General features: G+C 47.4%; 4 protein-coding genes and 2 long non-coding RNA genes across 13 annotated transcripts in view; 5 read left to right on the top strand and 1 right to left on the bottom strand.

Annotated features, from left to right (window-relative positions):
• Positions 1-4,810: 4,810 nt before the first annotated feature.
• cebpa (CCAAT/enhancer binding protein alpha) lies at positions 4,811-6,425 on the bottom strand. The gene has a single exon (XM_023953791.1). It carries the CDS (start codon positions 6,230-6,232, stop codon positions 5,363-5,365), a length of 870 nt encoding a protein of 289 aa, XP_023809559.1. The 5' UTR covers positions 6,233-6,425; the 3' UTR covers positions 4,811-5,362.
• A 4,399-nt stretch (positions 6,426-10,824) lies between these two features.
• Positions 10,825-16,797, top strand: cebpg (CCAAT/enhancer binding protein gamma). Of its 2 annotated transcripts, none has more exons than XM_020701415.2 (2): positions 10,825-10,933; positions 15,491-16,797. In XM_020701415.2, exon 2 carries the CDS (start codon positions 15,592-15,594, stop codon positions 16,078-16,080), a length of 489 nt encoding a protein of 162 aa, XP_020557074.1. In that variant the 5' UTR covers positions 10,825-10,933; positions 15,491-15,591; the 3' UTR covers positions 16,081-16,797. The 2 variants fall into 2 exon arrangements, with proteins under 2 accessions (XP_020557074.1, XP_004086117.1); XM_004086069.3 differs by having other exon boundaries at positions 10,912-11,072.
• Positions 16,798-19,232: 2,435 nt separating this feature from the next.
• On the top strand, positions 19,233-21,470 carry LOC111947186. The gene is made up of 2 exons (XR_002873009.1): positions 19,233-20,840; positions 20,961-21,470. It is a non-coding gene; the product is annotated as an uncharacterized LOC111947186 (long non-coding RNA).
• An 11,078-nt stretch (positions 21,471-32,548) lies between these two features.
• On the top strand, positions 32,549-45,545 carry LOC110014665. The gene is made up of 4 exons (XR_002873008.1): positions 32,549-38,438; positions 39,436-39,552; positions 43,256-43,442; positions 43,936-45,545. It is a non-coding gene; the product is annotated as an uncharacterized LOC110014665 (long non-coding RNA).
• Positions 45,546-58,731: 13,186 nt separating this feature from the next.
• LOC101167600 (FH1/FH2 domain-containing protein 1) lies at positions 58,732-98,750 on the top strand. 7 transcript variants are annotated; one of them, XM_023953784.1, is made up of 28 exons: positions 58,732-58,972; positions 66,477-66,583; positions 66,773-66,837; positions 75,011-75,078; positions 75,779-75,884; positions 77,496-77,590; positions 78,745-78,856; positions 78,939-79,033; positions 82,551-82,694; positions 83,291-83,643; positions 83,897-84,004; positions 84,605-84,694; positions 87,046-87,069; positions 87,399-87,449; positions 89,278-89,450; positions 89,527-89,619; positions 89,972-90,118; positions 91,589-91,749; positions 91,821-92,432; positions 93,398-93,553; positions 93,629-93,811; positions 94,398-94,517; positions 95,136-95,297; positions 95,373-95,563; positions 95,623-95,815; positions 95,905-96,082; positions 97,151-97,327; positions 97,691-97,814. In XM_023953784.1, the coding sequence occupies exons 1-28, from the start codon at positions 58,808-58,810 to the stop codon at positions 97,795-97,797; spliced, it is 4,236 nt and encodes a 1,411-aa protein (XP_023809552.1). In that variant the 5' UTR covers positions 58,732-58,807; the 3' UTR covers positions 97,798-97,814. The 7 variants fall into 7 exon arrangements, with proteins under 7 accessions (XP_023809552.1, XP_023809554.1, XP_023809553.1 ...); XM_023953786.1 differs by lacking the exon at positions 97,691-97,814 and adding an exon at positions 97,984-98,750 and having other exon boundaries at positions 58,808-58,972; XM_023953785.1 differs by having other exon boundaries at positions 58,808-58,972; positions 89,527-89,604.
• A 13,832-nt stretch (positions 98,751-112,582) lies between these two features.
• Positions 112,583-141,774, top strand: part of slc9a5 (solute carrier family 9 member A5) — a 29,598-nt gene continuing 406 nt past the window's right edge. The window contains exons 1-16 of the mRNA XM_023953783.1: positions 112,583-112,878; positions 122,247-122,549; positions 122,634-122,797; positions 125,005-125,083; positions 125,153-125,330; positions 125,399-125,619; positions 125,691-125,893; positions 126,884-126,973; positions 127,050-127,120; positions 127,193-127,319; positions 128,127-128,218; positions 128,940-129,066; positions 129,240-129,389; positions 132,231-132,300; positions 132,780-132,908; positions 140,093-141,774. The exon at positions 140,093-141,774 is cut by the window's right edge and continues 406 nt beyond it. Coding sequence (XP_023809551.1) covers positions 112,629-112,878; positions 122,247-122,549; positions 122,634-122,797; positions 125,005-125,083; positions 125,153-125,330; positions 125,399-125,619; positions 125,691-125,893; positions 126,884-126,973; positions 127,050-127,120; positions 127,193-127,319; positions 128,127-128,218; positions 128,940-129,066; positions 129,240-129,389; positions 132,231-132,300; positions 132,780-132,908; positions 140,093-140,688 — 2,850 coding nt within the window. The 5' untranslated portion in view covers positions 112,583-112,628 and the 3' untranslated portion in view covers positions 140,689-141,774. The remainder of the gene's footprint in view (positions 112,879-122,246; positions 122,550-122,633; positions 122,798-125,004; positions 125,084-125,152; positions 125,331-125,398; positions 125,620-125,690; positions 125,894-126,883; positions 126,974-127,049; positions 127,121-127,192; positions 127,320-128,126; positions 128,219-128,939; positions 129,067-129,239; positions 129,390-132,230; positions 132,301-132,779; positions 132,909-140,092) is intronic.

Raw genomic sequence — 141,774 nt, 5'->3', positions numbered from 1 at the left:
GTGGAACTTTGAAAGTCTGATCAATAACAACAAAGATTTCAACTTCCTTTAACTGGCTGCTGCTCCCGATGCGACTGACCGTCCTCCGGTTTCCACGGGTCATTTCAGAACCTGGAGGTTCTGGTTCTGTCATTTGTACAAAACCCTACAGTTTGCTTGAAACAAAAGACCCAGAATGACCGAATGCAGTGAAAGGAGGGGGGGATCCGTTTCCAAGGACGACGGGGCCTCTCTTCTGGTTTCACACCCTCAGGAGCACAGAGGCCCCGCCCCCTCAGGGCCCCGCCCCCTCAGGGCTCTGCTTGAACGGCGAGCTGGTGGCGTTTTTCAGGGATGTCTTTCACGTTGAATCAGACTGACTTGGGTTTGCTGGGAACATGTGGAAGTCATCAGACTCGCTGCCAGCTGCTTGTTGCTTCCTAACAACCTGCCTGCTCTCCTCCTTCTTTTTGTCGTTTTCCCACAATCCCCAGCTGATGCTGCATCCACCTCACCTGGTTTTAATACAGCGCCTTTCAGAGATCAGCTGCCATTTATTATCTTTATTCATGCTGTGGTTCTGCTTTGTTTTTTGGTGTTGGCTCCTTTCTCCTCACGTAGAAATACGGAATGGAAAATGCTGAATTTGATTCTAAGGTTTCTGTGAAGCTTTAGTCACATGACCCGTTTGGGGGGGTTAACCCCTACGGGTTCTGCTGGTTTTGGGGTGGTCCGGTCCGTGGAGGGTCATAGAGAGGAGGGGCTGCATCTAAAGGAGAGTGCAGGTGTGTCTTTCATGTCCCTTGAGGCTCGTACGGCCGCCTTAGAGATGTCATGAAAGTGGAGCGTACCATTGTTGTGCACGTGGTAGGTGAGTCGTAAAGTATTTGTAGGGATAATGGAAGACTCTCGCACTTATGACGTACAGGTGATGCTGTCGTATCCACCCGTGAGGACAACTGGGACTAAAGCTTCACCTGACAGGCGCGGACTTACCGTTTGGCAAAGGTAGGCGATCGCCTGGGGCCCCCAACTCTCTGGGGGGGCCCCGAGCTGAACACTTACAGTAGTAAAAATGTCTAAAATAAGTTTTAAATCCATCATTTTATATAAAAAACAGCCAAATGACTGAACTGGCATAATATTGATCATGTAAAAGTGCTTGGTCCCCCCGTCCTTCTGCAGCAATGGTACATTCCAGACAACAGCAAGTCCAGAGACTCGTGAGCTAGCGAGCGGAGGCAGCATCGGTTTCCCGCTCAGTAGGGTGGTTCTTATTCTGACTTTGCGGGTTAAATTGCTTTGGGTGGATGGACGTCATCTGCGCGGGTTTGGATCGGTTCTGAAGTTTGGACTTCCTGGTTGAAACACGTTTCCAGCAGGAAAGTGCGGTCTGGAGAGGCAGGTGACAGGCAGGGCTTCACCTGCTGTCATGACACGTAAAGCCTACTGATACTAAAATAAACGTGTGTCCACTAACCTGTTCTATACACGCAATTTATAAGTTTGGTTCTAATCATTTTTATTCTCAGAATCGCTATTTTGCATATTTGCTGAAGCTGCACTGAAAGACAGAATGAGGCAGAAAGACAACACAACTTTTTGTGATATTAATATTAACAATATTTGTTTCTATGAAGGCATTTTTGAGACGATGTTTACTGTTGGTGTAAAAAAAAAAAAAAGTACTTTTTGGTGTCACTCCAGGTGATATGTACGGTGGCCCAGAAGGGTCACTTCCGGCCTCAATAACTCTTCTGATAAACATTCAAATATGACAAAAGTCTCAATCGTTTTGTATTAACACAGAGGTTGACCTACAAATGATGTTTCTTCTGCTTTTTGCTAAGAAATGATCTCTTCCAGCAGGAAATACAGACAGAGCAGCCAGACGGCTGCCAAGGGACCGTCAACAAAGTGCAAGCTTCTGTAAAAATCCAAAATCTCTCCAAAATAAATAAATGTCTACATTTCTATGAGCTGGTAATGAAGACTTGTCTGCATGGTCATGCTACAATCAACATTTTATTGCATGTATTTGTTCACATTATAATAGATATCAATCATAATAGATGTGCTCAATAGCTCTGAAGATGCTGAAGCTATTGTCACCAAACGTTTTGTTCCGGTGACAGGAGCTTCATGGTCGTCAGAGTTAATGAGCATTTTGGACCAATTATGATCCATATTTATATTCATAAAATTCCAAGTATTTTTCTGACATCATCTTTGTCGTAGTAGAACAATAGCGTCATGATTAGTCAGTACAGAAAGATCTGAGGGGACTTTGAAGTTCACCTCAGTTATTCTGATTGATTTTCGTGGCTTTAGGCTTTTATTCGCTGAATCTTCCGTTTTCCATTTTCTTTCTTTTGCGTTTTAAATGTTTTTTGAAGTTTGTTCCGTCTTCCTGGTCTTTGGACAGTTCAGCTGAAAACAATTTTCCAACATTTTCTACACATGTGACTGAAGTCCCCTCAACGACTTTCAGTCACTAAATCTGTTTTGAAATTTAAAAAAAGGAGTAAAATGTGTTTTAGAGTCAAATACTGAAGGTTTCTGCTGCGTTTTGTGAGTCTCAGCAGGAGCCTTTCAGAATAAAAGCTCTGAAAGTTGCACCCACAACCTTCTTGGCTCCGTTTTCAGTTAAAGCCGCTTCTTGTCGGCCTGCAGAAAGGCAGCAGAGTTTGGATGACGCCGTTCTCATGCTTGCTGACATGTTTATTTCAGCAAAGGCTCATTGTGAACTTTTGAGTTTAAATGAGGGATTTTCAGAGTTCTAGAAACAGTAAAAGTCTTTGGTTTGAGATAAAAGGCTCACAGTCACTATCAGGCGGGAAAAACTTTTATCTGATAGTTTCCTGCATAACTTTGACTGACCCTCTGGTCTCCACGTCGCCCCCTGCAGGCCGTGCACAACGTGCTTTCAGGAATTCTGTGGACTCATTTGTTTAGATCAGAAATCCACCTAAAGGTGAGACGAGGTCCTTTGGCGTTTGACGCCAAGCAGAAACCCACACCAGAGTCCGGAGTGGGAGCGGGGGTCTCACTTCTGCTTCCAGAAAGCAGCTTTTATTCCAAACACATGTTTGCTGTCTGTTGCTCACAAATCAGCCATGACTCTTTTTTTTTTCCTCCTCTGATGGATGCGCTCATTGTTCTGCCTTGTAGGACAGGACTTTCCGGAAACCTGCTGCTTGGAAGCAGCAACGTTTTCGACTCAGTCCACCTCCACCGCCGCCACGCCGTCGATCCGAGCAGTTTTGGTTCTGAGAAACACGAAAATAACCAAAGCCGACTGTCAGGGTGAGGAGCGTTTCAGTGCAAACGCCTCACTTTGTCGATTACTTTGAGTTTGTCACGGCCTCCAATCAACTTTTTCCAACTTTGTCTTTTTAAACTGAAAGAAAAAAGACATCAGGTGAAAACTGTAAATGAAAAAACAGAATTTTAAAGGTGGTCCAGCGATTGAGTTATTTCAGTTTAGCAACATTCATAGAATTCTTCAGGATTAGTTTGTTTATGTTGTTTTTTTACCAAAATAAAGTTTACAGACAAACTTTTAGCTGCTGCATAAATGATTGACGTTCAGCGGCTCTGGATTTCTCCTTCAACCATTTTTTCGGCCACCATTGTGGTTTTTTACCCCGTTAGTATTGTCCCGCATCATCGGGGATTTTCAAATTAAAGTGCTTCCTTTGGAGAACTTTAGGCTTTTATTTTTGTAGCTCACCTTTCGGCATTTCCCGGATCCACACCTTTGGTTTTACGCCGGATGCCCTTCCCGACACGACCCTGCAGCATTTTCTGTCTGATCTGACTTTTCAGCATAAAGTCTCACATCTTTGTTTGTGTCTATTCATGACTCTTTTTACCTTCTTGGATTTTCTTTTCACTTCTTCTCTTTTCTTCTCTGTCTAACTCGGCTTCAGCGTTTTATTCTCTGTAGTTTATTATAAAGATGTTACTTTAGTTTTAAGCCTCTAGTTAAATTCTTTTGCATTTAATAATTGATACTTTATTTATTCCACAACGGGGAAATTCTTCTCCGCATTTTGACCCCTCCCCTGGGGGAGCGGTGAGCTGCTGGGGGGGGGCAGCTGGCTGGGGAGGGCGGGGATCGATCCTCCAACCCTTCGGTTGTTGGACGACCTGCTCTGCCCCCTGAGCTAACCTGCCGCCATTTGTCATCATTTCTGCAATTATTGATCATGAATTCCTCATTTAATCATGTTTATCTCCTTTCATGTCTTCCATCTTTTGGTGTCATTTGGCGTTTCAGCGCGTCAGAATCGACCTCCACTGCATTTCTGCAGAAACGTCTTGATTTTATTTGATCAGGATTCAGCAGACGTGTCTGCAGCTCCTTCAGGGTCTTCATGTCGTTTAGAGCAGATCCATCCAGGACAGAAACCTCTCATCCTTTATGCTTCTCATCTTTTCAAACTCCAGCCTGTGGAACCAGAACATGTTTCACATCCAAACAGTTTGCTTGCTTCTCTGGCTGCTTTCCTGTTTTCTTGTCCATCAGCAGCAAAAGTCTGAAACGTCTCTAAAAGGATCAGAAGTTTATTTTGAAAATGAAATGTCATGACTTTTCTTTGAAGATGCTTCTTGGGAGTCCATTTCTGGATCTTTTATCAGATTATCTTTTTAAAACGAGTTTTAACAAGGTTTGCGCGTTTGTCCGACATGTGAAGTGACAATTGACACAGAAGAAAACAGGAAGTGATTTGTCAGAATCAGCAGCAGACGAGCCACGAAATGACAATTAGTGACAGAAAAGACGAGCAGAAAGTTTAGTTCCAGAGAAAAAACAAGGACAAAAGCCAGAATCTGAACCAGTTTTTTATTACAATATTTCTGAATGTTGGTCATTTTTGTACATATATTCTGTCATACATACATATATATTTATATATAGGCTTATTTTACAACTGAAACAAACAAGTGCTGCCCTGTTCCTCACTGAACAGATCAGGCGAAGGTCAAAGGTCATCAGAGAGGGTCAGAAGGCACCGCTGGTTGTTGCATAAAAACCAGATTCTGTGATCCTGGTTTCTTCGCGAGGACACTCAGTCCGGCTCCGGTTTCCTCGCGGGTTCGATTCCAGTTTTAATCCACTTTTTCGACACTTCGGTTTGAGAAACCGGAGCGTCTGTGCGCAGGAAAACAGTCCAATCTCACTTGTTGCAGAATCAGAGTTCAGTCATGCACGCGCGCTCGAGAGTCCGTGCGCATCTGCAGGCTCAAGGCGCACGCGGACAGCTCCAAAGGCTGCGTGCGCGCTTAGCTGCGTTGGATGAGGCACAAAAACGAGCTTATCTGCCTGTGCGCGCGGAAAAGGCACGAGCTCAGTTCCATCCCAGAGCCCGCGCGCCTCTCAGCTGAGCGGCTTGAAGGATCCGTCCGGCAGCTGCCGGAAGATGCCGCGCAGCGTGTCCAGCTCGCGCGTCAGGTGCTCCACCCGCCGCCGCAGGCGCTCGTTGTCCGCGCTCAGCTCCACCACCTTCTGCTGCGTCTCCATGTTGCGCAGCTTCGCCTTGTCGCGGCTTTTGCGCACAGCCACGTTGTTGCGCTCGCGGCGCAGTCGGTACTCCGGGCTGCTCTTGTCCACGTGCTTCTTGGATTTGCCCCCCCGCTGCTCCAGCAGCTTCATGCTGCCCTGCTGCGCGTGCCCGTGGTGGTGGTGGTGGTGGTGGTGGTGCGGGCTGGGCACCGGGGTCGGCGGGGGGGTCGGGTGGCCCGGCTGGAGGTGCATGGTGGTCTGCGCGCAGTGCGCGATCTGGTACTGGAGGTGCGGCATCTGCGGCTGCTGGGGCTGCGAGGGGTACTGCTGCGGGTGCGGGTAGGTGGGGGGCATGCCCCCGCTCAGCTCGTCGTCGTCGCGCGGCTCCTGCTTGATGGCCACCGGGCGCAGGCGCGGCGGGTTGTGCTCGTAGAGCGGCTCCAGCTTGGACTCCATGTAGTTGGACATGTAGAGCTGCTGCGGGGCCCCCCCGCACTGGTCGTACTCCCCGCTCATGAGCTTCAGCTTGTCCTGCCGGGCGCTGTGGTGGAACAGGTCCGCCAGGAAGTCGTCGTTGAAGGCCGCCGGGTCGATGTAGGCGCTCAGGTCGATGGACGTCTCGGTGTCTCCGATCTCCCCGCCGACCTCCGCCAGGTCTCTGTAGCCGGAGGGGGGCTGCTGGCCGTGGGTCAGGGCGCTCATCAGGGGTCGGGGCGCGGCCTCGTACAGGTTGGAGAGCTCCATGGAGAACCTAAACCCGGGCAGGCATGGCGACGGGCTCCGGGGATCCAGCTTGGAGGGGTCTGCTCAGGTGCGCGCGGCTTGCAGACACTCGCGGGGCTGGGAGCGCGTGACAGCCGTGAGAGCGCGCGGAGGCTGGAGCTGTCGGTCTGATTCCTCCTGCTGAGTAACTTCTGAGCTGTCAAACTGCCGCCTTTTAAGAAGGGAGTGGGCGGCGCTCTCGCGCACACGCGCACGCGGGCCTCAGGTTTCAGCGCGGAGGCTGCGGGGCTGGATAGATGGGAACAGCAGAACCGGAAGCCCGGCTGAGCTCCGGATCAGCGGCGCGGCTGCACCTCCGCCTTAACTCCTTAGAGCTGCAGGTTGGCTCCTGCAGGCTGGCGGCAGGAGGTGGAGGTGCGCGGTTCGAATCCTGCGGTAGAGGGCGCCGCGGACAGCAGCGCCCTCTGTTGGCAGCAGGCAGATCGATGAAAACTTTTTGGAACTTCTTTTTGGAGGGGGGTGTTGCATTAAAACACAAGTTTTTGGTGCTTAAAAAGCCACAGTTTGGTTTGTTTGTTTGTTTGTCAATAATGTGTAGGAAAACACCTCAGACTAACAACAGCAGTTTCTCAGGAACTCATCATTAATAATCTGATATTCATCACAAAAACTCATAACAGTATTGTTAACCCTCCTGTTATGTTACGGGTCAAATTGACCCAGGAACATCATAACAGTATTGTTAACATAAAATCACAGGAATCTCTGAAATCCTTCCTCTGTCTCTCAGAGTGAACCGCCGTGTTCCAGTAAAGAAAGTTGTCCTCATCTCCTCACTTTAGGGCTGTGTCTGAATTCCCGCCATAACCCCTAACTACTAAAAACTATGGAGTGCGGGACGACAGAGCCCTGGATTCTAAAAGCCGTTCAGACGCCACGCTCATTTCACGCTCTTTTAAACGGCGGATATGACGTCATGGATTTCACAAAGTTACAATCTAATTCATATGAGCGTTTAGCTACCATTATTTATGAGTTTTCTGAAGATAAAAACGTTGATGGTTTATTTAAAAATTACTTTTTTTGGTAAAAATTGTGCTGATGCAATGCATTATGGTCTATCGACGATCTAGTGAGCATTGATCCACACTGGTTTTTTACAGAAACTTCTGGGATTTTGTAATTGTAGATTCAGACAAAGTAGAACGTGGAGAACGCGCTGTAGAGTGCAGTATGTGGGGGTTAGGGTGGGAGTGCAGACACAGCCTAGGGCTACAACTGTTGCAGTTATGAAAAAATGATAGTAAAAACAGAAAAATTTAGAGCAAAAAGGAGAAGAAAATATATCAAAAGTTTTTTTTAAAAACTAGAAAAAAAATCAAAAAGGATTTTAAAATATCTTTTGTAAAATCGAACTGCGAGCCACAAAGTTGACCACGCCCACAACGTCCAGCAGGTCTCCCACACTTTGCTGCTTTGTGGCCGATATTATTGTTGGGATGGACTGACAGACAACACAAATGAAAAAACAGTTCAATATTGAATGCTTCCCCAGCCTTTTTCTCTGTAACGTTTGTGGATAAAGTCAGCAGAAGAACAGATGGGGATGTGGTGACCCGCGCATAAACCTAATGGATCACCTCTGTGACAGCAGCAGCTCCTCTTCTAGTGTCCATGAGCAGATGAGGTCAGAGGTCAGCCAGTTTATTTGCTGCTGTAGTTCCTGATACTATTAGAACAAAAATCACAGAAAACATTTAAACAAAAACTGTTCTTTTTTCAACAAATAAACTCATTTTTGAATGCAATGCACTTCCATAGAAAAGAGGAGAAACAGGAAAACTAAATTCTTCGCCCTTTGAAGTGGTTATAAATCCAGTTTGTCTGTTAATCAGGTCCTTCATTAAGACACTGATGTTTGTTAATGTTGGACACAGGAAAGAGTTTCAGCTCCAGAAGTTCATCCTCTTTAACAAACTGAATGAAGCCCTTCATGTCTGAATTTACTTCCAACTATAGAAAAAATATTGTTCAGTGTTTTGAAGTAGATGAAGACGATCTGGCCACAGTACACAAACATTGAACAAAGTTCTTTGGAAGAACCGTAAAAAACAGGCGTGTGAGTGTGCATGTGAGCGTGCATGTGGCCTGAAGCTCGACCTGAGGCCCGATGTTTCAGGGAAACAAGTTGAGTCATCCACTCAGCAGCTGTTGGAGCCACAGATGAAGAGTTGAGAAACGCTTTGACAGTTTGTGGTTCCTCTTCAGGTGAACTTCTGACAGTCAGAGCGACCTTCTCTCCGCTCGGTGGGAAGTAAGATTCAGTCTGACACCAAAGATCCAGAGCGCCAGTCCCTGTTCTTAGCCCCGCCCACTCAGTGCTGCTTCAGCATCTGCCAGCATGCGGCCTTTAGCCCTGAATTTTAAGGCCTTTTTGCCTTTGGGTTTCCTTTAGAACTGAACAGAAAACAGAAGTTCCTGCTGAAGATGTTTTAAAGAGCGGAGAGCAAAAGGTCTTCACCAAAAAACAAGGAGAGAAAACGAACAAAACTTTGGTTACATCTGCAGCCCGAGGACGAGACACGATTCAGCCTCCCAGAAACACGAGCGGGAAAATCCATCCAGATATGTAGAGATGCACATCCATCCGTGTGTCCATCCTGCCCACCCACCCACCCACATGTCTCACAAACCCGCTCAAACATTAAAGTGCATCATGGGGAAAACTCTGATTAGACAGAGAGTTCAAACTTGTGTCAGTAACATAAGGAAGGGGGGGGGGGCAGAGAAAATGATCAAAAATGAGGTAAAAGATTAAAAAAGATGACTCATAGATGTCATGTTCTTTTTTTCTTTCTGCATCAGATAACATGAAAACTAATGAAGAAAGATTAAAAAGAGAGAAGTAAAAAGTTCAACAAGGACAGAGATGACTTTGTGTCTGCAGGTTACAGGTCAGATCAGAGTATTGATCATGAACAGGAGCTTCCACCATATGCAGATGACACAGATCTATACGTGACTGTTCAGAGTGTTCATCCGTCTTCTTTTTATATATAAAAAAATGATGATATGTGGAATAATCTGTATGCAGAGTGAAAATATTATGACAAAATGTACAGTCAGGACCATAAATATTTGGACAGAGACACATTTTTTCTAATTTTGTTAAATAAACACTAGTGTCCCAGTGCCACTAGCAGCCATGCACGCCCAGACCATCACACTGCCTCCACCGTGTTTTACTGATGATGTAGTGTGCTTTGGATCAGGAGCTTCTCCACGCCTTCTCCATACTGCTCTCTTGCCATCATTCTGGTAGAGGTTGATTTTGGTTTCATCTGTCCAAAGAATGTTTTTCCAGGACTTTTTAGATGCTTTTTAGCAAAGTCCAGTCTAGCCTTCCTATTCTTGAGGCTTCTGAGTGGCTTGTATCTTGCAGTGTTCCCTCTGGATCTACCTTCATGCAGTCTTCTTTTTGTAGTTTTTCATATTTTGATACAATCTTTTTGTTCAACCCATGGAATAAAAGCTGAAAGTCTGCACTTCAATGGCATCCGAGGTGTTTTATTTCAAATTCACTGTGGTAATGTACAGAAACTAAATTAGAAAGAATGTGTCTCTGTCCAAATATTTATGGTCCTGACTGTAATATCCAAGCAGATTTTCTTCAAACTGTCAGAGTAAATCCCAAAGTCTCATACTTAACATCACACAGGAACTTCAATCTCAATTCATTTGACAATATCTCAGTTCTTTTTTTTACTTTTCTGGTTGTTGTTTTTTTCTTTCTGGTTTTTCATCTTCCACCATAACTTAGTGATGAGAGCTTTGGTGATCCAACATCATGAGCCGCCTTCACGTAGGCCCACCACTCACAGGAAGAACCACAAGGGCCAGTCCTGTGGGACCTGGGGAGTGGTCAAAGACGGGGGCTTCAATGCCCCATCCTCCAGTGATGGATTCAAGCCATCAAGACATGGAGGGTCGCCTCAGTGAGCTGGAAAGAACCAAAACCTGTGCGGGAGGCCGAACGGTGAGTGCCTGGAGAAACCTGGGGTCACCTCCACCCACAGTTTGGACTCTGAAACCCTTTAAGACCGGGAGACGGATGGAGCGGGAGACCGACAGGTGGATAGGTGCACAAACCTTTCGGTCTGTTTGCTGTGTTCCTGTGCAGGACATCCTGAGGCAGTGAGCCAATCAACTGAGAGGAAAAATGACTCACATTAAGCGACTTCCCCTGAAATTCACAACCAAAGTCGCCTTAAAACCCAACAAAATTAAAAAACATCAAACTGAAGGAAAATTACAGCAGATTTGAAATTTTTATTTTTCCTTTCAAATGCTTTCTTTATGTTTTTAAACATTATATTTGACTCGTTGTCCGGTGTCAGAGCTCACCTGTAAACAGGTGTAGTTGCAGGACGGTTACAAACAGTGCCTCGTGCTGCAGGTGTTTAACAAGATGGTCGTTGAAGGCATCACAGTTTCACAAGAGTGATCTCTAACGTAAAGTCGAACGTGTTTGAACGCATCTGAGCAGCCTCACGTTATATAAACAAAACCGTCGGGACGGCCGTCAGCTATTGGCCTGTAGGCATGCCAATCACGCGGTGCATTGCGTCATCTTGCTGTATGTCCAGCTGTGATTGGTTGAGAGGCCTCTACGCTGCGGAGGGATCGACTGCGATTGGCTGTTCGCTGACATTGCCGAACATGGTAAGAGATTTCGCAATCCGCTCCTCTCCATGTTCCAAACAAAAACAGTCGGAGCTCAGACCGACGGAATAAACTCCAACTTTGCCCCACAACCATAACCGATTCCTCGGATGGTCGGCTCGACCAACGCCCAGTGAAGGTAAACTGTGTTCGGGCTTTTTTACGGAGGCGGAGCGGCGAGCTAGCGGTCAGGCTAAAGCTAGTTAGCAGCGGAAGCTAACTGGCTACGTGAAAAGACCGATTTGAGAACTAAATGCTGTATTTTGGTGTTTGATTTCGACTGTTCGGTGAAGGAAAACGGGGTTTCGACGGAGATGAGACATCTGCCGGTTGATTCTGTGACACTAAAAGTTGTTTGAAAGTGCCGGAAGTGAAAGTGTCGGACTTGGATCAAAGTGTTCGGGTCCGGCTGACGTGTCGCTCGTGTCACGTCTGTTGTGGAAGCTAAACAAAGTGTCCTGAAAAGTGGGTTTATGCTGAGCCCCGCATGACTCCGGAGTTCCCCTCAGTCGGCACAAAGACGCCCGCTGACGATGATGCAATAGCAGGCAACCAGCCTGGCCGCTCACCCGAAGCGCTTTCGCTGCGCACAGCTGACCCGCTGCATAGCAACGCGACAGCCAATCAGAACGAAGCGCTGGATTAAAATCAGAGCAATCGTCCAATGAGAAACGCGGCTCTGAATTTCGTTCCTTTGAACGTCACCTCGGTGGGAGGGTCAAAGGAGGTGATGAAAGCAACATGGATTATTGATAAATGATCGTAAATGCCTAGAAACATTTGGTTAGGCGGGATTATATGTTTGACATAGTTTTAAGATAAAGAGAAATTAAAGGTATTCATAGAAAAAAGTAAAACCACTCCTAAAATGTACATGTAACTACAAAACAATGCAACAAATAAAAGAACACATCCATGATTTGTTGTGAATGTAATCCACTATAATAGCTGCTGACAGCTACTATCAGCAGAGCATCACTTCATCACATGGTTTCAGTCTGTCACTTAAAAATATTATCTAATGCTATAATAATAATTCAATAAAGTGTTGAAAAGTTAAAAGTTTTAAGTATTTAGTTTTATTTTTGTACTTTTTTAAGTCCAAAAATGTTGGGATCTTTGTAATTCCTGACCATTTGCTGAGGTAATTCCGTACCTTTTGACGCGGTTTGCCCTTTATTGTGGTCTTTATAACCTAGTATGGAGTTTTTCCTGATGGTTCTGGAGCTTCTGCCATTGAACCCATGCGGTCAGAGCAATGTTGTTGTGCAGAAGGGAACTTTTGAAGCCGTTTGTTGAAGTTCTTCAGATGCGTTAGTATTTACGAAGGCTTCCACGCTCATTTAAAATTCAAATTCACATGAATTTCATTTCTATAGCACCTTTCATGTAAAAAAAAAAAACAGCTGAAGGTGCTGTACGTAAAAACAAATAGGAATGCAGAAAAGACCAATCCCTGTTCATGCAATTACATAATTAAAGAAGCCCCGCACAATTAAATACACAAAAACAAACTCAAGTAAAAGAGAAATGAGGAAAGAAAAAAGCCAAAAAAGAGAGAACCCAGAAGGCGCCGTCTGGCCTGTCCTCCTATTGGCCGGGGTGTCAGCATAGACACTAACACCCCAGCCAAGGGGGAGAAAACACTCGTAAACAGACTAACTTGGATCAAAGACATGAAACAAATAAATATCTGTTAGGCCTGCACAATATACCGCAAATTTATCATTATCGCAATTTCAAGCTGTGCAATATGCATATCGCAAAAGACAGCAAATTTGCAATAAATGGTTACCTTAGATGTGGCCAAACAATCTTATGGCAGCTTGAAGTGTTTAACGGACTGAAAGAATCGCTTTCTGCATTTGACCAATCAGATGGACCCCTTCACGTTGTTAACTAATCGGATGGCGCCCTATTATGTTGCATGTTCGCCTCCTATGTCAACAAGGGTCATTTGTAGTATAATTTTTAAGCTGTTGTAATGGAATGGGAATAATATTTTTGGTTGTTTTGCTAATTGTTTATATACCGCAAATTATATCGTTATCGCAATATTAATCACTGATATCGCATATCGCGAGTTTTCCTCATATCGTGCAGCCCTAATATCTGTTAAAATATAAGAGTTACAAAAAGTATCATTTAGTGCTTCTCCACATGTCACCATCTTCAGCTGAAGGCGTTTTCACACGAAATGCATCTTTACATCTGATGTATGGATTTCAGTGATTTGGATTTATACCCTCAGCTTGCATTCACACTGAAGTGAACCGTACCAGAGTTCATCTGCAGAGCTCTCTGGTTTGCTCTTTTATTTCGTAGACTTCTCACATTTCTGGATTTTGAGGGGAAAGTATTTGCTCTAAAACAAAAAAAATGTTCTTTTTAAAATTTGAACAAAAATAGAGGAGCAGAGCTTTGCAGATAAATGCACTGACGAAGAAAGTGGGCGTGGCCCTTTTCTTTTGTAAACAATACAGTCCCTGACAAAAGTCTTGTCGCTTCTCCATTTTGTAGAAACAAAAGCCTCACTGTTAATGAATCCATTGGTTTTAGAAATGTCTCATATGAAAGCTAAAACCCTCCCAAATTATGTTCAATATGGTAAAATAAAATTGCTTCACTGAAGAAAGATTGATCAGTTAATGAACTTTCATATGAGACATTTCTAAAACCAATGGATTCATTAACAGTGAGGCTTTTGTTTCTACAAAATGGAGAAGCGACAAGACTTTTGTCAGGGACTGTAGTCCAGAGCTTCATATCAGAACGACAAAAATTCAAACATCTGTTAAATATTCTGATGTTGGTTTGTCTGAAACGCCATCAGATCTGTGATTTAATTCAAGTCACGTTGATGGAATCAGGCAGCACTAAAGGCAGCAGAGTTACTGATGATGATGTCATGTGTAGGACGATTTCAGGCTCTGTCCTGTTTTATTTCTGCCCTTCAGCCCACCCTTTCTGTTCCTTCAGCATGCATTCATGCTGCAGACCCCCCACCCAGACAGAGAGGTTTTCACAGATCCACTCTGGAGTTTGATCAGATTCAATTTCAGTCTGACGCAAAGGAGCAGCAGGAGAAATGACATCATCATCTACATCCTGACATGTAACCAAACAGAATAGGATAGTTTCCCGCCTGCGGTGTGGGCCGCACGGCTCCCCAAAGCGCCGCACACTTCAGGTGAACCTGGGTGGAGGTTACTCAGCCACCGAAGTTCTTCTGGTCTGTCAGCTTTGGATCTAACGTGTCCTGCAGCTCAGTCCCAAACATCCCAGAACTCCTGAAGAGGATGAGCAGTTGCTCAGACTCTGGAGGGGTTTCCATCTCTTCAGACCAGCTTATCCGTTACTTTTAAACGCTTCAGGAGCCTGAACGGTGCTTCAAAAATAAAGGGTGGGGGGACACACTGACTCTCTCTCCAGAAACAATAAAGTGTGATGATGAGGCAGCAGGACCGGATGAAGGAAAGCTGCTTTAATGTGACAAAGAGGCTTTGGTTCATGTCTGCACCGCTGCAGCCACGCTTTCTCACACGGAAGTAAACCAACGCTCCTCGCCACGGCGTGGATCTTTTTCAGAGCGTTGTTCTCATCCCTCTGATCCATCAGGTCGCTAAACTACAATCTAATACTGGGAGGTTCTGCAGAACTTTGACCCGCTCTGCCGACAGCATTTTAGCCGATTAGCCTATTAGCCGCTGAGCTTCATTTATTCTGATCTGAGCCGCTAAAAAGCACAGCAATCCGTGTTTTTCTATGTTACCGGCAGCAACACGGCAGAGTTTCTGTTCGGTACCATCCTAAGTAGAAACTCAGTAGTTCATGTCTGATAACAACAGAACCAGCTGCTTCTAGCTGAGGTCTTCCTGTAGTTTTGTAGAGCTGCTCAAAGAGGCTCCATGTTCTCTGCTGCCAACTAGTGGTTGGAGGTTGAAGTGGACAACAAGAGGCAGACGCTGAAGGACGCTCAGAAATAAATAAATAAATCTGTTCCTGACAGCAATTTGAATCCATACAAGTGTCACCAAATGAACTATCGCCACATTTCACCTTATGGATATTTTCTAACACTCCTCCTGTAGAGCCCTGAATTTTAAAAGCAGTTCAGACACATGACGTCATGGATTTCACAAAGTTTAAATTTAATAGATATGAGCTCTTTGGGACGATGATTTATGAGTCCACTGTCTTCTGAAGATGAATCGTTGATGATTTATTAAAACAATACTTTTTTTTTTGGCAAAAATTGTTCCAACGCAATGCATTGTGGTCTATATTGCATTGATGCATAGTGGTTTTTCAGAGACTTCTGGGAAATTTCTAGGGCCCTGGATTTTGGAATTGTAGATTCAGACAAACTAGAACATGGAGAACGCTCTGTATAGGCGTTAGGGTGGGAATTCGGCCACGTCTTATGTGTAACTGGGCCCACTAGATGGTTGTCATGGCAACATCATGAGAGGGCGGAGCTGTTACAGAGAAGTGAAGTGAAGTGTTTCTGGGTTCTCTATTGGCGGTCCTCAGGTTCTGAACTTCTCTGTTCCTCAGGCTCGCTGCAGCTGGACCGCCCCGCCCCGCCCTGCCGCGCTCCGCCCCCAGAGCCGTCTCTCCACCTGAGGAGATCAACTTAACAGCTGCGGAGGATCCAAATGAGCCGGCCGTCACAGCCGAAACACACCACAGCTGACCACAACGGCGTAAGCGTCATCCAGAGCCAGACCCACGCCTCCTCCGCCCTGCCGGCCGCCGCCGGCGGACTGCAGCAGGTCCCACAGCTCATCCCAGCCAACCCTTCCGGCGCGGGCGGCAAGGCCCTCCCCCCAAGCAAGATGAAGAAGCCCCCGGCAGACAAGGACAGCGAGGAGTACAGGCAGCGGCGCGAGCGCAACAACTTGGCGGTGAAGAAGAGCCGCATGCGCAGCAAGCAGAAGGCGCTGGACACGCAGCAGCGCGTCAACGAGCTGAAGGAGGAGAACGAGCGGCTGGAGGCCAAGATCAAGCTGCTCAGCAAGGAGCTGAGCGTGCTCAAAGACCTCTTCCTGGAGCACGCCCACAACCTGGCCGACAACGTGCAGCCGCCCGCCGGCACCGGCGGCTCCAGCCCCGCCCCCAACAGCACTTCTGCCAACGGCCAATGAGAGGCGGAGCTTCAGGGACATCAGGAAAAAAGCCTCGTCTCCAGGGCAACAATGCTTTTTCACCCCAAGCCCCCTCACCTGGGACTTTCAGCAGACTGTCCAAGTGAGACCACAGACTGAGGCCCCACTCACAGGAAGTCCCTGTTTTTTATGGTATCCCTTCAAAATAAGAGTTTTAATCTGTAGAACTTCACTACATGTTTACGATGATCGGACGCTTCCGCTCATTTGAAGAGCAGACGGGCGGAACCAGACTCCTCAGCTTTGTTTAAATCCTTTAAACCAGCCGGGTCGTTAGTGGTCTGCTGACGCGGCCTGAGCGAGGGGGCGGGGCTCAGCGGGCCGCTCGCACACTGTAATCAGGGGTGTGGGGTGTTTGCCAGGAGCACCCCTCCCCGCAGGTGTGGTTCTGTCTGAGCTCGGGCCGTGTCTGTGCAGGTCTGAGCGGCACACCTCAGTGGACGGACCCGGATCGCCGCCGCGCTTCAGTGGAGCCAGAACCGGCCTGGCTGCTGGCCCGCTGGAGCCTTTTTCACTTTTCTATCCTCGTTTTTTACTCGTCATTCCAGCAGCAGCATGGTTTGAACAGGAAGTGTTTGCATGCCTGTGGGGGTGGGGGTGGGGGGGTCAGGTCCTCTCGGTTCTGCTCGTCGTCACTCTGCTTTTTTTCTATCAGCACATAAATGTGGTAAATTAAACGTGCGTGTAAAAGTTGAAGTGCTTCCTGTTTCTGTCATGTGACCTCTGATGTCATCACCGCCTTTACCTGAAGACAGGTAACAGCCACTTCAGATTCACAGGGTTATTGTTTTTAGGGTGAACGAAAACCAAAGCTGTGAAGGAGGTGGAGTCTCCATGAAGCTGGCCACGCCCACAAGACGTTGACAGATGAACCGTTTTTGATGAACTACAAATGCGTCGTAGAAAAACGAGCTTCTTCTTCTGGAGCAGACGTTTCTGTGGAGAACCAAAGGAATTGGATCGGTCAACCTGGAGACGCTTTTGCAGCCCATAGGGAGAGTCGGTTCTGGTCCGGAGTTCTACCCGCAGACCCGAATCTATCTCCCTGAAGGAGCGGAGAACAGCAGCGGTGTGTCCCGGTTCTTCTGGTTCTGGTCCAAACTCTGGCTGCAGCGTTCTGAAGGAGCATCCAGCCTGAAGGGGCGTCTCAGAACCCCACCTGCAGTGGGCAGAACCTTTGATTGACAGGCTGTGTCGGCCGTAGGAGGTGTGGATCGATGGTGGACGTGAAATGTTTGTGTTTTGAACTTTTCCTCTGCAGTTTCCTTTGGTTCCTCCAATCAGAGACGTTCTTCAAAGATAAAGTCCCACATTTGGTGTGTGACATTTGTTCCCCACATGTGACCCTGCAGATCTGAGCTGGAGACACAGCCTGGATGTCCAGTCACAGGCCGGACACTCTACCACAAGGCCGCTGAGCTGGTTCTTCACCCGGCTTTTGGGTTCTCTTCCTGGTTTCAGCAAAGCGGTTCTAGTTTTTCTATCATAAGGATCAACAGACTGAAGAGATGCGCTCCTTAAGGATCCTGAAGCGGTTCTCACTCTGATTTGATTTGATTTGTGGAGCTTTTGGTGTTTTTTACTCGTGTTTTAGGAACTGATTGAGCCGCAGAAGAGAATGATTGAAAATCGGTACCAAACCAATCAATGGCGGAGCAGCAGAAAGTGGGTCATGTTGGTCCGGTTCTCTGGTCTCTGCTCTGACTTCCTGTTTCTCCAGAACACATTCCTGAACCCCCCCCAGAACCTCATGGTTCTGACCCGTAAACCTCCAGATTTCTCTTGTGGGGCTGCAGAGCCTCAGAACTGTCTTATCAGAGCGTGGAACATGCGCTCAGACGCTCGCCGTGTGTGCGCTCAGATAAGAGGCGAGGTTATCAGGCGGAGGTGATGAAGCACCTCCAGCCGCCGGCCTTTAAAACCACAGTGAATGATTGACGCCATGACCTCATCGCCTCTTTGTTTGTTGCTCTGGCGAGCGGTCAGACGTCTCTGCCTGACACACAGCCGCCGCTGCAGCCAGGTCTAAAAATAGCCGAGGAGGCTCGGAACCTCCTCCTCTTCATCATTCAGGATCAAAGCAGCAGGTAGATTTTCAGCTGTGCTGCAGCAGCGCCCCCTCCAGGCGGAGCGGAGCGGCAGGGGTCTGGTTGAGCTCCAAACCGTCTTCTGGAACTTTCCCAGACGTCTGTCGGGTTTTCCTGCCGGCCTTTGGACCCGGCGGCGACTCCGATAAGAAGTCCAGACTTCCAGGTATTTAATCAGAGGAGCTCCGCTCTTCTCAGTATCTCTGGAGGCTGCACACCTCCTCGCCACCAGGCATCTTCAATACGGGCTGACGGAACCGGGTCACAGGAGAGGATGTGATGTGACAAAAGCCCGGTTCTCCATCTGACGTTCTCACTAGAGCCTCATCCACAGACGGACAGAACGTGGGAAGACCAGGGTTTGAAGAGGGTTCTGCTCTGTTATTGAGGAGGAGGCCACAGCCATAGAAGCACATCCACTAGATCTGTCCTGAAGAGCCTCCTGTCAGTCAAAAGACCACGCCCCCTTTGCTTTAAGGCTGTTTTACGTCTGCAGCTCCATTAGACGGCAGCTTCCTGTAACGAGATCTGAACATCCGCCCAGCGTCTCCTGATGATCCAGACCCTAAGCAGACCTCCACGGAAACCCCTTCCATGTCTGTCCCAGCCCCGTGATGCTGTGACGTGTGGAAGAAGCGTCCGGTCACACGGTACACGGCTCTGTCATGAAGGTCCCCGTTTCCCTCTGAAGCAGGAACAGACCAGGAGGTCCTGAAGACAGGAGGAACGGTTCTAGAGCAGGACTGTGGGAACCCAGCAGAACCGGACTGGACTGAACCAGCCTCCAAGTATATTTCTGTGTGTGTGTGTGTGTGCCTGAGTTTGTGTGTGTATATTTGTGTGTGTGCCTCTGAGTTTATGTGTGTGTGTATTTGTGTGTGTGTGTGTGCCTCTGAGTTTGTGTGTGTGTGTGTGTGTGAGTTTGCGTGTGTGTGCGCCTCTGAGTTTGTGTGCATTTGTGTGTGTGTGCCTCTGAGTTTGTGTGTGTGTGTGTGTTTCTCTGTGTGTGTGTATGTGTGTGAGTGTGTGTGTGTGCCTCTGAGTTTCTGTACATTTGTGTGTGTTTCTGTGTGTGTGCTGCCTTTCTCTCAGTCTTTTTCTTCTGCAGTTTGCAATCTGCTCTTTTTTTTCCCACGATGCTTTGCTTCCGCTCCACGTTGGCAGACCTGAAATCTTCTAAAGCTTCAGATATAAAAATGAACGATGACCTGCTCCTCCGACGCCAGAACGGATTTGCTTGAAGTCGGCCTCCTGCGAGATTCTGGCAGCGTTCTTCACGCAGAAACATCTGGAAAACGTGTTCTGGACTCGCCTCTCCTGCAGGAAGATCCGTGCACGGACGCTCAGCTGCAGCCTCCAAACCAGACGGATGGAAGGTGACGTCACAGCTTAACGACAGAAGAACTGGACCAGAACCGTCTCAGTCCGGGCTCCTGTCATCGGACACGTCAGGTCGATGGCAGAACATCTGTCTGTTGAATGAGGAGGTGATGTTCTCCTCGTGTTATTCAATAGACCGCACCCATTAACCGCGGCTCACACAGACCAGAACCATGTTCCAGAACCATGTTCCAGAACCATGTTCCAGGACAGAAACGGACCTACTGAATGAATCGGCTCCATCCTCTTCCAGCAGGAAAAGGTTCTCACGAGAACCTACCTGATGCTTTTGCACCCTAGTGGTCATTCCAGGAACTGCACAGAGTTGTTTTCATGGTGGGTCATTTCTCTTCGCTGAGGTCCACCTCGTGGTTCTGGCTGATCCAGTTACAGCAGAAGAACTGGGACTGACCTGAGGCGAACAGAGGATGAACCTCAGCTGGTGGATCCGGATTGGTTCTCAGATGTTTCCTGAGGAGGAGGCCGAAGGTGAAAGCGATTATTCTGGGATGGATGGCGAAGCTCTCGGAGCAGCTGTCAGACCTCCAGACGTCTGTGAGCAATCAGAGCGGCAGTGATTGACGGGCCGGGTCGGGCTTGTCAGGAGGAATTAGGTGTGCGGATGGGAGCAGGATTCATGGCGGAGGCCGTTAACGTCAGCGGGAGTTTGGCAGCGGCCCTCTCCACGCCGCTGATCGCTTCCAGGCCTCACAACTCGTAAACAAGATCAACGCGGGCTGCGTGTCAGCGAGCCGCAGCGGCGGGAACGCTGACACACGGTTTCAGAACCGGAGACCGGGTCAGAGGGCCTACCAAGACCTGGACGGACAAACCCCTCCTACAAAAGCAACACTCTGTGTGTGTCTGCGGGCTGTTTTGTGTTGTTTTGGAGGCTTTGTGTTCTTCTCAACTCAAGTAGTTGTCCTGAGTTTGTGTTTAGTTTCATTAATTTGTGAGTTTCCTTTTCTCTGAGATCCTTTTTGTGTTAATATTGTCTATTAGTTCTGGTTTTGTGTGTCTGCAGCAGCTGTTTCTGCTTCTGTCAGAGACGACCTTAACCGCCCCGCTAGGCGCTGTGATGCTCTGTGTGTGTGTTTGTGTTGGTAAATGTGTTTTTTTGTTGTTGTTTGTACTTCTTTTTTGTAAATTCCATGAACCAGCTGTTGGAGGGTCACAGCCAACCTTGAGCATGCTCAGTGTGGATCTGTTAGTGTCTCCGTGTTTTTGTGTAGTTCCAGATGGACGGAACGATGATTTATGAAACTTCTTTTGGTAAAAACAACAATTTTTTTCTTTCAATTTGAAAATCCTTTCTCACTTTCTGTGGGAAAGATCGGAACGTGAATTCCAGTGTTTGCAGATGATCTGGTTCTTTTATCTTCATCATCACAGACCTCCAGTTCTCTCAGAGCGGTTTGCTGTTGGGACCAGGTAACCTCCATGCTTGAGGTGACGGTTCAGAAAAGGTTCCAGGTCTGGACCGAGTCAGAAGTTGAAGTACCTGGACGTTCACAGGTGAAGGTTTGATGTAGCGTGAGGTGTGATGGATGTGTGCGTCTGCTGTCATGGTTATGTGGTTCCGTTTGCTGTGGTGGACAAACATCCGAGTCTGAAGAGAAGATCTCGATGTACCAGCAGGCCTATGTTCCCACATCAAGTTGTTTTTGTACACATTCCTTCTCGTCTCGTTCCGACCTTCACCCTGACCACGACCTGTCCGTCATTGATGAACGGTCAAATGCTGCACATGGAGGCAGAAACGTTCTTCCTGCGGGCCGCTGCACGGCCAAAGCTGCATCTTAAGTCCATTTCATTTAAGACCAAATCATCAGTTTTTGGTTTTATGGCACCAACGAGTGAACTTCTCCTTTTAAAATGTCTCAGCTGTAAAAAAAAAAAAAATCAGCCTTTGATTAAAAATGTTTAGTGTTTTTCATGCTGTGGCAGTAAAACTGCATGTTAGATTTCAAATGTTTCCACTGACATAAACTATGTTTGCTACATTCATGTTTGTCCGGGTCGAGTCTTTGGTATATTTTAGTGTCATCTGCGTAAAGTGACAGATGAAGATTTCATTCATGAAAATTGGGATCTGGACTCTAAAACTTTAAAGTAATCATGAAGGGAAACTTGACGATTTCCAGAGGACTTATTCATTTAATGAAATTCATGTTATGATTTTAAACATGTTTGGAGTTAGGATTTGTAGAGTTTTAAGTAAGTGAGACGATTTCTAAACCAGCTTTGAAGTCCCGTTTATTAAAGGTGTAAACATAAAATAAAAGAAATCATCAGAATTTAGAATTCATCAGGAAACAATAAAAAAAAACGTAAATCTGAATTTTAAAGGAAGTGTCATAGTGTTAACAAATGTAGCCCACAGCACCCCCTGCTGGTAGCTCCCTTACTTTGTTCAGTCTTAACAAAACGCTGATAGTGTTCCAGGTCTTTCAGGGCTGTTCTGCCGTCTGCGGCGTTATCTCCAGGCGACCCGGACACGGCCAGGTGGATGATAGCTGCGCGGCTGCCGCTTTGTTTTATTGTGTGCCGTATCTCGGTCATTCCAACTGTGATAGAACACGCTGTCTGAACCCTGCGATAGCGAGGCACCGCTATGGCAGGCCATTTTAACATTAAAAGGCTAGACTGGATGTGTGTTGCAGATATCTTTATTTGAGTTTTGCCTAGTCAAAAAGAACATTTCAGATATCCGCAACTACATTCTTCCTATCCGTAATCGTAATTTTAGATATCCTCAAAGATATTATTCCTAGGACAAATGACATCACTTTCACCATTCATTTGTATGGGGTTTACAATTACAGATATCTACAATTCAGTTGCAGATATCCACTTCATGAATTACGGATATCTGTAACTGAATTGTAGATATCTGTAATTCAAGTTTCAGATATCTACAATTTCATTCTTACTAGTCAAAACTCAAGTTAAAGATATCTTTAATTCAAGTCAATTTAAGATATCTACATGTTCCTTTTCAGATATCTTAAATTAAGTTTTGACTAGGCGAAATGACGTTGTAGATATCTGTAACTGGAATTGTGACTAGTCAAAATGACGTTGTAGATATCTCAAACTGGAGTTAGGGATAGTCATAATTTAATTGTAGATATCTATAATCAAGTTACAGATATCTTGAAATGAAATTTGAATAGAGATATCTGAAACTTGAGATATCTGTAATGTTCATTCAGGATAGTCAAAATGTAATTACAGATATCTTGAATTAGAGTTTTGACTAGGCGAAATGACGTTGCAGATATCTGTATGCAAATTAGGTCCGCATCGCACTTTAGGGGAGGAGCAGAGCGTGTTGTTGTAATCATTTAAATTGCACCTGCTAACTTGTAATTAGCACTGATTAGCACCATGTTGCAGCAGTACGACGGAGTTTTAGGACTAGTTTACAAAAAACGTTTTGTTTTCTTTAATTACAACTTTTATCTCGTAAATTTAGGAGATAAAAGTGTTGTGGAGTGTGTGTGTGTGCGCGCGCGCATGCGTGCGTGTGTGTGTGCTGAGATGGGGGTGAGTACGGAGCGGAGGTGTGTGCGTTGATACTGTGTGTTCGGAGGACGGAGCACCGTAATAAAGAGAAGGTGTCCCCCCCCAGAATAACTGTTTTGGAGTCGTTCTTAATCCGCACTGGAGGTTTAGGGTTCCGATCAGGACAGTGAACCCCGAGGAAGAATCGCCTTCGGCGGAGGAAATCTCCCCTGCGCTTCTGACAGCGGTCGGAAAGAGAGAAAAGAAAAGAGAAAAACACCAAGTCTTCCGTTTATCGGAGCCTAGCTTTATTTCCGGATAGCTTTAACCGAAGTGATTCTGAACCTTTTGGCGACTCAAAATCAGATTATTGTCAGTGGAGCGGGCTTTCCGGGGTTCGGTGTCGGTAAAGCGGAGTTTTATGTGTTTAATAAGGAGCTCAGAGACACGTGTGGGTGCAGAGAACCGCTGCAGCCTTTATTCTCCTTTTCATTCACATATCCTGAAGTTCATCTGTCACCTTATGTCATGAACCTGTCATCCCAACACCAATGCAGAAGTAAACAGTGTTACATACACCTCTCCTCCAGATGAAACGTCCCGATCCAACATAAAACAATAAAGAGGAATGAAAATAGTCTGTTATGTTAGCATTACAACGTGGAAAATGCCAAAAGTGCTCCTCCACAGACGGAAGCGTCACAGAAACGTAGAGATCTTGTCTTTAATGGAGAAAGAAAGGATTCAGGTGGACATCTGCAGGGACACTGACGGCTTCGTGCTGCAGAGATCCTGCAAACCACCCATCAATGAATAAAACATGAATAAATCATAAATCAAACTAACGAATTTCCAAACATTTAGAACGTTATCAATAAACATTCAGCTCACCTCTTCAACAAAGTTTAGTCGGTCTGCTGCTGCTGTGTGGCGTTCACCTGCTGCTCATCATGCTCACTTCCACTTAATATCGTAAATTTAATTTAGGACTTAAAATCTTTTAATTTTACTGTTTTTGGTGGCCCTAAATCTCCGTCGTAGAGCAGCCAGCGGGCGAAGCGATTTTTAATCGTCTTTTTAATGCTGCAGCCCGTGCAAGACAGGAGGAGCCAGTGATGATGACGTTTGAGATATCTTTAACTGTCATTCTGCCTAGGCAAAACTGAATTACAGATATCTACAATTGTCATTTAAGATGTGTGACGAGTTGAATGTCGTTTTCAATGACGTCATTGCAGATATCTGTAATTCAGTTTTGACTAGGCAAAACTGAATTATAGATATCTCTATCGGTCGTTTCAACTAGTCACAATTACGTTACAGATATCTTGAATTACAATTCCAACTATCCAAAATGTAATTACGACTAGTCAGAAATACGTTGCTGATATCTACAATGTTCATTCCGGATAGTCAAACTTAGCCTTTTGATGTTAAAATGGCCTGCCATACACCGCCCTCCTCAGGTGCCCTCTGGTCACCTGACAGACGAGCTCACAGGAACATGTGACCTGCAGTTCAGCAGGGTGACGTCACCGGCAGCTTTTACGAGCTGAACGAGACCGGTGGCAGTAAACTCCCACACGGTTAAGGTCTTTGGATCTACAGAACCGCCCTCAGCTGCTCTGCTGCATGCAGCCGCCACCCTCCTCCTCGGCTCAACTCCCACCTCCGCCGGAGCCAAACCTGGTGGAGAAGGTTGAGTCCAGGTGTGGACTGGCTCACGGTGTGTCAGGCTGAAGAGTTTTCTGCCCTGGTTGGTGCCATGATGACATCAACGCATCGTCATGTTAGCCTGTCACGTGACAGGACAAACCGCTCCTCCCAGTTGTTCTCCTCCTCCCATTGGTTCTCCTCCTCCCATTGGTTCTCCTCCTCCCAGTTGTTCTCCTCCTCCCAGTTGTTCTCCTCCTCTCTTTGGTTCTCATCCTCCCATTGGTTCTCCTCCTCCCAGTTGTTCTCCTCCTCCCATTGGTTCTCCTCCTCTCTTTGGTTCTCATCCTCCCTTTGGTTCTCCTCCTCCCAGTTGTTCTCCTCCTCCCAGTTGTTCTCCTCCTCCCATTGGTTCTCCTCCTCCCAGTTGTTCTCCTCCTCCCAGTTGTTCTCCTCCTCCCATTGGTTCTCCTCCTCTCTTTGGTTCTCCTCCTCCCATTGGTTCTCCTCCTCCCATTGGTTCTCCTCCTCTCTTTGGTTCTCCTCCTCCCATTGGTTCTCCTCCTCTCTTTGGTTCTCCTCCTCCCATTGGTTCTCATCCTCTCTTTGGTTCTCCTCCTCCCATTGGTTCTCCTCCTCCCATTGGTTCTCCTCCTCGCATTGGTTTTCCTCCTCTCTTTGGTTCTCCTCCTCCCATTGGTTCTCCTCCTCCCATTGGTTCTCCTCCTCTCTTTGGTTCTCCTCCTCTCTTTGGTTCTCCTCCTCCCATTGGTTCTCCTCCTCTCTTTGGTTCTCCTCCTCGCATTGGTTCTCCTCCTCTCATTGGTTCTCCTCCTCCCATTGGTTCTCCTCCTCTCTTTGCTTCTCCTCCTCCCAGTTGTTCTCCTCCTCTCTTTGGTTCTCCTCCTCTCTTTGGTTCTCCTCCTCCCAGTGGTTCTCCTCCTCCCTTTGGTTCTCCTCCTCTCATTGGTCCTCATCCTCTCTTTGGTTCTCCTCCTCGCATTGGTTTTCCTCCTCTCTTTGGTTCTCCTCCTCCCATTGGTTCTCCTCCTTTCTTTGGTTCTCCTCCTCCCATTGGTTCTCCTCCTCCCATTGGTTCTCCTCCTTTCTTTGGTTCTCCTCCTCCCATTGGTTCTCCTCCTCCCATTGGTTCCCCTCCTCCCATTGATTCTCATCCTCCCTTTGGTTCTCCTCCTCCCTTTGGTTCTCCTCCTCTCTTTGGTTCTCCTCCTCTCTTTGATTCTCCTCCTCTCTTTGGTTCTCCTCCTCCCATTGGTTCTCCTCCTCCCATTGGTTCTCCTCCTCTCTTTGGTTCTCCTCCTCCCATTGGTTCTCCTCCTCTCTTTGGTTCTCCTCCTCCCATTGGTTCTCCTCCTCCCATTGGTTCTCCTCCTCGCATTGGTTCTCCTCCTCTCTTTGGTTCTCCTCCTCGCATTGGTTCTCCTCCTCTCTTTGGTTCTCCTCCTCCCATTGGTTCTCCTCCTCCCATTGGTTCTCCTCCTCTCTTTGGTTCTCCTCCTCCCATTGGTTCTCCTCCTCTCTTTGATTCTCCTCCTCTCTTTGGTTCTCCTCCTCCCATTGGTTCTCCTCCTCCCATTGGTTCTCCTCCTCTCTTTGGTTCTCCTCCTCTCTTTGGTTCTCCTCCTCCCATTGGTTCTCCTCCTCCCATTGGTTCTCCTCCTCGCATTGGTTTTCCTCCTCTCTTTGGTTCTCCTCCTCCCATTGGTTCTCCTCCTCTCTTTGGTTCTCCTCCTCCCATTGGTTCTCCTCCTCCCATTGGTTCTCCTCCTCGCATTGGTTTTCCTCCTCTCTTTGGTTCTCCTCCTCCCATTGGTTCTCCTCCTCCCATTGGTTCTTCTCCTCCCTTTGGTTCTCCTCCTCTCTTTGGTTCTCCTCCTCCCATTGGTTCTCCTCCTCCCATTGGTTCTTCTCCTCCCTTTGGTTCTCCTCCTCTCTTTGGTTCTCCTCCTCCCATTGGTTCTCCTCCTCTCTTTGGTTCTCCTCCTCGCATTGGTTCTCCTCCTCTCTTTGGTTCTCCTCCTCCCATTGGTTCTCCTCCTCTCTTTGCTTCTCATCCTCTCTTTGCTTCTCCTCCTCTCTTTGCTTCTCCTCCTCCCAGTTGTTCTCCTCCTCCCATTGGTTCTCCTCCTCCCTTTGGTTAACCTCCTCCCATTGGTTCTCCTCCTCTCTTTGGTTCTCCTCCTCTCTTTGCTTCTCATCCTCTCTTTGCTTCTCCTCCTCTCTTTGCTTCTCCTCCTCCCAGTTGTTCTCCTCCTCCCATTGGTTCTCCTCCTCCCATTGGTTCTCCTCCTCCCTTTGGTTCTCCTCCTCGCATTGGTTTTCCTCCTCTCTTTGGTTCTCCTCCTCCCAGTTGTTCTCCTCCTCCCATTGGTTCTCCTCCTCCCTTTGGTTCACCTCCTCCCATATGTTCTCCTCCTCTCTTTGGTTCTCCTCCTCGCATTGGTTTTCCTCCTCTCTTTGGTTCTCCTCCTCCCATTGGTTCTCCTCCTCCCTTTGGTTCTCCTCCTCTCTTTGGTTCTCCTCCTTTCTTTGGTTCTCCTCCTCCCATTGGTTCTCCTCCTCCCATTGGTTCTCCTCCTCCCATTGATTCTCCTCCTCCCATTGGTTCTCCTCCTCCCTTTGGTTCTCCTCCTCTCTTTGGTTCTCCTCCTTTCTTTGGTTCTCCTCCTCCCATTGGTTCTCCTCCTCCCATTGGTTCTCCTCCTCGCATTGGTTTTCCTCCTCTCTTTGGTTCTCCTCCTCCCAGTTGTTCTCCTCCTCCCATTGGTTCTCCTCCTCCCTTTGGTTCACCTCCTCCCATATGTTCTCCTCCTCTCTTTGGTTCTCCTCCTCGCATTGGTTCTCCTCCTCTCTTTGGTTCTCCTCCTCCCTATCCGCACCAGAGTTCATCTGCAGGAGAGCAGAGACCGTCATTCTGAAGAGGACCAGAGTTCTTTTTTTTGGTCCAAATCTGAGTGAACCCCTGCAGAACTAATTTAAACTTCAGAGGAAACCAACATTTCAGTTTAACTTCACCGCTAAAGTCTAGTTTTTCTCTTTGGGTTTGTTGGTTTGAACTGTTTTATGGTTTTAGTTTTTTGCCTTAGAACCTTAGTACCTTGGACTGGTTCTGAAAGGTTCTCAGGGTTCTGTTTGATTCCTAACCCCATTTGCAGTCATTTGAGTCTTAATCCATTCTGTCTTTGGTTTCAATGAATTTTAGGTTTTGTGTGTTTCCATAGATGGTTTTGGTTCTGGTTGGCCCACTTCTGTTAAAGGATGGTTTTGTTTTTTTCTGTTATTTTTGGGTTTTGGATTTTAATCTCTGTCTGGTTCTGTTGGGCTCACTGATGGTCCCTCTGAGCATGTGCAGCTCCTGACTCAGGCTGTACCCCCGGGGACTGGTTTGGTTCTGGGTAAGGCTGGCCTGTCTGAGCTCTCAGACGAAGCGTCGATGAACTTTTGCCCCTCGGCAAACACAGGGTTCAGACTCGTCGCCGCGGTTCTCATTGCTGAGGCTCAAACTGAGGCAGAACATTTGAGTCCGAATGAAATATCCAAACAGTCTGAAGATCCAAACTTCCCAGATCAGAATTCTCCTTAGTTTCTCCATTTTTCTGTGAGTTGTTCATGGGTTACTCTCACGTGTTTTCTGCGAGTCTCTGCGCTCTGCAGGATCAGCCAAGTGTTTCTGGAGGCGGTGCAGCAGCCTTTGGGCGTGGCAGGTCTTTGCCCGGCTCCAGGACCTTGCGGTTCTGAACATAAAGAGAACTGTTGCCTGTTTGAATTATGGCTCTGGGGGGAGTTCTGTCTTTGGTGCAGAGTCTCTGCTGCTGCTTTGCATTAAACTAAAGTGTTAATATGCGGCCTGGCAAGGTTAGCACTGCGGCTAACGCTGGCAGCCAGCAACCATGAGGTCACATGACCAACTTTCAGCGGATGAGCGTAAACTGTCAGAGCAGCTGGATGTTCAGCCTAAAGCAGAATCTGTTAAGATCTGACCGAGAACTGTGTTTGTGTGCGTGTTTTTTTAGAGGATGTGTGTGTTAACAGGTGTGTGTTTCTGTGTGTTGGTATGTTTTTTAGAACGTTTGCGTGTTAACAGCTGTGTGTCTATGCATGTGTGTGTGTGCATTCCCTTGTTTAGGTCTTAAGGGGACTTCAGTAAATCTCGTGCCTTTTTGGGACCCTTTGGTTTCAATGAAAACAAAAATGTCGTCAGATCTTTATTTTAATTTAAAACAGAAAAAACAATTTATTTTCATTTATATTTTGTTTCAAGATATTAAAAAAAACAACTTTTGCAGTTCAGCACATTCAGGACGAGGTTCTTAAAATTAATCCGATAACACAATCTAAATGTTGAAAAATGAAGGAAGTCTGTAGGTCTGATTTTTATTTTTTAAATTTGATATGGTTTTTTTGGACATTTGGTTTATTTATTTGTTATTTTCCTTTAGTCACAATGTTATTCTCTCCCGATAAGCTAACGGCCAACAAACCCATCCAGCCACCTCAAGTAGCTCCTTTCGATGTAGAGGAAGAGAGGTTCTACTCCGAACTCTCCGCGTGTGACTGAGCATCTCACCCTATCTCTAAGGGAGCGCCCAGCAACCCTACTGAGGAAGCTCATTTCAGCCGCTTGTATTCGGGACCTCATTCTTTCAGTCATGACCCAGGTGAGTATTGGAACGAAGATCAACCGGTTGATTGAGACCTTTGCTTTTTGGCTCAGCTCTCTCTTCACCACAACGGACCAGTACAGCGACTGCATAACTACGGACGCTGCCCAGATCCGCCTGTCAATCTCATGCTCCGATCTTCCCTCACTCGTGAACAAGACCCCAAGGTATTTAAACTCCTCCACCTGGGGTAAGGACACTCCACCCACTGAGAGATCGCAAAATACCTTTCTCCGGTCAAGAACCATGGCCTCAGATTTAGCGGTGTTGACCCTCATCCCAGCTGCTTCCCACCCGGCAGCAAACCACCCCAATGCACACTGGAGGTCCCAGCCTGATGAAGCCAACAGGACAACATCATCTGCAAAGAGCAGAGAGGAAATCCTGTGGTCCCCAAACCAGTCCCCTCCAGCCCCTGGCTGCGCCTAGAAATCTGTCCATAAAAACCATGAACAGAACCGGGGACAAAGGGCAGCCCTTCCGGAGTCCAACATGCTCCTGAAACAAGTCTGACTTACTGCCGGCTATGCAAACCAAGCTCTTGCTCTGGTCACACAGAGACCGGACAGCACTCAGTAAGGCTCCCCGGACGCCATACTCCCAGAGCACCCCCCAAAGGACACCATGGGGGACGCGGTCGAACACCTTCTTCAAATCCACAACACACATGTGGACTGGATGAGCGAACTCCCACGAACCCTCCAGCACCCTAAAGATGGTGTAGAGCTGGTCCACTGTTCCACGACCGTGACGGAAACAGCACTGTTTTTCCTGGATCTAAGGTTCGACTATTGGATGAACTCTCCTCTCCAGTACCCTGGTATAGACTTTCCCAGGGAGGCTGAGGAGTGTGATTCCCCTGTAGTTGGAACACACCCTCCGGTCCCCCTTCCTAAAAAGGGGAACCAACCCCCTGTCTGCCAATCCAGTGCTACAGTTCCCGATTGACACGCGATGCTGCAGAGACGTGTCAGCCAAGACACTCCCACAGCATCCAGAAACTTGAGGTACTCGGGGCGGACTTCATCCACTCCCAGAGCCTTGCCACCGAGGAGCTCATTGACTACCTTAGTGACTTCAGCTTGGGTGGTAGACAGCCTCACCCCAAAGTCCTCATTGTCTGCTTCCTCAAAAGAAGGCGTGTCAGTGGGATTGAGGAGATCCTTGAAATATTCCTTCCACCACCGACAATGTCCCCAGTCGAAGTCAACAGCTCCCCACCTGCACTTAAAACGGTGCCTGTAGAGAACTGCTTTCCCCTCCTGAGGCGCCGGATGGTTTGCCAGAATTTCTTCGAGGCCAACCAATAGTCATTCTCCATTGCCTCACTGAACTCCTCCTAGGATCGGGTTTTTGCCTCCGCAATAATCTGGGCCGCAGCTTGTTTAGATTGCAGCTACCTGTCAGCTGCCTCTGGAATCCCACAGGCCAGCCAGGCCTGGTAGGACTCTTTCTTCAGCTAGACGGCATCCCTTACTTCCGGTGTCCACCACCGGGTTCGGGGGTTACCGCCGCGACCGGCACCAGAGACCTTGCAGCCACAGCTCCGAGCAGCAGCAGAGACAATGGAAGTGGAAAACATGGTCCACTCGGATTCAATGTCCCCAACCTCCCTCGGTACCTGTCTGAAGTTCTCCCGGATGTGGGAGTTTAAGGCTTCCCTAACGGAGGGCTCAGTCAGATGTTCCCAGCAGACTCTCGCAGTATGTTTAGGTCTCTGAAGTCTTTCTGGCCTCCTTCCCCGCCAGCGAATCCAACTCACCACCAGATAGTGATCGGTGGACAGCTCTGCCCCTCTTTTTACACGAGTGTCCAAGACACAAGGCCGAAGGTTGCCTGAAACAACTACAAAGTCGATCATTGACCTCCTGCCTAGGGTGTCCTGATGCCACGTGTATTGATGGACACCCTTGGGCTCGAACATGGTGTTTGTTATGGACAAACTATGACAAGCACAGAAGTCCAATAACAAAACACTGCTTGGGTTCAGATCACGGAGGCCATTCCTACCAATCATGCCCCTCCAGGTGCCACTGTCATTGCCCACGTGGGCATTGACGTTTCCCAGGAGGACAATGGTGTCCCCAGTTGGGGCACTTTCTAGTACCCCTTCGAGAGACGCCAAGAAGGCCGGGTACTCCAAACTGCTGTTCGGGCCATGTGCCAAATCCCCGAAGGCAGAGGGACATGACCCTTTCGTCTACCGGGGTGAACTCCAACACTTGGCGGCTGAGATGGGGGCTCAAGAGTAAGCCCACACCAGCCCTCCGCCTCTCACCATGAGCAACTCCAGAGAGGTAGAGAGTCCAACCCCTCTCTAAGGACTGAGTTTCAAAGCCCAGGCTATGGGTGGAGGCGAGCCCGACTATATGTAGACGGTATCTCTCAACGTCTCGCACAATCTCAGGCTCCTTCCCTCCCATAGAGGTGACGTTCTATATCGAGTTAGCCGAGTTCCATGACCGGGGTTTGGGTCTCTGAGCTCCTTCGGGCTGGTCCGTGGGAAAGGCCTGGTCACCAGGCGCTCGCCTGCGAGCCCCAACCCCAGGCTTGGCTCCAGATTGGGGCCCTGGTGACACCAATCCGGGCGACATAATTCGGTCCTGGGTTTTATTCTTCGTCAGGGGCTTCTGATCTGATAAGAGGCTAACAAACCTGTTCTGATTGTTTTAAGCTTCTACAGACCAGTTTTGGCAAAGTTGACTTATGTCTGAGCTTGGATTGGAGGGTTCACGGCAGCCAAAGAAACGGGGTCAAACACTTTGGTAGAGATCAGTCGGCCTTGTGTAAAGATCACATCAGCTGTTTCTGTCAGGTGAGGGATCCTCATCTGGTCTTCTTGTTCTTTTTAGTTGTAATTTATGGTATTCCCCTCATATTCGGGGGGGTTAGGGACCAGAGACACCTGCAAATACGGAGAACCACCCCTGAAGAAGGTCCGTCACCAATCCTCACTCCACTAAAACTCTTCTGAAACATTTCTGATGCTTTGAGAAACATTTATTAAAGAACATTGGAATGTTGCTCAACATAAAGAGTTTTTTTTTTTCAGAGCAACAGCCTGGTGCTGTAGATCCTGCCTCTGGCTCGTCTGGAGCCCCCTGCCGTTCCCCCAACTCCATCTGGATGAAGCTCGTCTGCTGGACTATTCAAACATGTAGTTGAAGCGTTAGATAAGTTAATTCTTCTCTAAGAGTTCTGGTACATGGCCTGTCTGTCCTGTTAATAACATCAGGAGTCTCTCTGTCTCTCAGTGCCTTAAACCCAGGAGCTTCCTCCCTCATCAGTTTAGTGTCAGAGGCCCTGCAGCGTGTTTTGAGCGTTGCTGAATTATTTCTCTGCGATTATCTTCCTCAGCAATTCAGGAGATTTTCCCGCCGTTTCTGAGTCACCTGATGCCTTTTCTCCGCTCAGGGGCACAGACTTCAGTTATAGCGATTCAGGAACTGCTGGAGCCAGCTGTTAAATACTCTTTAAATATTCTTCAGCAGCCGACGGGCCGGCGTGCTCTTCATCTCTACTCTGCTCCTCCACCACAGCACCTCCTTCGGACACAAGCGTCTTGAGCTGTCTCCGTTTTTGTGATGAACATGAGGAGTCACTAACTGAAAGAAAACCTGTGAATGAATGAAACTGAAGATAAGCGGGGGAACTCTGTATTTTACTTTCTGGAAACTGCAGAGAAATCCAGAGTTTACAAAAGTACAACAGCAAACAATGTGAGTAACGTTGGTGTTTTAAAACAAAAGCTGCGAGAGAGGCTTGCAAATATCTTTGAGGTTGAAGGTTCGACTCTGTAAATGAGTTTCTATGGAAACCAGGTCTCTTGCTCAGGTCGGAGACTCACTTTGAGTTGAAGATTCCTGAACAGACGAGGTTCTGCAGCAGAACAGTGAACTCGGGTTCATTCAGAGTTTGAATGAGGGCTGTGTGTGTGTGTGCGCGCGCATTTGTGTGTGAGTGTGTAGTTGTGTGGTTGTGTGTCTAACCTCTGTACAGCTCAGATCAGTGTGTCTATCTTTGCGGGATGGGGAGGTAAACGATCACCCAGGGACCTTTGAGCAACAGCAGAAGCGTGCAGTTCACGTGTCATCCTGCCCCCCCGCCTGCTCTGAGCGGCGGGGCTCTGCTGAGACGGCAGTGACCTCGACTGCCTGATGGAGGACGTCCAAGTGGACATGGAGAGTCAGACTCTGCTCTCTGCTGTGATTGGCTCTCTGATGGTGGGCTGTGTTTACCTGCAGGAGCTCACCTGTCCTTCCAGCCTCACAGCCAGCGGCTCATCTGACCCTTTAAGGTTTCTGGGCTGCTGACGGTTCCTGCTTACGGATAAATTCACTTAATGGGATCGATCTTCGTCTTCACAGCCTGACCCAGATTTCCCAACAACACTTTATCTGCTGGAGACGCAAAACTCCCATAAATCTGAGTTTTTGTCTGCAGGAAGTTCACTGCATTTTAGAGAAAGGTTCCTGCCTGGGATGGCAGCTCAGCTCAGACCCTGCAGGTTCTGACCCTGCAGGTTCAGACCCTGCAGGTTCAGCATGAATGATCCGTGTAGATCAATGTCTCTGGGAAGAAGAAATGTTTCCACCGTCTCCCTACTTTCCTTCTGTTCTGGAAACCTTTACTCCATTTTTATCCTTTGCATAATTTCCATAAATAAAAAGAACATGTGCACATCTCTCTGGTTGGAACTTGAAGAAAGCTCTCCAGGTTCCGTTTTTGCTTTTCGCAGCGATGTCGTCTGATCAGAACTGTTCTTGGACCGTCAGCCTTTTGGTGCTCTGAGGTTGAACCTGCGGCTCTCGAACAGCCGTCAGCTCTGCTGCTGTTGCGAAAGCGTCTGGCTGTGGCCTGAGCGTCCGGGCTGCGGCGTTGCTCAATCCTGCCTCCCTTCATCGCGGCTGCTGCTGCTGCTCTGGAAACGCGAGCCGACATCTGCGGAGTGTCAGCTCCGCCTGGCAGTGTCTCCACGCATGACGCCGTGTGACCTCTGTCACCACTAAGACGGTGCCGTGGCTGCAGCAGAGGCCTCCGTGCGCGCCGGCGCGTCCTTCAGGAGGCCGTCACGCGTCGGCAGGTTCATCAGCGGACTCGCATTCAGCTGAAACCAGGACCTGGTGTTCTGACGCGGGCTGGTCGTCCTCAGTTAGCAGCAGATAATGGGGAACACTCACCACATGTCAGTCAGGGAGACGGATCGCACCAATTAAACATAACATGTTACATGTGACTGAGTTTAACTTGTTATGGGGAGACAGTAAATCTGAAGCTGTCGGGGGAATTGCCGGCACGCCACGACTCCTGAGGCTCGTCAATCATCAGACCGACGAGCAGATGTCAGTGGGGGAGTGGAACCATCCACAGTGACTCCGGCCGTCAGGTCTGCTCTGTCTGAAAATTCAAACACACCCCTGTTTGTGCTCTGGAAACTTCCAGAATGAAGCCCACGTGAAGAAGACTGGAACCAGGTGAGGTCACCAGGTGACTACCAGGACTCGCTCAATCTGGATTTTTATTTCTAAATGTCCTCCATCAGGATGGAAATGCTACATGATGTTAAAAAAACAGAAACACACTTTTCATCAGAGCGGGTTGTTCACCTTTCAGCAGATCCCTTCAGGTGTCGCCACAGCCAATCAGCTGATCCACCTGTGAGGATCCGGTTTCAATGATCCTCACAGGTGGTTTGACAGAGTTTGCGTCAGGGTTGTGTCAAGAAGGACTGTATTTGATCTGGGCTGGGGACCCACAAACCCACAAGGGGGGCCAAAGCATGAAGGGTGTGGCTAAAGAACCCAGACTGGATGAAGCTCATGGCACCCCCTGGGAATCAAACCCTGATTCCCCATGCACATGTCCATGGTCCTGCTACCAAACCCATCCCAGAAGGGAATAAATTGAAAAAGTCTCCATCCTTCCTTCCTTCCTTCCTTCCTTTCAGGGTTGCTGGAGCCTATCCCAGGCGGGGTTCCCCTTGAACTGTCTGTTGCAGAACTCTGCAGTCACAATTAGACAATTTAGAGACGCATAGAGCCGCTGATCCAGAGGGAACCCACTCATGAATCTAGCTGGGATTTGAACCAGGACCTGGTCACTGTGAGGTGAGAGTGCTAACCACTACACCACCGTAGATGTGGAACAGGGGTTTGACCGTCACTGTTTTGGAGAGGAGCCCTTTGAAGTGGAGGAGAACCGTGAATCCTGCCAAACGGGGGCTTTGGCAGCGGTGGGGGCCGTCATCACTGCTCGCAGGATTTGGTGCTGAAGCTTCCTGTCAGCAGACGGTTGAAGCACAGATGTTGTTGAGAAAGCGGCGTTGGATCTGTTGCTCTGTCGGCCTCCGTCCCATCAGCTCCATCAGAAACCGGATCTCCATCTGCTCATTAGCTGCACGGGGGCCGCTCTTTGCATCAGCTGCTTTTGAAAGCGCTCCTCTGGGGAGATGCGGAAACGCAGCGCGGAGCGTGAGGGGGAGGAGGAGGAGGAAGAGGAGGGCCGCTTGAGCAACAGCAGCGGGACGACCGGGCCAACCAAGGCAATGGCCACCCCTCACCCAGAGGCTGCGCTCTCTGATTGGCTGGGAGTGTGGGGAAGAGATGGCAGCGAAGAGAGCGGCCCCCTCAGAGCGGCCTGCTGCCGAGACTCTGAGCAACGTGTGCTGATGGGGTCGAGGGGAGGGTTCAAATCCCAGCAGGGTTCAGCACGCGCAGCATGACAACGACCGTCTTACTGTACTCACTGAACTCGCTGTACTGACAGTACTCACTGTACTCAATATACTAACAGTACTCACTGTACTCACTGAACTCACTGTACTGACAGTACTCACTGTACTGACAGTACTCACTGTACTCGCTGTACTTACAGTACTCGCTGTACGTTCACTAATCAAACCAAAGCAGGAGGAGGAGAAACCATTTCCCTCAGAAACAGGTGAGTCTGGTTCCACCAGCCGGTGTTCAAACACCACATCTAAGCACCCGGTTGATTAACCTGAAGGAAAGCAGGGTTGACCCGCGCTGGTGAAAATGGAACGTACCATTATCGTGCGCGTGGTAAGTGTATCGTGTAGGAATAATGGGAGTTGGACATCCTTATGACGTACAGGTGATGCTGTCGTAGCGAGTCTTTACTCCACCCTCTTTTTGTTGGTAAGGTGAGATCACTGAAACCTTACTAACCGTGCACGGGGTGTGCACGTGATCCGCTAGTGCTGGTAAGACGCTTGTAGGACGTCCACACAAACTACACTCTGATTGTCTCGTTTCCATCAGTCAGTCTGCAGCGAGAAGCGTGCACGTATCACGTGAACAGAACTAGAGTCTCCTTGTTCAGTCTGCAGGATTGGGGGGGTTGAAAAGATAAAAACCTGTATGACACGCCTGCATCTCCCCCCTCCCGTGTTGTAGACCCGTAGACCCGTCGCTACAGCATGAATGTAGAAAACATGAACATTTCCACTGAGCGTCTCCCACCTTCAGATTCCTGCAGGTCACCTGGTTGCCCCGTACAGGTGTGACCATCGTTCACCCGCAGATGGCCCGGGTCCACCTGTGAGGACGGCTGGACTGAGGCTTCATGCTCACGTGTGACAGAAAAACTACAGATGTTGCTGCTAGACTTTAGTAAATTCTAACAGTTTTCTTTATATTCTTCTTTTCCTGTAATAAAAAAACAGTTTGACAGAAATGATCTTAATCCAGATTAGATTATTAACAACTATTAACCAAAAATATCCACCAAACAGCAAAACTAATTGAAGAATAACACACATTGTCAGTCCAGAACGTCTGAGCGACTTTCAGTTCATCCGAACGTTCAACCCTTGTCCTTGATGGTAAACTGCAGCCTTTCCAGCAGGTGGGGATTTCCCTCCATCCGGTTCTGTGTGAACGTTCTGGATCACATCTTCCAGCGTTCAGGTGGAGCCCCCACTCCTGTCAGAGGAAGCCCCGACCCGCTCCCGTCAGGTGAGTACCCCCACTCCCATTAGGTGAGGCCCCCATTCTCATCAGGTGAGGCCCCCGCTCCCATTAGGTGAGGCCCCCGTTCTCATCAGGTGAGGCCCCCGCTCCCATTAGGTGAGGCCCCCGCTCCCGTTAGGTGAGGCCCCCGTTCTCATCAGGTGAGGCCCCCGCTCCCATCAAGTGAGACCCCCGCTCCCATTAGGTGAGGCCCCCGTTCTCATCAGGTGAGGCCCCCGCTCCCATCAGGTGAGACCCCCGCTCCCATTAGGTGAGGCCCCCGTTCTCATCAGGTGAGGCCCCCGCTCCCATCAGGTGAGACCCCCGCTCCCATTAGGTGAGGCCCCCGTTCTCATCAGGTGAGGCCCTCGCTCCCATCAGGTGAGGCCCCCGCTCCCATTAGGTGAGACCCCCGTTCTCATCAGGTGAGGCCCCCGCTCCCATTAGGTGAGGCCCCCGTTCTCATCAGGTGAGGCCCCCGCTCCCATTAGGTGAGGCCCCCGCTCCCATCAGGTGAGGCCCCCGCTCCCATTAGGTGAGGCCCCCGTTCACATCAGGTGAGGCCCTCGCTCCCATTAGGTGAGGCCCCCGCTCCCATTAGGTGAGGCCCCCGTTCTCATCAGGTGAGGCCCTCGCTCCCATCAGGTGAGGCCCCCGCTCCCATTAGGTGAGGCCCCCGTTCTCATCAGGTGAGGCCCCCGTTCTCATTAGGTGAGGCCCCCGCTCCCATCAGGTGAGGCCCCCGCTCCCATTAGGTGAGGCCCCCGTTCTCATCAGGTGAGGCCCTCGCTCCCATCAGGTGAGACCCCCGCTCCCATCAGGTGAATGCGGCGTTCTCTTCCACATGCTTAATACTGACTGGCAGATGTTCCCTCTTTTGTTGCTGTTTTTGGAGCAAACATGATTTTCCCATCATGCAACAGCTCTGATGCTCTGTAATTTTTTTTCCATCCTTCTGTCCTTCCAGAGAAGGAAACTGACGGTTCCACTGTTCTGCCTGATGTTCCTCCTCTGGTTCTTCAGCTAACTTTCCGGTTTTGGACCCGACATGACGACAGGTACTGACCCGGATCGCCTGCTCTTAATCGCTCTAAAAGCTTTTTGAGGATGAAGAGCGGATGTTCTCTGCAGAGGTTCCTGCAGCGTTCTTCGTCTTTTGAGCTCAGTGAAAACTGCTGCGTCATCCGTCCAGATGAACCTGCCCGTTCGGTTCTCTCAGGTCTCCTTTCTGAGAAATCTGTGTTGTTGAGTGGAAACATGAGAAGACCAGCGTCTAAAGTTTAGAAGTCTTGTTTTTTTCCGTTGGCTTTGCTTCCTGACGTCCAAAAGTTTTAGGGTTTCTGTTCATAATTCATTTTTCATAAACACAACCACACTGACGCACAAAAAACCAAACACAACATCCGAAAACAAACCCCTCCAACCTTAAACATGACAGAAAGCTGTCAGACAGAAACGAACGGAAGAGAATCTCATGAACTGACTTAAAGTTCTTCTCTTCAGTCGTTCTTCATCACCTCTAGAACGTCACCTTCATCAAGTTGTTCACCTCAAAATTCTGCATTTGGACTTTTTTTTGTGCACTGATCCTCTTCAGGCCTCTTTAGCTAAAGTTACTTTTTTTAAAACTTTGATTCACGTAGAAAAAGTCATTTTTGTTTTTGTCAGAGATTACTGAGACGTTCTCTCAGAGCGAATGAATCCAACGGGATCCAACAACGGAATCCAACTAAATCAACTACATCCAGTCAAGGGCAAACTTTAAACCTGGTTTATTATTTTATTCTTTCATTTTTGCCAAATCTTTCCTCTTTTGGATGTTTTTGGTTTTATTTCTTATATTTCTGAAGGTCTTTTAGTTTGTGCACATTATTATTAATAATAGTAATAATAATATTTAAAAAAGACAATTTACAAAGTCAAGTTAAACTAAATTTACAAATGAATGTATAGTTTGTGTCCTTTTTTACATTTGATTTATTTTTTAGAAAAAACAAGTTCAGCATATCTTGTTATCTAGAGGTGAACAAAGAACTAAACTGAGGTGTTTTCCAGGCTGGACTGTGACTCCTGAAGATGCAGATCTTCTTTCATTCAGCAGAAAGGCTTCAGTGAAGCGCTGGCTGAACATCTTCAGCTCCTGATGAAGACCTCACAGCGCAGGTGAAGCAGGTGAGCCCATCATGTTTTCACTCACCTTCCAGGTGAGCCTGAGGCTGTTTCCTCTGATGATGACAACACCCTTATCTCCAGAGAAATATTTCAATCATTCTTTTTTTAGTCATAAATCAGTTTTAAAAATAACTCGGTGCGTCACAGAATAACAAAACCTTCACCTCACCTGTTTCTAAATTTAGATGTTTGTAAATACCTGCTGCCTGTCACAACTGTTGATCTGTACCTGCAGGCAGAACATTCCTGGTCAAAGGTTCACAATTGTGGTGAGAATGGAAAAATACCAGAGTATGTGAGCAGAAACTTCTCTGCCAGACACAACTCACACAAAAAAACAACATGGCAGACCCTTCAAACTACACACACACCTTTTTCAATCTTTTCAATCTTCGTTCCAATACTCACCTGGGTCATGACTGAAAGAATGAGGTCCCGAATACAAGCGGCTGAAATGAGCTTCCTCAGTAGGGTTGCTGGATGGGTGGATGGATGGGTGGATGGATGGGTGGATGGATGGGTGGATGGAACAAAAGCTAAATAACATCCATAACAGGGGTCACTAACCCTATGCCCGCAGGCTCCCATGCGCCCCCGAGCACTCCTTGTGGCGCCCGAAGGGAATGTTCCAAAAAGAGCACAGCTCATATAGCAAATCAATATATTGTGGCGATCTGGGGGTTAGCCCCGCCTTCAGCTTTTAAGACTCATGGGAAGTGGGGAATCTCGGGTGTGTTAAATCGCTCACCATAAGTGAGGGAGCTGTGAGCAGAAGTCAGAGTAACTCTTGTGATATCTTGGATGACCTCCCCTTCCATTGACGTGTTCTCCCTACCATGACAAAGGTGGATAAAGGTGGAGAGATTTCATGTAATCCATGGACACCAGTGAAGATCACAAATCATTGAAGAAAAAAGGTTCAGAGCACTGTCTAGTGGGTCTAGATGACCCAACTCCCAATGGTAAAGTGCCTAGGATAGAACAAGGGTTACTGCTGTTTGGCTGGTGGTGGGTGTGTTCAAAATAAACAGACAGATATGATTGTCCACTAACTTATGTGAGTGTCGTTCTCAACAAACCGGGGTTGTGCTTTGCATGGGGTAGCAGATTCGTACATGTGAAGTGTGTCCGCTACTTAGTAAGAGGATAGTGAATTAAGACTCGGCGCAACGGTTCTTGCCTGGATACTAGAGGCTGGTGATTCAGGGCTTGCTATTAGTAATTGTGGCATTTTAATTTGGTTATCGTCAAATGTATGGCAGAGTATGGAACAGCAGGTAATGCAGGCTGGAAAACAGCTGCACTTTTCAGACCATATATATAAACAATAGATGATTTGTTTATAAAAGTATTGAGGATTTTGGAGGATTTTTACTGTTGGTGTTGCACAAAATTAGGAAAATGACAAATATTTTTGGAGTAATCCCACTGATGAGTTCTGTAATTTAGTTTTTAATGTTTTATGTGACCTAAACATGATTTTCACAATAACAGGTTTTTAAATAATTAAATCCCTCTGATGTGTTTCACAAAGACACACACAGGACCAGAGACACACACAGGACCAGAGACACACACAGGACATCACACACCAAGCAGAAATTAGCTTATTGCTAAAAATTATGTCAGGAGTTCAGCTCCAAAAAAATGACAAAAGAGCAAAGAAAACAGAATAATTTGATTTATTATTTCTAATTATTTCTAATTATTAATATTTCCTGGCTTTGTTTGTTCATATTTGCATCATTTTGACAGAATATATTGATTATTCTGGATTAATATTCCTGTCTTGTTTTATTCATATTTATTTTTAAAAAGCTAAAGTGAATTTAAATTAAAGTTTTAAAAGTTTAGCTGTAAAGGCCCGTTCACACCGGGACGAATTTCGCGCGCGATTTTCGCCGACGTTTAACGCCTCGTGACTAAACAAAGGGCACCAATGAGAGTGTGCACACCGACGCGAAAAAACGCCACGCGTTAAAGCGTCAAAAAAAAAAAACGACTCGGGTTCGTTTTTTTTTTTGACGCGTCCAAATCTATTCGACCAATGAGAACGGCGCTTTTGCACACGTGTCTGGAGCTTCTGAAGTTACAGTAAAACACAACTTGGGGGCGCTCAAACACAAAACTGCCTTGCTGAGCACACATACCAGCGAAGAAGATAGACGCCAAGTAGCGTCTACACTGATGCAAAGAAATAATGACGGACATTCTAAAATATCCCCGAACCAAGTACCAGTTGGAGCTACTGGTGCTGGAAATATTCATGTTTTCTTTGTTTGATTCTGACAAGCGCGTAAATACTTGCTCTCTTCTTCTGAGGGAAAAGCGACTTTAAGAATCGTAAAGTTGAGCAGCGCCACCTTGTGTACAGGAGTATTTCTGTTTTACATTAAGCGCCATCTAATGTCAGGGAATGAAATTGCATGTTCGCTCGGCTCATCGTCAGCGAAAATCGCCTGGGTGTGAACACAAAAAACGCTGGCGAATAACGCCTGGCGAATATTCGTCCCGGTGTGTACGGGCCTTTAGTGTTCAATAAATGTTTTTCTTGTTCGGCCCAAAACCTAAAGTGTGTTTTTGGATTTAGGCCCCCTATGCAACTGAGTTTGACCCCTCCTGTAATACGAGTCTAGAAAATTCATGCATGTTTTTGTGTAAAATGAGCAAACAAAAATAGTGCACACAAAAGGATGTCCTCAAATTGTGTTTGCAAACAGGTCCTGTGCCGCCCTTCATGCCACTTAGTGCCCATGAAATACCCTCAGTCTCAAAAAGGTTGGTGACCCCTGATCTGTTGTGTCGCACTAAAAGCATTTCAGTCAGACAACTCATGCATCTTTTCACATTCTTTTAGTTTGGCATAAAGCTCCGTTCAATTACATAAAACAAGATCTCCATAAACCTTTGGGTAATAACTACCCCTAACGGAGCTCACAGGTGGGAGCCGGCGAGGAGGGTGGGGCGACGAACGCAGCGATTGCAGTAAAGGAAGAGAATGAACAACTTACACACCTGGACTGAAATAGGACAGTGAACAGGTGAGTTGATTAACCCTTGTGCTGTCCTAGGCACTTTAACCTGGGTCATCTAGACCCACTAGACAGTGCTCTGAACCTTTTTTCTTCAATGATTAGTGATCTTCACTGGTGTCCATGGATTACATGAAATCTTTCCACCTTTATCCACCTTTGTCATGGTAGGGAGAACACCTCAATGTGAGGGGGGGGGGGTCATAGGGTAGCACAAGGGTTACTTTAGTCTGGATTAAAAACAGCTGAGTAAACAAAAACAAATGATGGAGCTCCTCAGTGAAGATGACGCCTTCAGAGTTCACTGCAGTTTCAGGCTATGCTGTCCCCCTGCAGCCCTGGGGGCCTCTGTATTCAGAGGAGGGGGTGTCTGTCCATCACTCATCGTGTCCTCCCCACACAGCCCCACGGAGCTTGCACAAGTCCAGCCCGGCCTGTTTATCTGATCCCTGTGTGTTTTGGTCTTCCCTGTGGATGCGGCGGTTGTGAAACAGCTGGCGAGCCGGTGGGTCGTGTTCGTGGGGTGATCTGGCTCGGGCTGCTGCCTCAGCAGGAAGGATGCTGGGGGAGGGGGGGGGGGGGGGTTAACCAAGCCAAATGCAAAGCAGAGGACAAACCTGCAGGCTGCTGTCACTCATGCCGGCCGTGGTTCTCTTCATGCGACCCCTCAGGAGGACCTGGAGCTCCATCTAGAAGATCCGAGACTGTTTCTGCAACGGTTCCGTGACCGGCTGGACCGGACCAGGTGAAACCCGCAGCCGCACACCATCGCGCTGCCCGCTCTGCTGTGGTTTCCATGGTAACGGGATACCACATCATGATGCTGCAGATGATCTGCGTGGTTCAAACATGCTTCCTGTACGTATTTATGTGTAACATAAACACATTTATCACAAACGCATGCATTTAATTTTTTTTAGAGTTCTGCCTCCTGATTGGCTGTTCACTTTTGTCAATCAATCTCCTCCATGCCGTACCAACATAAATCTTTGATCGAGATCAGATCTTCGTTTTGATTCTATAGAACTGGGCGTATTTTTCTGTGAAGGTTTGAACTTTGAGTTTAAAGAGAGAAAAGTGTGAAAATCTTCATGTTTGTCTGAAAATATATAAAGTGCACAGCGATGAGTTTCAAAAATAAAGTTGACTATCACTCCTTATTCTTAAACGGTTTAATTAAATGATTTTTGTTTTCATTTTTAAAAACACTGTAAAGATAAAAACTCCTGAAGAACCAGAACGCCGTTTGTTTCCAACAGAAATGACGTCATGACATCACTGAGCTGCGACTGTTATCGTCTTCTCAGGAACTCATGAGGCCCTCTTTCTTGTCATTGTGGTGGTTCTCCAGAGTCCGGTCTGGTCCAGTTGTCTCTTTGTGAAGTGTCTGGTCCAAAGGACGAAGACCCTCCAGAGTTCAGCGTCTGATGCCAAGAACAACAGTGAAGCTGTCACCGAACCCCAGCCGCTGGGCAAACATCAGGAGATGGGGTCATAAACCAAACAGTCCATGAATGCAACACTCCAACCATGAACATCAGCGTTCTACAGAGCTGGAGCTTTTATTTTGGCGGGTCCCATCAGCAAAAAAGTTTTTTTTCATGAATTTGCTTAGTTTTAGCAGAAGCTTGTGTTTGATTTACAGGCGAGGAACATGAGGAGAACATGCAGGTTCTCGTCTCAGGTGGATATGAACCAGCAGACAGAAGAGCTTCAGGAAATGGTCCTCAGAGAAAAGGATCTTCTAGACATCACCCAGAACCAGGAGGACTTGAGGAGCAGAACCAGCAAAGTGTTGGATCCAGCAGAGGAGGAGCCACTTTATCATGATGAAGACTGTACGATGAAGACAGTATGAATGACTGAGTGAACCACAGGAAGTGAGTGCAGAGGTCAGGACATGTGACCCTGTTGGCTGACGGAGAGGCAGACAGGACCATGTGCAGGGCTTGATTCTGCAGGCGGGTGGATGATCTCAGGAATGAAGGGGAGAGGTGACGAGTGTCTGAGCGGAGCCCCCGCCTTCTGTTCCTGAACTTCATGGAAACCGGAAAGCTCCAGTTGTTGCAGTTCCTCCAGAAACCTCTGGAGGCAGGTTCTGATTTCTGAAGCTTTGTGGTGTTTGTGGATTTTTGATTATTCCAGAAAACTCTGGAAGGTCCACCAGTTTCCTGTCTTCTTGGGGGTGTGGTTTTCTGATTGACAGGTTGACAACTAGGTGAATCCAACAAACGAAACGGTCAAACTTTAGTTTGACCCGCCCAGCTGCAGTTTCAGGAACATTGTTGAGAGGAGGGCGGGGCAAACGGTACTTCCTGTGTCCGACCCTCTTCGGGGTTCAATTTTTGTTCTTCAGAATCCAGTCCAGTGATTATTCTCCTGAAGGAGAAAGCTAAAAGATCGGGTCTGATCTTACTGGTGTTGTAGAGGACAGAGTTGCATGCTGGGAAGTGGAGGAGATGCTCTCTGTACAGTTGAAGTATTTTTCAATAATGACCCCTAACTTACAGAACATGTGATTCTGCAGGACTGACGACGACTCTGTCTGATGGAAAAGACAGGAAGAACAGAGTGTCATCAGCATAGAATTGATGAGAGAACCTGAATGATGCAGCACAAACGGGGCTACAGACCAGCAACAAAAGAAGGTTCTGAACAGAACCCTGAGGAACACCAGATGAGCAGCAGTGGGGGGGTTGGATTCCTCAACCTGCTATGAAACCTTTACAGTTACTTTAAAGTGTCTCATTCACTTTAAATTGGGAAAACCTTCTGGAGATGTTAGAAAGGGGTGGAGTCTCCTCCCTTAGTGAGAAAAACTTTGGCGGGTCATGAGGTGTTCCAGTTCTTGTTTTTGTGAAGATGGGTGGATCTTATCACCTGGGAGCCGGTTTAGCTCGTGCTGGTTTGCGGCGCCTTCCGTCCGTGAAACCAGGGTTCGACTCCGGGCTGCTCCCTGTTCCCTTCTCTACCTCTGCCGGTTCCAAGCCCGGTTTGAGAAGGTTGCGTCAGGAAGGGCATCCGGCGTAAAACATTGCCAAAATCTACCATGCGACTCGTTCGCTGTGGCGACCCCTGATGGGAGAAGCCGAAAGTGGAAGGGTGGATCTTATCACCTGTAAGATGAAACTTTCCTTGTTCTTTGTCTTGTTTGTTGCTTCCTGTTTTCTGGATCTCCTTTCGAGGGAACACCAAAGCTCGGCTGCTGGAGGGTCAAAGGTCACTCCCTCCCTCCCTCTTTCCAGCAGATCGTTCATAAAGAAGGAAGGAGGTCCTAAGAAAAGATCCAAACTCTGCACACAGAGAGTTCGCTCACCGGCTGGGTGGAGAGCACGAGCTCACATGAAACGAAACAAGAAGCAGCTGCTCTGCAGAAGTTGGGAGACAGTCGCCATGGCAACAGGGGCTCATAACAGGGCTGCGGAGCCAAAACCAAGTTCAGGTTGGGGTGTTGGGGGATGGATCACATGTCTCCACCTTGAGGTCAAAGATCAGGAGAGTCTGGGAGTGGTTTCTTCTTTTCACGTTCTCAGCTCTCCTTCCTCTTTCCGACCTTCTGACCTCACAGCTCAAGAAAAGAAGATGAGCACAGCTGAGTGGGCGTGGCCTCTGAGTCACCAGGAAAGCGATGAGCCGCTGTTAGCAGAGGCCAGAGTCCTGTGCACGTGTGTTAATGCGTGTTTGAGTGCACGTGTGTGTCTGAACATGTGTGTGCGTGCATGTGTGTCTGTGTGTGTCTACTGCACGCATGTGTGTCTATATGTGTTTTTTAAATTGTGTTTGTGTGCATATGTGTTTGTGTGTGCATGTGTGTGCATGTGTGCATGTGTTTGCCTGTGCGCTGTTGTGTGTCTTTGACTTTGTGGGGTTTTGAGTTTATGTGTGTGCGTGCATGTGTGTCTTTCTGTGTGTATCTGTGTGCATGTGTGTGACTATTGCATGCGTGGGTGTCTGTGTTTTTTAAATTGTGTTTGTGTGCATGTATGTTTCTATTGCATGTGTCTGCCTGTGCGCAGGTGTGTGTCTTTGACTTTGTATGTGTGCGTTTGTGTGTGAAAATGTGTGTGTGTTTCATTCAGTTTCATCACTTTTCTTATGAAATCCTGCAGCCAGTCTTCAGTGCAGCGATGGAGAGACGCTGCCCCCTGCTGGAGGAAATAATCGAGCTGAAACAGAAAATGTGACAAATTTTCCTCCTGAGTTTTTTAAATCCACAGAGAAAGTTCACAAATAGATCCGTCAGACAGTCACCAAGCACCGCGCAGCATAGATGACACACACCAACTGAAAATTTTTAGTTCTTATGTACTATTTTATACCCGGAGGATTTCTGAGCAGAATCGGCTAAAGTCATCCACCAACAATGAAACCATTGAAGTCTGTGTACAGATGGAAATGTTGCTCGGATGTTTTAGGTCACATTTGGGGTTTTACTTGACCAGGATTTATCATTTAAGGCTCACATATCTCAGGCATGTAGAACTGCCTTTTTTCACCTGCGGAATATTGCTAAGATCAGAAATATACTTTCTAAGAGTGATGCTGAAAAACTCATCCATGCATTTGTTACGTCGAGGCTGGATTACTGTAACTCCTTGTTAGCAGCGTGTCCTAAGAGTTCCTTAAGAAGTCTCCAGCTTGTTCAGAACGCAGCTGCTAGATTGTTAGCTGGAACCAGCAGAAGAGATCACATCACTCCTGTGTTAGTTTCGCTCCATTGGCTCCCAGTTGATTCTAGAATCAAGTTCAAGATCCTCCTGTTAACCTAGAAGGCCTTACATGGAATGGCCCCGTCCTATATTAAGGACCTCATAGTCCCTTACCAACCAATCAGAACACTTCACTCACTAAATGCAGGACTGCTTGTGGTTCCTAGAATTAGTAAAAGTACGGTTGGAGGTAGAGCGTTTAGCCACCAAGCCCCTGTTTTATGGAATAAACTCCCAGCTCATGTAAGAGAGGCCGACTCAGTTTCTACATTCAAAGTTAGACTGAAAACATTCCTCTTTGGACAGGCTTATTGTCAGACTAGTTAGTATTCAGAGATTATTTAACTTAATGTTAGTTTGTTTAAATTAAACTTAATAATAACTATTTCTTTTAAAAGGCTGCTAGAAGTTGAAGCTGGGGTAACTATGGTGCACTGGGGTTCTGTCCTCTTTCCTTTTTTACTTCTACCCTTCCTCTCCTCTATTCTTGATCATAATTTATCATTTAGTTCTCCATGCCTCTGTTTGGTGCAGTGCGATTCATGTATTGTCCCTCTTTTCCTCTCCCCTCCTGGGGAGTGGGAGTGCTTCCAGACTCCAGTTGGCTCATCCGTGCTCCAGTTCCTGACCGAGTACCTCGTCTCTGCTCCTGCTCCTACACCTGGCTGTGGTTCCTGTCTCCGGCTCGACTCGCGCCTTTGACTGTCCCGATAACCACGGCTGGATGAAGCTCGTCTGCTGGACTTTTATATATGTAGTTGTAGATTTAGATAAGTTAATTCTTCTCTAAGATTTCTGGTAAATCGCCTGTCCGTCCTGGGGGAGGATCCCTCCTTCATGTGGGCACCCCTGAGGTTTCTTCGTTTTTTCCGGAATCCGGTTTTTTAGGAGTTTTTCCTTACCGCGAAGGGGGGTCTAAGGGCAGGGATGCCAGTATAGCTTAGTCAGTTTGTTAGTTCATTTTAGTATTTTTCTATTGAACTCTTTGTATTCGTGATCCTTTTGATTTCATGTTTTACTTCGAAGCCCATCGAGACGACTGTTGTTGTGATTTTGGGCTATACAAATAAAATTGAATTGAATTGAATTGAATTGAATCCCCGTCTTCTTTGTTCAGGTTCTTTCAACTTTATGTCCTCTTTTCCTCTGTCTCCTTCTTCATATATGTGCGCCTCCTCCTCTACCTCCTCCATGTCCTCTCATTCTCACCCGGCTTCTTCTTCTTTGTCTTCTACCTGCTTTCATTTTTGTTGAAGACAGGTGAACTCACCTGCTGCCTCGTGAAGCACACCTGAGTGAAGCATTTTCAAAGTAGGCCAGGTGTGCCTCCACGCCTGGCGCATGTGGTTCTCCAGTTCATTCATCAGTCCAGTCATCGGCCATCGGGGCTTTGAAACGACCAGGAAGTGACCTCACAGCCCTTACCTGTGTCTCAGGTGTGGAAACGTGTGGAGAAATGTACAAATCGCTGAGTGAAATGTTCATTCATTCAATTTTTCATTTGTTTACTTGTTTATTAATTAATTAATTCATTTATTTATTCATTCATGTGTTTGTTTGTTTGTTCGTTTGTTAATTTGTTCGTTTGTTAATTTGTTTGTTTGTTCATTTGTTTGTTTGTTCATTTGTTTGTTTATTTGTTCATTTGTGTGTTTATTTGTTCATTTGTTTGTTTGTTCATTTGTTTTTTTATTTGTTCATTTTGTATTTGTACATTTGTTTGTTTGTTCATTTGTTTGTTTGTTCATTTGTTTGTTTATTCATTTGTTTATATGTTCATTTGTTTATTTGTTCATTTGTTTGTTTGTTCATTTGTTTGTTTATTCATTTGTTTGTTTATTTGTTCATTTGTTTGTTTATTCATTTGTTTATTTGTTCATTTGTTTGTTTTTTTGTTCATTTGTTTGTTTGTTCATTTGTTTATATGTTCATTTGTTTATTTGTTCATTTGTTTGTTTGTTCATTTGTTTGTTTATTCATTTGTTTATTGTTCATTTGTTTGTTTATTTGTTCATTTGTTTGTTTGTTCATTTGTTTATTTGTTCATTTGTTTGTTTATTCATTTGTTTATTTGTTCATTTGTTTATTTGTTCATTTGTTTGTTTGTTCATTTGTTTGTTTATTCATTTGTTTATTTGTTCATTTGTTTATTTGTTCATTTGTTTGTTTTTTCATTTGTTTGTTTATTCATTTGTTTATATGTTCATTTGTTTATTTGTTCATTTGTTTGTTTGCTCGTTTGTTTATTTGTTCATTTGTTTGTTTGTTCATTTGTTTGTTTATTCATTTGTTTATTTGTTCATTTGTTTATTTGTTGATTTGTTGATTTGTTTATTTGTTGATTTGTTGATTTGTTTATTTGTTCATTTATTTGTTTTTTTCATTTGTTTGTTTATTCGTTTGTTTATTTGTTTATTTGTTCATTTGTTTATTTGTTCATTTGTTTGTTTGTTCATTTGTTTATTTGTTCATTTGTTTGTTTGTTCATTTGTTCGTTTATTCATTTGTTTATTTGTTCATTTGTGTGTTTGTTCATTTGTTTGTTTATTCATTTGTTTGTTTATTCATTTGTTTATTTGTTCATTTGTTTATTTGTTTGTTTGTTTGTTTATTCATTTGTTTATTTGTTCATTTGTTTATTTGTTCATTTGTTAATTTGTTCATTTGTTTATTTGTTCATTTGTTTATTCGTTCATTTGTTTGTTTGTTTATTTGTTCATTTGTTTATTTGTTCATTTGTTTATTTGTTCATTTGTTTGTTTATTAATTTTTTTATTTGTTCATTTGTTTGTTTGTTCATTTGTTTATTTATTTGTTAATTTGCCTCTTTATTTGTTTATTCGTTCATTTGTCCTTTTATTTGTTCATTTGTTTGTTTATTCATTTTTTTATTTATTCATTTGTTTGTTTGTTCATTTGTTTGTTTATTTGTTAATTTGCCTCTTTATTTGTTTATTCGTTCATTTGTCCTTTTATTTGTTCATTTGTGTGTTTGTTCATTTGTGTGTTTGTTCATGTGTTTGTTTTTCATTTGTTTTGTTTGTTTGTTCATTTGTTTGTTTGTTCATTTGTTTGTTTGTTTGTTCATTTGTTTGTTTGTTCATTTGCCTGTTTATTCATTTGTTTATTTGTTCATTTTTTGTTTATTTGTTCATTTATTTGTTGTTTCATTTATTTTTTTGTTCATTTGTTTGTTTGTTCATTTGTTTATTTGTTCATTTGTTTGTTTCATTTGTTCATTTATTTGTTCATTTGTTTGTTTATTTGTTTGTTCGTTCATTTGCTTGTTTGTTTGTTAATTTGTTTGTTTGTTCATTGTTTGTTTATTTGTTCATTTGTTTATTTGTTCATTTGTTTGTTTCATTTGTTCATTTATTTGTTTATTCATTTGTTTATTTGTTTATTTGTTTGTTTATTTGTTCATTTATTTGTTCACTTGTTTGTTTATTTGTTTGTTTATTCATTTGTTTATTTGTTCATTTTTTGTTTATTTGTTCATTTATTTGTTGTTTCATTTAATTTTTTGTTCATTTGTTTGTTTGTTCATTTGTTTATTTGTTCATTTGTTTGTTTATTTGTTTATTTGTTCATTTGTTTGTTTCATTTGTTCATTTATTTGTTTATTTGTTTGTTCGTTCATTTGCTTGTTTGTTCATTTGCCTGTTTATTCATTTGTTTATTTGTTCATTTTTTGTTTATTTGTTCATTTATTTGTTGTTTCATTTATTTTTTTGTTCATTTGTTTGTTTGTTCATTTGTTTATTTGTTCATTTGTTTGTTTATTTGTTCATTTGTTTATTTGTTCATTTGGTTATTTGTTCATTTGTTAATTTGTTCATTTGTTTATTTGTTCATTTGTTTATTCGTTCATTTGTTTGTTTGTTTATTTGTTCATTTGTTTATTTGTTCATTTGTTTATTTGTTCATTTGTTTGTTTATTAATTTTTTTATTTGTTCATTTGTTTGTTTGTTCATTTGTTTATTTATTTGTTAATTTGCCTCTTTATTTGTTTATTCGTTCATTTGTCCTTTTATTTGTTCATTTGTGTGTTTGTTCATTTGTGTGTTTGTTCATGTGTTTGTTTTTCATTTGTTTGTTTGTTTGTTCATTTGTTTGTTTGTTCATTTGTTTGTTTGTTTGTTCATTTGTTTGTTTGTTCATTTGCCTGTTTATTCATTTGTTTATTTGTTCATTTTTTGTTTATTTGTTCATTTATTTGTTGTTTCATTTATTTTTTTGTTCATTTGTTTGTTTGTTCATTTGTTTATTTGTTCATTTGTTTGTTTATTTGTTCATTTGTTTATTTGTTCATTTGTTTGTTTATTTGTTTGTTCGTTCATTTGCTTGTTTGTTTGTTAATTTGTTTGTTTGTTCATTGTTTGTTTATTTGTTCATTTGTTTATTTGTTCATTTGTTTGTTTCATTTGTTCATTTATTTGTTTATTCATTTGTTTATTTGTTTATTTGTTTGTTTATTTGTTCATTTATTTGTTCACTTGTTTGTTTATTTGTTTGTTTATTCATTTGTTTATTTGTTCATTTTTTGTTTATTTGTTCATTTATTTGTTGTTTCATTTATTTTTTTGTTCATTTGTTTGTTCATTTGTTTATTTGTTCATTTGTTTGTTTATTTGTTCATTTGTTTATTTGTTCATTTGTTTGTTTCATTTGTTCATTTATTTGTTCATTTGTTTGTTTATTTGTTTGTTCGTTCATTTGCTTGTTTGTTTGTTCATTTGTTTATTTGTTCATTTGTTTGTTTGTTCATTTGTTTATATGTTCATTTGTTTATTTGTTCATTTGTTTGTTTGTTCATTTGTTTGTTTATTCATTTGTTTATCGTTCATTTGTTTGTTTATTTGTTCATTTGTTTGTTTGTTCATTTGTTTATTTGTTCATTTGTTTGTTTATTCATTTGTTTATTTGGGAGCCAGTTTAGCTCGTGCTGGTTTGCGGCGCCTTCCGTCCGTGAAACCAGGGTTCGACTCCGGGCTGCTCCCTGTTCCCTTCTCTACCTCTGCCGGTTCCAAGCCCGGTTTGAGAAGGTTGCGTCAGGAAGGGCATCCGGCGTAAAACATTGCCAAATTTACCATGCGACTTGTTCGCTGTGGCGACCCCTGATGGGAGAAGCCGAAAGTGGAAGAATTCATTTGTTCATTTGTTTGTTTATTCATTTGTTTATTTGTTCATTTGTTCATTTGTTTGTTTATTCATTTGTTTATTGTTCATTTGTTTGTTTATTTGTTCATTTGTTTGTTTGTTCATTTGTTTATTTGTTCATTTGTTTGTTTATTCATTTGTTTATTTGTTCATTTGTTTATTTGTTCATTTGTTTGTTTGTTCATTTGTTTGTTTATTCATTTGTTTATTTGTTCATTTGTTTATTTGTTCATTTGTTTGTTTTTTCATTTGTTTGTTTATTCATTTGTTTATATGTTCATTGGTTTATTTGTTCATTTGTTTGTTTGTTCGTTTGTTTATTTGTTCATTTGTTTGTTTGTTCATTTGTTTGTTTATTCATTTGTTTATTTGTTCATTTGTTTGTTTATTTGTTGATTTGTTTATTTGTTGATTTGTTTATTTGTTCATTTATTTATTTTTTTCATTTGTTTGTTTATTCGTTTGTTTATTTGTTTATTTGTTCATTTGTTTATTTGTTCATTTGTTTGTTTGTTCATTTGTTTATTTGTTCATTTGTTTGTTTGTTCATTTGTTCGTTTATTCATTTGTTTATTTGTTCATTTGTGTGTTTGTTCATTTGTTTGTTTATTCATTTGTTTGTTTATTCATTTGTTTATTTGTTCATTTGTTTATTTGTTTGTTTGTTTGTTTATTCATTTGTTTATTTGTTCATTTGTTTATTTGTTCATTTGTTAATTTGTTCATTTGTTTATTTGTTCATTTGTTTATTTGTTCATTTGTTTGTTTGTTCATTTGTTTATTTGTTCATTTGTTTGTTTATTCATTTGTTTATTTGTTCATTTGTTTGTTTGTTGATTCATTTGTTCGTTCGTTCATTTGTTTGTTTGTTCATTTGTTTATTTGTTCATTTGTTTGTTTATTTGTTCATTTGTTTGTTTTTTCATTTGTTTGTTTATTCATTTGTTTATTTGTTCATTTGTTTGTTTATTTGTTCTTTTGTTTATTTGTTCATTTATTTGTTCGTTCATGTGGAGAAATGTGTGGAGAAATGTACAAATCGCTGAGTGAAATGTTCATTCATTCAATTTTTCATTTGTTTACTTGTTTATTAATTAATTCATTTATTTATTCATTCATGTGTTTGTTTGTTTGTTCATTTGTTAATTTGTGCGTTTGTTTATTTGTTCATTTGTGTGTTTATTTGTTCATTTGTTTGTTTGTTCATTTGTTTGTTTATTTGTTAATCTTTTATTTGTACATTTGTTTGTTTGTTCATTTGTTTGTTTATTCAATTGTTTATATGTTCATTTGTTTATTTGTTCATTTGTTTGTTTGTTCATTTGTTTGTTTATTCATTTGTTTATATGATCATTTGTTTGTTTGTTCATTTGTTTTTTTTTTCATTTGTTTGTTTATTTGTTCATTTGTTTTTTTTCATTTGTTTGTTTTTTCATTTGTTTGTTTATTCATTTGTTTGTTTATTCATTTGTTTATTTGTTCATTTGTTTATTTGTTTGTTTGTTTGTTTATTCATTTGTTTATTTGTTCATTTGTTTATTTGTTCATTTGTTAATTTGTTCATTTGTTTATTTGTTCATTTGTTTATTCGTTCATTTGTTTGTTTGTTTATTTGTTCATTTGTTTATTTGTTCATTTGTTTATTTGTTCATTTGTTTGTTTATTCATTTTTTTATTTATTCATTTGTTTGTTTGTTCATTTGTTTGTTTATTTGTTAATTTGCCTCTTTATTTGTTTATTCGTTCATTTGTCCTTTTATTTGTTCATTTGTGTGTTTGTTCATTTGTGTGTTTGTTCATGTGTTTGTTTTTCATTTGTTTTGTTTGTTTGTTCATTTGTTTGTTTGTTCATTTGTTTGTTTGTTTGTTCATTTGTTTGTTTGTTCATTTGCCTGTTTATTCATTTGTTTATTTGTTCATTTTTTGTTTATTTGTTCATTTATTTGTTGTTTCATTTATTTTTTTGTTCATTTGTTTGTTTGTTCATTTGTTTATTTGTTCATTTGTTTGTTTATTTGTTCATTTGTTTATTTGTTCATTTGTTTGTTTCATTTGTTCATTTGTTTGTTCATTGTTTGTTTATTTGTTCATTTGTTTATTTGTTCATTTGTTTGTTTCATTTGTTCATTTATTTGTTTATTCATTTGTTTATTTGTTTATTTGTATGTTTATTTGTTCATTTATTTGTTCACTTGTTTGTTTATTTGTTTGTTTATTCATTTGTTTATTTGTTCATTTTTTGTTTATTTGTTCATTTATTTGTTGTTTCATTTATTTTTTTGTTCATTTGTTTGTTTGTTCATTTGTTTATTTGTTCATTTGTTTGTTTATTTGTTTATTTGTTCATTTGTTTGTTTCATTTGTTCATTTATTTGTTTATTTGTTTGTTCGTTCATTTGCTTGTTTGTTTGTTAATTTGTTTATTTGTTCATTGTTTGTTTATTTGTTCATTTGTTTATTTGTTCACTTGTTTGTTTATTTGTTTGTTTGTTCATTGTTTGTTTATTTGTTTGTTTGTTTGTTTTTTGTTCATTAATGTTGTGCTCAGGTGTTTCTTTCTCATTTTGGTAGAATTTAGTAAATTGTGTGAAATGTTTTATTTTACTGAAAACGCTGCAGAGGATTTCTAGTGGAGACGGTTCTATTCAGTCTCAAAAGTGGAGGGAAAGAGGAGAAGATTGGAGAACATTTATTCTGTTTGTCTTTCAGCTCTTGCTTCAGTGTGTCCTACACAGAGAGCGCAAAATACGGTCATAGCAGGATGATACGATAGTCGGGTCGCTCCAGCGCAGCACAAGGATGAAAGAGCCGGACGCAGGTTATAGCAGGGATAGAGCGGGTTAAGCAAATGAATGGAAGAAGGCGGCCCGCTGAAGAAATATTCAATATTGTACACATTTTATTATTAGTCTGAACTGTCTTTTATTTAGAAAAATCTTTTATTTTGCTAAATCAGTCCAGTACAAAAAAAACATCAACAAAAGCTGTGTTGGGCGGTCTTTGGCTGGGTTTGGCGGTTTTCAGATGACTTTTCGCCTGGAAAACTGTGACTCTGTCTGGCAATGCTGGCGCGCACTCTGTCTATCATCAGAGAGTTGGTCTCTGCCCCGCGGCACGTCAAGTTCCCGGCAGAAGATGGGAGTGTTTATTGAAGCCGCCCCGCGTGTCTCCTCCTGCTATCAGCTCTGCAGGTCTCGCCCGATAAATACGAGCTCATTACGAAGCTGTTTTTTACGTGGCTCGCGCTTCGTGCGGAGCCATCAGCGCCTTTGAAATGCCATGAAAAATGAACAAACTAAAATCAAATTTGATTATTATAAAATACTCATTATTTTCCAAAGTCACAGGGAGCCACAACAGAAGGATGAAAGAGCCACATGTGGCTCTGGAGCCATGGGTTGCCGACCCCTGATCAAAACTGACTGTTGATTCTCAATCTAACGGTTGTTTGCTCCAAAATGAGTCAGCATCATTTCATTGTGTAAGTCATCACATGCACAATAGTCTGTTCAATTGTCAAAATCAGTCAAGAACATAATACCATGAATACGATATATGAATCCCTTGGAACATTTGATCCATTTATTACAGCAATTGACAGTCAGGTGAAACTAGAACTTGACTACAAAGGAGGATGTCCCAGGCCAGCGAGGGGGCAATAGAACTATGTGTGCTGCCATATCTGAGAATGGTGTTGCCACTCACATCACCAGTCTTGGCCCATACAATACACAGAAGCTCCTCATCTTCTTTCATTTGGATTTGATCCCTGAAACTGAGAGAGGTCTCTTAGGGCCTCACCTACCACTATATGTTATTGTATGGGACAATGTGAATTTCCACCGTGGCCCGCTCATCAGTGCCTGGTTCACTACTCATCCAAGGATGGTCGTAGTGTTCCTACCACCTTACTCTCCTTTTTTCAATCCCATTGAGGAGTTTTTCTCCGCTTGGAGGTGGAGAGTGTCTGAGCATCGGGCTCAAGATCAGAGGTCCCTGCTCCATGCAATGGATGCTGCGTGTGAGGATGTTACAGCAGATAAGTGTAGGGGGTGGTTGAGACATGCACGCCGTTTCTGCCCTCGTTGCATCGCCAGGGAGAATAAACGCTGTGATGTGGACGAGAATCTGTGGCCAGACAGACAGCACTGTTAGATGTGAAACTCAAGCATTATTTACAGCACTGTAGGCTGCATATCATTGTCATTGTTTTTTGTTTGTGTTTATATTGTAAAGATATTATGCTGTATACGTTTTCTTTTTACTCTGATGTATGAAAGCTACTTTATGTGTGTGAATGATAATGGTTACAATTACTTTGGCAGTATGAGTGCAATGTGTGCTGTTAAACCCAAGAGGCTACTCTCACCCTAAAATCCTGTTTCTTTTTTCAGTTTTATACATAATTGTATTGTGTTAGTTATACAAAACAGCACAGTTACCATTGTCAATAAAGGACTGAGCTAAGACTGAAAGGTGGACATGAGTGATATTTCAATGGTCCTCTGCTATAGTGACCAAACATCTAATCATTCTGACTTGCAGTGCTTACACTATGCCAAAGGGACAAAATATTTTGGGGGCACTGACTGTTTAAATGAGAAGGAAATTTAGTTTTGACACATGAGTGAATTGTTTTGGGAGAGATATGAGCTTTTGCAGGTGAACCATGGTGTTGTGCTGAACCATCCACATTATTTTGACAAAAGCACTAAGAGTGTTGAGAACGTCAGTCTGCTGCAAGAAATGAGCCAAAGCTATTGAGAAGGATCGTTGCCATTTTGGTGGCACTGACTCTTTACATGGGAAAAGAATTTAGTTTTGAAGCACGAGTGAACAGTTTTGGGAGATATATTAGATTTTGCAAGTGAACAATAGTGTTGTGCTAAACTGTAAGACTGTTTTGCCAAATGATCTTAGAATTTTCAGAATGTATTTCCTGTTTCAAGAAATGAGCCAAACCAATGGAGAAAAACTGTAATGCCTTGTTTAGATGCAGGAGCATTTTGTTGATCATAAATGTTCTTCATCCTCTGTTCTACCACCAGAGGGCGCTATTGAAAAACGAGTGACGTGTTGTGAACTGAGAGGTGAATATCCCTTAGAATCTTTTTATTTGTTTGAACTCATTTTATTTCTTATCATGAAGCTTTCTTTTGCTAACCGTGTTCCTGTTCTTTCTATTCTACACTGGAACTGAAGCTGTTTGGAAAGATAACTTTGGTTTTTGGTTCTGATGATCTCCTTGATGATGTGTTTTCTACTTTGATATACTCATAAAGTCAGAGAAAAAAAGGTGAAAATCCCTTTTTTGTCTGTTTTTGAGACAAAATGGAGGGATTCTTAACCCTTGTTCTATCCTAGGCACTTTAACATTGGGAGTTGGGTCATCTAGACCCACTATACAGAGCTCTGAACCTTTTTTCTTCAATGATTTGTGATCTTCACTGGTGTCCATGGATTACATGAAATCTTTCCACCTTTATCCACCTTTGTCATGGTAGGGAGAACACCTCAATGTGGGGGGGGGGGGGGGGGTCATCTAAGATAGCACAAGGGTTAAACATTTGACATATATTTTTGGAAACAGCATCAAACACGATGGCGTAATCTTCATGAGTCACAACCAGATTGTATTTAGCATTGAATTCAGTACTTTCATAAATAACCAGTCGTGTCCAGAAGCTGACCCGTCCTCAGAACGCACTGACCTCGAGACTGTAAGAACTATGACGTCATCCTGCTCAGGTCAAAGACTCCGCTCCTAATCATCTAGCATTTGGTCCGGGAAGCCCACAGCCCTTCACAATAAAAGCATTCATCTGAGTTTTAACTTCTCTTTGATAAAGGGGAAACAACGAAAAATAAAATATGCTATAATTTACAGCATTAATATGGACGTTAATATTCCGTAAACAACAAAGAAAAGGAGAAGAAATGTTCTTTTAGGACGCACTAACGCTTCATTTGTGAGAAAGGAGGGCGCCTGTACATAAATGACAACAAATTTGTTTTAAAATGGTTGTAAAAAACCTTTGATTCTATATTAACACTAAAATAGAATAGAAAAACTCATTTTTACATAACAAAAAATAAACTAAACTTGACACAACTATTAAGTTGAACCCTAACAGGAAAGCGTTAGCCTCCAGAAATGCTCAGTTGTTCAGAAAAGCTTCTTTTTTTTCCCTAAAAGCGGACTCGGCTTTTATTTTGACAGGCTGCAGCGGAAGTGTGGGCGCGCGCTCCGCTTCAGCTGGTCGTCCGGGACGCGCCTGTCATTCTTAAGTCTCCTCCGTGCAGGACGCACGCGCCGCCGCTCTCTCTGTCAGCGGCTCGCGGCTTCCTCCGCCATGTCCTCCGTCACGTGCCGGGTCCAGTTCCTGGAGGACTCGGACCCGTTTGTCTGTACGAACTATCCCGAACCGCGCAGACCTCCGACCGTGGACCTGGAGGAGAACCTGCCTCTGAGCGAGCAGATCCCGGGGATCCACAAGCTGCTGCAGGCGCCGCATAGGGTGGGTCGGAACCGGGTTCGTTTGGTCCTTCAGGAGGCTCCTCTGGAGAACTTCTTCTGTGTCTGTTCAAACTTTAGTTTTGACGTTTGAACAGAACCAGTTCTAAGTGAAATAAGGCTTCTGGCTTTCTCCAGAACCAGGAGCGCAGAGCCTCGTCTGCAGCTCCAGGTTCTCCCAGGTCTGTGCAGCTGAGCAAGGCAGCTTTAGCACCTTCAAACTCTCTGAAACCTTCTCCTGGGTTTGGTTCCACCTGCACTCCTGGACCAGAGGGGTCCTGGTCTGCTGAGTCCAAGACGTTTGTCCGTCCAACTTACAGTCCTCAGACGGACAACCCGGATGTCCTCCCAGAAATCCTTCCTACCCACAATTCTTTGCAGCCACAGACTTGAAGGAGAGCATTGAGCTGCGATTCATCAAAGAGGTTCTCATGAAGGTCTTTCTGTTGGAGGTTCAGGCTTTTGGTCCGGCGCCGTTCTGTGGAGGAACAGCAAAACCGATCAGCGGTTCTCGGATCCGTTTACTCTGAATGTGTCAGAATCAGACGTTTGCGTGTCTGTAGTCCAACATCTGTAGTTGGGTTCTAGCTGCTGGTTCTTCCTTCATGAAGGATCTAGAGGACAGATGTTCTTCAGATGTTTCTGTGGACCGTAGTCCTGCAGATCTTCTCCTTCAGTTTCTGGAACCGGTTTTCCGTGTTTGGACTTTGGTGTGATGATCCTGATCTCGGATCTTCATCTCCTCGGTTTGGCCTTCGTTGCGTTAACATCTTGATTCACTGAAGTGTCGGTTCTCCTCGGTTCTTCTGCTGCTTCTGGTACCGCTCGTCAGCATGAAGCTGGAGCTGCTTCAGGTGCAGCAGAACTCCTGGTGGTACTGGTGGTCCTGGTGGTCCCGGTGGTTCTGGTGATCCTGGTGGTCCCGGTGGTTCTCGGTGCCGTGAGCACGAAGCCGATGTTCCTTGATCTCCAGGGTTCTGCAGACGAGCGTTCCGGTGAAGCCTCGTTGAAGGACAGTGTCGGGACGGTCCATGTTGGGTTGATGAGAACTTTTCTCTCTGATGTAATTCTGCTTTGAGCGTACGGCCACATTACCCAGAATGCATCAGTGCCTAAAGTAAACTTGAACGCGTTAGTGTGGAAATTTCACACAGAACTTTAAACTTCCTGTTACTTTGTAATTTCCCGTTCAAGGCGAAGATGGCGGCATAAACATGGCGGCACAGGGGGTCTTAACGTTAGCTCAGCTAGTGCGGGAGCAGGAAATGGCGGTTGCCTTGGATACGGCATGCTGGTGCCACCCCTCCCTATTCTACGTTTCGGCGACTACGAAAACTACAAAATGACTCGGCTAAACCAAGAAAGTGAGAAGACGTGAGTTTTTTTCCCCCCCGTCATGAAAGGAAATGGTACGTTCCTGTTAATGATTGTTTGGTGTGTAAACAGGCTCACTGACAGACAACAAACCTGCTCTTTGTTTGTAAACAATGGTTGGGGGGAGGGGCTTGATCGGCTTAATCTTTATTGAGTGTTAGATACGGAATGTAAATATCAGGAATCAAACCGGCGTCGGCGTTCTTGTCCCACCTGGACTTTAATGTTCAGCCACTAAAATCCGACATGAGGACACAGAAAAATCCCCTGATGGACGTGACCTTTGACCCCCTGTAGCCTCTGTGTGGAGTCTCTGTTTTTGGATCAGTCTGAGGATCGGAGTGACGGCTCCTGCTTGAAATGGTTCCGATCCAGGAGAGCAGAACGTTGGTTGCAGTCTGGTTCCGAGTCCTTCAGCATCTCCAGGTGCCACACGGTCCGTGGAGAACCCGCCTGGCCCGCCGGACCGACCCAACGAACTGAAGTTTTTGGCGAGACGCTGCGACTCTGGCTGTGATCCGTTATGACGGACGCTCTTCAGAACCAGACGGAGCTCTGGCGTCATGGCAACGGAACGTTTGGATTTTCATGGATGCAGAAAAGAGCAAAACCTTTTTTAATGAAAGAACCGGTGAGGTTTGGGGACGGACCTTCACCCCGCGAGCGGACCTTCCTTCGGTTCCTCTGGCCGCCAGAGACGTCTTGGATTGTTTGGAGGAAAGGGGCCGGCCTTACATTCACGCAGCCACGGCGGCCGCATGGCAGCTGGAGATGCACGTATGGGCAGACAAGGAATCGAACCTCCAACTGACCCCTGTTCCTCTGCCCCACAGCCAGATGTTCTTAAAGTTGAACTCTGTCACAAACCTGCAGAACTTCTGCTCAAGAGCACATCAGAAGTCTCTAAAGACCGGCATCTGATCCTCAGAACCGTCCGTCGGTTCTGAGGGTCTTTGTGTTTCAGAACGTTTCCCGTCTGGAGAACCGCTCGTTGCAGGGAGTCGGGTTTTCCTGACAGGAAGTGAACGCAGCAACGCCACCCTCCCAGAATCACTCGGCTGTGAGTCACTTCTTACGCAACAAGCCGTCTGCGCAGGCCAAGGTCCGCAGACGGCTGCGTCACGCCTCTGCCAGTAAATGTTGTTAGATCATTCCTGATTGTTGGATGATGATGATGATGATGATGAAGACATTCAGCAGTTTCTGCGGCTCCTAAACCGACAGTCAGATGTGAACGTGGCCATGACCTCTGACCCTGTTTTAGGAGACCACGCCCACTCCTGTCCTTTTGTCAGCTCCATCAGGAGACGAAGCCTCAGCGGTTTGGAGAACGTTCCTGTTGTTCCGACAGCGTTCCCTAAGAGATGGAAACCTTTGTCCTTTAGCTCCTCCCCCTAGAGATGGAAACCTTTGTCCTTTAGCTCCTCCCCCTAGAGATGGAAACCTTTGTCCTTTAGCTCCTCCCCCTAAGAGTTTGGCGGATCTAGAGGATAGCCAAAGATAAAATGTTTGTTGATGATGCAATGATGAGAGCATACATGTAACATAAAACAGCGACCTTCAGGATCCTCTGCAGCAGAACCGTCTCAGAACGGGCTCAGTCCGAATGATCCAGCAGAACTGTGGGCATCCAGAACGTGGTTCTTCAGAACCGGATATCCAGAATATCTCCCGTGTGGAAGGCGGCTTCATCCTGACGGGTCATCAGCTGTCCTGGTCCTCTGTTTTCCTGTCTCCTGGTTCTCCTGGTTTCTCTGTGGTTCTCCTGGTTTCTCTGTGGTTCTCCTGGTTTCTCCGTGGTTCTCCTGGTTTCTCCGTGGTTCTCCTGGTTTCTCCGTGGTTCTCCTGGTTTCTCTGTGGTTCTCCTGGTTTGTCCGTGGTTCTCCTGGTTTCTCTGTGGTTCTCCTGGTTTGTCCGTGGTTCTCCTGGTTTGTCCGTGGTTCTCCTGGTTTGTCCGTGGTTCTCCTGGTTTCTCCGTGGTTCTCCTGGTTTCTCTGTGGTTCTCCTGGTTTCTCTGTGGTTCTCCTGGTTTCTCCGTGGTTCTCCTGGTTTCTCTCTGGTTCTCCTGGTTTGTCCGTGGTTCTCCTGGTTTCTCCGTGGTTCTCCTGGTTTGTCCGTGGTTCTCCTGGTTTCTCCGTGGTTCTCCTGGTTTCTCTGTGGTTCTCCTGGTTTCTCTGTGGTTCTCCTGGTTTCTCTGTGGTTCTCCTGGTTTCTCTGTGGTTCTCCTGGTTTCTCCGTGGTTCTCCTGGTTTCTCTGTGGTTCTCCTGGTTTCTCTGTGGTTCTCCTGGTTTCTCCGTGGTTCTCCTGGTTTCTCCGTGGTTCTCCTGGTTTCTCTGTGGTTCTCCTGGTTTCTCTGTGGTTCTCCTGGTTTCTCTGTGGTTCTCCTGGTTTCTCCGTGGTTCTCCTGGTTTGTCCGTGGTTCTCCTGGTTTCTTTGTGGTTCTCCTGGTTTCTCTGTGGTTCTCCTGGTTTCTCCGTGGTTCTCCTGGTTTCTCCGTGGTTCTCCTGGTTTCTCTCTGGTTCTCCTGGTTTCTCTGTGGTTCTCCTGGTTTCTCTGTGGTTCTCCTGGTTTCTCCGTGGTTCTCCTGGTTTCTCTCTGGTTCTCCTGGTTTCTCTGTGGTTCTCCTGGTTTCTCCCTGGTTCTCCTGGTTTGTCCGTGGTTCTCCTGGTTTCTCTGTGGTTCTCCTGGTTTCTCCGTGGTTCTCCTGGTTTCTCCCTGGTTCTCCTGGTTTGTCCGTGGTTCTCCTGGTTTCTCTGTGGTTCTCCTGGTTTCTCTGTGGTTCTCCTGGTTTCTCTGTGGTTCTCCTGGTTTTTCCGTGGTTCTCCTGGTTTCTCTCTGGTTCTCCTGGTTTCTCTGTGGTTCTCCTGGTTTCTCCGTGGTTCTCCTGGTTTCTCTCTGGTTCTCCTGGTTTCTCCGTGGTTCTCCTGGTTTCTCTGTGGTTCTCCTGGTTTCTCTGTGGTTCTCCTGGTTTCTCTGTGGTTCTCCTGGTTTCTCCGTGGTTCTCCTGGTTTGTCCGTGGTTCTCCTGGTTTCTCTCTGGTTCTCCTGGTTTCTCTCTGGTTCTCCTGGTTTCTCTGTGGTTCTCCTGGTTTGTCCATGGTTCTCCTGGTTTCTCTGTGGTTCTCCTGGTTTCTCTGTGGTTCTCCTGGTTTCTCTGTGGTTCTCCTGGTTTTTCCGTGGTTCTCCTGGTTTCTCTCTGGTTCTCCTGGTTTCTCTGTGGTTCTCCTGGTTTCTCCGTGGTTCTCCTGGTTTCTCTCTGGTTCTCCTGGTTTCTCCGTGGTTCTCCTGGTTTCTCTGTGGTTCTCCTGGTTTCTCTCTGGTTCTCCTGGTTTCTCTGTGGTTCTCCTGGTTTCTCCGTGGTTCTCCTGGTTTCTCCGTGGTTCTCCTGGTTTGTCCGTGGTTTTCCTGGTTTCTCTGTGGTTCTCCTGGTTTTCTCTGTGGTTCTCCTGGTTTCTCTGTGGTTCTCCTGGTTTGTCCGTGGTTCTCCTGGTTTCTCCGTGGTTCTCCTGGTTTTCTCTGTGGTTCTCCTGGTTTCTCTGTGGTTCTCCTGGTTTGTCCGTGGTTCTCCTGGTTTGTCCGTGGTTCTCCTGGTTTGTCCGTGGTTCTCCTGGTTTCTCCGTGGTTCTCCTGGTTTCTCTGTGGTTCTCCTGGTTTTTCCGTGGTTCTCCTGGTTTCTCTCTGGTTCTCCTGGTTTCTCTCTGGTTCTCCTGGTTTCTCTGTGGTTCTCCTGGTTTCTCCGTGGTTCTCCTGGTTTCTCTCTGGTTCTCCTGGTTTCTCCGTGGTTCTCCTGGTTTCTCTGTGGTTCTCCTGGTTTCTCTGTGGTTCTCCTGGTTTCTCTGTGGTTCTCCTGGTTTCTCCGTGGTTCTCCTGGTTTCTCCGTGGTTCTCCTGGTTTCTCCGTGGTTCTCCTGGTTTCTCTGTGGTTCTCCTGGTTTCTCCGTGGTTCTCCTGGTGATGGTCCCGTCAGCCTTCCTGCTCAGCGGCTCCACAGTCCGCCGTCTGAGCGTCAGTGGAATCTGAAGCATCCTCTGAGGTTCTCAAAGTGCCGGTTCCACTTCTTTCCAACCTTTCAGACTCCCTAATTGTTACCATCACACCACAGGGCTGCAGCAAACGCCGGGTAGATCTACAGAGAAGATATCCACGGAGACATTCCATCCATTCTCTGCTGCATGGAGCCCCCCTCCCCCCGCCTGCTGGTTTGCTGCCTGATGGCGGAGGAAGTGGGCGGGGCCTGTAAACAGCAGATAAGCCTGGACGAGCAGACGGACGGACGTAACAGGCACCAGGGCGAGCAGATAGCGGCTCAGCAGGTCCTTCTGGCTGGTGTCGAGCAGCAGGACGTGTTTATGACCTCTGACCTCCTGTGAGGTCGGCTGGTTGATGGTTTTGATCAGTGCAGAACCGTCTGACGGTGGGTCTGGTTTGGTAGAACCGTGTCAGGTGCTTTGATGGTCCAAAAGCACGGGGACTTAAAATGAGGTGACGGACGCATGAATCACTGATGAATTGCATATAAACGGGACAATAATCACACGGGTCGTGTTCTACGGTGGTTCACGTGTTCTTTGTGTGGTTTTTTCGTATTTGTTCCGTGGTTTTTACGATGTTCATTCCTGATCCATCTGTGAAAATGTCACAGCTTTTCTCACGTCTCCTCATCGTTGACGTATTTTCATCCGTGCGGTTTGCCTAACGTGCGTAGCGGCTGTGGGACACGGCCTCTAAAGAGAGATGCTGCTGACGGAGGCAAAGGTCGGAAAGGTTTGGGGTTCCCCCGCTGGAGGCCGTCCTGCTCTTTTGCAGGAGTCTCTCTGTTCAGGAGGACGGAACACGGCAGAGGACGAGCGGCTCCATCTGACCTCAGCGTTTAGGCTGTGGGGTCATGGCGTCTTCTGGACATCTTCCAGTTGGGTGTTTGATTCCTGTCCCAGCAGGACTTGAGTTTAGTGAAGCGGCTTGTTTTCTGCAAACATGACTCAGCAGATCCTCCTGCCTCTGCATGATTGCTGACGGCAGAGAGATCTCGTCTCTGTTTGGTGATGGATTTCCATAAATGGTAAATCAGCAAAGACGCATCAGGATTCTAACAGGAAGCTGAAACGCCGTCCAGAACCAAACAGTCAAACGCTGGGAGGACCCGGACCCCTGGACGCCATGAGGGACAGGAAGTGATGCGACCTGTGATGGCCGGGTGACACGTCCTGGGACCTTTGATCCTTTGACATCCGGGATTTGCTCCAACAACCCCTGACAGGATCAGAGGCAGGTCTAAAAATGTACCCGAGCTGTGCTATAAAGTAGCTTTACTCTGCCTGCAGGGGAAAGTACTCATCTGAGTATAAAAGTACTGGATTTATGTCAAAGTACGATGCTGTGACTGCATTCTGGAAAGTACTCGAGTACTTCCCGCCTCTGCTCAGGATGGTCTTAGCTCGGATCTGAAGGGGCGGATCATCTGGGGAACTGAAGGAGGAACTGAGCGCCGGCGCTCGTCAGCTGAGGAGAATGCGGCCCTGCAGGTCCCGGCGCCCGGCCCGATGTGGTTCAGCTCCATGAGCCAGAGTCAGCGCGGTGACTCAGACGGACGGAAATACACGCTCAGCCTGAAACAGCACTGCTTACGGTGGGGGAGGGGCTGTGTTCAGCGGAGGAGACGGCGTGAGCTTTGCTCCAGGACGACAGCTGATGACGTCACGGCGAGCCTGGGAAGCCTCCTCTTCAGCTCGGGTTCGGAGGCGGTTCTGGTTGTCCTCAGAGGAATGTGAAGGAGCCGGTTTCAGTTCAGCCACTGGATCCGGTCCTCCTCAGTCCAAAGTCCAGTTCCCTGAGAACTCCTGAAGCTCCGCCCCCATTCATCCCAATACAACTCCCTTTGATGAAGAGGAAGAGCTCACTCCTGCAGTCATCTTCATCCTGGAGATGAACCAGAACCCAGAACCTCAGACTGATGGAGTTCTTGAGAACTTTTACAGATTGCGTATGTGTGCGTGTGCACATGCATGTGTGTGTCTTCCACCTGAAACAATACTACCCCACCCTTCTGCCCCTGCGTGGCAGCAGGTCATGGCTGTTGATGGGAGGTTCTCCTGTGACGTTCTTCAGCTGACCTCCTTTCTCCTCTTCCTCCGACAGCTGGAGGACTGCACCCTCCAGGTGAGTCCTGGCGGACACTACCTGGACCTGGACTTGTCTCTGGGCGAGCAGCGGGACGAGCTGGAGAGCTTCTACGACGACGTGGCGTGAGAGCGTTTTCTTTTTCTCCTCTGTAAACGTAGAACTGGAGGACGTCAGCATCTTCCTCCAGTCTGCGGCCTCCTCCTCCTCTGTCCTCCTCATTCTTTCCGCGCCTCCATGCCGTCGTTCTTTCCAAACACATTTTCTGAGGAACCGGAGCGTCTGATGTTCTGTGACGTCTGCTGTTTCCACAGGAATGGGAAGAAGCCGCTTCTGATCCTGAGGACCCAGCTCTCCGTGCGCGTCCACTGCATCCTGGGTAATTATGTGTGTGCATGCGTGTGTGCATGTGTGTGTGTGTGCGTGTGTGTGTGCATGGGTGTGTGTGTGCATGCGTGTGTGCATGTGTGTGTGTGTGCGTGTGTGTGTGCATGCGTGTGTGCATGTGTGTGTGTGTGCGTGTGTGTGTGCATGCGTGTGTGTGTGCGTGCGTGTGTGCGTGCATGTGTGTGCGTGTGTGTGTGAGTGCGTGTGTGCGTGCATGTGTGTGTGTGCGTGTGTGTGCATGTGTGTGCGTGCGTGTGTGTGTGCATGCGTGTGCGTGTCAGTGTGTGCATGTGTGTGTGCATGCGTGTGTGTGTGCATGCTTGTGCGTGTCAGTGTGTGTGTGCGTGCATGCATGTCAGTGTGTGCATGCGTGTGCGTGTGAGTGCGTGCGTGTGTGTGCATGCGTGTGCGTGTCAGTGTGTGTGTGTGCGTGCATGCGTGTGCGTGTGAGTGCGTGTGAGTGCGTGTGTGTGTGTGCGTGTGTGTGTGTGTGTGTGTGTGCATGTGTGTGCGTGCGCTGAACTCTTGTCTAAATAGAGTTCAATGGAGCAGAAATGCTCCTGCAGGTCTGGATGTGTGAGGAGGCTCTGAACCAGCAACCGGTCTGTCGACACAGTTCTGAGGCAGGATCAGCAGGGACAGTTATTGGTTGCCCGGGGGGGTAATTGGAGCCGGCCGGGCCGCTCCTGCGTGTGGCTGTGTGCGGGTCAGGACACGGGTGGCAGGTTTTGTGTTGTTGCGTCATCGACTTGTTTAAGCAACAGCAGGAAGGGGGGGTGGGGGGGACTGCCGCTGTGTGCAAACCTGGAATACCGCCCCCCGCAATTAAAAATAGAAAAAGGTTAACTGCTGTATCTGTAAGACTCCTGTGAGACACGTCACCTGGGCGGGGCGTGTCTCACAGGAGGTTCACACAACAGTTCAGTCCTTTCACTCACAGGAGTGAAAGGACTTTTTCTGAACCAGACTTCCTGTTGGGGCTGAATGGCAGCCTGTGCAGCAGCGGTTCTGTGGCGTTCATCAGCTGACGTTTCCGCTTCGTTAAAAACCTGTTTTTTAGTTTCAGCTTCTTTCTGGCCGAGTTCTCCCTGAAGCTGCAGAGGCTGAAGCTCTGCCTGTTTTATGGAAAATCTGCTGTGGAGTTTGGAAAGTTTCTGCCTGAGCTGTAATTCTGCTGGTGGTTTCTGCCTGCGGTTCCTCTGAGTCAGCTGTTTGGCTCTGGGAGGTTCTGACAGTCCATTCTGGAACCGCTGTGAGCCCATCTCCAGTTTAATCGCCACCCCCCCTGGGAAACAGAAGTTTCTGCCCCCCCCTTAGAGGGCTTTCTCGGTGCAGAACATTTGCTGGATCTGCTCCGTTCCTCTGCAGATCCTTCATGAAGAACGGGTCCTGGTCTACCCCCTACCCCCCCAGACCCCCCCTGCAGGTCACGGTGGCCCCTCAGCAGGAGCTGTGAGGTCACACATTCGTTCCAAATAGTTTCCTCCATGAAGCTGACGGTCCAAAGACACCATGTGACGTTTTTTCATGTAATGAGTGTAGAGGTTCTTCACTGTGAGCAGAACATTAGAGCACTGGTGTGAGGGGGGGGGGGGGGTGATAAACAGCCAAAATGTTTAGTATAGCTGCTCTACATTCTCCAAGCTATAAGATCAGACTTAATTAAATACATGTATATATTAATATATATGTTTGTACTGATTGACCTTTTTTTATTTTTCATTTTTATGTTTTGGCTCCAGATTTTGTAAAATTCAGCTGAAATACGTTTCAGGACAAAAAGGATTTTTAAGTTTCACAAAGTGATTCACCTGGAACGGCTTATGATCATGAGGCGGCGCGGGGATCACTTCTGATCACAGCATCTAAACGTTCTAGACTCAGGAGTCAAAGGCCAGGGGCCTCATTTATAAACGTTGCGTACGCACAAAAGAAGGCGTACGCCACTCTCTACACAATAGTTGAGATTTATAAAAAGCAAACTTGAAGGGAAAATGTGCGGTCCTTCACGCAAGCTCTGACCCAGGCGTACGCACAAAAACGGGTGAAATGAGAAACGGCGACGCCGTCGGCAGATGGAAGAAACACGTGAAAGTGAAAATGACAATACTGCCTCTCAGAAATAACATGAAGACTTCACAAAGCAAGTCTGACAATTAACAGCTACACAAACACCCGTTTGATCGATCAGCAGTGAAACAAACAAAAAAATCAAACGAAAATTACAACAGAAATTCAAATGAACACTTATTTGCAGAAAGAAAAGTGAAATATGTTCTGCAATATTGGCATGTAGTGCAATTCATCCTCATAAATAATATAGTTAACAGAACGAAATAATGTACAAAACTGATATTCTAGTCAATGTGTCCGTCTGGCGGAGCAGATATAGGTGCCGGCGTGCGGACGGACAGACGTACTAATTGTCCACTGGGGAAAGTTGTTTTCATAGTAAAACATGTCTTCATAAGCTACAGAATTATGGTATTCATGCATATGCCTTTAGTTTGTTTTATTTTTGATAAAACAATGTATGGCGTATGTCTCAACCATTCAGAAAGCAACAAGAAATTACATTTGCTGATCAATTTCACATTTCCACGTGGATTATTACCGACATCTGCAGCTTGTCAGATGTAATTAAATGGATGGAAATAAAATGCCCCATCACAATGCGTAATGATGCACAATGGCTGATCTTGCGCTCTTAGAAGATGTGGCAAATGGAAGAATTCGGAGTGAACGCATATTTAGACAGCAAGAAGACTTGCTGGCAAACGAGGACGAGCCACGGTCCGAGGTTGTGAGGCTACAGCATTTACGGCGTCTGCCACCGTTTGCCGCTCACGTGCCTTTTTGGCATTAGTAATGCCCACACTGTGCCCTCCAAACAACACTTTTCTCCTCTTTTCCACCTCGCCAACGATAACTTCTACTTCACATTGAGTGAAGTTACGTTTTTTTGATTTCCTCTCAGTGTTGCCATGGTTTCGCAATCAATGAATATTCATTTGTGGGCGTTTCACGGACTATTTATGGGCAACTATGGGCGTGTCCTTAAGCCTCAAAAGCTGCGCTGCATTTAGAATCGGTTGTGATTTATTAAGGGAAAGATGCGTAGGATGTGCGTGCGCACGGTTTTATAAATCCGAATATTTCTGTGCGTACGCACGTCCTATGTTTCATCCGTACGCCACTTCTGACGCAAATCCTACGCAAAGTTTTAGAAATGAGGCCCCTGGTCTTTAGTTCTGATTCTCTACTGATAACATTCTTTCATAGATTTGGCCTCTCTTGTTGGTGGGACGGGTTTGGGTTTGGTTTTTGAAAGGGAGTACAGTTATGGTTTAGTCGTTTTCGTCCCAAAAGTCCAAACTGGCCAAACATTGTTGGTGACCAACAAATACATGGAAGTTTGTCAGCATACTGACAAAGCAGAAGGGGGCAGGGGGGAGGAAAAGTCGATTCAAATGGAGGATCAGCAGATTCATGGGGGTGGGGGGTGAGTTCAAAGGACAGACAGCAGAAAGACTGAAGCATCTGTAGGGAGACGTGAAGCTCAGAATGTGCAGAATGGTGGACAGGAAGGTCGTTTCATCCGTGAAAGTCGATCAGTGACGGTTAAAAGGCTGCATTTCTGAACAGAAGGAACTTCAATCTATTGAAACTCAGATTTTTAAACTTTCAGCTGCAGTTTCTCTGATCAAAGATCTTCATGGAGTTTTTCTGCAGAGCTTTCAGCTGCAGCCATAATGACAGGAAACACCCTTCCGACTTTAGCGACTCACTTCCTGTCTATGAAAACTAAACAGGAATCATCCTTCCATCCGTCACGGCGTCTTCCTTTTTGATGTTGTCGCTCTGTCACCTATTTTTGTGGAATTTCACAGACAACACGTTTCCATGCCGGGAGCTCGCCAGACGCCATTCTGCTTGTTACGGTTAGGGTTAAAGGGGAAATTCTTAAGGTGGACAGATTTTCATAACAGATGCTGTCTGCAGATCCGTCTGCATGTCTGCGCAGGCATGAAACTGCAGAGCTGCTGCTTTCTGAGGTAATCAGAGTCTGAAACACAACAAACAACCAGGATTGATTGGAAGGAAGGACTTTGTTAGGAGACATTCATCTGCACCTTTTCCATCACCTGGAATCATTCAATCCGTTAAAAAAGCAAATTAAACGCTAAATTCAAACCCAGACAGTTTTCTGTTTTACTGAAGCGTTCAGCAGACGGATGTCAGGTTCTTAACCTGCGTTTATTTGAGGGGAAAAAGGTTGGACTCCCGCCTCTTCCTGTTTGAAAGAGTCATTTCCTGTGTCCTCTTGTTAATGGACGGTGATTATCTGGATCATTTGGGAAGAGTTTGGCTATTTTCTCTCATTCAGGCCTGTTTCAGTCAGAACAACAAAGACGTTTCCTCACATTCAGCCGTTTGTCGGCAGGAATGATGATAACCGTGACCCGAGTTCCCGCTTCTGCCGCCGCTGAGCTTTGGTTCAGGCTCTGGCAGGTCAGGAGGTCAATCCACTGTTTATTGATCAGCATTTTTCTGTTCAGCATCACTTCTGTTTTTGAAAAACTCTTCCTTGTTTCATCTTTTGAAGCGTTTTTAGGCTTCTTTAGAAAGAACTTCTTATCATTGTTAAACCAGTTTTCAGATGTTTAACTTTTTCCTCATTAAAGTAAATCATTTAAAGCAACATTTTTATGGTTTCATAACATTTTTCTTTTTTTGGGTCCAGACAGATTTAAAACCGTGAAGCAATTTGGATCTTTTTCCTTTTTTTATGGTTTCTTCTTGTTTTCAGCTAAATTAAAATAATAATTTAACAAAACTAGTTAGTTTTAATTAATCCTAGGATTCTGGTCTAATGTAAACCCCTTGAGCTGTTTTCTTGGGTGTTTTGCTGCGTCTCTCTCAAAAACCGTCTCACTCTTCTGTGGAAGCGTCTGTGCGCCCCCCCCCCACCGGATGGACCCGCAGCCTTATTGTTTATCTGGGGGCTCAGAGTTGAGATAAAGGTATTTTTAGCTCCTTTAATCCCAGGAAGAAGCAAAAACATGTTTAATTTTTACCGCCCTGCTGCTTCTTTGGCTTTTTTGAATGTGAGCGGAGCAGGTGTCAGCTGGACGAAGCTGCAAGGTCAAAACCCCGCTGAAGTTCTGGAGGACAGACGGGTCCAACTGGTTTCAACGGGTTTCTATTTTGGTTGTTTTAGTCTGTAGGAATGCTGGCAGAGCAACACGAAGCCTTTGGCCTTCTCACAGACGGCATCATAAAGGTTTTGTTTTACAGTCGCTGCAGCAGTGAGGCGTTCTGATGATGAAAACTCACCAGAACGTCAAACATTCAACCCCACCAGCTTCCCATGAGACCGCCGTCTTTACAGACGTATTCTGTCACGCTGCAGTCGCGTGCTGAAGTTTTTCACTGCAGCCTTTTTTAAATGACAGCATTAAAAGAGTAAAAGTCAGGGAGTAAATATGTAATTATTTACCATAAATTCAGGCTATAGAGCACACCTGATTACAAGCCGCACCCTTTACATCTTTAAAGGGTAAACTATGTTATACTCACACAAGCCGCACCTGTATATTAGCCAGATGTGCCCACGTTTGAACATGTTGTAATGTTCTGCATGTCTCCATCAGTCTCAGAGATGGAGAGGGAGAAGCAAACGCAGCATTTTCTACTTTCCAGTATTATATCTAATTATTTGAACACACTCACAAACAGCCAAACAGCATGGATGTCACTTCTGCTAACATCCCCCTCAGTCATGGTGAGAAACTTTACACCCACGATTCCCCACTTCCCATGAGTCTTGGGGCTGAAGGCGGGGCTAACCCCTGGGTCGCCACACTGTGTTGTAGATTGAGGATGTGTATGTGCCAAAACCGTGCGCGCGTGTAAAGGCCCGTACACACCGGGACGAATATTCGCCAGGCGTTATTCGCCAGCATTTTTCGCCACGTTTTTTGTGTTCACACCCAGGCGATTTTCGCTGACGATGAGCCGAGCGAACATGCAATTTCATTCCCTGACATTAGATGGCGCTTAATGTAAACAGAAATACTCCTGTACACAAGGTGGCGCTGCGCAACTTTACGCTTCTTAAAGTCGCTTTTCACTCAGAAGAAGAGAGCAAGTATTTACGCGATTGTCAGAATCCATCAAAGAAAACATGAATATTTCAAGCATCAGTAGCTCCAACTGGTGCTTGGTTCGGGGATATTTTAGAATGTCCGTCATTATTTCTTCGCGGCAGTGTAGACGTTACTTGGCGTCTATCTTCTTCGCTGGTATGTGTGCTCAGCAAGGCAGTTTTGTGTTTGAGCGCCCCCAAGTTGTGTTTTACTGTAACTTCAGAAGCTCCAGACACGTGTGCAAAAGCGCCATTCTCATTGGTCGAATAGATTTGGACGCAACGCGTGGAAAAAAAAAAACGAACCCGAGGCGTTTTTTTTTTTGACGCTTTGACGCGTGGCGTTTTTCCGCGTCGGTGTGCACACTCACATTGGTGCCCTTTGTTTAGTCACGAGGTGTTAAACGTCGGCGAAAATCGCCGGCGAAATTCGTCCCAGTGTGAACGGGCCTTAAGGAGGAGGAGGGAGAGCGTGCAGCGAGTGAGAGCAGCAAAAGTGTGTTTGGGTGTGTGTTTCTGTTTGTTATACAGAGTGAAAGAGAACTGTAATAAAAGAAGGTTTCCCCAAGAAGAAGATGAATGATTCTTTATTAACCCGCTCTGGGGGTCTGAACGGGAAATTGAACAACAAAGGAAGATCTGCCTTCAGCGGAGAGGAAAGAAAGAAAAAAGTAATGCAGGAAAAGTTCAACACATGATATATTTACAAAGAAAGATGGTACAGTGGTGTCCAGCAGTAACTTATGGAGCGCCTGCCTCTGCGCTGTGCTGGAAGTTTTCTTCCACTACAGTGAAACACCGTAACTCAGCACTAACAGGGCTGGTTTAGAAAACATGAACGTAAAAGTCACTGAGAGTTTTCTTCATCTTCCTCCTGTGCACTGAAACATGGAAGTCTTCCTCCTCAGTGTGGGATTGGAATAGTGTCAGATATTCTTCTCCACTCTCTCTCAGTCTCTCATTCGTTGTCTTCAGTGTCCCTCTGAGGTAAATTCTCTCCTGAACTTGTGCTGTCGTCTCCGTCAGCAGCAGACTGGCTTTTCCAAACCCGTTGGTGATGGTGGATTTTTTCACTCTGCTTTTAACGATTGCTTTGAACTTGAAAGCTGCGTCATATTGTAGTGGCGGTCACGTGCACGTTGGGTCTAATGGCAGCAAGGGATTGTGGGATACGGCCAAAGTAGGGCTGAGTATGGGTGTTTCTTTTTGTTGCACCATGACTGAGGGGTCTAAGAGCAGAAGTGACGTCCATGCTGTTTGGCTGCTTGTGGGTGTGGCAAAATAAAGGGGCTTGTTGCTGGAAATGTGATTACACATTCAGCTTCTCAATTTGCCTCCTCCTCTCTGAGACTGTCAAAAGGTGTATGGTTCAGTGATAGTTTTCCATTGCAGTCAGTTATATGAGTGACAGCACAGGTGACTGACAGCCAGAACCATTTGTATTTCATTTTGAATTTCCTGAGTATCTGTCCGTGCTATTCATTTTTAAAGGGGGGATTTACGTTAATCTTGCATTCCCCCTGTCTCACGCTTACCTTTTCTGCTCTAGCGCACCTAGCGGCTGTTAGAAAAAAATGCATAAATTATCCGCATCATTGAATAAGCCCAGGGTTGAAAGCTACGGTTTATAATCCAGAAATTACGGTATTCAATTGATATTAAATGTTAATAGAAAAAAAAGTAAACCAGCATCAGATGTATTCCCTCCAGACTCATTGGAAGTTCAGGGAAGAGCATCCGATCCACAGAAGCTGCTGCCTTTCAGAGAATACTGTCCTTTGACTCCTCCTCCTCGCCCCCCAGGTGGGATACCTGAGAGCGGGCGCTCATGCAGAGCTTGGAACATCAAAGAGTCCGTCTGGGTTTTCGTGATCGAGGCTCTCCTTTCGCTCTGAAGGCGTCTGACTGCGTCAGAAGCAAAGCGGCTCTTCCTGGAGAATGTGTGATGTCATCACCTGGTCTGAGGCATGCGGAGTCTGAGTTGCAGCTCAAGCTTCCTGTTCTTCTTCTGTTTCAGAGAAACTCTACAACTCCCACGGTCCGGACCTGCGAAGGGCTCTGTTCTCCCTCAAACAGCTCTTCCAGGTAACTCTGCTCGGGTGGGGGGTGGGGGGTGTCTTTCACACCTTTAGTGGACAGACGATGAAGAACAGAAGCACATAGAGCGAGATTAGGTCTGCTTGTTTGGATGGTTGCCATGGTTACTCATCATCTGCTAAGGTGGATTTCTTTGTACTTTCTGTGAACGTTGAAAATCCAGACTTTGAATAGAATAATCTTTATTTGTTGTTGTACAATGAAGTTAAAAAAAACGTAAACTGTGGAAGAAAAGCCCACAGAAAAAAATCATTAACTCTGACTGTCATGACCTTCTGCTGGACAAACCAAACGGAGGTCAAGTCAATACAGATCACTGCAGAAAAGAGGATCTGTGTCTCACCTCATCAGCTGATCCAGAACTCTCATGAACCTAAAGTCCAGTCAGAACCAGTCCTGTCAGAGTTTGCTTTGTCTTTGCTCTGTGTTCTTCATTCTTGTCATGTTGATCTGTGTTGTTGTTTGTTGGTGGCATTGTTGTTGTGGTGTTTTATTGTTTTGTGTTGTCGTCTAAGACGATGAGGGTCCAGTTTCAGGATGTTCCTCTGTCAAAGTAGTCAGTCAAAGTAACTTTATTGTCAAAATCTACAATGTTTACACATACATAGAAATTGAAATTTCGTTTTCTCTTCAGCTTCAGTTTAAACGGGGAGACACAGTTTCATCCGTGTTCCTCTGGTCTCTGCAGGATGACAAAGACCTGGTTCCTGAGTTCGTCGCCTCTGAAGGCCTGACTTGCTTCATCAAAGTCGGAGCAGAAGCCGACCACAACTACCAGAACTACATCCTGAGAGGTGAACATCCAAGAAAACAATTTCAGGGTCTGAAAGCTGAATCAGACCTGTGTTACTAAACAAACAACCAGCAAAGGTCAAAGGTCATCTGTACCTGCTGTGACGTCATGGTTGAAGGGAAGGTGAACTCCAGCCTGAGAAATGCTTGAACTTAAAGACGGAACATCAGAAGCTTGTAAAGCGGTGGCAAATGTGAAGGAAATATTTAGGAAACAGAGTAGACTCCTTAATAACGAGGAGAGAACAAAAATATCTACTGCAATAGCAAAAGATGGTATTGCTAATAATTTACTCTTTCCACGTTCAGTAATTATGAAAGGAAGGTAAGTGTTCCAAACGGCGAAACCACGAAGAGCTGAAAAGTACAAAAACACGAAAGTTGAACGTTTTAATGCTTTAATTATGCACTTTTACTCATTCTTTGGCTACGTTCACACCGAACATGAATCGCACGTCAAATTCGCTGCTAGACTCTTTTTCCAAACGTGAACATAACCTGCCACTCTCGCTGCGTGTGGGAGGAGCTACCGTCAAAAGCTTTTAGCCTCATCGCTGCATTGAAGCCCTGGACGACGTTTAGAGATCCGGTTTGTTCATTCTGAAGAGCTCTACAAAAGCGTTGGTGATCACGTCTCCGTGTCCTGGCTATGACATCATTCAGAGACTCTCCCGGTACGGAGAGCCTCATCATCTACTGCAGGAGCGGCGTCTGGATGACGGCGCCTTCAGCGGTTCCTCCGCCTCTCTGTGACCCAGTCTGATGACTTGCTGTCCCGCATTAGTCTGAGGAGGGAAAAATAAAAATGCCAGTGGAGGGATTTTTTTTATCATTGTCTACATGCAAATGAGAATAACATCACAAAGATCAGGATCAGGACGTGTCATCAACACATCCCGTCAGATCTGAGTTCCTGATTGGTTGATGTGATGGGAATTCAACAAAGTTCAGCTATTTGAAGTCAGACTTAGAATTTTCGCCGCACCACATCAGAATGCTACTGCTGCTAGAGAATGGCGCCGCAGACCTCCGTTGGCATCTGTACGTTGACCTAACATTGAAAGTGGACGCCAGCGGCGTGCAAACCGGGTTCCGTTTAAACACAGGCCTCCAGTTAGTCTCTGCTTCTTTAGAGTAGGTCTTCCATCACTTCAGGCTGGTCCTCCAGTCGTTTTCCTTTGCTTCACAAACCTCTCTGTTAGTAATCATGTCTCTTATTTTCAGTGAAATACTCAGCAGTACTTTGTTACTTTAGACTGTTTGGGTCGACTTCTGCAGACGTTACAGTGAAAATAGCTTCAATGTAATGTAGGGGTCAAGTAGCACAAAGTGTGACAGTAGTATAGAGAAGTAAGAAATTACTTCTATCTATAATAACTATGGGAACAGCCATGTAACATAACAGTATTCTGTACTCTATTACAGTTTAGAAGTAACTTGCACCACATTGGCCATCATGAAAAACATCAGAAAACTGAATTTAACAGCAGCTTGAATTTAAGTCATTGTGAGTTCGAATCCCTGATGAATGGATGCTTTAGTTTGGAACTTAGGAGGTTTTTGTGACGTTCCACCATTTATGTCACTGAAACAGAGAAAACGGTTTCTTTCAGCCCTCAGCCAGATCATGCTGTTTGTGGACGGCATGCATGGAGTGATCAGCCACAACGAGACGGTGCAGTGGCTCTACACGCTGACAGGAAGTCTGGTGAGTACTTTAGCTGGATGAACTGAAGTACTCTTGACTGCGTATCACTGCAGTAAAACGCTGAACCCATGAGATTTCAGTTCATACATTTATCCTAATGGTACGGATTCAATACCAGCTTATTTGTCAAACTTCCATTCTAAAGTCCATTCTGTCCCTCCTCACAGTCTGAAAAAGTATTTGTATATGCATGAGAGTCCGTCAAATGCTGCAGAGCAAACAAAGCAATCATGTTTGTAACCAATCACTGGGCCTCCAGGCCAACAATACCAGCCAATCATAGACCTCCTCTGTCTACAACTCTGCGATATTTTTCATTATGTCTCCCCCGAACATAAAGTTTTATCCAAATGAACCCTTTAACTCTGGAGCTTTAGCATCCTAAAACTCCCTCCATGCTGGAGCTAAAGCTGCGGTGTTGACGTTCTTTGAAGAAGTGGAAGAGCGACGCTAGTTTGAAGAACTTGTGTTATTCTGTGGTGTCGGCATCAGCTGAGGCATTAAAGGGTTAACTGCAAGATACTCCATATGTTTAAACTGAAAATATGAACTTAATCGAATGTTAAAGTCTAAATATGGAAATGTTACATCCATATGTCATGGCACGGAAACTACATGTGAGCCGTTAAAACTGCAGGAAAAAAGGAGTTGAGGTGCAAAGTTTGTATGAGGACAACTTTATTTATGTAAAAAGATCTGTAGATCCAAATGTCAGTTATGATGGGATGTATGACCAAAGGCAGGAATTTATCACAAAAATTGTATGAACAACTTTACATTTGTTCTTGTACAAAGTAGTATTATTACATAAATGTATCATTTTACAAAGTACCTTGTTATTTAACTGGTTTATAGTTTTCTGAAGGAAAAGTGTGCAGAGTAGATTTGACTGAAGTCTTAGGCAGGGCTGCTCAGTGACCACCTTTGCTCTTGCAGTTGATTGTTGGTGGAACTCACCTGATCCAGGTAATTAGCAGTAGGTGGAGCAGGAGTGTAAAACAAACACCTCTGACTCTAGGGAGCACCTCAAGAAGAAACCAAATATGGAGGCGGTGAAAGCATTCCTGTCTGATCCACTCATTCAACTGGATCTAAACAGCTTTGCAGGTTAGATAAACACTGCAGAAGCAGCATGACGGTGTGTGTCTCCTCAGTCACGCCTGGTGGTGAAGACGGCTTTGAAACTTCTCATCGTGTTTGTGGAGTATTCAGAGTCCAACAGCTCTCTGCTCATCCAGGCCATCAATAAAGTCGACAGACAGAGAGGTACGATCTGTAAAGAACAACTTTTAGCATCACAGTGCATCAGCCTGGACTGCCCACGCATCTGTGTGTGTCTGTGTTATAGAAGCAAAGCCTTGGAGTTTTCTCATGGATATCCTCCACGACAAAACTGGAGCCGACGCAGAGCTGCTTATGTTGACCATGACCCTCATTAACAAGGTAAGCTTTAATGAAGAAGTTCTTCTTTTAAACTGCAAAATCACTCGCACTCCTTAAACTGTCGTAACTCTTATTGATCGTTTGCTCGATTAACGTAACTCCAACAGGTGGTGCTAAGCGGCTTCTCTCTGGGTCAGAATCATTAAGGGCTTGTTTTTGTTGTATGTATGTGGACCACTGACCAAAACCACAGCAGTCCCCTCCTAAGCCAACATTATGCAAACACAATGATACAGTGTATAAAATATCTTATGGTAATGAATTCTGTGTGGATGATATCCAACAGATATGTTAGCAAAAACTAAGTATGTTTACCTGATATTAGGTCCAGATGTGATACAGAATAAATTGTGAAAATATGATGATGTTTATTAATAGTTTGTGCTCTAAATGTTTATACTTATACTTCCAGAATGGTGGGTGTCAGACAGGAAGAGATATAGCTCACATGCTAAGCCACAAATTTAATCTTTAAGATGTACAAAGGCATAAACAATAACAACAATATCAACAAATTCAATTCAATTCAATTTTATTTGTATAGCCCAAATTCATAACAGTCGTCTCAATGGGCTTCATATCGGTAATTGAAAAAGTTAAACATGAACTCAAAAGGATCATGAATACATAGAGAGCAAACCTCAGGGGTGCCCACATGAAGGAGGGATCCTCCCCCAGGACGGACAGGCGATTTACCAGAATTCTTAGAGAAGAATTAACTTATCTAAATCTACAACTACATATATAAAAGTCCAGCAGACGAGCTTCATCCAGCTGTGGTTGGGGGGACAGTCAAAGGCGTGAGTCGAGCCGGAGACAGGAACCACAGCCAGGTGTAGGAGCAGGAGCAGAGACGAGGTACTCGGTCAGGAACAAGAGCACGGATGAGCCAACTGGAATCTAGAAGCACTCCCAGGAGGGGAGAGGGAAAGAGGGACAAAACATGAATCGCACTGCACCAAACAGAGGCATAGAGAACTAAATGAAGAATAATGATCAAGAATAGAGGAGAGGAAGGGTAGAAGTAGATGAGAAAAGAGGACAGAACCCCAGAGCACCATAGTTACCCCAGCTTCAACTTCTAGCAGCCTTTTAAAAGAAAATGTTATTAATTTATATTTCAACACATTAACATTAAGTTAAATAATCTCTGAATACTAACTAGTCTGACAATAAGCCTGTCCAAAGAGGAATGTTTTCAGTCTAACTTTGAATGTAGAAACTGAGTCGGCCTCTCTTACATGAGCTGGGAGTTTATTCCATAAGACAGGGGCTTGGTGGCTAAACGCTCTACCTCCAACCGTACTTTTACTGATTCTAGGAACCACAAGCAGTCCTGCATTTAGTGAGTGAAGTGTTCTGATTGGATGGTAAGGGACTATGAGGTCCTAAATATAGGACGGGGCCATTCCATGTAAGGCCTTATAGGTTAACAGGAGGATCTTGAACTTGATTCTAGAATCAACTGGGATCCAGTGAAGTGAAACCAACACAGGAGTGATGTGATCTCTTCTGCTAGTTCCTGCTAACAATCTAGCTGCTGCGTTCTGAACAAGCTGGAGACTTCTTAAGGAACTCTTAGGACACGCTGCTAACAAGGAGTTACAGTACAGGGCTCCAGACTAACTTTTTTCACTAGGAGCACAGTGGCCCCTAACTGAAAATTTTAGGGGCGCAACCAGAAAATTTAGGGGCGCATACCGTAAATCAACATTCTAACCAAATCTACTAATTTCCACTGTATTACTAATAAGTGCTTTAATAATAGATGCAGAAATTACAATGTGCTGTTTCAAATTCAGTGTCACATTTTATTCTGCACTTTTGAAGATGCAACAAAACAAAAGCATCGCTGTCATGACAGTACAAATTTATCTTTGTGACACCAAATAGGTGCAGCCAAGATGCACAATAAGCGTGAGATCACCCAGGTGAACTCAACGCTGCGCAGATCACCTGGTGTGTGACATATATTTTTGTTTTTGCTCCAACATCAACTGTCAATCGAGAAAGGGGTGGGAGCAAGGGGCAAACCTACCCGGACACAGCTGGAAACTAGAGACTACAAAACAATGCATTATGGGACATGTGTCCTGATGGTTTTTGTAGTGGAGTGATTAATTAAAATAATTTAAAATACCAATTCATTAAAAAAGGCTACATACATCACAAAACATTAAAATAATCATAAAATATATAATAACACAGATCATACTAAGGGGGAGAAGAATATTAAAACTAAATTGAATGTTAAGGACAATTCCAATTTCCTGTTCTCTTTCAGTCTTGCTGCAGATTCGCTTTCATCTCACAGCCCCCCCCCCCGGTCTCCCCAACGATCTAGGCGAGCCGCTGGTTCATCTCAAACATGTCGATCGTTGCATTTTCCCCACGTATTTTCAGTGTGTCTAAAACTAATGTTGTTTTTGCTTGCACGTGTTTAAAGTTCAAGCCCCGTTAGCTGTCACGCATGTAGGTGTGGGACATTTATTCTCCTCAGCTGACCCGACTCCCGCGGGAGCGGTGTGCTGCCGTAACAGCCGTGCATAACCGTTTGATGCGCCGCCGTAACCGTAACCAAAACCTAAACCTTACTCCGGTTCTGTGCGGCCCAGAGAAAAGTTCAGCACGGACTGCATGTATTTAGAAAATTACGAGCGAATAGATACGTTCTAAAGGAAAGTAAGGAACTCCTTAATGTGGTCCGGGGAGGGAGCTGTCAGGTTTCCTGCTTTCAAACCCTGTCATTGTCCCGCCCCCAAGAGTCATTTACCCCACTGTGATTGGTTGGTCAGCTTCGCGCACGACAATGAAAAAGTGTCATTCATTAAAACTGGCGGGCTGCAGTAACATTAAACCTTCATATTAAGGCGGGGACCGCAAAATATCATCTTGGGGGCCGCAAATAGCCTGCGGGCCGCGAGTTTGAGACCCCTGCTGTACACTCTGGCACTGGTACACTAGCCGCAGGTGGGAAGAACGAATCAATAGTTCGCTAGCTCATAGCTCAGACGCACATATCAGGTTTTGATATTTGTCTCTCCGTTTCCTTCCCACAGATGTTTACGCGCACTCGATTATCTCTAGGCCCCTCCCCCTACACGCATTTTAGCCACTCACAGTGGCTGTCCCTATTCTTCTCACACGCAGTGGCCGCCTCGCACACAGGCATCACGCGAGAGTGTACGTGCTCGCGTTTCATGAGTATGTGCGCGAGTGTGTGTGTCTGCCTGCGTCCGTGTGCGCTTGCGTCTCATTAATTATTTCATTGATCATTGACGTGCCCCTTCCACGTTTAATGTATAAAAAATACGAAGGGTGGGGGAAGCAAATTTACTGGTCGCGCATGTGCGACTGAATGTAAAATTCAGTCGCAAACTCTCAAATTTTGGTCGCAAAATGCAACCAATTGCTCGCAGTCTGGAGCCCTGCAGTAATCCAGTCTAGACAATCAAACACAATGATACTGTTATGATATTGTCATAAACAATATCAACAAATGAGTTGTTTGTTTCAGGCCCTGGCCGTGCTCCCAGACCAGGACTCCTTCTATGACGTGACGGACTGCCTGGAGCAGCTGGGGATGGAGACAGTCATCCAGAAACACCTGAACAGACTGGGAACAGAGCCGGACCTGCGCGCACAGTTCACCACATATGAGGTAACCATGGCAACCGACGCATCCAAAGCCTTGTCCATGTTAATCAAGTGTTACAGTCTAAAGGTGTTGTGGGAATGTATAGAAATAAATGTTTGTGAGTCAGAAGGTAAAGGAGTTTTCTGTCGGTAAGGTTTGAGTTTTTCACCAAACTTTTTAAAAAGATTTCTATCAAAATATTATATTATCATAACTTAAAGTTACCAATATGTTGGTATATAAGCAATTATAATAATTTCTATCACAAACACAACATTACCAAAGGGACCTATAAAGATCTGTTGATGGTGCTAATGTACAGTGTTTAATATTTACACTTTTTTTTAGACTTGTGATTTTATTTTGGTACTTCAGAATGTTTTTCGCTTCTGACCAACTTAAGGTGTTTTGTTAATCAATAACTTGTTCATAACAAAGAAAATGGTTCACATTAAAACTAAAACTGATCAGCACATCAAAGTGCCACTAGAGTGAATTAAAAGCAGCTTTTTACACTGACAGACCCTTAAAATGCATCACAATGTTTAATCAGGGGCAGTTACCATGGTAACCTGTCAAGTTTTAGTGCCTGGCATTATTGTCTGTTTGTGTGGGTGCAGACTGCTCTGCGACATGAAGACGGCGATGTCGAAGACACCTCGTCCCTTCTACAAAAAAAGAAGAGGAAGGCCGCCACCGGTGATCAGGAGGGCCGCAGGAGCCGCCGCTGCAGTCAGAACACGCCAGACCTGCTGTCCCCAGTTAGCCCCTTCACTCCCCTGTCCCCACCCACCCCTTCATCCGTCACAGTCTCCTCACCCAGCTTAACGTTGGGGCCTGAAAACCGGGCCTTATCACCGCTGACCTCTGACCCTGGCAACTACCCCTCTAGTCCATGTGGATCCAGGACCAGCTCACCCCTGCCCCCCCAGACCAACGGCAGTGTCACTTCAGAGCAGGGGAAGAAGTCCTCGTAAGTTCTTTTTTTACAAAGACTGCCAAACAAAAATAATGAGACCAAAATGGTGACAACTAGAGCAACCTCTGAGAATTGGCTTTGATGTATAAATACATGGCAAGAAAAAACAAATCTTCTGGTCCCAGATCAGTCTCTGATTATTCTGTCTCTGTATCTTGGTGGCGGCTAACTGTCCCTGAATTTAACCAGCGGTGTTCCCCTCCTTTTCTATGTTTCTGCCCCTGCTGTGGTGCATGTTCACCACCAGGAGTCACTCTTTTCTTCGTCATCACATGTCTATTCTGGGGTTGAAGAGGAAGTCAAGACTGTTCTCCAAATCCAGCTCCGTCTCTGAGGAGCCTTCCACAAACCTCAGGTCTGTAGCATTGGAAGTGACCCGCTGACAGGCATGTTACTGCCCTCTACTGGCTGCCCAGCTCCGCACAGCTACAGTCACCTCCTATCTGGATGTTAAGACAGCCAGGTTATCCTTTAAAAGGATAAATATTTAATTTAACTACATAACTTCATATTTAGAGGCTTATTGAAATGTGCATCTAAACTTTAAAGGTTGTTGTGTTATAATAAAAAATACATAAAACTGTTACACAAATGTACATACACTTATCTAAAAGTATTAACAGGAACTTTCCTTGACCTCTTGGCTTCTTAAGTTGTTTACTATTTCAACTTTATGTCTAACATGCAAACTAATTTTCAGCCTATTCGTGAACTCCCCCTGACATTAGATTGTGATCACAAACGATTCTTTTGTCTGCATTTTTCCACAAGGTTCCCACACCATGGTGTCCTGCTAGGCTTTGGTCCCCATAATGTCATTTAAACGAGAACACTTGGTGCAGCTTCTGGTCATGAAGCAGCAGAACGGCCAGACTGGACTCCACAGCCTGTGTGTGACTTCATTCTTGACTGTTCAGTCATTCCTCTGTCTTGTGTGTATATGTGTGTACTTTAGCTCGACCTCCCCTGACCTCACACTCCTGGAAAAGACTCCGTCTCAGCCGAACAGCGATCAAACCAGGACGGAGGCCAAAAGCCCTTCAAAGTAAGTGAAGTTGTTTGGTAGCGTGATGATCGCAGTGACAGTTCCTCAGGTCTCAGAGACATCTTGGAGTCATTAAACTGGTGTCCTGTCAAAAGTCTACAAATTTTATAAATTATTATAAAAAAAATTTAAGGCTCCCCTGCTTTTTAATTTAGTCACTTTTGGATTTTTTTTCTTATTACTTCTGTTTAAATGGCCTATATGATGCTATTCTAGGCCTTTCAGAGTAAACTACACTGATATGTATGACAATATATTAACTTTGGCACACTAAAGAACAATGTTTTTGTAAAATAAGTTATTATTTTTACAGCTCAATTTCATAATCTGAAGTAAGACAACTCGATCTCTGAGGCTCCACCTTTCATTTCTTGTGGGTGCCACCCATTTCATGATGTCATCCTGGAGTCGGCCTCAGCAGCGTGTCACCGTTTCTCCCACAAAAACGAACATTTGAACTTTTGCAAAGATGGATGTGCATATTGTGCATAGAAAAGGAAAGAGTTTAGCTAATCAGTGCTAGCTCTGTGGAGAAAGTGTGTGTGTGTTAGCCTGGGGGCGGAGCTGGCAGGACAGACTCTTCCTGAAGGGGGCTGTTCCTCACTTTGTGACATCACAATGTGAGAACCCGCTCGTTTCCATGGATTGGTAGGGGCTGGTACTCAGAGAGCAGGTTTTTAGAGGAATACTCAGATATGCGCGACCGGATCAAAAACCCCTTTGGGGTAGTTTATAGAGGGGAATAAACATTATAAAACACTTAAAAGCTCATAAACTTAATTTTGCATTAAAAGGATGTTTAAATCAAACATCTTTTAGGATCATTTGTGAAGGCTTTTTAATTTACAGCTGTTCTTAAAGGTTTGTGATGAGTATTTCTTATGACGATTTGACATTAATGTCCGATTCCAGTTTGATGACTGTTGGGATCTGAAGCGCCACCCTGCTGTCTGTGTTCATGATGGCGTTCAGTCGTCACTCATGACTTTTACTTTTGACCCAAATTCCCGAATTTTTGAGAGAAACACTGCAGAAACTGAGTTTTTGTCCACAAGTGTGTGACGTTTTTTTACTTTGTAGACCGACTTGAGTAGAAATGTTTACAACCAAAGACTGAGCTGACCAAAAGCACAACAGGAGGGAAGCGTTACGATGTTGTTTGTGAACATTTAAGGATTGATAAACCATGTAGAAAAATTACCCTTTCAAATTCTCTTTCCCCTGTAATCTAGAAATGTGTTCCAGAATTTTTCATTATTTATGTACTTTAATCTTAATTCTTTTGAATAGGAAACTCAGATTGACTCCTGATCGTTCCTCCTCTGGACTCTTTCTTTTGACATCATCAGTAGAACTTCACTTTCATCGATTCAAACATCGTTTTGCTTCTTTCTTTCTTTCTTTTCATCAGTTCTCCGGTAAAGTTTACTTTAAATCATCTGTTTGTTCGTTGCAGCTTCAGGACTACTTTGATGTTATTTGGAAAATCTCAGTGATGATCACCACGATAAAACCTTAAACCAGATTAGTTTCCATCTGAACTTTAAACGTTTTATTTTATTTACATCATCTTAACTCTTCATCCTATCTGTTTCTAGACTTGTTTGATTTTGTTTTTAGTCCAAAAACTTTCTAAATCTTTGCTTCATCTTAAAATAACACAAGTTAGATTTCTTAATTATTTGCGTTTGGATTTCTCTTCTTTCTATTGAAATCTTTTGTTTCATTTTTGGAAATTTGCTTAAAATCTGTACGAGTAGAAAAATCTTAACGTTAAATATTTTTTAAGCCTTTACTCTCAGGTTTATTTCTCAGTCATTTTCAGGATTTATCTCCTTTAATCTTCAGAGTTTCTCAAGATTCTTTTATGAACCGGTTCTGTTTTCTTTAACAGATTTATCTTGTTGCCACGACAACCAAACATTAAACTTCTTAAATATCAACTAATTTCCGGATTCTTTTCCTCTTCTCTCAAATGTTTTTCCATCATCATTTTCATTTCTTGTGAAATAAACTTTGATCTTTATCGCCTTGAGACGTTAATTTATTTATTTTTAAAAACATTTCCCTGAAATCGATATATCAATTTCAATCAAACGGTTTCAGTTTTATTTTGTTTCACTGATTGATCTCCTGGTCTTTATTTCTGGATCATTCCATGATTCATGCCTGAATATTCTTTGGATCTTTGGCGGATGTTCAGACTTCATAGAAACAAATTTTCGTCTTAAAGTCGCTGCTGGCTCGCTCTCTGCAGTAAACCTTAGGGTCTCTTTCCCATCACTCCGTAAATCTAACCCTTCTTCCTCTTCTCTCTCCTTCCAAACTTCCACTTCTTCTTCCTCCTTCAGCCTGGAGGCTGATGACATCTTTTGGTGAGTACGCGCCTCTTTTTCCCGGTGTGTTCGTGGGGGGGTTCTGGAGCAGCTGGGACACTCTTTTCAAACACAACTGCTCTCTCTGGTGTGTAGTTTGTTGTGTGTCTTTGTGTAAATGGTGGTGCTCTGCCATGTCACCTGACTTGGCTCTGCCTCTGAGCTGCAGGTAAGATTTTTGGCGGCTGCCTGTGTCTTAGGGCGTCTGATAAGATGCCTGCAGGTGGGGGTCCTGTAAGGTGGGGGTCATGCAGGTGGGGTCCTGCTGGTGTGATGTCATGCTGTGTGTGCATGTCCCACCCAGTCAGACGTGTGTTGTGTGTTTGCAGCCTGGACAACAGTAATGTCATTTCGGACAAGCCGGTTCTGAAGAACTACCCGTAAGTACTGCAGCAGCCTCACTGCATGCTGGAAGCTGCAGGAAGGACTTTGGGCCCCGGGGGGGGGGGGGCCCTCACAGTTGGTGTGTGTGTCTGTCTACGTTTCTTTAGGTTCTTGTGGGGACCGGCCTGTTTGGACCCACCAGAACTAACCATAAGAACGATAAGCCCCACCCCCCAAAAGGCCAAAAGGCTGTTTTAAATGTGTAAAACAAAGGAAACTGTCCAGAGCCGTGTTTACGTCAGAAAACAAAGTCGTTTGAATTTAGTCAATGACCTCATCTGCTTTCTGTCGCCACAGTCCAGGGTCGACTGGTTAGTCTAAAGTCAAAGTCAACTTTATTGTCTATTCTTCACGTGTTCGACATACAATTAATCGTAATTTAGTTTCTTACACTCACATGCGTAGACAAAAAAAGACAATTTATAACATTAACCAATAAAATATAAAGTAACTGAATAATTAAAATAAACAATAAAATATAAGAAACATTTAAAAAAACGAACTTAAAACGGTAAAAAGTATCTTCATAAAGGTTATTTGAGTATTTTAACCACATCTGCTGCTTTAAGATTTAAGAGAAATCCAAACTGCTGGTTTAAGATTCAAACTGTCTCAGGATTTTTTCTTACTGGGTTAATAATGATACTTTTTTAATTCATACATTACTTTTTTTTTAAACGAATAAATGTTTCTTAAAGGAGCATTATTCTTACAGTTCTGTAAATGAAAAAACAGACTGAGCATCCTCTGCTGTTGGTCTTTGATCTCAGAAAAGCTGGTCTGATGGCTGAAATCAAACGTTGGTAAAAACTGAATGAAAAAGCTCTGAAATCATTCATTTGTCTGAGATAACAGAGTAGTTTCAGGAAAAACTGCAGAGAAAAGCTGCTAAGGAGTTTTGGAGAAAGTAACCTTCAAGAGGAATCAGACTTTTGGTTTTCTGTGGTCCAGACCGGGTCCTGCAGACCGGGTCTGGCTGCTCAGACGGAAGCCGCTTCATCAGCACCTGAGCTTACCTGTCAGAAACTTTCCTAAAATTTTGTTAATGCTCCAGAAATCAAAGTAAACGGTTTGTTTACTTGTTTCCCTCTTAAATAAATAAAGTTATCAGCCAAGAACAGCAAAACCTCCATCTTTGCTTTGGTGGATGACTTTATGAAGGTGAGACTCCAAAGCAAGCACACTTTTTAGAAGCTTCTGGAACCTCAAGTCGTGTTTCTGGTCTCAGAGACCTCTGTTTAACACATTCACGCCGCCATATTGCGACCCCGTGACCCCGACGCTGTCAAACTGATACAATTCCTGATGAAGCTCAAACGGTAACAGAACATCCAGGAGTTCTTGTTCTCAGAATCTTTCGTATTAAAGCCATAAATCGGGTTCTGCTGGTGTCGGATCTACGTGTGAAATGGTTTATGTCTGGTTCTTTGGTGGTGGGGGTTGGTGGGGTTTCCCCCCTCCTGAATTGTTTGTCTTGTTAGTGACTTTTGGGTGCTGTCTAACTGCTGGTGTTTAATCTGCCTGGAATAGATCTGGAGTGAAGAATAACAATAGATCCACAATCTGCTCTTTCTTTATTGATTCAGGTGATTTGAATTGGTTTGAATTTGGGTTTTCTGCCGTTTGTCTTTTGGAGTTGATGCTTTTTATGCTTTTGTTTGATGTGACGGAAAAATCAAACAGTCAAAAGGGTTTGGAAATGCTCTTTTGTTAAAGTGTTTTTATATTTTGCAGCTGTCAAAAAAAGTTCCCTCCGATTATTATTGATCAAACCCTAAAAGCTAATATATGTCGACCTCTGGGTCTACTGCCCCTCCCCCACAGAAGCGGTTTCCTGATGGGCTTGGACTCGAACTTGAAAAACACAAACAAACTGAAAAGGGGAAAACCTATGCCTCCAAGCACATTCCAACAGCTGTTGTCTAACGAAGCCACACCTTCCATCGTTGAGCCGGAGGCGGAGTCAAGTGACGTCCAGGTGTCTGAGGAGCCACACGGTAAATATTCAGGTTGGACATGTTGGGATGACTTTGGAGGTTTGATTACCAATCTCGTTTCTATGCTGGTTTGTAGATCAAGCATCCACCATTAAAGACAGACATGGAGAAACCGAGTCCCACGACGACCCAGGCGAGATGGACCGAACCTCAGGTACGAGAACAGAAGGTCAGGAGCAACTCACACAGTGTTTAAAAACAGAGCAGTGATCATGTGATTCTATGTGATCATGTGATTCTATGTGATCATGTGATTCTATGGCATCTCAAACAGGAAAGTGTCATCTGCATAAAGTTGAACTCTGTGGTGGTTCTGTTCAATGAACGTACCTCAAATGCAGCATCTGACTGGACAAAAAGAGGAATTCTTTTTTAGCACAAAACCTTTCCCAAAATGATTTCAGCACAATAAAAGTAGAGTGTTTTCTTAATTCTTTAAGACAGAGTTTAAATCTTTTAGGACAAACTGTCTTTGATCAGAACAAACCTGCAAATGTCTGTTCTTGCTAACCTGTTTGCAGAGGCAGGTGTGCAGCGACAGTGCAGCATGCTGTCTGACCAAGACAAGTTTGTCCTGGACATGCTTTTCTCCAAAAACCCTGCAGAAGTGCCTCTGAGCCAGGCAGCGTCGGAGCCCAGTAGCACAGAGGAGAAGAGCACCACGTCTGGTGAGTTCAAACCCAGTTTGGGTGTTGTCTAAACACCTAAGATAACTAATAAACCCACAACACAGGAAGTGCTATAATCGTGTCCTTGGAGGAGGAGAAACATCTCCATCAAGGAAACGGTAATCTCAATGATCCCAACATGTGGACCTTATAGACCAGTATCCATTTTAAACATTGACTACAGCTTGATTGGGACAATCTTAGCAAGATGACTAGAACTTCTTATCCCAGAATAAACAAACAGGATTCATTCTAAATAGAACTAGGACGAGGTTGTCAGCAGGGATGTCGTCTCATCAAACCTTTAGCACTGGACAATAGAGAACAGGAAGACATTACACACATCACTTTGGAGGACTCAACATTAAGAGTAGGACTGTATGCTGACGATGACCTCATTACATTGTCCAACATGTCTGTCTCCCCAATCTTTTCATCTTACTTAAAAAATTCGGCACATTTTCAGGATATAAATTAAATATTTCTTTTAATAACCATCCACCAAAAGGCATTAGAAAATTCAAATTTACCTGGGTACACAACATTATAAAATATTTAGGTACACAAATGTCCACAGACCTAAAAATACTTTACAAATGAAACCCTACACAAAGCAAAACATGGTCTTTATTACCAACAAACTTCTACAATCTTGATATAAGGAAAATGGTTGATTCTCTTGCCTCACAGCAAGTTTATAAAGCAGCACAGCTACGATGGCCGATAGGCTGGTGCGATCCAAATACTGATGCTTTTTATACACGCCTCTGTTCGGAGATGACCCCCCCCCCCCCTCCTGAAGAAAAACACAAAAACACACAACTGTTACGTACGTGGATGTCTGCGCCTTTAGAAAGATAAAAATATAGAGAGAGGTGCTAGAATCCTGAGACAGTCCGCCTATAACACCAGCAGACACAGACAAAGGCTTTAAACTGTGGTTACATGAAGGTATCGCAGGTTTCGGGGGGGGGGGGGGGGGACAGCTGGAAGCAACAAACGACCTGAAAACAGGTTTTATTTTAGATTCTGTCAATGGAGAAGCTACTTTGACAGACATGAAGCCCACTAAAGGGAAAAAAATAGGAAATGGATCATCTGTATCAACACCATAAAATGAAAAAAACAGATGCACCTAGAGATGTTTGTTTACCTTTTAGTTTGATCATCAAACAGGCGTATGGGGGTAAGTAGGAGTGTAGAAGAATCCAAAGTCAGTTCTGGATGCTCCAAATATGTCTGGCTTGTGGTCTGCTCCTTTTGTCATTGTCACAAAAAGCTGTAGATATCCTTTTGGTTGCTGATGATGCTGACATTTTTCCGTCCCATGATGCATCTCTGCACAGCAGCAGAACAATCCTGGAGTCCAAATTCATACTTTTTACATTTAAGGAGAAAAGTGTCAGACTCCTGTTTCGGTTTCTTGATTTTGGGACAGAGTGAGATATCTGTGTTTTTTCCCGTCTTCAGAGGAAAATCTAGGCGGTACCGTGTCTTCACGTCTGTCGGACTTGAGAGCGCAATCAGTGGAGGCCGCTTCCCCAAATGAGGGCAGCAGCTCCATCAAAAAGAGGCTGGAAAGCTCAGGAGGCTCCGCCCAGGTGGCCCCGGCGCGGCTGGAGGAACAGCAGGTGACGCAGGTTTGAGTCCTCCGCAGACGAGGCCGACGGCGTGCTAACGTTCTGCCCGTCTGCCTCATCAGAAGCGAATCCTGCGGCAGCAGAGCAGCATCGACATGGACGCGCACGCCAAACGACTGGAGAAGACCCGGATGACGCCGCTGGGGGCCAAAGCGTCCGTTGACGCCTGGGACCAGCTGCAGCCCAGCGACCTGCGCATCAAAGACCTGGACTTCTCCGACCTGCTGGACGAGGAGGACATCGACGTCCTGGACATGGACACCTTTGACTCCTCCCACTCCGGCGGCCCGCCCCCTCCACCCCCTCTTCTAGGAAGCATGGCTCCTCCCCCACCTCCTCCACCCCCTCTTCTAGGAAGCATGGCTCCTCCCCCACCTCCTCCACCCCCACTTGGAGGTGGAATCGCTCCTCCCCCACCACCTCCACCCCCACCTGGAGGTAGAGTCCCACCTCCTCCACCCCTTCTGGGTGCAGCCCGCCCTCTGTCCTCCGCCCCCCAGCAGAAGAAGAAGACGGTGAAGCTGTTCTGGCGGGAGCTGAAGCAGGCGGACCGGCCGCAGAAGTGCCACTTCGGCCGGGGGACGGTGTGGGCCTCGCTGGATAAGGTGGAGGTGGACACCGCCCGTCTTGAACAGCTGTTTGAGTCCAAAGCCAAGGAACTGTGTGTTACCAAGGTAACCATGGGGGTGGGTGAGGAAGCGGTGAGTCTGAGGTCGATGAGCCGCCGTCGCTCCTGCAGTCCGGGTTTCCGGTTCTGTTGAAAGTGATTAACATCACGATTCATTTAGGCTCCGCCTCCACTGACAGTTACAGGGGGGTTGTGTTTGACCCAGACGTTGGTGCTTCACACCAAAGGTTCTGACGTTCTAGCTAAAGGTTGAAAAATGGAGAACCTGTGCTCAGCGGTCCAGAGGCCGCGCTCTGTCTCTGGACTGACGTCCTCCATGAGCTTGTCTGGAAGCTCAGTCATGGAAACCGGTCCATGAAGGTCTCTGGAGGTCTGGAGGTCTCTGAAGGTCTCTGAAGTTCTCTGGAGGTCTGGGGGTTCCGTCTGCGGCCACATTTTCTCCCAAAGGTTGTGGGACTTGATATAGGGTACTAGGCCCCTCCCCCTCCAAATAATGACCGGTTTGGTCAGGTTTAGTGAAGGTACAGCTGTATGCGCTCAGTGTTTGTAGGTGGTGTCAGTCAGCTCTCGTTTCCACGGAAACGGTTGGTTTGTCCAGCAGAGGTCAGTCCTGCTCCTTCCTGATGAAGGCGCCTCCTCCAGGGAGGCCCAGTGACTGTCGTTTTGGTGTCCCGGTGATGCCGCCACACAGGAAGTCCATGATCCTCTGTGGGGGGGCCGTTGCCGTCTGACCTTTAAACTTCTCCTGGGAATTCTGCTCCTAGGAGAGGTCTTCAGATATGTGGACCCCCCACAGCTTAATGGGCAAGATCAGCGGATTTAACCCCCCCCCCCCCCACAACCCTGTCTTTATAACATAGGGGTTGATGGGAAATTGCTCTTTTAAAACCGGCCTCCAGTGGTCTTTTGAAGAACTGCGACGTTTCGTTCTCTGGGTTAAAGTTCAGAAACAGAAGGGGGGGGGGGGGGGGGGTCACTGAGTTCTGGTTTTAACGGGACGTTTCTCTGCAGAAAGGACCGGAGACCAAAAAGGCAGTGATTCTGGTTCTGGACCCAAAGAGGAGCAACGCCATCAACATCGGGATGACAGTCCTGCCCGCCATCCATGTCATCAAGAGCGCCATCCTGAGCTTTGACGAGTTCGCCATCAGCAAGGAGGGGATCGAGGTTTGGCGCCGTCCGACAGGATTCTGCTGAACGGGTTTCTGGTCCTTGTTCCTAAATCCTCTGTGCTCTGAGCAGAAGATCCTGACCATGGTCCCCACAGAGGAGGAGAAGCAGAAGATCCAGGAAGCTCAGCTGGCCGACCCAGACGTCCCTCTGGGCTCGGCGGAGCAGTTCCTCCTGAGCCTGGCCTCCATCAGCGCCCTGACAGCCCGCCTGCAGCTCTGGTCCTTCAAACTCAACTACGAAGCTCTGGAAAAGGTAAAGATGGTGGGGGGAAGGAACGCCACCCAGAACCTGACCCAGAACCTGACCCAGAACCTGACCCAGAACCTGACCACGACCCAGAACCAGACCCAGAACCTGACCCAGAACCTGACCTGACCAGAACCTGACCCAGAACCTGACCCAGAACCTGACCCAGACCCAGAACCTGACCCAGAACCTGACCCAGAACCTGACCCAGACCAGAACGGAACAGAAACGCATCACAGACCAGACGCTCCTCGCTTTAACGCCGTTTTTCTGGACGGATGCAGAACACTCTGTTGTAGGATCCAAGCAGGACCTGCAGGACGGTTGCCATGGAGCTCCGCCTACAGGGAAGGCCTTTGGATGGAAAAGGTCACCTCCCTGCAGATCTTTCTCTGTGCAGGATTTAGATGACCCCAGCAGTGACCCCTGGCGCTAAACGCCGTCCAGCTCTGGCCTTCAGCGTGTTTTATGCAGCAGACGGACTGCAGGGGGCGGCACTAATGAAACGCTGACGGCGTTTGGAGCCCAGAGAACAGCAGCAGAAGACTGATGAAACTATGACTGTGTCCCCCCCCCCCCCCCCCCCCCCCAGGAGATCGCAGAGCCGCTGTTTGACCTGAAGCTGGGCATGGAGCAGCTGGCGTCCAATCGGACCTTCAGGAGGATCCTGGCAACGCTGCTCGCCATCGGAAACTTCCTCAACAGCACCAGCGTGAGTCCGGCCACGGAAACCATTTCTGTTTGACAGCAGGAGAACCGGACCTGGAGGCTGCACTACTTGCTGGGAGTGCAGCCGTCCACTCCCAGCAGGTCCCTGAGGTCATGTGACCAGGTCTGCTGGTTGTTACAGACTAACGGTGCAGCAGTGGCTCCATCCATCTGGATCTCCCTTCCTCTCAGCCTCAGATCTGCAGAATCAGTGTTTTCTTTTCTAGATGCTTTTCCATATTTATTTTTTATATATTCTGTGTTTTATTGTGAAGAACTTTGTGATTTTCTTTATTTGAAAGTGGTGCCACACAAATAATGTGAAGTTATTAAATGCCTCAGAGCAGATTTTGGCTGCAGAGCATCGATTAGACTGGATGACTCGTCTCAGACACATCCGTGTGGACGGATGGCAGGAACACGCTTACAGCCGTGACCTTCAGGTTATCTAAGAATCAACGTAAACTTTGGAATCCGTCAGTTTTCCGTTTCTTTCAGGTGTTTGGTAGATTTAAAAAATCCGACTAAAATGTGTTTAGATTCCATCTTCATGCATTTATTGATCCGTCGATTGAAACGAATCCGTTTTTCTTCGTTTAACGTTTGTGTTCTCTGCTGGCAGGTGAAAGGATTTGAACTCAGTTACCTGGAGAAGGTAGCAGAGGTGAAAGACACCGTCCACCGTCAGTCTTTGCTCTACCACACCTGCAAACTGGTGGTGGATAAATACCCAGAATCCTCTGACGTTTACTCGGAGATCGCCGCCATCAGCCGCTCTGCCAAAGTACGCCTCATCCGTCTCACCTCAGGCCTCGCCGGCTCGGGAAGCTGCTCCTGACCCTCTGATCCGTCCTTCCAGGTGGACTTCGAGCTGCTGTCGGAGAACCTGGTTCAGCTGGAAAGACGCTGCAAAGCATCATGGGACAACCTGAAGGTGGTGGCCAAGCATGAAACCAAAGTGGCTCTGAAGACCAAGATGACAGAGTTCCTGAAGGACTGCACTCAGAGGATCATCATCCTGAAGGTGGTCCACAGGAGGGTCATCAACAGGTACGCCGCGCGCCCCTGCCTCTGAGCAGAACCCGGACTCATTCCCCGTCCCGCCGCAGGTTCCACTCCTTCCTGCTGTTCCTGGGTCAGCCGTCCTCCTCCGTGAGGGACATCAAGGTGACCGCTTTCTGCCGCATCATCAGCGAGTTCGCTCTGGAGTACCGCACCAGCCGGGAGCGAGTGCTCACCCTCAAACGGAAACGAACCACGGTCCGGGAGCGGCGCAAGACCCGAGGGAAGATGATCACGGAGGTACCGCGTCCTCCTGCGGGAACTCCCACCGCAGACGGAGGGAAACTGCTGGGGACGCTCCTCTCTGAGGGACATTTCCTGTCTTTCAGATGGAGAAGTTTTCGGCGGCTGTGCCTGATGCGGACACCCCCTCCCCCGTTTCCATGGCAGCAGAGGCAGAAGCCGAGCAGGAGGAGGAGCACGAGAACATGAAGAACCTGCTGATCAGCAGCCCCCCCGGCCTGTCGGCGGATCACCGAGGCCTGAGGCGCTCCAGAGCCGTCAAAAGTAAGAGGCAGGCGACGGCGCTCCGTTCTGACCGCCGTCTGAGGGAGTCCAGCCCTGCCGACCATTTCAGAAACACGCCGCAAATACGGGATAGAAGAATCCCGATGTGCCATGCTAACGGTCATGCTAGCACGTTAAAACCAACATTAGTAAAGGAGTCTGCAGGACTCTATTGACGGTTCAGTCTGCAATAAATGACTAAATGATTCAGTGGGAAAAATTCCAATTCAATCTTACAAATGAGAAAATAACATTTTAACTAGAAGGAGCTGCATTTCCAGAGGAAAATACTGAGTCAATGTTATGTTGCTGAATGAAAATGAAACTGAAAGGGTCAAAACTGGCGCAAAAAAAAGATGGAAAAGATGAAAGTTGAGCATAAATACAGTGAAAACAGCACAATAAAAAAATATGTTTGCCAAAAACGCCAGAGTCGGGTATCGAACCAGCAAACTTCTGCACCAAGGATTCCCATTTATTTCAATGGAGGATAAAATCCTGGAATATCTGGAAAAGTTCAAGGATTTGAAGGACAGAAAGTCAGAGCTGAAAAAAGCTGAAAGAGCTGAACATTTGAATAGTTGAATGATTGAAATAAATGAAAGAATGTAGGAAGAGTTAAGGGACAAAACATGGAGGAAGATACTAGAATAAAGAAAGAGAAACAGGAAAAAGAATGATTGAAGGATTTATTGAGATTAACATCAACTTATTTTTTAGCATTCAACTAATTAAAAGCAAGATCTACAACATCCACAACAGTCGTGGTTTTTGGTGCCGTCATTCAGATGAAAACAGTTTTTATTCACATTTAATACTAAAACTGTGGTTTCCATTCATGCTTTGCTCCAAACTCATTTTCCAATCATTACATTTTTCATTCCTTGAGTCATTTCTGTCAAAATTCAAATGAAACACAAACGGCGCCCCCTGGTGGAACACATTTACTCCCGCACAGCTTTTTCTGAGTCAAAACTCAAACTGTCAGACGCTCATGGGGGGGCGGGGCCTACACTCCGCCTCCGCCCATGTTCTTCCTCTCACGGAGGTTCTGGTTCTGGTCCTCAGGTTACGGCAGGAGTAGCCCGTCTGTGATGTCTGCTGCCAGGGACGATGGGAGCAACTTTCAGGATGACGCCACTGATGACATCATGAACCGCCTGGTCAAGTCTGTGAGCCAGAATCCTTCGCAGCGAACGTCCAACCCCAGAACCCGCAAGCGGTCCAACCTCAACAGAAAGTCCAGTGAGTGCAGACGGGGTGTGGTGTTCTGGAGGTTCTGGGCCGAGCGTTTCAAAGTGTCCCGTTAGACCTCAGTGTCTCGGGTATCGACCGCCTCATGGCGGCCACGGCCTGTGATGCAGATGATGTTTCCATGGCAACCGGGCAGCCTGCAGGTCAAAGGCGAGGAGCTGAGTGACTGCTCCTCTCGGTGACGGAGGAGGCAGCAGCTCAGCGTCTGCCTCCTGCTCCTCCTGGATTTGTGGGAGGAGTTTGGTGCTGAAGGTCGAGTCGGCGCCGCGTCGGCGTCTGTGTGGAGACACAACAGCAGGACGGTGTCCAAAACATGTCTTATCAGCGCGGCGCACATCTCTGTGTTCACCTCAGAGGGAATCTGCTGCTGTGTGGGGGTCACACTGAAGGCCCCCACCCCAAACCTCACCTCTGACAGAACTCCAAGCTTCGGGTCAGAACCGGGTCCAGAGGTGGACTGAGAGGAAAGAAGACGTTCAACCTGAATGTAAACCATCAACGACAAGAAGCTGCAGATTCATGATTGAAGGTTGAAGGTTTCTGAGTCTGTTCTGGTTGTTGCCCCCTCCTGCCTTAGAACCGGGTCCTGGAGGGTCTGGACCGGCAGAACGTTTGTGTGGCTGATCCAACTCCTGTGTGTTTTGCAGTAAGGAGGACTCTGTGGAGCGGCCTCGGCGTGGACGCCGCCCAGATCCAGGAGCTCAGCAGCAAGCCTGGAGAAACCGTCTGACCTGGACCTGAACCAGGACTGAGACAGAACCGCTACACAGGCACACACACGGGTTCTGCCCACAGCTGGACGGGAACTCTGAGGGTCAGAAGGACTTTTTTAGAGGAGCTTTGATTGTTTCTGTGTTTGGAGCGGTTTTTAAAGCTCCGAGGTTTGGTTACGTCACGCTCCAGGCTCCCGCCGCCTTTCACGCCTCTTCACATGTTAACCGGCTCAGAGCTTCGTCATGGGATCCGTAGGTTCCTCTGACTTGACCTTCACAAAGGTCACCGGCCTCCATCTTTCCTTTTTCTGGAAAAGCCGGACAGAAGAAAAGAAAATCGTGTTTTTTCATCTAGGTTTTGGTTTCACTTTGTGTTTAAAGATGAAAGTCTTCACAGAACTTTAGTCACAACAAATAGTGTTGCATAAATCCTGTAACGACCACAGGGGGCGCCGTGGAGCACAGAGGCACCAAAGGATGGACGTTCCTCGCTCACGCTTCGTTTTCACGCACAAAATGGACATTTCTACAGAAAATACGATTGGTTTGACAGGAAACCGTTACAGTTCAGCAAACGGACATGAGTCGGCACTTTTACTGTGTGTATGTCTGTGCATGTGTTTGTGCATGCTTGTGTGTGTGCACGTGTGTGCGTGTGTCTGTGCATGTGTGTGTGTGTGTGTGCGTGTGTGTCTGTGCATGTGTGTTGGTGTGCGTGTCTGTGCATGTGTGTTGGTGTGTGTGTCTGTGCATGTGTGTGTGTGTGCCTGTGCATGTGTGTGTCTGTGCATGTGTGTGTGTCTGTGTGCATGTGTGTGTGTGTGTGTGTCTGTGCATGTGTGTTGGTGTGTGTGTCTGTGCGTGTGTGTGCTTGCATGTGTCTGTGCGTGTGTGTGCTTGCATGTGTGTGTGTGTCCATGCGTGCATGTGTTTGTGCACGTGTGTGTGCGTGTGTGTGTGTCTGTGCATGTGTGTGCGTGTGTCTGTGCATGTGTATTGGTGTGTGTGTCTGTGCATGTGTGTTGGTGTGTGTGTCTGTGCATGTGTGTGTGCACGTGTGTGTGTGTGTGTGTGTGTGCGTGTCTGTGCATGTGTGTGTGTGTGCGTGTGTGTGTGTCTGTGCATGTGTGTTGGTGTCTGTGTGTTTGTGTGCATGTGTGTGTGCGTGTCTGTGCATGTGTGTGTGGGGGTGTGTGTGCGTGTGTGTTAGTGTGCGTGTCTGTGCATGTGTGTCTGTGCATGTGTGTGTTGGTGTGTGTGTCTGTGTGCATGTGTGTGTGCGTGTCTGTGCATGTGTGTGTTGGTGTGTGTGTGTGTGTGTGTGTGTGTGCTTGTGTGCTGCACTGCTTCATGCCGACTCCGTTTCTGGAGAATCTGCTTTGACTCGTAGAGCAACACGAACAATTTAGTGAAACAGGAAACCTTGAATGTATCTGATGTTGTCAATAAAGCTTTGCCAAAAAAATAAACAGTTTCAGATTCGTCTTTGACGGTTTTCTCCGTCAGTTTGGCTCTTCTCTTCCAACAGAAATGACTTTCTCTCTCTCTGTGCTTTTGCTGAAGCGCTCGCCGTCTTCCTTAACCACACCCCTCCCCTGCTGCTCTTTTCTAATCAGCCAATCACAGCGCAGCAACATTCAGGCATCTGCTGTGGGTTTGAATCCGGGGAGCACAGCGGATTCTTGTTGTTTCTCTGTTGCTGACCGTATTGTTTTGATGAGTTTCTATTTTGACGAATGTTAGTTTGTTAAACGTAAAAACATCAGAAGAAGTTTTCTTTGTCGTAAACGATAAAAACATCATCGAGTTAGCAAACCAACAGAAAGTGGACTTTGATGGAAAACTCTGAAACTTTGATGGATGATGGTCCAACTGTTCTGGTTATTTACCTGGAGTTCAGATAGTTTTCTCTTTGCTAAATGACTGAACCTTCAATCTAAAATCAAGTTTGGTTGACTAAACGCTCTTTCTTGTTTTGAAATATAAATTGGATTTCTCTCTTTGGGGTGACGCAGCAGAGAATCCGGCAGACCTTCAGAGAAACATTGATGACGTTTTTTCTGAAGACAAGCCAGAGGTGAGGGAGGAATGGGCGACCAAAGACCTGCTGGTTTCTGAAGACCGGCAGGTCAAAGGGTCTGGAGTTTAGGACAGACGGTCTGCAGAGGTTCATCAGGTGAGCGCTCTGTCTGAAATTGAAGTCCAGGACGACGTACCGGTACTTTTTCGTCTCTTTAGGTACAATGTTGTCATTTTGGGCCAATCGATGGCTTCTCCAGAAAGGTGAGAGAGCTTGCTGGTCCCACTGCTTGTGGTTCATTAGTCAAATACGTTGAATCGTTTTTTGTGAGCAGATCAGGATCCTGGATCCTGCAACCCAGAGATCAAACAGTCCCCCCCCCCCCGTCCTGAAGGCCTTCCTGGTGTCTCGTTAAGGTCGTGGCGTTGGGACTGAGCGTGTACGGCGTGGCGTTTGGACGTCCTTCACAGCCGGGAGGAAGACGGCCTTCTGGATCTGACCTCCGGCGTTTGTTCTCTGCTCTTCATTCCCTCCTCGGCTGGCGGACGGAGGGACGGTCGGCCTGTGAAGTCTGATCCAGCCGCAGCAGACGTCCGTCATGGAGCCTCTGGCAGGATCTCAGTCCTTAGGTAGGAACTGGTTTGTGGCGGTGATGGGGGGCCGTGGAGCAGGGGTAGAGCGTCTGACCTCTGGGCGGATGATCACAGGTGTGTAGATGCATTTACCTGCCCCATCCAAGGAAAGGCGTTGAAGTATTTAATCAGTTATTCTGATATATTCACAAATTTACACTTCTCCTGTTTGGTTTAATCTAATCTTTTCAGAATAAAAGCTTTTCTCTCATAATTTAGGTTTCACTAAAGTAATGAGTACCGTCCCACCGCCACAATGATCTGTGACATCACAGACCCGCCCCTGAATGATGTCTGGGTTCCCACAGTGCAGGTATCTGGAGCCCCCCCACACACACACACACAGGAAGTTGGGAGGAAGTCCACTTTGTGCAACACCAGCTGCTTCTCCAGCAGTCCTGAAGAGGAGAAAATGACAGTGATGAAGAACAAATCCATGTAAATCATCAACGTGTCCATCAGTGTGATCCAGCTGAAAAGGTTCTGGTCCAAATGGTTGATGCAGACCTGAGGGTTTCTCTCAATGCCTCCCATCAAAACTATCTTCAAATATTTTCAGCAAACGAGCAACTATTGGAGAAACGGCAACAATAACCGGTCAGACGTTCTTTGGTCCGAGCCGCTGTGGCGGCGTTTCCCCAAAGACAGGAAGTTTGGTTTTTGGCGTTGCAGCATTCGTCTGTCAGAGTTCACGTCCAGAGAAGCGTCGTCTTCATCGTCTTGACCACTAATCCAGGAGAAGATGTCCTCCATGCTTTGAGACAAAAGCTTACAAACGTATGAAACGCCATCAGAGACGGTTATTTCCTGCTTTAAAGACGACTTTCTACGTCTAGGAGACGGTTTGAACGAGTGAGCGTTGGAAAATGCTGCATCAGCGCCTGCAGCTCTGAGAACCTGCAGAGCCAGACCAGAACCTGACCAGAACCTGACCCAGACCCAGAACCTGACACAGAACCAGACCCAGACCAGAACGGAACGTAAACGCCTCACAGACCAGACGCTCCTCGCTTTAACGCCGTTTTTCCCGGTTTGGTCAGAAGTTCTGGAGTTCGTCAAAAACTCGTCTCCTTCCAGAACCAAATAGAAACATCAAAGTTTGGATCTGAGGTTAGATGGAACTCAGGGAGGACCAGAACCCCTGGTGAGCGTCGTTGTGGTTCTGGACGGATGCAGAACACTCTGTTGTAGGATCCAAGCAGGACCTGCAGGACGGTTGCCATGGAGCTCCGCCTACAGGGAAGGCCTTTGGATGGAAAAGGTCACCTCCCTGCAGATCTTTCTCTGTGCAGGATTTAGATGACCCCAGCAGTGACCCCTGGCGCTAAACGCCGTCCAGCTCTGGCCTTCAGCGTGTTTTATGCAGCAGACGGACTGCAGGGGGCGGCACTAATGAAACGCTGACGGCGTTTGGAGCCCAGAGAACAGCAGCAGAAGACTGATGAAACTATGACTGTGTCCCCCCCCCCCCCCCCCCCAGGAGATCGCAGAGCCGCTGTTTGACCTGAAGCTGGGCATGGAGCAGCTGGCGTCCAATCGGACCTTCAGGAGGATCCTGGCAACGCTGCTCGCCATCGGAAACTTCCTCAACAGCACCAGCGTGAGTCCGGCCACGGAAACCATTTCTGTTTGACAGCAGCAGGAGGCTGCAAAGGGGTTTCCTGTTCTGATGGAGAACCGGACCTGGAGGAGAACCGGACCTGGAGGAGATCCAGACCTGGAGGAGAACCGGACCTGGAGGAGATCCAGACCTGGAGGAGATCCGGACCTGGAGGAGAACCGGACCTGGAGGAGATCCGGACCTGGAGGAGAACCGGACCTGGAGGAGATCCGGACCTGGAGGAGAACCGGACCTGGAGGAGATCCGGACCTGGAGGAGATCCGGACCTGGAGGAGAACCGGACCTGGAGGAGAACCGGACCTGGAGGAGATCCAGACCTGGAGGACAACCGGACCTGGAGGACAACCGGACCTGGAGGAGAACCGGACCTGGAGGAGATCCAGAACTGGAGGAGAACCGGACCTGGAGGACAACCGGACCTGGAGGAGAACCGGACCTGGAGGACAACCGGACCTGGAGGAGATCCAGACCTGGAGGAGAACCGGACCTGGAGGAGAACCGGACCTGGAGGAGATCCGGACCTGGAGGAGAACCGGACCTGGAGGAGATCCGGACCTGGAGGAGAACCGGACCTGGAGGAGATCCGGACCTGGAGGAGATCCGGACCTGGAGGAGAACCGGACCTGGAGGAGAACCGGACCTGGAGGAGATCCAGACCTGGAGGACAACCGGACCTGGAGGACAACCGGACCTGGAGGAGAACCGGACCTGGAGGAGATCCAGAACTGGAGGAGAACCGGACCTGGAGGACAACCGGACCTGGAGGAGAACCGGACCTGGAGGACAACCGGACCTGGAGGAGATCCAGACCTGGAGGAGAACCGGACCTGGAGGACAACCGGACCTGGAGGAGAACCGGACCTGGAGGAGAACCGGACCTGGAGGAGATCCAGACCTGGAGGAGAACCGGACCTGGAGGAGAACCGGACCTGGAGGAGATCCAGACCTGGAGGAGAACCGGACCTGGAGGAGAACCGGACCTGGAGGAGAACCGGACCTGGAGGAGATCCAGACCTGGAGGAGAACCGGACCTGGAGGAGAACCGGACCTGGAGGAGATCCAGACCTGGAGGAGAACCGGACCTGGAGGAGAACCGGACCTGGAGGAGAACCGGACCTGGAGGAGATCCAGACCTGGAGGAGAACCGGACCTGGAGGAGAACCGGACCTGGAGGAGATCCAGACCTGGAGGACAACCGGACCTGGAGGAGAACCGGACCTGGAGGAGAATCGGACCTGGAGGAGAACCGGACCTGGAGGAGATCCAGACCTGGAGGACAACCGGACCTGGAGGAGAACCGGACCTGGAGGACAACCGGACCTGGAGGAGATCCAGACCTGGAGGAGAACCGGACCTGGAGGACAACCGGACCTGGAGGAGAACCGGACCTGGAGGAGAACCGGACCTGGAGGAGATCCAGAACTGGAGGAGAACCGGACCTGGAGGACAACCGGACCTGGAGGACAACCGGACCTGGAGGAGATCCAGACCTGGAGGAGAACCGGACCTGGAGGACAACCGGACCTGGAGGAGAACCGGACCTGGAGGAGAACCGGACCTGGAGGAGATCCAGACCTGGAGGAGAACCGGACCTGGAGGAGAACCGGACCTGGAGGAGAACCGGACCTGGAGGAGATCCAGACCTGGAGGAGAACCGGACCTGGAGGAGAACCGGACCTGGAGGACAACCGGACCTGGAGGAGAACCGGACCTGGAGGAGAATCGGACCTGGAGGAGAACCGGACCTGGAGGAGATCCAGACCTGGAGGACAACCGGACCTGGAGGAGAACCGGACCTGGAGGACAACCGGACCTGGAGGAGATCCAGACCTGGAGGAGAACCGGACCTGGAGGACAACCGGACCTGGAGGAGAACCGGACCTGGAGGAGAACCGGACCTGGAGGAGATCCAGACCTGGAGGAGAACCGGACCTGGAGGAGAACCGGACCTGGAGGAGATCCAGACCTGGAGGAGAACCGGACCTGGAGGAGAACCGGACCTGGAGGAGAACCGGACCTGGAGGAGATCCGGACCTGGAGGAGAACCGGACCTGGAGGAGAACCGGACCTGGAGGAGATCCAGACCTGGAGGAGAACCGGACCTGGAGGAGAACCGGACCTGGAGGAGAACCGGACCTGGAGGAGATCCAGACCTGGAGGAGAACCGGACCTGGAGGAGAACCGGACCTGGAGGAGATCCAGACCTGGAGGACAACCGGACCTGGAGGAGAACCGGACCTGGAGGAGAATCGGACCTGGAGGAGAACCGGACCTGGAGGAGATCCAGACCTGGAGGACAACCGGACCTGGAGGAGAACCGGACCTGGAGGACAACCGGACCTGGAGGACAACCGGACCTGGAGGAGAACCGGACCTGGAGGACAACCGGACCTGGAGGAGATCCAGACCTGGAGGAGAACCGGACCTGGAGGACAACCGGACCTGGAGGAGAACCGGACCTGGAGGAGAACCGGACCTGGAGGAGAACCGGACCTGGAGGAGATCCAGAACTGGAGGAGAACCGGACCTGGAGGACAACCGGACCTGGAGGAGAACCGGACCTGGAGGAGAACCGGACCTGGAGGAGATCCAGACCTGGAGGAGAACCGGACCTGGAGGAGATCCAGACCTGGAGGAGAACCGGACCTGGAGGACAACCGGACCTGGAGGAGAACCGGACCTGGAGGAGAACCGGACCTGGAGGAGATCCAGACCTGGAGGAGAACCGGACCTGGAGGAGAACCGGACCTGGAGGAGATCCAGACCTGGAGGAGATCCGGACCTGGAGGAGAACCGGACCTGGAGGAGAACCGGACCTGGAGGAGATCCAGACCTGGAGGAGAACCGGACCTGGAGGAGAACCGGACCTGGAGGAGATCCAGACCTGGAGGAGAACCGGACCTGGAGGAGATCCAGACCTGGAGGAGAACCGGACCTGGAGGAGAACCGGACCTGGAGGAGAACCGGACCTGGAGGACAACCGGACCTGGAGGAGAACCGGACCTGGAGGACAACCGGACCTGGAGGAGATCCAGACCTGGAGGAGAACCGGACCTGGAGGACAACCGGACCTGGAGGAGAACCGGACCTGGAGGAGAACCGGACCTGGAGGAGATCCAGACCTGGAGGAGAACCGGACCTGGAGGAGAACCGGACCTGGAGGAGATCCAGACCTGGAGGAGAACCGGACCTGGAGGAGAACCGGACCTGGAGGAGAACCGGACCTGGAGGAGATCCGGACCTGGAGGAGAACCGGACCTGGAGGAGAACCGGACCTGGAGGAGATCCAGACCTGGAGGAGAACCGGACCTGGAGGAGAACCGGACCTGGAGGAGAACCGGACCTGGAGGAGATCCAGACCTGGAGGAGAACCGGACCTGGAGGAGAACCGGACCTGGAGGAGATCCAGACCTGGAGGAAACCGGACCTGGAGGAGAACCGGACCTGGAGGAGAACCGGACCTGGAGGAGAACCGGACCTGGAGGAGAACCGGACCTGGAGGAGAACCGGACCTGGAGGACAACCGGACCTGGAGGAGAACCGGACCTGGAGGACAACCGGACCTGGAGGAGATCCAGACCTGGAGGAGAACCGGACCTGGAGGACAACCGGACCTGGAGGAGAACCGGACCTGGAGGAGAACCGGACCTGGAGGAGAACCGGACCTGGAGGAGATCCAGAACTGGAGGAGAACCGGACCTGGAGGACAACCGGACCTGGAGGAGAACCGGACCTGGAGGAGAACCGGACCTGGAGGAGATCCAGACCTGGAGGAGAACCGGACCTGGAGGAGATCCAGACCTGGAGGAGAACCGGACCTGGAGGACAACCGGACCTGGAGGAGAACCGGACCTGGAGGAGAACCGGACCTGGAGGAGATCCAGACCTGGAGGAGAACCGGACCTGGAGGAGAACCGGACCTGGAGGAGATCCAGACCTGGAGGAGATCCGGACCTGGAGGAGAACCGGACCTGGAGGAGAACCGGACCTGGAGGAGATCCAGACCTGGAGGAGAACCGGACCTGGAGGAGAACCGGACCTGGAGGAGATCCAGACCTGGAGGAGAACCGGACCTGGAGGAGAACCGGACCTGGAGGAGAACCGGACCTGGAGGAGAACCGGACCTGGAGGAGATCCAGACCTGGAGGAGAACCGGACCTGGAGGAGAACCGGACCTGGAGGACAACCGGACCTGGAGGAGATCCAGAACTGGAGGAGAACCGGACCTGGAGGACAACCGGACCTGGAGGAGAACCGGACCTGGAGGAGAACCGGACCTGGAGGAGATCCAGACCTGGAGGAGAACCGGACCTGGAGGAGAACCGGACCTGGAGGAGAACCGGACCTGGAGGACAACCGGACCTGGAGGAGAACCGGACCTGGAGGAGAACCGGACCTGGAGGAGATCCAGACCTGGAGGAGAACCGGACCTGGAGGAGAACCGGACCTGGAGGAGATCCAGACCTGGAGGACAACCGGACCTGGAGGACAACCGGACCTGGAGGAGAACCGGACCTGGAGGAGAATCGGACCTGGAGGAGATCCAGACCTGGAGGACAACCGGACCTGGAGGACAACCGGACCTGGAGGAGAACCGGACCTGGAGGAGAACCGGACCTGGAGGAGAACCGGACCTGGAGGAGAACCGGACCTGGAGGAGATCCAGACCTGGAGGAGAACCGGACCTGGAGGAGAACCGGACCTGGAGGAGAACCGGACCTGGAGGACAACCGGACCTGGAGGAGATCCAGACCTGGAGGAGAACCGGACCTGGAGGACAACCGGACCTGGAGGAGAACCGGACCTGGAGGACAACCGGACCTGGAGGAGATCCAGACCTGGAGGAGAACCGGACCTGGAGGAGAACCGGACCTGGAGGACAACCGGACCTGGAGGAGAACCGGACCTGGAGGAGAACCGGACCTGGAGGAGATCCAGACCTGGAGGAGAACCGGACCTGGAGGAGAACCGGACCTGGAGGAGAACCGGACCTGGAGGAGATCCAGACCTGGAGGAGAACCGGACCTGGAGGAGAACCGGACCTGGAGGAGATCCAGACCTGGAGGAGAACCGGACCTGGAGGAGAACCGGACCTGGAGGAGAACCGGACCTGGAGGAGATCCAGACCTGGAGGAGAACCGGACCTGGAGGACAACCGGACCTGGAGGAGATCCAGAACTGGAGGAGAACCGGACCTGGAGGAGAACCGGACCTGGAGGAGAACCGGACCTGGAGGAGATCCGGACCTGGAGGAGAACCGGACCTGGAGGCTCCGGCTGGATCCTTCAGCGTCTGCGGTCAGCTGTCACAGACGTCACGTCTTTGTTCCTCTCTTTAGTCTTTCAAAGTGTCAGTCAGAGCAGATTTCGGCGGCAGACGGCGTCCTGCAGAGCGACCGCTCACGCTCAGACACGCTGGAGATCCGATGTTTACACACAGACGGATTTACAAAGATAAACCAAACGTCTGTTTCATTTCTAAACAGATTTTAACTTGACCGTGACCTCTGACCTCCGCGTGTCTTTATGGCTTTGTGGTGAGCAGCGTGAGCCGAAACATTATGTCTAAGTTCTGATCGGATATTTTTGTAACACATTCAGGAAACGAACAAACATCCAGGTTTTCTACTGTTTTTATTGGATTTATTGTATCAACGTAGGTTTTGATTGATTGATTTGATTTATTTAAGTGCCCACACGGGCTTATATGACACTGAAAAACAAAATACACAACACATAGAGATACATCCCCATCACAAAAAAAAAAATCCAATAGCCCCCTAATCAGAGTCTAACAGAATACAAAGTGTCCATTCTTATTGTTCATGCCTTTGACACAAAATTTGCGAAACAAAAGATTTCATTTTCAAAAAGCCAACTTAAAATTTTGTCTTCAGATAACCAAAACAAATCAGGACATTTCTTTTCTATGACGTCATACATACAAAGTCTCTGTTTCTCATACAAAGGACAATAAAACAAAAAATGGAATTCATCCTCCACCACTCACAGCTCACAGACCTCACAGAGTCTTTCCTCCTCAGGAATGCCTTTAAAGCGCCCTACTTCCACCTGTAGGGGGCGCACTCCTGCTCTGAGTGGAGCTCATAAGGATCTTTGTCCTCTTTTTAAGTTATATATAACATATGACTCAGCAGAAAATGTGTCCTTAATTTGCAAATAAGTTCGTAATTTTAGTTTTTGAAGCAATTTCATTTTCCAGTCTTTTTCATAATAACCAACTAAAGTTTCCTTAACATTATCTATCTTACATTTCAAACAAATAAAAAATAGTGATTGTAGGTTCACAGAATGTTAAATACATCTTTACAGCAGGGATAAATATGAGCTCTATCCCAATCAAATATTTTAGGTGCAAGTCTCTCTGCAGGTAAAGTCACCAGCCGGTTCCATAATCTGAGAACTTCTGCTCTTTGTTTGATCACACATGCCCCCCCCACCCCCTACCCCCCATGTCCCCCTCAATGGCGGCTTTAGTGGTGAACCTGTGTTCACCCAGAAAATATCTCATTGCCCTGTTTTGAACCTTATCACACTCAGGAGCGTCTTCATAACCCCAGACTCCTGCAGCATAAATAACACAGATCCACCATGACATCGTATAATTTAATAAAACGTGTCAAAACTCAACTCAGGACAAACCTTCATCTGTTTATCACCAAGCTCCTCCCAGCAGAATCTGATAACAGCTGCTTTCCTTCTGAGAACATCATATTTTTATGAAAAACAAAACCAAGATATTTATAGGTATCAGTAAACATGAGAGTAGTTTTACCAAAAATAAAACAGAAAATTACTTTGAGGTACTAAAGGCTTTCTAAAATGAACCATTTGTGTTTCATCACCATTGATAGTGAGTCTCCATTTGTTACACCAGTCATTCATTGTATTTAACATTCCTTGTAATTTTATTTCCTCCTTATTTCTATCAAAACAATATCATCAGCATAAAGTAATATGCTCAAGTTCCAGTTATTGATATCAATCCCCAAGTTAGTTTTCTTAATTTCTTGAGCTAAATCGTTTACATAGAAAGAAAAAAGAGTGAAAGAACATCTCCTAGTTTAACTCCGAATGGTAGAAAACCATCCTGTTTTTAGGTCATTCACCTGAACACAGGCTAATGGAGCCTTATACAGAGCTTCAATTGCTTTATAAAATTGACCATTAACCCTTGTGTTATCTTAGATGACCCCCCCCCCCCCCCTTCCATTGAGGTGTTCTCCCTACCATGACAAAGGTGGATAAAGGTGGAAGGATTTCATGTAATCCATGGACACCAGTGAAGATCACAAATCACTGAAGAAAAAAGGTTCAGAGCACTGTCTAGTGGGTCTAGATGACCCACCTCCCAATGTTAAAGTGCCTAGGATAGAACAAGGGTTAATACCATATATGTAATTTATATTCAAGAAGATCTCTGTCTATCGAGTCAAATGCTTTTTTTAAATCCACAAAACAAACAAAGGTACTTTTACTTTCTTGCAGTCTAGCTCTCACCACGAGGACAGAACATAAATATTGTCAATACACGCTCTATTTCCCCTGAATCCATTCTGCTCCTCTACCAGGACTTGGTTTGTTTCTAGGTATTCAGATAACCGATTATTTAAAATACTAGAAAACACTTTATACACGGTACTCAGAAGACTAATGCCTCCATCATTCAGAGGGACTCTTGGATCTGCTTGAGGGGATTTTGGAATCGGCTTGATGATCCATTTAGACCAAATAGATGGTATAAAGCCATCCTTAAAACAGAATCTAAAGAGACAATGTAGAGTATTTAACAATTTAGGACACTTAAGAACCTCGTTTGATAGTTCATCCACACCAGCAGCTTTATGAAGTTTAGTTTTCTCAATGAGTAGGAGTAAAAACATGGTTAACTATTACCTAGTAAGAATAGGTGAGAATTAGTCCTGTGAGAAGGTTTGGTGACTTTAGGATCTTAGGAGTTGTTTGAGACTATAGGGGTGTTTTTTTAATCTATTTTGGACAACTTTTCCCAAAGCCAACATGAGAAACTGGAGAAATACCAGAGAAGAAGAGGAGAAAGCCTGGAAAGTGAAGGTGACAGTGGTGCCTGTGGTAATTGGAGCACTGGGGGCAGTAACCCCCAAGCTGGAGGAGGGGCTACAACAGATACCTGGAAAGACCCCAGAGACAGAGACAGAGAGAGGGGCAAAAAATGTAAAGAATTGATTTGTAAATTATGGTGGAAAATAAGTATTTTAACCTACAAACAAGCAGGATTTCTGTCTCACAGACCTGTAACTTCTTCTGTAGAGGATCCTCTGTCCTCCACTGGTTACCTGTATTAATGACACCTGTTTGAACTGGTCATCTATATAAAGACACCTGTCCACAGCCTCAGACAGTCACACTATGGAGACCAAAGAGCTGTCTAAGGACACCAGAAACCAAACTGTTGACCTGCAGTAGCCTGGGAGACTGAATTTTGCAACATAAGCAGCTTGGTGTGAAGAAATCAACTATTAGGACACGGAAAACATAAAAGACCACTGAGAATCTCCCTCCATCTGGGCCCCCCCCCAAGATCTCACCTCGTCGGGTCAGAATGATCACAAGAACGGTGAGAAAACATCCCAGAATCCCATGGGCGACCTAGTGGATGACCTGCAGAGAGCTGGGACCAAAGTAACAAAGGCTACCATCAGTAAAACACTACACCACCAGGGACTCAAACCCTGCAGGGTCAGACGTGTCCCCCTGCTGAAGCCGGTACATGTGCAGGCCCGTCTACAGTCTGCTAGAGAGCATTTGGAGGATCCAGAAGAGGATTGGGAGAATGTCCTATGGTCAGATGAAACCAAAGTGGAACTTTTTGGTAAGAACTCTACTCATCGTGTTTGGAGGATACAGAATGCTGAGTTGTATCCATAGAACACCAGACCTACTGTAAAGCATGGGGGAGGAAGCATCATAGTGTGGGGCCGTTTTCCAGCAAAGGGGCCGGGACCACTGATCCGTGTAAAGGAAAGAATGAATGGGGCCATGTTTGGTCAGATTTAGAGTGAAAACCTGCTTCCATCAGCACTGAAGATGAAACATGGCTGGGTCTTTCAACAGGACAACCATCCCAAACACTGTTGCCCGGGTAACGAACCCCAAAACATCACTGCTCTAGAGGAGATCTGCATGGAGGAAAAATCAGACAATGTGATTTCCTGGATTATTTTCCTCATTTTGACTCTCATAGTTCAGGTTTACCTATGAAGAAACTACGGACCTTTCTCGTCTTTTTAGGCGGGAGAACTTGAACAGGTAGTGGCTGACTGAATACTTTTTTGCCCCCCTGTGTGTCTGACATATAAGTCTGCCTCCTGCTCCTCCTGGATTTGTCGGAGGATTTTCGTGCTGAAGGTCGAGTCGGCGCCGCGTCGGCGTCTGTGTGGAGACACAACAGCAGGACGGTGTCCAAAACATGTCTTATCAGCGCGGCGCACATCTCTGTGTTCACCTCAGAGGGAATCTGCTGCTGTGTGGGGGTCACACTGAAGGCCCCCACCCCAAACCAACCTCACCTCTGACAGAACTCCAAGCTTCGGGTCAGAACCGGGTCCAGAGGTGGACTGAGAGGAAAGAAGACGTTCAACCTGAATGTAAACCATCAACGACAAGAAGCTGCAGATTCATGATTGAAGGTTTCTGAGTCTGTTCTGCCCCCCCCCCCCCCCCTACCCACAGTTATAATATAGTCTCATAAATGCAGGAACGACCACAGGAGGCGCTGCTGAGCACAGAACAGTGTCTGCAGGAAATAAAATGAGTTTTACAGGAAACCGTTAGGAATTCAACAAACTGAAACATGAGTCAGCACTTTTAAACATTTGTGAGGAAATTTAACAAGTGTCCAGTTGCAGACACGGGGGTTTGTGTGTGTGTGTGTGTGCGCACGCATGCATAAACGTGCGTGTGCGCGCGTTGCACTGCTTGTGCACCTTCAGCAGGGCGGGAATTTACTGCATCATTTGGTTTAAAATAAGAGAATGAGAACGACAGAAGTGTTCAAACATCAAAGTTCCTCTTCTCGTTCAGGTGGACTCTGACGTCACAGGCTGGGATTCATCCCGACGTCACAACAGTCTCACCTGCAGCCTCCGTCTCTTTAAAGCTGAATCGGAGGGTCACGTGACACCCCCCTTCAAGTCTCGGCGGATCCCGGGCGCGTGCGGGGGCGTGCGCGCGCATCACCTGCCTCCGCGAGTCGGTGTGTATATAAAGGTCTGCGGGATGTGAGCGCGCGCAGCTTCGCGGTCGTCATGCTGCCGCTCGGCCTCGCGCTGCTGCTGCTCACCGCCGCCGCCGCCGCGGACCCGCGCGGCACCGCGGCTCCCGCCGCCCTGGCCCGGCTCGCGGCGGAGGATCCGGCCGGCGGCGCGGCGCACGAGGAGCGGGGAGGGGAGCATCATCACGGCGGCGGGTACCGGGTGGTCCAGTGGGAGTGGAGCTACGTGCAGACGCCCTACATCATCGCCGTGTGGCTGCTGCTCGCCAGCGCGGCCAAGATCTGTGAGTGATGCGCGCGTGCGCACGAGACGGGGTCAGACGGGACCGGCTCTGATCTGACAGACAGAGTTCATCCTAGTGACCCCCCCCCCTCAGGGACACGTCAGTGGGGTAAACTGAAGCCAGAACCGATCCGGATCACTGTGAAGTTCCTGAACTTTAACAGGAGTCTGTTTGATCCACTACAGCCCAGAACCAGCAGGTTCCGACCCTCAGGGTTCCTTAGAGCGCTCTTGGATGTGATACTGACGGAACCTGCCGTCTGGGTCAGAACTTTCTGGTTTAAACTCGGATCATCTGATCTGTTTCTAAAGCCTTCCCGGTGGTCCCGGTTCTCTTAATGATGACGATGCAGTTTTCAGCCCAAAGTGTGGATTTGTAGAACAATGTTTCTGCAGAGCGGCAGAAGTTCTTCAGAAACTCACCTCTAAGTTGTTGACTGTTGGTGCGGAGTAAGCCTGCTCTCATTTCCCATCATCCATCTGTTTACGCTGTCTCCCACTAGCTTACAGCCCCCCACACCCCCAACCTAGCATAAGCGGTGCAACAGAAACATTTTATATTTAATATTTAAATAATGAACAGCAGCTGAAACTGTGCGTGATTTAGTTTCATCCATGTGAAAGCTGAGAAAAAGCTGAGTCATGGTAAGTGAAATATTCAAATACCTTAAAACCAGGAAAAACAACTTTGATTGGAGGGAAAATAAGAAATGTTAGGTTGGAGGGGAAACGCTCTGAAAAGAGGCTGGACGCGTTTCCCGTTTGGAGTCTTCCTCAGCTGAGCTGCTTTTTCACGTCTGGACTTTAAATTAATTCAATTCTCTTAGGAACGGAGAAAAAAAAAGATCCTGATTGAGACAAATGGAAAAGACGAGACTGAAGCAGCTTTTCTGTGTTTTCATGTGGAGGTTCATGTGTTTGTAGATGTTTGTGGTTCCGTCGACGGTTCTGTATTTTTGTCTACGGTTTCTCAGTGAGTAAAGAACTTTTACCTGAAGCTTCTTAGATCATGGAAGAAAACCTCCTTTTTCATGAGTGGAAATACGTCCTGACAGTCTTCCTGCAGTGATCTGATGTCCAAACATAAACCCAAAGCTCATTATCGTCCGCTGCTCTCAGCAGAGGTCTTCCTCATAAATCATGAGGAAGATCAAAAGAGGAAACTGCATCTGCTTCCAGACGGAGGAACTCCAGACCCCAGAGACCAGCAGACCATCGATCGGCTGACGTCTGTTTGTCCTTTAAAGTTGATTTTGGTTTGGCTGTAGCACTGAGGAACGATTACTAAAGGAGTGAGCGGGAGACGCTCTTCCTCCCACGAGTCCGCCCACCAGCAGATGACGGCGTCCGACAGTCGTCCTCAGACCTTCAGCTGCAGATCAGAGTCTGTTTCAGTTTTCCTCACAGTGATGGTTGAAAGACCCGGCTCTACCCCTAAGGCTCCACGCCGACGCTCCACGCTGACGCTCCACGCTGACGCTCCACGCCGACGCTCCACGCTAAGGCTCCACGCTGACGCTCCACGCCGACGCTCCACGCCGACGCTCCACGCCGACGCTCCACGCTAAGGCTCCACGCTGACGCTCCACGCTGACGCTCCACGCTGACGCTCCACGCTGACGCTCCACGCTGAGGCTCCACGCTGAGGCTCCACGCTGACGCTCCACGCTAAGGCTCCACGCTGACGCTCCACGCTGACGCTCCACGCTGACGCTCCACGCTAAGGCTCCACGCTGACGCTCCACGCTGACGTTCCACGCTGACGCTCCACGCTGACGCTCCACGCTGACGTTCCACGCTGACGCTCCACGCTGACGCTCCACGCTGACGCTCCACGCTAAGGCTCCACGCTGACGCTCCACGCTAAGGCTCCACGCTGACGCTCCACGCTGACGCTCCACGCTGACGCTCCACGCTAAGGCTCCACGCTAAGGCTCCACGCTGACGCTCCACGCTGACGCTCCACGCTGACGCTCCACGCTAAGGCTCCACGCTGACGCTCCACGCTGACGCTCCACGCTAAGGCTCCACGCTAAGGCTCCACGCTGACGCTCCACGCTGACGCTCCACGCTAAGGCTCCACGCTGACGCTCCACGCTGACGCTCCACGCTGACGCTCCACGCTGACGCTCCACGCTGACGCTCCACGCTAAGGCTCCACGCTGACGCTCCACGCTAAGGCTCCACGCTGACGCTCCACGCTGACGCTCCACGCTGACGCTCCACGCTGACGCTCCACGCTGACGCTCCACGCTGACGCTCCACGCTGACGCTCCACGCTAAGGCTCCACGCCAAGGCTCCACGCTGACGCTCCACGCTGACGCTCCACGCTGACGCTCCACGCTGACGCTCCACGCTGACGCTCCACGCTAAGGCTCCACGCTGACGTTCCACGCTGACGCTCCACGCTGACGCTCCACGCTGACGCTCCACGCTGACGCTCCACGCTGACGCTCCACGCTAAGGCTCCACGCTGACGCTCCACGCTAAGGCTCCACGCTGACGCTCCACGCTGACGCTCCACGCTGACGCTCCACGCTGACGCTCCACGCTGACGCTCCACGCTGACGCACCACGCTGACGCTCCACGCTAAGGCTCCACGCTAAGGCTCCACGCTGACGCTCCACGCTAAGGCTCCACGCTGACGCTCCACGCTGACGCTCCACGCTGACGCTCCACGCTGACGCTCCACGCTGACGCTCCACGCTAAGGCTCCACGCTAAGGCTCCACGTTGACGCTCCACGCTGACGCTCCACGCTGACGCTCCACGCTGACGCTCCACGCTGACGCTCCACGCTGACGCACCACGCTGACGCTCCACGCTAAGGCTACACGCTAAGGCTCCACGCTGACGCTCCACGCTGACGCTCCACGCTGACGCTCCACGCTAAGGCTACACGCTAAGGCTCCACGCTAAGGCTCCACGCTGACGCTCCACGCTAAGGCTACACGCTAAGGCTCCACGCTGACGCTCCACGCTGACGCTCCACGCTGACGCTCCACGCTAAGGCTCCACGCTGACGCTCCACGCTAAGGCTCCACGCTAAGGCTCCACGCTGACGCTCCACGCTGACGCTCCACGCTAAGGCTCCACGCTAAAGGCCCGTACACACCGGGACGAATTTCGCCCACGAATTTCGCCCGCGATATTCGCTGATGTTTAACGCCTCGTGACTAAACAAAGGGCACCAATGTGAGTGTGCACACCGACGCGAAAAAACGCCACGCGTCAAAGCGTCACTTTTTAAAAAAGGCGTTTCGTCGAAATCTATTCGACCAATGAGAACGGCGCTTTTGCACACGTGTCTGGAGCTTCTGAAGTTACAGTAAAACACAACTTGGGGGCTCAAACACAAAACTGCCTTGCTGAGCACACATACCAGCGAAGAAGATAGACGCCAAGTAGCGTCTACACTGCCGCGAAGAAATAATGACGGACATTATAAAATATCCCCGAACCAAGCACCAGTTGGAGCTACTGATGCTTGAAATATTCATGTTTTCTTTGTTTGATTCTGACAAGCGCGTAAATACTTGCTCTCTTCTTCTGAGTGAAAAGCGACTTTAAGAAGCGTAAAGTTGCGCAGCGCCACCTTGTGTACAGGAGTATTTCTGTTTACATTAAGCGCCATCTAATGTCAGGGAATGAAATTGCATGTTCGCTCGGCTCATCGTCAGCGAAAATCGCCTGGGTATGAACACAAAAAACGTGGCGAATAACGCCTGGCGATTATTCGTCCCGGTGTGTACGGGCCTTAAGGCTCCACGCTGACGCTCCACGCTAAGGTTCCATGCTAACGCTCCACACTAAGGATCCATGCGAAGGATCCACGCTAAGGCTGCACGCTGACGCTCCACGCTAACGCTCCACGCTAAGGCTCCACGCTGACGCTCCACGCTAAGGCTCCACACTCCACGCTAAGGCTCCACGCTGACGCTCCACGCTGACGCTCCACGCTAACGCTCCACGCTAAGGCTCCATGCTGACGCTCCACGCTAAGGCTCCACGCTAAGGCTCCACGCTGACGCTCCACGCTAAGGCTCCACGCTAAGGCTCCACGCTGAGGCTCCATGCTAAGGATCCACGCTAAGGCTCCACACTGACGCTCCACGCTAAGGCTCCACGCTAACGCTAAGGATCCACGCTAAGGCTCCACGCTGACACTCCACGCTAAGGATCCATGCTACATTCCACAAACCCTTCCTTCATTCCATGTTATAACTTTAATGGAGCTTGACGATGTTTCTATCTCAGGTTAAGGCTAAACTTACCGTCATGCTATGCTAGCTACCCTCTTTGTTCAGCGATTTGTATCCGGTCCACCTTAACAAAATGGTAGAAATATAAGCAAGTGTCATTTTACAAAGTCAAAGGAGATTTTTAGTTGAGAAATATCAAATCATTTTTACAACTTTCTTTATCAGGTTTACCTAATTATTATTTGATTACTATTATTTCACCAAATCGTATGAACCCTTTAACACTGATATATTACGGTAACAAAATAACACGTTCTTTGAATTACTTTCCAAACGTTTACGCGATTATCGTAGTTCCAACAGCGCTGTTCTCTGCGTGTGGTCTATCAAAGAAATGACTTCTGTTGTTTTGAACTAATGCAGCCACAGACTTCTTCACCTAGCTTTGCTGATTTCTTTGACGCTACTATTTTGACGTTTGAGCTTTGTACCTGACCCATGCTAACTTCTACGCTTTAACTAATGCATTTTGTCGCTTGCTTAATTTATGCTAACTTCCTGTTCTTGCTTGTTTGAGCTTTTTTGCTAGTTTGTGCCAACACTTTCTTTGAGCTTGCAGTATTTTCTGTCCGTACCTTCTAGGAGTTTCATTTGAAAAAGTTCTATTTTCTTCACATGTCTTTGTGTTGGAAGCGAGCTCAGAGTCTGGTCTTCTGAGCTGAAGACCTTAGAGTTCTTTCATGAGAGCGTCCTCCTGCATTGCTGGTTCTGGATGGAATCCGTCCAGAACCTTCCACACAGCAGACGGGGAGAAACTCTGAGGACTTTCTGCTGGAGAAACATTTCCAGAGCAAAATCTTCAGACTTTATCTTTTGCACCGATCATCTTCTGTGTGGAACCACAGACGATGATCGGTGATGGTTTGGACTCAAACAGCCTGAAGTTGGTGTGTGAATTCACTGCTAAACCCTGAGTGGAGCAAAAAACTCATCAAAGTGAACAGTAGGCGGCGCACTGAAGCAAGAATGACCAGGTCATGACTTTCTAACACCAACTTTGTTCACGTCCTGTACATCTGGATGGACTTTGCAGCTCTCCCTAGTGGACACCGGTGGTAATGCAAACAGCCCACTAGTTTTTCGACCCTGCACGGGTTTCTGGATGCGGCTCCACTGCAGGTTTGGGTGGAGGACGGGGATGTGATGTTGCAGCTGTTTGTGGATTTTGGCAGTCTGTGCATGCAGCGACTGCAGCAGATTTCTGCAGAGAATGCATGTCTGCGCAGTCTCCAGGTAATGCAGACGCATGGTTAGCATGTTGCAGTTTTTCTTAATTGTTTACTTACATTTTCTGAAAGCATGACTCATATTCTCAGAACTCTACATACAAATCCATAAAAACACACACAATGGGCAAAACTCCTCAATTCTCCTGCAAAATGAACCTTTCCATTCCTTTTTTTTAACTTGTCCTGTCCAACAGCTAGGCAGGCAGATGAGAGCTGAGGGCCTCTTGTGTTGGACATATTTTACTTTAACAAGAGGGGTTATTAATCTTCAGACAAACCAGAGGTATGACTGAATAAACCCCTTTTGGAATTTTATTAATTTCAATCATGTTTGAAAATCTTTGGTGTTGGACCGGACGGAAAAGGAAAGAGGGGAAGAAGAGAGAGGGACGTTAGAGAGAGGGGGGGTAGGGGGTGATAATAGGAGGGGAAGTGGGATAAAACCATGAAGCAGCATAAAGCAACAGGTTGCTGGATGTTTATCATTACGGTGAGGTTCAGATGTAATACAAATCTCAAAGGGCGGGGCCTGTCCACACACACACTCAAATGTTATCAACACACCTAATAGCTGTTAAAATGTCCACATGTCAACATGTACACAAAACAGATAGTGTTCACACATGCATACTTATGCCATTAAACAAACTAGTTTGAGATATTTCATTCAATCACGCAAACTCTTAGTGCAAAGGTGAGCTAACACCTGTGCTCAGGTGAGTTTTTATGTTCTTCTAAAATGGATGATGGAATGTGAAAAGAAGGAGGGGGAGTGACCAGCCCACACCAAGACCCCCGCCGCAGCAGCCGCTGCAGCCAGAAGCCCCCAATGCCACACGGCAGCAGGCAGAGAACAACCGCCCCCCGGGTGATCACGTCCGCCACCCAGGCCAGGATCAGCAGGACCGCTGCGAGGCCCCCAGAGCCAGAGAGCAGGGAAGCACGGGGGGGAAAGAGAGCGCCGCCCCAGCCCAACCAGGACAGCAGCCCCCCGCCGCGCCGGAAGAGCCAAACGCAGGGCCCCACCCGAGAAGGGTGCCCACAGCCCCAGACGAGCACCTCATCACCACCCAGGAGTTTTTGGCATCCCCCCGCCCCAACCCCAGGTACGAGCCAGGACCCCCCCAAGGGTGACCCGCTCCGCGCTTCAGGCTGCCACCCACCCGGCCCACGGTTGGTCCAGAAGGGAGCACCCCGGGGAAAGGGGGGGGGGGGGGCACGAGGGGTGTTGTAAACATGGCCCGACCAGGCTCGGCCACAGTTGGAAATTTGGCGAGGCCCAGCGCCCGGGGGCAAGGACCAGAATCCACACCACAGGGACACAGACACCCCCGGCTCAGGTGTGATATGATCCCCGGCTTCTGGCCTTGCCGGAAAGCTCAGAGAGGGCCGCCGGGCCCAGGAAACCAGCAGCCAGGGGACACGGCCGCCATACCCCCTACCAGGGATTGGGTAGGGGACAGATGGTCCAAGGTCCCACCTTCCTAGCGAAATGTGTTTGTGTTTGTGAGGGTGTGTGTGTGCATGTGTGTGTGTTTATGTTGGAATGTATATTTTGAAGGGTGAAGGGTGTGTGTACTAAGGGGGTGCAGGTAAAATTGGCGGGTAGGGTGCTAAAAGGACAGGTCTACTGCTTACTGGCAGTGATGTCCAAGCACTCCCCCCTACCAAGGGCCCTACACGTCTAAGGTGCAAATAAAACCGAGAGAGGGGGGGCCCACTGCATACGGCAACCACGGGAGGGGGACCACTCCCCCCCCAAGGTGCATCGCAGGCTAAACCCCCCCACCCCCTCACCCTATTATGGGATTATATGAGGAAGGGGGTAAGTTGGGGACAACTGGTAGACTGTCCCCCGGTGGGGACACTTTCAATGACGGTAAGTTTAGCCTTTCCAACTTTCCATTCCAAATAAAGTTATATTTCCCATTTATTTATAAATGTGATTGTGTTTTCTAATGACACAAACCATCATATGAATAGACGTAAGAACAGCTGAACACTAGCTGCGTTTACACGGACAGAAGTGATCGGAATGAACGCCTGATCAGAATAAAAGGGCGTCATGTAAACGCCGTTCAGAATGCTCCGCCCCTTCCGATGGAGATCGGTGGTCATGCCGATGTTCTCCCGGTAGAACCACGGCTCTGGGACGGTGTGTGAGCTAACGGATGCAGAAATGCCGCTCAGTCCTGAGGAACCGCGTAAACAATCAGGTGGATTCATGTTTCCAGTGGTGTCCAGACAGAATAAAGGCTGAAGTTATTCCCACATGTTTACATGAGGAAAAGATGCAGACTGAAGCTTTGCTCCATGGATTCTAACTGCATCCACGCCTAAATGTTCTTGTTGGCACCTGTTAGCCTAACCTAACCCTTCTTCCTGCTCCGCCCCGCCAAGAAGAAAAGCACGGATTAAAAATAATGAGTGAACCAGCACTTCATGATAATCAATAAGAAAATCCCCTTCAGGAGATCATCTGCTCTCTGCTGCAGCTCGTTTGTTTACGGCTGATCTCAATATTTCAATATTTGGTTGACTACATGATCAACCAAAGTGTCTCAGATGTCATCAGAGATGACGGTCCTTGGCCTTCCTCGTCCTCATCCTCTTCCTCTCACTCCTCTGGCTCTGCCTCCATTGCTCCAAAACAGAAGAGCACACCTGTTACCCTTTCATGCTAACACTCTGATGCTAACTGTCAAACTGTGTGACGTGTTTGTCCTTCTGATGAGTCAGTGTCCATGTTATCGGCGGGTTGGTTATTGGCGGGTTGGTTATCGGTGGTTAGGATGATTAAGGTTCAGGTCTGTGCATAAACTGACAATAGAAGCCAGAATGTGTGTTTCTGTATATCTCTGTGTTTCTGAGTTTTTGAGTCTGTGTTTGTGTGTCTGTCTGCTTGTGAGTCATTGTTTGCGTCCGTGTGTGTGTTTGGGTGTGTCTTTGTGTGGGTGTGTGTTTGTGTGTGTGTTTGGGTGTGCAAGTCGATGTCTTTGTGTGTTTGTGTGTGTGTTTGTGTGTTTGTGTGTGTGTCTTTGTGTGTGTTTGTGTATGTGTGTGTCTGTTGTGACTGATGACAGACCTTCCGTGGATCCGTCTGTGACATGAAGTCAAACTTTCGTTTCTTGTGTTTTTTTTCTTGTAAATTTGTTTCACCGTCTGCAGAGACAAAAACATTTGGACCAATCAGACGAGACGTGATGATTCATCGCCTCCTCTGAGTCATGAACTTCTTGAAATTCTTTTTTTCTTCTTCGCATTTATCAGATCTACTTCCGTAAAGTTAATAGAATCCATGTGTTAATAGTCATCGTTAGCATCATTGGTTAGCTAACAGCTGATGATGCAACCATCCAGAACTGAATCTAAAACCAGAATGGAGGTGATGTTGTGCAATAATTGTATTTGGTGCAGTGGACGCCGTTTTTCCGGCGTTGTGGCTGTTTGATCCCCGTACTTTCCCCAAAATGAACAAACAGACCCAACAGGAAACAAATCGCACTTCCTTGTTGAAGCTGATCTTAAAACTAAAGTGACTGGAGCCACGTCACGCCACCATGGAACCACTCAGCCAAATCAGTCTTTATCTACTTCAGTGTGACGGCAGAAAAAACGATTCTGGTCTTGGGTTCAAAGCCGTGTTTCTCATGCAGGGTTGGACTCGGTAATCATCAGAGGAGCTGAATGTTTTTAAAAATATTTTTAGATGGAAGTTCTTCATAAATGTTCATCCTCGTTACTATGAAATTATTAAAATTACCCCCAGAAAGATTTTGGGTCCTTTTACTTTGGGTTTAGCGAAGGCCAAGGGGGGGTCTGAGACAAGAGATGGTTGATGAACCAGACCGACCGACTCAGTCTTGTTGTTCCACAGTGTTCCACTTCTCCCAGCGGTTCACCACTGTGGTTCCAGAGAGCTGTATGCTGATCCTACTGGGTCTGGTTCTGGGGGGGGTGGTCCTCATAGCCAGCAAGAAGCAGCTGTACCAGCTAGAACCCGCCCTCTTCTTCCTGTTCCTACTGCCGACCATCGTGGGCGACGCCGGATACTTCATGCCGGCGCGTCTGTTCTTCGACAACCTGGGGGCCATCCTGATGTACGCCGTGGTGGGGACGCTGTGGAACGCCTTCTGCACGGGCTTCTGTCTGTACGCCGCCAAACTGCTGGGGGTCATAGGTTAGTGAATGGGGTCTAGGGGGGGTTTCCTGCGTGTCCTGAACATGTTGATGGTCTGCAGTGACGTTGTGTTTGCCTTCGCAGACGGGCGCGTGCAGGCGGACCTGATGGACTTCCTGCTGTTTGGCGCCCTGATTTCAGCCGTGGACCCCGTGGCGGTGCTGGCCGTGTTCGAGGAGGTTCACATCAATGAAATGCTCTTCATCATCGTGTTCGGAGAGTCGCTGCTCAACGATGCCGTCACTGTGGTAAGACACGCTGCTGTTGGAACTCTGGAAGGTTTTTGGCTGTTGGTGACGAAACCAGAGGTCAAACTGAGGAACGCTGAGACGTTTTATGCACACAAGACCATCTGTGTCTGCAGAAAGTTTCTGTAAAATATCTGATATGTGCAGAAGACGGGAAACGGTCAAGTTTGGCGTTTTTGGTCCTGGAAGCAACATGTTTTGTTTTTTATGTGTTTCAGGAACACGGGGAACATTCTAGGGTTATCGAGACCTTTAGTCTGAAGCTCCATATTATATTATCAGTTCAGAGGAACAGAAGGTCAGGATTTGACCCCAACCAACTCACTGACAGACAAGCGTCTCAACCCAGTGACCACAGGGCCTGCTCTGAAGAGACTCTGGCAGATCTGCTTCTGGTCTGATCCATGTCTGGTTTTAGACTGATCCAGTTTTGGGGATTGGTCTGATCCACATCTGGTTCTGGTCTGATGATGCTGTGGTTTCATCTGATGGTCCTTCTGGTTCTGCAGGTGTGAAAGCTCACCTGAACTCTGTTTTGGACCAAACAGGAGGCCTCTGGTCCTCGTGCGGGCCAGCAGGCTCCGCCTACTTTTAATTGAGGCATTGGATTGGTCAGTTTAGAACTTGAATAACTTGAAGTACAGAAAAAAATCCTAAAAAAAGGATTATGATTATCTAGAAGATGTTAGGAAAAGGTTTCAGAGCCGGAATGATTCTTCTGGCTGAGGAACAGCTGTTTATTTCTCTATAGAACTCTGCGGGTACTTCCTGTTTGGAACACCAGGGGGGCGGGGCCACTCAGTCCAGTTTTCAGATACAGTCAATAGTTTAATAAGCACCCCCCCCCCCCCATCAGATTCCCTTAAGGCTTTTTCCTAGAGACAAACCCTCCGTCAGTGTCGTAGTCTGATCCAGAGACGTGGTCTCTGCAAACCAGGGCGGCGGTGATGTAGGTCTGGAGCTGCACGTCTGGTCTGGAGTCAGAACCCAGATCCAGATGGGAATCTCAACACGTGCACACACACGCACGCACACAGTGAAATAAGAAGGCAGGGGCAGAGAGACCTGCTGTCATGGTGGGTAATAGTTACTGTGGCGACTGACAGAAAGGCAATAATGAGCCCATAATGAGTAATCGGCGTGCACGCTGTGTGACCCTTGTATCCGCGGCGGAGTTATTATGTGACGTCAGCAGCGAGGGCTGTGATAACAGGTGAGAAGCCACTTTCTGCTGGGAACATCTGCGTTTCTCCATCAGAACAAAACCGCCACCTTCGCTCAGCGGCTGAAACTAATCATCTGTGAGCAGATTACCTGCTGCTCTGTAATCCTCAGCAGCACTCAGAATATGAGCTAATCCCTGCAAGAAGTGGAACAAAGCAGGGGGGATTTCTGCAGCCGTGACCCCCACGCCTGAAGGAGACCTCGGGGATGGACCTCGTTTTCCTCAGAGAGCAGATTCTGGTGGTGGGGGCACACGGACGGTCTCATGAACGTGTCTGCAGGGGTTAGACAGCTTTGACACACGACGGTCGACATCAGCCCCCACAAAGGTCAAAGGTCATGTGACCAATCTTTTTTTTAAAGTAATAAAATGGCTACAACCAAAACCGCCACTGACCTGTTTTGGAGGTTACCATGGCGACACTCGAGCAAACCCCGGGTTCCTACCGTCACATCTGCTGTGGGTGTGGCAGTTCTCTGAAGACACTGCATTTAGCCCGTTACCACGGCAACAGTTTGATAAGGGTAGAGAGTTTGGGTAACTTGATGGTGCGGCGTGTAAACTTCAACGGTGTTCACCGGTGGACCGGTAGAAGAACCGAGGATTCTGGGATTCCTTTTGGGGGATCCTCTGGAAGAACCCCGTCGATTGGTGGATCTCTGGACATAAAAGCTGCATCTCCCTTTAGATTCTTGACCTTTATCCTCCTCTGACCTCAGGAGGGTTATGAGGTTTTTTCATGAAAGGTTTTTGTGTCTGAAGGAAAGTTCAGTTGCTTCATTGTTGCCATGACAACGTCATGGGACGCGCTGGTTGGTGATCTATGAATGCTTTTGGAAGCTTTCATGGAACGCTCAGCCTGATCCTTTAGATGATTTGTTGATATTTGGGCTGGGGGGGGGTCCTGTCATAAAGGCTGATGATGGGGGTGGGGGGCGGGGGGCAGTTTCAGAAGATGAAAGCTCCCGGATGTCTCCTGCAGGTTTTGTACAAAGTCTACATTTCGTTTGTGGAGGTGGGACCGGAGAACGTCCAGACAGCAGACTACTTCAAAGGAGTCGGTGGGTCCAAAGACGCAATCGTTTCAGCGTTATCCTGATCGCCGGGACTCACCCCTTTCTCTCCCCCAGCTTCCTTCCTCATCGTCAGCATCGGCGGGACTCTGGTGGGTCTGGTCTTTGCCGTCCTCCTCGGCTTCATCACGCGTTTCACCAAGAAGGTCCGCATCATCGAGCCGCTCTTCGTATTTCTGCTGGTCTACCTGGCGTACCTGACCGCGGAGCTCTTCTCACTGTCCGCCATTCTGTCGTGAGTTCACCGACCAGGAAGGCTGCCATCTTGTTCTAGACAATGTGAAGAAACGTCTCTATTGACAGAATGACCTTCTGCGGCATTGGAGCCAACAAGTACGTGGAGGCCAACATCTCGCAGAAGTCTCGGACAACAGTCAAGTACACCATGAAGACTCTGGCCAGCATCGCTGAGACCATCATCTTCATCTTCCTGGGGATCTCAGCTGTGGACAAGTCGAAGTGGGCGTGGGACACGGGCCTGGTGTCCTGCACGCTGGTGTTCATCTTCGTCTTCAGAGCTGTGGGTCAGTCCCTCCTCTTCCATCGGAAATCACCCAACCTCTTCAGCTGTTTTACGGTTGACCTCTTTTCTCAGGAGTGGTTGGTCAGACCTGGGTTCTCAACCGCTTCCGCCTCGTACCGTTGGAAAAGATCGACCAGGTGGTGATGTCCTACGGCGGCCTGCGGGGGGCAGTGGCATTCGCCTTGGTGGTGCTCCTGGATGCAGAAAAGGTCAAAGCAAAGGACTACTTCGTGGCCACAACCATCGTGGTGGTCTTTTTCACAGTCATGTTCCAGGTGAGAGCGCCACCTCCTGGCAGTAAAGTTAGATTTAGTTGTTTAGCGGCCGCTTTGTTTCCTAACATACGAGTAACGAAGCTACAAAGGTCCAGGTCATCTGTAGTGAAGTGGCGCGAGGAAAATGTCTCAACCAACACGGAAAGTTGTGAAATAATTCAGTTTTCATCTTTTCTCGTACATTAGGATTAAGATTATTGTGTCTGCTGAGATGAACAGGCCATTCCAACACAGTGGGATCAGAAAGCCGAGAAGTTTAGCTTCTGACCTGAGCGTAGGGTGGTGCAGCGGCACACACCTGGACCAGAGCATCCAGGTACAGAGGGGCGGTGGAGTTTGCTGCTCTGAATGTCAGTTGAATCTGATGCTAGCAGCTACTGGAGACGTGGGGCCCTGCAGCTGCATCCTGGATCATCGGCAGATGCTGGAGTCTTCCCCCCGGTACCATCACAGTACTCGAGCTGGAGAAGACCAGGTCCTGCACCAGAAGATGAGCAGGATAAACCGCACAGAGAAGATCTACACGCATGAGAAATGTTCTGTCTGATGGTCAGACGGCAGTAATGATGACCAAGTCTTGGTTTCCTTTGTGAGGACGATTCATGAAGATCTGAACATGATGGAGAACAGAGAGACTGACAGAAAAGACCAGTTCTTCTGTCTTGGGGAGGTTCAGCCCAAGATGCTTTCCTTTCATCTCCAGGTGTCTGTTGGAACCGGAGGAGGAAGATCTGAGTTTCATCTGGGGGGAAAAACTCTGAAAAAATTCTGGGGGGAAATAGAAGAAGCCTCAGGGGTGTCCACATGAAGGAGGGATCCTCCCCCAGGACAGAGCGGCGATGTACAAAAACTGCTAAAGAAGATGGTTTACTTTGTGTAAAGGGACTTGTGAAACGGCCAACTGTTCCTCTGACGCTCATCTGCTCAGGCTTGATCCAGATGATCTGAAACTGTCCCACAGGAACCGTCTGATCCTGCTTCTGGTTTTAGGGTCTGACCATCAAACCGCTGGTGAAGTGGCTCAAAGTTCCTCGCTCCACCAACCGGAAGCCCACCATCAACGAGGAGATCCACGAGAGGGTGAGTGTTCCTCCTCTGCTTCCCGTTGTCAAGGCCGTTCCAGCCAAACTGAAGTCCTTCTTCTCTGCGGTTCCAGGCCTTCGACCACATCCTGACAGCGGTGGAGGACATTGCAGGACTGCAGGGGTACCACCACTGGAGAGACAAGTGAGTTCCACCTCCCCCTGATGGCGTTCCGTCACCGTGACCGCCGGAGCCCATGACCCCGTTTGTGTGCAGGTGGGAGCAGTTCGATAAGAACTACCTGAGCAAACTGCTGCTGAGGAAGTCCGTGTACCGGAAGAGCGAACTGTGGGAGGCGTACCAGAAGATCAACATCCGGGACGCCATCAGCGTCATTGACCAGGTACCAGAACCTGCCAACGCGGACCCGCTCCCCACCTGATGAAGTCTGCTCTAAGGTGTGAGGGTGGAGCTCCGCCGTGGCCACGGTCTCATTTGCTTTACGGTTCTGTAGACCTGGAGAGGCTTCGGTCCGTGGCTGTCGTCCTCAGCTGGGAGGTTGACCTTTAGACGGCGCTCACCACAACCCACCAACTGTATTCACATTTCAATTCAATCAATGTTTGAAGAAAGGATGAGCTGGTTTTTAAATGTTGCATCAGAGCTCAGCTTCATCCGGTTGCCATGGAAACACTGTGAGAGAGGGAACTTTAGTGACAAATGAATGAAAAACATAAGCGGGGGGGGGGGGTCTCCAGGTTCTGTCAGCTCCTCTGACAGCCAGCAGGTGGAGATGTTTCACAACAAATACAGCCACAGTCTATTAACCAGGACTGCAGGCAGTTCCCATTAAGACTGCTCCATAACTGTGATTAAACCAAAAGTATTTGCCCCCCCCCCCCCCCCTTCACTGTCTTAACATGTTGGATTTATTTGTCTGTTTACATCAAACAAACCACAGAAATGACAGAAAGAAAGACGGATTTTATTTGTTTAGGGGAGAAGGGATTCTCATTGTTTATACAGTCTTTGTGGTCAAGTGAGGTTCCTTCAGTGCCCCACATCATCATAACCCCACCTCCGTGTCTGGCTTTCCCTTTTGGCGTCACCACAGAAAATCTTCATTTCATAACAGAAATGACGTAATTGCAGACCGACTTTAAGGCGTGTCCGGACCGTCATCTTCATTGAACCTGTGTGTTCCTGGCAGGGGGGGAACGTCCTGACCTCAGCCAGACTGTCTCTGCCTTCCATGGCCAGCAGAGCCTCCTTCCCAGAAGTCACCAACGTCACCAACTACCTGTAAGTTACTTCCCTCCACAACACAGACGTTCTGCTGAAGCATCAAGGGTGTCCGTCCGTCCGTCCGTCCCACCATCTTTACTTTCATAGTTATCCATTGGACGGTAGTGGCACAGGCGGTTGGCGGCTCGTGGTTGGCGGCCCCAGTCACCTATTGTTGTGTCCTTGGGCTAGATACTTCCCCCTCCCTGCCTCCAGTGCGGCTCCACTGGTGTGTGAATGTGCATGAATGTCCCGGTGATGGTCAGAATGGCCGTAGGCGCCAACTGGTAGCCACGCCTCTGTCCGTTTGCCCCAGGGCAGCTGTGGTACATCAGCAGTTACCACCACCAAGTATGAATGAACGATGGACACATGGGAAGAACTTTGAGTGTCTGGAAAAGACCAGATAAATCTAATCCATTAATATTTTTGTCCTGGCTCCCTGAACTCTTTTTGGTGTTTCTGGAGCAGATGTGGTAACTCCATGACCTCAACCTCAGTGATGCTGTTTCTCAACATCGGAGGCTGAAGGGAAACACATTTTCTGTAAAGGAGTGAAGTCCACCACTAAGGCGATTTCCTGTTCCCCATTAGAAACTTCTATCTGAAAACCACGAGACGCCGTCCTGAGCTTTTGACGTGCTCCTCCGCCTCTTTCCTCAGCTCACGAGTCTAAACCGTTGTTTGGACTGAGACTGACCTTGGCCCGCGTTTAGTTTTCTGGTACGTCTTCTTTCAGGCGTGAGAACGGCAGTGGCGTGTGCCTGGACCTTCAGGTGATTGACAACGTCCCTGGAGCCAAAGTGGAGGAGGACACCGAGACCCATCATGTCCTCGCCGGAAACCTGTACAAACCCAGGAGGCGGGTAAGCAAAGAACCACAAGCCCAGAGATTAGAGAGCTCCGAGGAGATTCAGGAGTCCTGAGACCTCAGACGGATGAAAGGCTTGGTCATGACTGTTCATGGATGTGCCGCCGTCCTGGTGCCGGGGTTTCCGCTGCTGCTCCTCCATGAACCTGTGTCTCCTCTGCTGTTCAGTACCAGTCCCACTACAGCCGTCACTTCATGCCCCTGGGGGAGCAGGAGCGTCAGGACCGCGAGGTGTTCCAGAGGAACATGAGGAGACGCATGGAGACGTTCAAATCCACTCGATACAAACGACACAAGAAGGAGCGCAGCCTGAAAAAGGTGACAAGGGTTCAACGCCACACTGTCACAGAAAACAAAACCCTCATTTGGTTTCAGGAATTAGTCGGTGTCCTTGGCTCCTTGTTTCGGTCTGAAGATGTTCTGTGACAGCAGCTGGTGGACCGGTTTTTGGAGGGTTCTCTGTGGACGGGTCCTCCTGGCTTGTGACACAGACCTTGAGCTGTTGGGTTGTTGGTTCCAACTCTGACTGCCTGATGGCCAGCAGTGTTTTGTCCACTCACTGTTTGTGGTCACTGGGCAGCTCCCAGTTTGGATGTGAGACCCCCTCCACATGAACACAGGTGACTCTGGATCACCAGGCTGAACTTGGGTCTACAGTCGGACTTTGTTGGAAGTCTGGTTTGAGACTTTATTTAGGGAAAGTTCTTGAAGTGGCTTCATTTCAGATGAGTTCAGAGTCAAAGTCAAAGTCAGCTTTATTGTCAACTATGCTGCATGCACAAGACATACAGCACAGATGACATTGCTTTTCTCTCACCCCACATTCAAGCAGCTTATAAAATAATAAATAAAAACAAGATAGAGTTGATTTGAATCCAGATTTTTGGTTTGTCAGGATTTGGTGCTGAATGGATTTGGTTTTGTTTCAGTGTGTCTGATCCACAGCAGCTCTGGTTTCTGACGGTACTCCTGGATTTGAACCCCTGGTCCTGGAGTTCAAATCCAGGCCGAGTCACACCAAAGACTCTAAAAATGGGTTCCCAACACCTCCCTGCTTGACACTCACCATTAAGGGGTAAATCTACCAAGTGGTTCCCGAGCGCGGGTCTGTCTGCAGCTCACTGCTCCCCCAGGGGTGGGGTCAAATACGGAGATCAAATTTCGCACACCTAGGTGTGTGACAGATAGTGGGACTTTAACTTCACTGTGACAAGACAGACGGCGTGCAGGAAGGCGGTCCGGAGCTCATCAAACTGTGATTAGCCTGATGACCAGCATCATTCAGCGGTTTTGCTGGATGTTGGAACCAACAACTTAGCAGCTGATGGAACAAACCAAAGAAAGGTTTCTAAACTCCTCCCCCAAACGAGTTTCGTTGGGAAAGTTTGAAATTCTTTTTGAATTTCCGCCTTGACATAGTTGAGACTTCTTATCTTGTTTTGGTGTTCCCTCCATATTTCTCCTCAGTCGGGTTCAGTCATGACCAGGGGCCTCATTTGTAAAACTTTGCGTAGGATTTGCGTCAGAAGTGGCGTACGGATGAAACATAGGACGTGCGTACGCACAGAAATATTCGGATTTATAAAACCGTGCGCACGCACATCCTACGCATCTTTCCCTTAATAAATCTCAACCAATCCTAAATGCAGCGCAGCTTTTGCGGCTTCATGACACGCCCATAGTTGCCCATAAATAGTCCGTGAAACGCCCACAAATGAATATTCATTGATTGCGAAACCATGGCAAACACCGAGAGGAAATCAAAAAAACGTAACTTCACTCAATGTGAAGTAGAAGTTATCGTTGGCGAGGTGGAAAAGAGGAGAAAAGTGTTGTTTGGAGGACACAGTGTGGGCATTACTAATGCCAAAAAGGCACGTGAGTGGCAAACGGTGGCAGACGCCGTTAATGCTGTAGCCTCACAACCTCGGACCGTGGCCGAAATAAAAAAGAAATGGTCGGACATCAAAGTCAAGGCAAAAAAACGTCTAGCGCTGAACCCCCCCCCCCCCCCCCCACACACACACACCCGTGTCTGCCACGGGTGGGGGGGGGGGGGGGGACACCGGAGCTGACCCCTCCTGATGAGAGACTGGCGGCAATAATTGGGGAATCCCTTTTAAGTGGAGTGGTGACTGAGGCGCAGCGGGACACCGACGCGCCAGATGCACCAGGTGACACACCCCCAAAAGCCCGCAGAGGAAGTCGGAACCGGCTCATAAACCACTCGTCCTCGTTTGCCAGCAAGTCTCCTTGCTGTCTAAAGATGCGTTCACTCCGAATTCTTCCATTTGCCACATCTTCTAAGAGCGCAAGATCAGCCATTGTGCGTCGCATTGTGATGGGGCATTTTATTTCCATCCATTTAATTACATCTGACAAGCTGCAGATGTCGGTAATAATCCACGTGGAAATGAGAAGTTGATCAGCGCAAATGTAATTTCTTGTTGCTTTCTGAATGGTTGAGACATACGCCATACATTGTTTTATCAAAAATAAAACAAACTAAAGGCATATGCATGAATACCATAATTCTGTAGCTTATGAAGAAATATTTTACCATGAAAACAACTTTCCCCAGTGGACAATTAATGCATCTCTCTCTATCTATCCGTCTGTCTGTCTAATTGCACCTATGTCTGCTCCACCAGACGGACACATTAACGAGAATATCAGTTTTGTACATTATTTTGTTCTGTTAACTATATTATTTATGAGGATGAATTGCACAACATGCCAATATTGCAGAACATATTTCACTTTTCTTTCTGCAAATAAGTGTTCATTTGAATTTCTGTTGTAATTTTCGTTTGATTGTTTTGTTTGTTTGACTGCTGATCGATCAAACGGGTGTTGGTGTAGCTGTTAATTGTCAGACTTGCTTTGTGAAGTCTTCATGTTATTTCTGAGAGGCAGTATTGTCATTTTCACTTTCACGTGTTTCTTCCATCTGCCGATGGCGTCGCCGTTTCTCATTTCACCCGTTTTTGTGCGTACACCTGGGTCAGAGCTTGCGTGAAGGACCGCACATTTTCCCCTCAAGTTTGCTTTTTATAAATCTCAACTATTGCGTAGAGAGTGGCGTACGCCTTCTTTTGTGCGTACGCAACGTTTATAAATGAGGCCCCTGATCTGCTGTTTTTCTCTCTTTTTTTCAAGCGTCGAGGATCCGACGTCAAAGAAGAGGGCGGAGACAAACCTAGACGCAACGTCAGCTGGCAGGACAAAGGTATGACCGAGTGGAAGAGGCGTCGACGAAAGTCTGACACCTGACATGGATTATTTTAACATGTAGCATCAAAACATGAATAAATGAAGGAGGATGAAGCAAAAGAGCTGAAGATGGCAGCTCAGGGTTGCTCCAACTGTGACATCCCCTCCTTAGGATCCTCCTCCAAGGCCTCCTCATGGACCTCCTCATGGACCTCCTCATGGACCTCCTTAGAGACTTGTTGACCTCCTCAGGGCCTTCATGTTGGGCCTCCCCCAGACCCTCTCAGTCTTTCACTGCTCTGCTCTTTGCCTCTAAAGCAAATATCTGAGAAGACTCTCGTTCATCCAGAAGGGTAGAGACCGTTTTAGAAAAGTTCAAGTTGAAAAGAAAAGAAAGTTGTAGACGTTTTCCTCAAAAAGCTGAATCCAGGTGACCGTTGTAAACCGGTTTCCGCTAAAGCAGACATTCAGTCATGTTCTCCTCTTCTGTGTCAGATCCGGTGGTTGTTCCTGTGGAGCCGGAGGTGGACAAAGCCGAACATTCCGATCCGGAAAAGGAGGAAGACGTCGGGATCACCTTTGTCGCTCGCAAAGCAGAGACACCAAAGCAACGGCCCAAATCAGGTGAAGCTGCAGCTCAGAAGCACGTCTAGACTCTGGAGACCAGCTCTGATGCTTCTGTCCTAACAAACATCACACCACAGCGAGGAGCCGTGTGCTGGTTCCATTCCTTAGTCTAAAGAGAAAGCAGAAGTCCAAAGATAGTCTGAACAAATCCTGGTCCAAACCAGAATCCTGAGCAAAGAACGTGACCACAAATGTTTTTGCATTTTCCACATTTCTAACACATCTCTGATTAAAAAAAAAAAAAAAAAATGGAGTTGACCTCCTCATAAATGTCCTGACCCACGTCCTCGTAGACGTCTTGATGGACGTCCTCGTAGACTTCCCAATGGACGTCCTCATAGACGTACTGATGGACGTCCTCGTAGACGTACTGATGGACGTCCTCGTAGACTTCCCAATGGACGTCCTCATAGACGTACTGATGGACGTCCTCGTAGACGTACAGATGGACTTCCTCATAGATGTACTGCTGGACGTCCTCGTAGGCGTATTGATGGACGTCCTCGTAGACGTACCGATGGACCTCCTCGTAGACGTGCCGATGGACCTCCTCGTGGACGTACTGATGGACTTCCTCGTAGACGTAGAGATGGACTTCTTCATAGATGTAGTGATGGATGTCCTCGTAGACGTACTGATGGACGTCCTCGTAGATGTACCGATGGACCTCCTCGTAGACGTACAGATGGACTTCCTCATAGATGTACTGCTGGACGTCCTCGTAGGCGTATTGATGGACGTCCTCGTAGACGTACCGATGGACCTCCTCGTAGACGTGCCGATGGACGTCCCCGTAGACGTGCCGATGGACGTCCTCGTAGACGTACAGATGGACTTCTTCATAGATGTAGTGATGGATGCCCTCGTAGACTTCCCAATGGACGTCCTTGTAGACATACAGATTGACCTCCCCGTAGACTTCCCAATGGACGTCCTTGTAGACGTACAGATTGACCTCCTCGTAGATGTACTCATGGACCTGCTCGTAGATGTGCCGATGGACGTCCTCGTAGACGTACAGATGGACTTCCTCATAGATTTAGTGATGGATGTCCTTGTAGACTTCCCAATGGACGTCCTTGTAGACATACAGATTGACCTCCCCGTAGACTTCCCAATGGACGTCCTTGTAGACGTACAGATTGACCTCCTCGTAGACGTACCGATGGACGTCCTCGTAGACGTACAGATTGACCTCCTCCTAGACGTACCGATGGATCTCCTCGTAGACGTACAGATGGACTTCCCCATAGATGTAGTGATGGATGTCCTCGTAGACTTCCCAATGGACGTCCTTGTAGACATACAAATTGACCTCCTCGTAGACTTCCCAATGGACGTCCTCGTAGACGTACAGATGGACCTCCTCGTAGACGTGACGATGGACGTCCTCGTAGACGTACAGATGGACTTCCTCATAGATGTAGTGATGGATGTCCTCGTAGACTTCCCAATGGACGTCCTCGTAGACGTACTGATGGACCTCCTCGTAGATGTGCCGATGGACGTCCTCGTAGACGTACAGATGGACTTCCTCATAGATGTAGTGATGGATGTCCTCGTAGACTTCCCAATGGACGTCCTTGTAGACATACAGATTGACCTCCTCGTAGACTTCCCAATGGACGTCCTTGTAGACGTACAGATTGACCTCCTCGTAGACGTACCGATGGACGTCCTCGTAGACGTGCCGATGGACGTCCTCGTAGACGTACCGATGGACGTCCTCGTAGACGTGCCGATGGACGTCCTCGTAGACGTACAGATGGACTTCCTCATAGATGTACTGCTGGACGTCCTCGTAGGCGTATTGATGGACGTCCTCGTAGACGTACCGATGGACGTCCTCGTAGACGTACAGATGGACTTCCTCATAGATGTACTGCTGGACGTCCTCGTAGACGTACCGATGGACCTCCTCGTAGACGTGCCGATGGACGTCCTCATAGACGTACCGATGGACTTCCTCATAGATGTACTGCTGGACGTCCTCGTAGACGTACCGATGGACCTCCTCGTAGACGTACAGATGGACCTCCTCGTAGACGTGCCGATGGACGTCCTCGTAGACGTGCCGATGGACGTCCTCGTAGACGTACAGATGGACTTCCTCATAGATGTACTGCTGGACGTCCTCCTAGGCGTATTGATGGACGTCCTCGTAGACGTTCCGATGGACTTCCTCGTAGACGTGCCGATGGACGTCCGCGTAGACGTACCGATGGACGTCCTCGTAGACGTACAGATGGACCTCCTCGTAGACGTGCCGATGGACGTCCTCGTAGACGTGCCGATGGACGTCCTCGTAGACGTACAGATGGACTTCCTCATAGATGTACTGCTGGACGTCCTCGTAGGCGTATTGATGGACGTCCTCGTAGAGGTACCGATGGACCTCCTCGTAGACGTGCCGATGGACCTCCTCGTAGACGTGCCGATGGACGTCCTCGTAGACGTACAGATGGACTTTTTCATAGATGTAGTGATGGATGTCCTCGTAGACTTCCCAATGGACGTCCTCGTAGATGTACTCATGGACCTGCTCGTAGATGTGCCGATGGACGTCCTCGTAGACGTACAGATGGACTTCCTCATAGATGTACTGCTGGACGTCCTCCTAGGCGTATTGATGGACGTCCTCGTAGACGTTCCGATGGACTTCCTCGTAGACGTGCCGATGGACGTCCGCGTAGACGTACCGATGGACGTCCTCGTAGACGTACAGATGGACCTCCTCGTAGACGTGCCGATGGACGTCCTCGTAGACGTGCCGATGGACGTCCTCGTAGACGTACAGATGGACTTCCTCATAGATGTACTGCTGGACGTCCTCGTAGGCGTATTGATGGACGTCCTCGTAGAGGTACCGATGGACCTCCTCGTAGACGTGCCGATGGACCTCCTCGTAGACGTGCCGATGGACGTCCTCGTAGACGTACAGATGGACTTTTTCATAGATGTAGTGATGGATGTCCTTGTAGACTTCCCAATGGACGTCCTTGTAGACATACAGATTGACCTCCTCGTAGACTTCCCAATGGACGTCCTTGTAGACGTACAGATTGACCTCCTCGTAGACGTACCGATGGACTTCCTCGTAGACGTACAGATGGACCTCCTCGTAGACGTGCCGATGGACGTCCTCGTAGACGTACAGATGGACTTTTTCATAGATGTAGTGATGGATGTCCTTGTAGACTTCCCAATGGACGTCCTTGTAGACATACAGATTGACCTCCTCGTAGACTTCCCAATGGACGTCCTTGTAGACGTACAGATTGACCTCCTCGTAGACGTACCGATGGACTTCCTCGTAGACGTACAGATTGACCTCCTCGTAGACGTACCGATGGATCTCCTCGTAGACGTACAGATGGACTTCCCCATAGATGTAGTGATGGATGTCCTCGTAGACTTCCCAATGGACGTCCTTGTAGACATACAGATTGACCTCTTCGTAGACGTACCGATGGACGTCCTCGTAGACGTACAGATGGACCTCCTCGTAGACGTGCCGATGGACGTCCTCGTAGACGTACAGATGGACTTCCTCATAGATGTAGTGATGGATGTCCTCGTAGACTTCCCAATGGACGTCCTCGTAGACGTACTGATGGACCTCCTCGTAGATGTGCCGATGGACGTCCTCGTAGACGTACAGATGGACTTCCTCATAGATGTAGTGATGGATGTCCTCATAGACTTCCCAATGGACGTCCTTGTAGACATACAGATTGACCTCCTCGTAGACTTCCCAATGGACGTCCTTGTAGACGTACAGATTGACCTCCTCGTAGACGTACCGATGGACGTCCTCGTAGACGTACAGATTGACCTCCTCGTAGACGTACCGATAGACGTACTGATGGACGTCCTCGTGGACGAACTGATGGACTTCCTCCTAGTGTTCTGATGGACATCCTCGTAGACGTACTGATGGACGTCCTCGTAGACGTACCGATGGACGTCCTCGTAGACGTGCCGATGGACGTCCTCGTAGACGTACAGATGGACTTCCTCATAGATGTACTGCTGGACGTCCTCGTAGGCGTATTGATGGACGTCCTCGTAGACGTACCGATGGACGTCCTCGTAGACGTACAGATGGACTTCCTCATAGATGTACTGCTGGACGTCCTCGTAGACGTACCGATGGACCTCCTCGTAGACGTGCCGATGGACGTCCTCATAGACGTACCGATGGACTTCCTCATAGATGTACTGCTGGACGTCCTCGTAGACGTACCGATGGACCTCCTCGTAGACGTACAGATGGACCTCCTCGTAGACGTGCCGATGGACGTCCTCGTAGACGTGCCGATGGACGTCCTCGTAGACGTACAGATGGACTTCCTCATAGATGTACTGCTGGACGTCCTCCTAGGCGTATTGATGGACGTCCTCGTAGACGTTCCGATGGACTTCCTCGTAGACGTGCCGATGGACGTCCGCGTAGACGTACCGATGGACGTCCTCGTAGACGTACAGATGGACCTCCTCGTAGACGTGCCGATGGACGTCCTCGTAGACGTGCCGATGGACGTCCTCGTAGACGTACAGATGGACTTCCTCATAGATGTACTGCTGGACGTCCTCGTAGGCGTATTGATGGACGTCCTCGTAGAGGTACCGATGGACCTCCTCGTAGACGTGCCGATGGACCTCCTCGTAGACGTGCCGATGGACGTCCTCGTAGACGTACAGATGGACTTTTTCATAGATGTAGTGATGGATGTCCTCGTAGACTTCCCAATGGACGTCCTCGTAGATGTACTCATGGACCTGCTCGTAGATGTGCCGATGGACGTCCTCGTAGACGTACAGATGGACTTCCTCATAGATGTACTGCTGGACGTCCTCCTAGGCGTATTGATGGACGTCCTCGTAGACGTTCCGATGGACTTCCTCGTAGACGTGCCGATGGACGTCCGCGTAGACGTACCGATGGACGTCCTCGTAGACGTACAGATGGACCTCCTCGTAGACGTGCCGATGGACGTCCTCGTAGACGTGCCGATGGACGTCCTCGTAGACGTACAGATGGACTTCCTCATAGATGTACTGCTGGACGTCCTCGTAGGCGTATTGATGGACGTCCTCGTAGAGGTACCGATGGACCTCCTCGTAGACGTGCCGATGGACCTCCTCGTAGACGTGCCGATGGACGTCCTCGTAGACGTACAGATGGACTTTTTCATAGATGTAGTGATGGATGTCCTTGTAGACTTCCCAATGGACGTCCTTGTAGACATACAGATTGACCTCCTCGTAGACTTCCCAATGGACGTCCTTGTAGACGTACAGATTGACCTCCTCGTAGACGTACCGATGGACTTCCTCGTAGACGTACAGATGGACCTCCTCGTAGACGTGCCGATGGACGTCCTCGTAGACGTACAGATGGACTTTTTCATAGATGTAGTGATGGATGTCCTTGTAGACTTCCCAATGGACGTCCTTGTAGACATACAGATTGACCTCCTCGTAGACTTCCCAATGGACGTCCTTGTAGACGTACAGATTGACCTCCTCGTAGACGTACCGATGGACTTCCTCGTAGACGTACAGATTGACCTCCTCGTAGACGTACCGATGGATCTCCTCGTAGACGTACAGATGGACTTCCCCATAGATGTAGTGATGGATGTCCTCGTAGACTTCCCAATGGACGTCCTTGTAGACATACAGATTGACCTCTTCGTAGACGTACCGATGGACGTCCTCGTAGACGTACAGATGGACCTCCTCGTAGACGTGCCGATGGACGTCCTCGTAGACGTACAGATGGACTTCCTCATAGATGTAGTGATGGATGTCCTCGTAGACTTCCCAATGGACGTCCTCGTAGACGTACTGATGGACCTCCTCGTAGATGTGCCGATGGACGTCCTCGTAGACGTACAGATGGACTTCCTCATAGATGTAGTGATGGATGTCCTCATAGACTTCCCAATGGACGTCCTTGTAGACATACAGATTGACCTCCTCGTAGACTTCCCAATGGACGTCCTTGTAGACGTACAGATTGACCTCCTCGTAGACGTACCGATGGACGTCCTCGTAGACGTACAGATTGACCTCCTCGTAGACGTACCGATAGACGTACTGATGGACGTCCTCGTGGACGAACTGATGGACTTCCTCCTAGTGTTCTGATGGACATCCTCGTAGACGTACTGATGGACGTCCTCGTAGACGTACTGATGGACGTCCTCGTGGAGGTACTGATAGACTTCCTCCTAGTGTTCTGATGGACGTCCTCGTAGACGTACCGATGGACGTCCTCGTAGACAAATTGATGGACGTCCTCGTAGACGTACTGATGGACGTCCTCGTGGACGTACTGATGGACTTCCTCCTAGTGTTCTGATGGACGTCCTCGTAGACGTACTGATGGACGTCCTCGTAGACGTACTGATGGACGTCCTCGTAGACGTACTGATGGACGTCCTCGTGGACGTACTGATGGACTTCCTCCTAGTGTTCTGATGGACGTCCTCGTAGACGTACTGATGGACGTCCTCGTAGACGTACTGATGGACGTCCTCGTGGACGTACTGATGGACGTCCTCGTGGACGTACTGATGGACGTCCTCGTGGACGTACTGATGGACTTCCTCCTAGTGTTCTGATGGACGTCCTCGTAGACGTACTGATGGACGTCCTCGTAGACGTACCGATGGACGTCCTCGTAGACAAATTGATGGACGTCCTCGTAGACGTACTGATGGACGTCCTCGTGGACGTACTGATGGACTTCCTCCTAGTGTTCTGATGGACGTCCTCGTAGACGTACTGATGGACGTCCTCGTAGACGTACTGATGGACGTCCTCGCAGACGTACTGATGGACGTCCTCGTGGACGTACTGATGGACTTCCTCCTAGTGTTCTGATGGACGTCCTCGTAGACGTACTGATGGACGTCCTCGTAGACATACTGATGGACGTCCTCGTAGACGTACTGATGGACGTCCTCGTGGACGTACTGATGGACTTCCTCCTAGTGTTCTGATGGACGTCCTCGTAGACGTACTGATGGACGTCCTCGTAGACCTCCTTAGCGTTGTGGAGTGAGGGTTCCTGGCCACAGCAGAGCTTTCACTCACATTCCAACAGTTACAGTTGTTAGCGTGAATCACAGTAGCCGTGGTAACCTTTGCATTTTTCTCTTCTGGTTTAGTCCCAGCAGCTCTGGAGGTCTGTCCAAGTCCACCAGCTGAACCAGGACCCCCCCCCGGTGGAGACAACCATCTGCCGTGGAAGGGCAGCGTGGGCTCGCCCCCTCCCTGCGTGTCCTTGGAGGCCACCAAAATCATCCCTGTGGACCTTCAGCAGGCTTGGAATCAGAGTATTTCCTCCTTGGAGAGCGTCTCCTCCCCACCTGCCCCCCCTGAGGCGGTCCACCCTCGCGTCAGCGCCCTCTTCAGGCTGGGAGGACCCCGACCTGCCTCCTACACACCGCCGGGCAGTGTGGCGGGAAGCACTACCTCCATCGCCGCTCAGGTGTTACAGAGCTCCTTCTGCTTCCCAGAAAAGAAGAAGAAGACGAATTTGGAGGAAGATGATGAAGAAGAGGAGATGGGGGGAGGAGCATCACAGGAAATGAGGCCGCTCATGTCCCCTTCTAAAATCCCCGGGGCCTTGCCTCCGCCCCCTCCCCCACCTCCGCCAGGCTCTGGGAGGAGAAGAAACCCCTGTGTCTACCTGAGGAGCCTGGTGGCAGCGCCCCCTCCTGGCAGTACTGAGCCTCCAAGTCGAGGCCCCACCCAGCTGTAGATGTGGAGGACAACACACTTGGGGGAGGAGCTTGTCTTCTTGACCACAACGGAACGGCCCCGCCTCCCTACAGTCTAATCCACACAAAAACAGTGCTGCTCGCCGTTCCGGCCTCAGCGGCTGTCTCCTGGCGTTCAGAGGACTTCAGCAGATTTCACAGTAAATTTATCTCCGACTCTGATCTGCAGCCACATATTTTACTGCCACCACACGACAGATTCAGAAAGAACTACAATCACAATGATATTATGGTCTGTCTGAGAAGAAAATATCCCAAAATGTGTCCAGTATGATCTCAAAGCTACAATCCAGTTCAGAGGTCAACTGTAAGCAGCGTGGAAAGACAGATCATAATATTGAGATTGTAAAACCTTTTAACTTTTCTTGTAAACACAATTTAAGGATGAAAGTAGATTTTATTTCAACCTCAAAGATGATCAATATTAGTTTTTATTGAATGTAATGCCAGCATCTTCACGAAGTCAGCTTAAGACCCGCTTTGGCCGAATGCTTTAAATTCCTGTAAAGATGCAGGCGAGCTCCAACGCTGACATCACCTTTTTTTAAAGTTGTACTTCAACAATGCTCTTCAGGATGTCTGAAACACTTTCACAGAGAAGTAAACTCTACTCCACCTGCAGAAATTCGTGAATGCACCTTATACAGCTGTGTGTGGGAGGGGCAGAGTCACTGGCTGCAACATCAGCTGATAGCTAGGAAGAGTACAAATAACTTGTGCTTCACATCAGAGTCGTAATTCTCTAAAAAAACTCCAGAAAAATGTCTTGGAGTCAGGTCAGAAAAGAAATGTACGTCTTAACGTTGCTTTGTCACGAGGAGCAGTCAGAACAAAAGCACAAAATGCAAACTGTGAGCCCGGCTCCGCCCCGTTGTCACGGTAACCCGAGCAAGGCAGGAAATCACTGAGTTTAAAGGTCATATTCATACCATTTGGTAAATTGAATTGTCAGTTTTTAGTGTTTTTTTTCAGGGCCTCATGTTCAGCCTTAACCTTCTGTCGTTATGCTCTCTTGACTTTGTTTCCTCTAAAGTCTTTTGCCTCTGAAACGTCAGGAAAACGTCCAA

The sequence above is a fragment of the Oryzias latipes genome, chromosome 3, assembly GCF_002234675.1.
Source record: "Oryzias latipes chromosome 3, ASM223467v1".
NCBI classification, from domain to species: domain Eukaryota; kingdom Metazoa; phylum Chordata; class Actinopteri; order Beloniformes; family Adrianichthyidae; genus Oryzias; species Oryzias latipes.
Note: the sequence above shows the minus strand (reverse complement) of the source record. Positions and strands in the feature narration are given on the sequence as shown.

Coding starts and splice junctions, on each gene's coding strand:
- cebpa (XM_023953791.1), bottom strand. CDS start 6,232: ATGGAGCTCTCCAACCTGTACGAGGCCGCGCCCCGACCCCTGATGAGC.
- cebpg (XM_020701415.2), top strand. CDS start 15,592: ATGAGCCGGCCGTCACAGCCGAAACACACCACAGCTGACCACAACGGC.
- LOC101167600 (XM_023953784.1), top strand. CDS start 58,808: ATGTCCTCCGTCACGTGCCGGGTCCAGTTCCTGGAGGACTCGGACCCG. Junction 84,695..87,045: donor GAGGCCAAAAGCCCTTCAAA/GTAAGTGAAGTT, acceptor TTCCTCCTTCAG/CCTGGAGGCTGATGACATCT. Junction 94,518..95,135: donor ACTTCCTCAACAGCACCAGC/GTGAGTCCGGCC, acceptor CTCTGCTGGCAG/GTGAAAGGATTTGAACTCAG.